General features: G+C 37.9%; 2 protein-coding genes and 1 long non-coding RNA gene across 3 annotated transcripts in view; 2 read left to right on the top strand and 1 right to left on the bottom strand.

The window, feature by feature from the left end:
* Window positions 1-16,162: 16,162 nt before the first annotated feature.
* LOC131193911 (uncharacterized) lies at window positions 16,163-34,860 on the bottom strand. Its single transcript, XR_009154059.1, has 5 exons — window positions 34,766-34,860; window positions 28,177-28,276; window positions 22,919-23,005; window positions 18,258-18,317; window positions 16,163-16,426 (listed from the first exon to the last, which is right to left on the bottom strand). It is a non-coding gene; the product is annotated as an uncharacterized LOC131193911 (long non-coding RNA).
* An 8,285-nt stretch (window positions 34,861-43,145) lies between these two features.
* Window positions 43,146-117,501, top strand: DDAH1 (dimethylarginine dimethylaminohydrolase 1). Its single transcript, XM_058174326.1, has 6 exons — window positions 43,146-44,229; window positions 90,919-91,018; window positions 91,638-91,711; window positions 92,977-93,096; window positions 109,405-109,548; window positions 111,356-117,501. Exons 1-6 carry the CDS (start codon window positions 43,924-43,926, stop codon window positions 111,470-111,472), a joined length of 861 nt encoding a protein of 286 aa, XP_058030309.1. The 5' UTR covers window positions 43,146-43,923; the 3' UTR covers window positions 111,473-117,501.
* Window positions 117,502-138,693: 21,192 nt separating this feature from the next.
* Window positions 138,694-144,179, top strand: part of BCL10 (BCL10 immune signaling adaptor) — an 8,725-nt gene continuing 3,239 nt past the window's right edge. The window contains exons 1-2 of the mRNA XM_058174327.1: window positions 138,694-138,884; window positions 142,080-142,368. Coding sequence (XP_058030310.1) covers window positions 138,813-138,884; window positions 142,080-142,368 — 361 coding nt within the window. The 5' untranslated portion in view covers window positions 138,694-138,812. The remainder of the gene's footprint in view (window positions 138,885-142,079; window positions 142,369-144,179) is intronic.

The raw sequence follows: 144,179 nt of genomic DNA on the forward strand, positions 1-144,179 counted from the left end.
ATGTGGAACTCAAAGATATTATTGTAAATTAAGATTCTCCAGAATGCTAGTATCTTGTTTTAGAATGTTTAATTAAAATATAATTAAAATTATGTAGTGTGTTGGCAGGCTCAGAGAAAGGCCTTGTAATGGGCTGTGAGAATAACCTTGGGACAAAGAATGAAAGGCCATAGCCTAAACAATGGTCTGATAAGAGAAACCCAAATCCGCAGAACGGATAAGGATGCAGAAAGATCTCAGAAAGGACACTTCCTAGTTGTCTGAAAAATAAAAATAAAGGAAGGGGAGCAGTGCTTTCAGATTTGCAAGGTTCTGTTATGTAACTTTACAATAAAGGTAGTGTTACTGCTCATTATATATGAGAGAAGCAACTTAGAACTAAGGAGAAACTTCCTGACAGTTAGAACAATCAATAAGTGGAACAACTTGCCTGCAGAAGTTGTGAATGCTCCAACACTGGAAATTTTTAAGAAAATGTTGGATAGCCATTTGTCTGAAATGGTGTAGTGTTTCCTGCCTGGGCAGGGGGTTGGACTAGAAGACCTCCAAGGTCCCTTCCAACTCTGTTATTATGTTATGTTATGTATATCTACCCTATCTCAAAGGGCTGATAAGCCTCCATTTATTCACAGGTGTCAGATTGCCTATTAGAACAAAAATGTTCAGTAATTGCACACCAAATTATTAGACAATGATAATATTAGGAATACAGATACATTAGTCATGATCCAAAGATATACAGATAAATTTATAAGCAAACATATTTATAATCTCTTAGTTTGGATTAGATTTAGATTCATTGAAGATATTTTTTTTACAGTAAACAGATATAGAGATAGTTTTTCAAGCTATGTTCATTTTTATGTATGTCAAGATTCAATTTTGATTTTTTAGCTGAGCTTTGCAAAGAATTCATTGATGCTACATGCCCGAAAATTGTTTACTTTGCTATAATTTAGTTTATACTATTTCGCAATTTGTCTCCCATTTGTTATTTAAGACAATTTGTTCTTTTATAAAGTACACACAAGTACTTGTACAATTTTTTGCTACTTTTGTACACAGTATGCTTTCCTATGTACATCATTTCAGGACATATTTTTATTGGCTTATTTGTATTTTTATTCTCTAATGCACTTTTAGGTGCTATCTCTGAGGATGGAATAATAATTTTTATCAGTTATTTCCTGTTTGTTACCATTAGCATTAATTATTGACCTTCAGAGAGATGCCATCTTAGCAACTGAAAAATTGCTGAGGAATATACAGACATCCAGAAACTGTAAACATGGTTGGAGAGGTCGGGATCATTCTCATTGGCCCCATTCTTTTGAATATTTATGCAATTGAACCCTAGAAAAGTGGAAAATAAAAAATGTTCAAATAGAATTACAAATTTGTATGCATACAATAGAAAATAGACCTAAAATGCATATGAAACACACACATACACACACACACACATGTATATGCATCTGTATGTGTGTGTATCTTCACAAATCAAATATATGAATAGAGCCTAGAGTAAAAGCTGATCTGTATTTTCAGAAGCAAGGAATGTAGGATGAAATTTCTGAAGAGACTGGATAGATATGGAACAAGCCATAAATGGGTGAGATAAGAGAACCTGGAATCAATAGAGAAAGGATACATGAAACATATGAGGGAACTATGGATAGACAGAAGATCTATGTCTACACTACTGAAAAACAGCTAGTTACCCAATGCTTTAACACCATGAAGAAGCAGCTGCTCCTCAATGCTAGATAGAACAATGATATGCAGCCAACACCTGAAGCTCTCTATTACAGAACACAATTGCTGATATGAGACATAAGATCATAAATTAGCTACATTTAACCCTCAAGTCTGGTTACCAAATTCACTGAAGAATTATCATTAGATAGTATGCTATAAGATGCCAATAGTGCCTTCGTACAATTGCTAAAACCACCATAACTCAAACCAATGAACTAGTATATGCTATAGCTGCTGCAATCCTGGAGATGTTTGACTACACAATCATGAAGAACAGTAATACATAACCCACCTGGAAAATGAGGTTAGAAGCTAAGATCAAGGTCAGAGTCAGGTTTGTCAGCTAGTAGAATTACAGAAGGGTGTGAAGATTAGGGATACAACTCAGCTATTGAGAAAATATACAAGAGCTTGACTCTATCTGAAGACCTGGAGACTGCTAAACAAAGGTTCACAGCACTGGCTACCAGCCTAAGGAGATGTACCAGAGCAGGGCTGTCAAACTGGCGGCCCATGGGCCAGATGTAGGCCACGTGTAGGCCACGCCTACCCCAGCTCCACGAATGGGAAAAATGTTGTGAAACATCACGAAACAGAAACATGATATGGCGAGTTCGACACCCTGTACTAGAGCAGGGGTCTCCAACCTTGGCAACTTTAAGACTTGTGGACTTCAACTCCCAGAGTTCCTCAGCCAGCTAATTCTGGGAGTTGAAGTCCACAAGTCTTAAAGTTGCCAAGGTTGGAGACCCCTGTACTAGAGAGATACAGGCCAAGAAGATAAATGCTCTGTTCTCCAAAGAATCATGCAAGGTATACTCCCAACCCCAGTGCCACAACACAGTAACACACAGCCACCAACAGTTGAAACTGAACAATATTGGGAGAACATACAGGACAAAGAGAAGATACAAAAGATTAGTGCAAGCAAGAGAGGGTGTGGAAAATAAACGCCAAAGTGGTCCCAGTGGTTATAGAAACACTTAGAGCTGTGAAACCTAAGTTGGAAGAGTGGCTCAAACAGATCCCAGAAATAAGATTAGAGCTCTCTGTCCAGAAGAGTGCAGTGCTAGAACAGTTCAGATACTACACAGAACCCTCAAACTCCCAGGCCTCTGAGGAAGACACAAATCATCATAAGAGTGATATGGGATTTACAGATCAAATATCTGATCAGAGCTTAGAGTGGTATCTGATCTGTGGTCTCAGAATCAAGGAAGATGGACTGAAACCTGTTCTTCAGAGGAGGAGTGCCAGCAGTTCTTGGAGACTTATGGCCCTGTTCCTCCTTGTGCTACTATCTGATCACCTGCTTTCTTTAATCAAGAGACCTCTGGGAAAGGAGTGACAGTCTACAGATATCTCCTCTTTCTGTACATTGTGCTCATTGATTTCAGAGAAAGGCAAGCAAACAAGCAATGGAAAAGAGAAGATTTACTCAAGAAGAATAACAGTAACCAGAGTTGGAAGGGACCTTGGAGGTGATCTAGTTCAACCCCCTGCTCATACAGGAGATCTATACTGGGGATTCTAACTGCCAAACTGCCGACCTTTCTGATTGACAAGCTCAGCGTCTTAGCAACTGAGCCACCTGGCCAGGCAATAGTGCCCATTTTGAGCAACTTGACCTACAGTTTCACAGAACACGAAACAAATATTTACGGTCTGATTTTTATGTATTTTGCCACAATCATTTAAAAGTAGCTCTCCAACTCAGTAGCAAATATCTTGGTGTCTCAGGCATATTGTACTGCTTCTGATATTGGTAACATTGACAAAATTAATATTAGAAGAATAAACCTGAAAAGATTTTTTTTTTCATTTGTTTTCTAAGGTTTGTGGTCATCAGCTATATTACTGAGATGGCATACCAATGAAATTCTTATTTACATTTCAGAAACTATTTAATATATTTCATTCATAACCCAGAAGCCACTTCTTGTTTCACTGGGCTTCTCTGGCTCCTTTACTCACAGTACTATTTCAGATTTCTTCAATCTGCTGGTGTCTGTTTAAGGTGAACTATAATTCCCATAATACCTAGGGGAAAATGACTACAGTTAAGCGCGGTAAAATTAAAAAATTTCCCCCATCGGTTCTGTGGCCGTGGCTTGTTAGGAGAGGTCATGTGACTGGGTGGTTGTGGCCAACTCGACATCACTCACATCAAAGGGCTCCTCACCGGCCCCTCCCCTCCCAGCCACTCCTTGTTGCGAATGGCAGGAAAATGGGGAGGGAATATTCCTGCCTACCATCCTTCCCTCAGTCTGTGCTGAGATTGAGGAATGGATGACAGGCAGGAAAATCTCCTTCCCCATTTTTCTGCCTTTCATAAAAACAGCTCCATTCCAGCTGTCCCCCCCCCCATCTCCTTCCCTTCTGGGGACTACCTTAAAAGGGACAGGCTGCAGCAGCTCTGTTCTGAATGGAGGGAGAAAAGTTAGCATTCTCTCTGCTGCATTTAACATTGAATTCTTTTTTTTTTTAATTTGCATTTATATCCCGCCCTTCTCCGAAGACTCAGGGCGGCTTACACCATGTCAAGCAATAGTCTTCATCCATTTGTATATTATATACAAAGTCAACTTATTGCCCCCAACAATCTGGGTCCTCATTTTACTTAGCTTATAAAGGATGGAAGGCTGAGTCAACCTTGGGCCTGGTGGGACTTCAACCTGCAGTAATTGCAAGCAGCTGCTGTTAATAACAGACTGCATTAGTCTGCTGAGCCACCAGAGGCCCTGTGGCAGAGAGAATGCTAACTTTTCTCCCTCCATTCAGAACAGAGCTGCTGCTCCCTTTATGGCCCCTTCCCTCCCAGAGGCTACCTTAAAGGGACAGGCTGCAGAAGCTCTGTTCTGAATGGAGGGAAAAAGTTAGCGTTCTCTCTGCTGCATTTAACATTGAATTCTGTGGAATATCAAGTGGCTAGAAGAGGTGAGCAGTGACTGGCCAGGCGTGGGTGGGGCCAAGGAGGGGTAATTACTACCGGTTCAGCGAACTGAGGCCCGTAATCCCTAGTGGTCCGCCCGAACCAGTCCGAACTGATAGGATTTTACCCCTGCAGTTAAGTAGGGATTATATAAATTGTATTCTAACTAACAGTTTTGCACATATATGGACTCAACATATAGGTGGCCTCGACATATTTCACACTGACTGGTAGTGGTTCTTCAAAGTTGGAAGCAGCCTCATTGTACAGGTGCACATAGTGATAGTGGAAACAACGCATCATCCATACATTAACTTTCTCCTCTATAATTAAGACTGTAGAACTGCAGATGTCCTCTAAATCTCTAGTTAAACAGGATCTCCAGCAATGAGGCTGCTTCCAACTTTGAAGAACCACTACCAGTCAGTGTGAAAACATTGGCTGGACCAATGTTCTGTCTCAATAAAAGGCTGATTCACGCACTGTGTTTATACACACAGTGCTGTGCAATGGAGGAGAAGATGTCAGTCCAAACATTCCAATGGCCTGCCACACACATAACCAAAGTGCTCATACTGTGCCTCTCTACATAAAAATTCCAACAAATTCACTGTAAAGGAACTATACACAGCTTGATTTTGAAAGAAGTACTCCTAGCTCGAATTTGCTCTGTGGTAGAGGGAAATCCCAAGGTTCATATAGAATAAGAATAGGATAGGATAGGATAAGATAGGATAGGATAGGTTAGGATAGAATAGAATAGAATAGAATAGAATAGAATAGAATAGAATAGAATAGAATAGAATTTTTTATTGGCCAAATGTGATTGGATACACAAGGAATTTGCCTTGGTGCATATGCTCTCAGTGTACATAAAATAAAAGATACATTCATCAAGAATCATAAGTTACAACACTTAATGATAGTCACAGGGTACAAATAAGCAATCAGGAAACAATATCCATATAAATCGCAAGGATACAAGCAACAAAGTTATAGTCATAAGTGGAAGGAGATGGGAACAATGAGAAGATTAATAGTAGTGCAGACTTAGTAAATAGTTTGACAGTGTTGAGGGAATTATTTGTTTAGCAGAGTGATGGCGTTTGGGAAAAAACTGTTCCTGTGTCTAGCTGTTCTGGTGTATAGTGCTCTATACCGTCATTTTGAGGGTAGGAGTTGAAACAGTTTATGTCCAGGATGCGAGGGGTCTGTAAATATTTTCACGGCCCTCTTTTTGACTCATGCAGTATACAGGTCCTCAGTAGAAGGCAGGTTGGTAGCCATTGTTTTTTCTGCAGTTCTAATTATCCTCTGAAGTCTGCGTCTGTCTTATTGGATTGCAGAACCAAACCAGGCAGTTATAGAGGTGCAGATGACAGACTGAATAATTCCTCTGTAGAACTGTATTAGCAGCTCCTTGGGCAGTTTGAGCTTTCTGAGTTTGCACAGAAAGAACATTCTTTGTTGTGCTTTTTGGTGACATTTTTGATGTTAGTTGTCCATTTTAGATCTTGCAATATGGTAGAACCAAGAAATTGGAGTTTGTGTAACAGAATTTCATTGGGATAGTTCACACTGATTCTGAATTGGACTTTCTGGGGATACAGAGACATTTGATGTAGTGCTTGTTTATGTATACAGCATAGCATGTGGTGCAGCAGAAACACCTACAGCTTTGTACATATTCGCCTAATTCTTCTGATTGTTTCATGCCTGCACCAAGATACCAAAGGAATTAATCGCAACTACATACAGATGTATTCCTCTGCAGGTGGGAGGGCCATTTGGCCTGGACATCAAAGTCAAAGAGATTTTCAAATTTAGGCAATTGGCTTTTTAACTTTAGAATAATATACAAATTATCGGTCTCCCCAGTCCATTTTCAATGTGTACTTTATTTTCAAGTTTTAATTTTTATTATAGCTAGGAGTCATAACAAAGCAAGCATCTTCGGCTCTCTTAACAGGTTCTTGTCATTGTGTATATGTATTGTGCATCTATAAAATTAATTTCCAAGTATGTGAAAGTCAGAGCTTTGGGAGAACCGGTTGTTAACTGTCTGAACAGTTTGGCAAACTGGTTGTTGGAAGAAATCATAGGGCAGAGAACCGGTTGTTAAATTACTTGAATCCCACCACTGGTACAGACACTATACCACACAGCTGGTCAACCAGAAGTTACTTGCCATTTATGTTGCCAAATTCTAGCACTATAGTCTGTAACTAATTATTGGGTGAGTAATTAGCCAACATTGGGTGCTTCTAGGTGAAACTTTTATTTTGCAGCATCCTCATTCTGGAAAATATAATCTTCTATTTGTCAGTCTTTCGTACTTTGTCATCTTTGCTTTTACTTTTTTAAAAAACATACCTATGATAATTGTCTAAGAAGAGAAAGACAGTATAGTTATGCTTTATATATTTTCTGGGAAAGATAAAAAGAATCCATCTGGAAGCTGCTACCTTTTTTAGTTTGACTCTCCTATCTTGTCCCAAAAGCTGTTTGAAGAACCAGAAAAAATAAACACTGTAAAAAGTAGACTTCAGGATATAACTTTAAATCAGGAAGTAGCAGGCTGAAGGAAATGTCTCATTTGAGAAATGTATTCGGCAGAGGTTGTTAGTCTAAATATACAGATCTTTCCTTACCCATTCTAAATTTCTTTAAGACAAAATTTATTTTTGAGGTGTTGGCCTTGAAGGTAGTTTGTGGAAAAAGAAGTCATGATGATCTGCTGGTTGGAAAAATACATTTCAAACTACTTAAACATCAACATTTCGTCTTATGTGTGGCTTTTGTTGAGTAAGTTGTCTGCATGACAGAGTAAGTGGTGGGATGTTATGGTAATTAGTAATGACCCTTGAATATTTTGGTTTACCACAGTACAGAATACCAAATGCAGGAACTTTTCCAGGAAAATGATACCCATCCTCAGGATTAACTGTAAGTATCTGATTTCAATAACTTTTCTATTATTTCAGTTCCCAGTTTTGGAATTTTCTCCCTGGAAGGGAAAAAAAAGGTTTTTTGACATTTTTTTCCCAAGGGGGAGGGTATTTTGTATGTTACAGTATATTCTTTGTAATACAGGTAGTCCTCAACTTATGACCATAATTGAGCCCAAAATTTATGTTGTTAAGTGAGAAATTTATTAAGTGAGTTTTGCCCCTTTTTTCCACTTTTCTTGCCACGTTTGTTAAGTGAATCATTGCAGTTGTTAAATTGATAACACGGTTGTTAAGTGAACCTGATTTCTCCATTGACTTTGCTTGTCAGAAGGTCACAAAAGGGGATCACATGGCTCCTGAACGGTAATAAATATGAGTCTGTTGTTGAACATCCGAATGTAAATCACGTGACTATAGGGATGCTGCAACAGTCATAAGAGTGAACAATGGTCATAAGTCACTTTGTTCAGTGCTGTTGTAACTTCGAACGGTCACTAAATGAACTGTTGTAAATCGAGGACTCCCTTGAAGTTATACAAGTGAGATAGATTGGAGGGAAAACTTCCACTTGTTCTACTATATATATTTTTTTTTAAATCTAATATCTTTGGGGATTCTTGGAATAGTAAAACAACTCATCTTGTGCTGATTTCTTGCTCCTCCCCCATCCCAGAATCCAGTTTGGGTCCCACTGCTAACATTTGTATTTTTCAGAAAAAGAACACAATTCTGTTTCACTGGTTTTATTCCTTCCATAAGGAAAGGAAAATCTGTGTGTGAAATAACACATGTTGCCATGCTTTTCAGATATAAATAATACGCAGTTTAAGCTACAGCCTTACCTCACCCGTCCATAGTGGGAACTTCAAGAAAATGTCAGTTGTAAATTTAGGTGTTCTGTTCTGGAAAATGGAATATTAGTTTTCTCAAAATGACTCAAATTACAACTGGAATATATAAGTCACTCATGCCATAAACAGAAGTGGTTTCAAGAGCCCATTATAACCAGCCTTGGTGACTTTTGCTCTGTGACTCTCATGAATATAAAACAAAATGATTGAATTAATTCTATTTCCTCCCATCTGGCATAATAAAAAGAAAGCAGTATAAATCTGCAAACACTTAAAAGGTTTATTATCATTTGTTTTCTTTGGAATCCCATAATTATGGTAATGATTCACCTGCAACACATACTCAATAGGGCTTTCGGAGTGGGGATGTGACTCATGAAGTTAAAATGGCATATTATAGAATGTGTACTAGCAACCAATAACATTAAACCTCAGGGAAACTATAATTTCTCCTTCACGTTCATAAACATGTACGGCATTTTGAAAGAAATGTTGCTACTTTTAAGACAAGAAAAGGAGACAAACACAAATAAGAAAGATAAAATTCTGCTCTTTTCCCACTCTCACCTCTGCCAAATATGTATGTCTTGTTGAAGAATTAAAACCTCACACAACTGCACGTCTGTGGGTCAGGAAAGCTATCTGAAAACTGGAATTTTGGAATAATGGCTAAATTAATCTGATGAGCTGAGAAGTAATATAATTTCAGGTCACAGCGGAATTTAGGGCTGGTTATACTGCATAGCTGATATTGTCATGCTGTTGTGATGATCACTCAATACTAACATTTTGTGGCAGTAGCAGAATAAAATGAAGCGATCAACCATAAACAAACTCTCAATGGCCTCACCAAGCAATGCAGATAAGTGACATTACCTCTACACAGGGATGCTATTCAGCAGGTTCTGACAGGTTCTGGAGAACTGGTAGTGGAAATTTTGAGTAGTTTGGAGAACCGGCAAATACCACCTCTGGCTGGCCCCGGAGTAGGGTGGGAATGGGGATTTTGCAATATCCTTCCCCTGGAGTGGGGTGGGAATGGAGATTTTGCAGTATCCTTCCCCTTCCATGCCCACCAAGCCACGCCCACAGAACCGGTAGTAAAAAAAAATTGAATTCCTACACTGCCTCTATAGCTGTATTGGTTGTTAGTAAACAAGCAATCTGCTAGCTCACTTTCCTTTTCTTGCACAGCAACCATGCACCATCTGAGAAAAGGCAACCTTGAGAAAATCCTATCCTTTCTGTGAAAGGGCACAGCAGTTGGCACAACATCTTAAGGATTTAGAAACCAAAGCCTCTTTCTTGCTTTCAGTCCGTTGGCTGGACCAGTGTAGCTTTTGAGTAACTTATAATAGATTTATTGCTGCTTTTTTTGTCTGGTGTCCTAAGTGGAAAATATCCAAGAAGCACAAATCACCATCATAGTGGGCACCAAATTATTTCCTTTTTGGAAAACTGCATTACCAAAACAGAAGCCTAGGGAGCTTGCATGGTTCCCACCACCCCCTTTTACAGACACCCTTTGGTGGAAAGAGGCTATTTCTGTAAAAAGTGTTAAATTGTATCCCACAGGTTTTCTAGAACAAATATGAGAACTGAATCAGGAAAAAGAAATATTCAGGTTCTTTAAAAAATACTTTTTGTAAAGCACTGTAAAATAACCCAATTGATAATGCTAATACAGGAACTCTGTGTGTGAAAAAGCAAAATATTGTATTTTCAAGCAATTACAGTCCAAGGAGGAACAAAATTGGTCCAATATTTTCTTAACCATATGCAGACACTGCCACCAGTTAAGTTCCATTTGTTGCCTTGCTAAGCATATTCAGATAGATAAAACTTTGCAACAAATTAAAATATGAAGAAACAACTGATTGGCGCTCATAATTCACAGTAAAACTGTCATTAAAAGGCCTTGTACATATGAAGTTTTAATATGTGATTATTAATTATGCATAATCTGCAAACAAAACTGCCAGACTGTTAATCTGTACCAGTTTCTGCTTTAATAACATGAAACTGTCATTCTATTTGGGACATCAGATCAACATAGCTGATATGTACCTAGTGAAGAAAATTATTCAATTATTTAAAGCTTAATCTTTCTTAATCTTTTAGAGAACATTAAAAGCTCCACATTATTCTCTATATAAAGAATTAGAGTACAGGTACTACTTAACCATGGTCATCTGATCAAAATTCAGACGCTTGGCAACTGGCATGTATTTGTGATGGTTGCAGTGTCCCAAGGTCATGTGATCACCTTCTGACAAGCAAAGTCAATAGGGAAGCCAGATTCACTTAACAACCGTGTTACTAACTTAACAACTGCAGTGAGTCACTTAACAACTGTGGCAAGAAAGGTTATAAAATGGGACAAAATCCACGTAACAACTGTCTTGCTTAGCAACAGAAACTTTGGGCTCAATTGGGATTATAAATCGATGACTACCTGTGTGTTATGCCTTTTTACCCCTGCCATTAGCTAAGAAAGAGTTATTGTGTCATCAGCATCTAACAGTAGTTGCAAAATTGTGTGCCCAGTGTACAATTTAAGGTGAAGTTTCATTTTTGGTTAAACATTCAACCATCAAGTTAATATAAAATTTATATAGAGGTAGACTAAGGATATATTGTTGTTTAACCCATTTTATGTAAGGCATGTTTAATGACAAATGACTTGTATGTAAACAAGAGTGAATAAGTGGCAATCAATTGTTAGGTTTATTCCACATTTTGTATCTGAGGAAACAAACAAAAACGAACAACCAAACAACCAAACCAGCATATAGATCTGAGTTTAGCTTTTTGAACTATTTCTTCATCATCAGTTAATTATACCGGGAACTGGTTAATTATACTGAAATAGGCTATAAAGTTGACTTGTTCCTCTGCCAGTATATTTACTAAGTCCACCAGTCTCACTGCTTTAAACAGAGATGTCCACTAAAGTTATTATTGATTGTATTTAGTAGCCTAATTGAGTGTACATCATAGGGTGATCTGAGTTACCCTTATTAAAAATAACAATTATTAGTAGTACTCAGGATTTTGAAACTCAGGATAAACTTGTCCACATAAAGCCAGAATTGTAGCCCACCTCACAATATAACTTTTTTTTAACCCACAAGAGGGTCAGTTGCTGTTCTGGATATCTTAATAAATTTCAGCAGGCTGACCAGTTAAACCTCCCCTGAAACCGGTTGGAGCTGCAGACTCTTTATTACGCAAGCAAAGTTTTTCCTATGTACATAAAATTTATATGTACCACTCTCACATTACTGCTGGCACGTGGCTTTCTAGACATTCCTAGACATGGTTTAGTGTCTAAAAGGAAAAGAAGAAGATGGAATCATTTGGCAGCTGAAACTAATTGCTTCCTTGCTTTATTAAAGCAAGGAACTTTAAGAGAGCAACTTGCAGTATACTTATTTAAAGATTTCTTGTCATTACTCAGAGTAACCTAGTCTGGCTTGTTTGCAATAATGGATGTTCTGAAACTGCAAAATACAGCTGGAATTCCCAGTCTCTCCAAGAGAAAATGGATTTTTTTCTCTTGACCACTTTACAGAGGAGGATCAAATATCTGTTCCTAGGGTGAATTGGAATAGATTTTTCACAAAAAGCTCCCAAGACAAAAGAAAGAAAAAGATTTAAAACTACCAGGAGATTAGTATTACTATCAGAACCACAATCAGTCTTAAAGCTGCCAAAGAACTATAGCAAGCTAGAAAGGTTCGCTCAGTGTCAGTGGCACCCAGAGTAGCTTTCAAACAGTTTGTAAATTCTCCAAGACAGCTCTTCCTGATTGCCCTATTTAAAGCATTTAAATTGAAATTTCTCTAAGACTGCTAAAATATTACATACATGCTTAGCTTGGTGTGCAACATTAGAGAGTGGCTCTCTTTTCTCAGATTGCTGTTAGAAACTAAGGGGAAAGAATATATTATTATGTCTTATTAAGGTATTAAATTTTTCTCCTACAATCCTATGGGTTTAAAATATAAACAGTATGTTATTTTTTTCACTGCAATAATAGTTTCTTCTAGGGTGAAACTATATTGGAATCTCTTAATGCTAAATAGAGCAAGCAGGCTGATTTCATTCCATTTTGAAGATCAAACCAGAAGCTGGTCTTAAGAATGATTTTCCTTGTTTTCTAATTTGTTTATCGTGATTTCCAATAATTTAGAACAAGATATAATTGTTGCTATTCTTTGTTAGCTTTCTGCCTTCAAAAGCAAAATCAATCTCTTCTCCTAGACAGGAACAATGTTTGTCTGTTTTTGTTTTGGTGAAGGTTACACAGTGGAAGCTTACAGATACTGTCAAATGTTTATTGAATAGGTCAGTTGTTTATCCTGTTTGTGAGAAACTAATTTGGAAGTAAGGTCTTAGAGAGACAGATTCTGAACTACTTTAGTTTCTTCAGCTTCCCCCACTTTGTACCATGTTCTGGACAAAAAATATCTGAATATGTAGCTTCAATTACTGACAGTGAAGAAGATGAGTAAGGGCCATGCACAAGGGCTGGATAAGGGGCTCTTCAGGTCAGATGGTACTCAATAAAAAATAAAAGGGGTGTGCATAAGAGCACAAGCTCAAGCATGCCTACCGTTCCTGCCCTATTGTTTCCTTTCGTTATATCCAATTAATATTATTATTATTATTATTATTATTAATCACATTTATATACTGCCCTATCTCCCGAGGGACTCAGGGCGGTTCACAGGCAAGTAAAAAACATATAAATACACACTAAAACCACATTTAAAAAACTTATTCTACAAAGCCGAATTAAAAAGCAATATAAATAATAAAAACCCATTTAAAACCAATATAAATTTAAAAACTAATCCAGTCCTGCGCAAATGAATAAGTGTGTTTTAAGCTCGCGACGAAAGGTTCGGAGGTCCGGAAGTTGACGGAGTCCTGGGGGAAGTTCGTTCCAGAGGGTGGGAGCCCCCACAGAGAAGGCCCTTCCCCTGGGTGTCACCAGACGGCACTGCCTAGCTGACGGCACCCTGAGGAGTCCCTCTCTGTGAGAGCGCACGGGTCGGTGAGAGGTATTCGGTATAGTTATTACATACTTATACTTATATATATGCTTATATATTGTATAGTTATTTCATGCTTATGTTATGCTTATATATACTGTGTGACAAAATAAAATAAATAAAATAAATAAAATATACAGTAGTTCTGAGGAACAGCTAAGGATCTTTCAGAGTACTAATAGTGCTTATGACTTAGTTAGATTAAAGCCTTCAGGACATCTAGTGGCTGATTTCGCCACACAGGCAAAGAAAATCTGAAAATGCAAAAGCAGAATTACAATGGGAACATGGAACATAGGAGGCATAAGCATGGGAAAACTCAGCACAGTGAAAAATGAAATGAAACATCTGTAAATTAACATTTTAGGCCTCAGTGAATTGAAACGGACTGATACTAAACAAGTTAAGTCTGAATATACTCTCTTTACTATTCAGAACCTGAAAACAAAAGAAGGAAGGAACAATGTTGCTTTTGTAGTTAGAATGGGTATAGCAAGGACAGTACCTGACTACAATGCAATCAATGACCAAACTACATAATTAGACTTTGTGGACATCCTTTAATATAATGATCATTCAAGTGTATTGTCCAACCATTGATGCAGAGGAAAAGATTAATGAGCTTTATCATCAAGTTCAATTTGAAATTGAGGAAACATGCAAATAATATGTGTTGCTTGTTCTTAGAGGCTGGAATGCCAATATTACAAATATTAAAAAACGGAAAATGTATTATTTATTTATTTATTTTATTTATTTGCATTTATATCCCGCCCTTCTCCGAAGACTCAGGGCGGCTTACACTATGTTAAGCAATAGTCTTCATCCATTTGTATATTATATACAAAGTCAATTTATTGCCCCCAACAATCCTCATTTTACCTACCTTATAAAGGATGGAAGGCTGAGTCAACCTTAGGCCTGGTGGGACTTGAACTTGCAGTAATTGCAAGCAGCTGTGTTAATAACAGACTGTCTTAGTCTGTTGAGCCACCAGAGGCTCAACATGTAGTTGGATTGCATGGCTTAGGACACCAAAATGAAGCAAGAGAATTACTTAACCATTTCTGCATTTAAGCAAGTTCTACATTAAGCTATAGAAGAAGAAAGGCAAACAGTTTCCATGATATAATCTTGAAGATATATTTATTTTCAAAGAGAACGTCAGGAATTGCTTTGAAGCCCTGAGCCTTATTGATAGAGAACCAGAGCAACTGTGTAATGAACTTAAAGAAGTTGTTGAGTATGAAAAGAGAGTACCAAAGATGAAGAAATGGAAGAAAGAAATCGGTTATTGGAGCAAACTGTGGAAATTGCCGGGAAGGGAAACCAAAGACAAAAAAGACAGGAAGGAATTCAATAAGAGTATCAGACAAAAAATAAGAGAGAGATAAAAAGGTCATGCTAATGATATCAGATAGAACAACTAATCTTAAAATTGGCAGTGATGATATGAAAGTGAGGTAAAGCTTCTGCTTTTTAGCAGCAACCATCAACAGTAAATAAGCAGTCAAGAAATATGCCACAGACTAACACCTTGTAGAGCAGCCATGAAGGCCTTGGAAAAGATGTTCAAAAACTGTGATGTGTCGGTATCTACAAAGATCAGAATAGTGCAACCAACAGTACTCTTTGTGGTAATTTATAGAAGCAAAAGTAACTTAGAAGGTGGAAAATAGGAAGTGTATTGAAGCTTTGGAACTTTGATATTGGAGAATGTTCCTGAAAATGTCATGAGCTGCCAAGAAATAAAGAATTATTGAACAAATCAGCTCAGAGTTAACTTTCAAAGAACAAATGACCAGGCTCAAATTATCCTACTTTGGGCACATTATGTGAAAAGCTAGTTTTCTGGAGAAGGCACTAATGCTAGAAAAAGTGGAAGAAATTTTGGAAGACTTGAAGGACCTAGTTAGGGTCAAATTGTCTTCTGTCAATCTATCTATGTAGTCACTAAAGGCTGAGACTGACTTGGTGGCATATAATCAATCAATTGACAGCTCAATCAATGTTTTTACAGAGAACTTCTTAGTTTTAAAGTTCAAAGACAGTCAATAATTAGATTTATGTGTAAAAATGAGTAAAATGAAGTTTTCCAATAATAATTCTTTTGTGCTTCACACCAACTCAATCCAGTCATTTCACATTAGAGAGGCTTTCCTTCTGTTATATTATGCCAAGACTGACCTATATTTTAATATGTGTATATTGACATCTTCTGCACTGATAAATATATGTATAGATTTTTCAATTTAGATTCTATCCGCAAAGACTAAGATGAAGATTGTAACACCTTTGAAATTTTGGGAATTGTAAGAACCTTTTCATACAAAAATTCTAGAAACCTGCTACTTTCTGTGACATAAGGTTTTTTAAACTATATTTTTTCTTTCAATGATATATTTTTAAAATTCTAGAAGTTTCCTCAGTATTATTAAGACTAATGTCTTGGATTTAGATAATTCAATTTATGCTGCTTATTTTCAACAGCTCATTCAGGACAAAGTAAAAAAATTATATTTTTATCTTTATTTTATTTATTATTTATTTTATTTATTTGATTTTTATACCGCCCTTCTCCCGAAGGACTCAGGGCGGTGTACAGGCGAATAAAAAACAAACAAGACACTATATATAAAATGTAAATTAAAAAACTTATTATGATTTGCCTAAAAATTTAAAAATATATAAAAACTAAAATCCCGTTTAAAATTAATAATAACTATAAAATCCATAAAAAATTAACCCAGCCCCGCACGAATAAAAAGATGCGTCTTCAGTTCGCGGCGAAAGGTCCGAAGGTCAGGTATTTGGCGTAGACCCGGGGGAAGTTCGTTCCAGAGTGTGGGAGCCCCCACAGAGAAGGATCTTCATCTACAATACATAAGCAACAAAATTAAGTGATAAGATTTGTAATCCCTAGACACAAAGGAAAATAAATTTTGCCTTAACTTGCTTTTTATGATATTTAGTTTTTTATTTGCAGGACATCCTTTAAACAGTGGGAAAATTCTCTGGTCCTGGGAGATTTATGGGCTGCAAAAGTTTTTTCCCTTCTTAATGTAGCTATAGAATATCCACCAAATGGGTATTTATATACTGATTAAACTAATCTGGACTGCTATCATTATGAGGACGTTGGGTATATGGTAGCAAATCAAGCCAGAAACAAATAGTCAAAAAGGGCTAAATAAATTTAGAGAAAGTTTGTCTTTTAATACAATTGCAAAACAATATTATTTAATTCAATGTTCAGTAATATTTAATTCAGTTATCTAGCAGCTATATTGTGCTACATAATTATATATGTGAGGGATGCGGTAACTCAGTGGCTAAGACACTGAGCACGTTGATCGAAAGGTCGGCAGTTCAGCGGTTCGAATCCCTAGTGCCACATAACAGGCTGAGCTCCCGTTACTTGTCCCAGCGTCTGCCAACCTAGCAGTTCGAAAGCACATTCAATGGGAAGGTAACAGCGTTCCGTGCACCTTTGGTGTTTAGTCATGCTGGTGACATGACCATGGAGACGTCTTTGGACAGTGCTGGCTCTTCAACTTTGAAATGGAGATGAGCACCGCCCCCTAGAGTCGGGAACGATTAGCACACATGTGCGAGGGGACATATTTACCTTTACCTTTAATTATATATGTAGAATCCCAATAATTATAATTGTATAGTATAAGGCCACATTATTTGGATAACCATCTTTCTGCAAGATTACCTGTCCAACCACTAAGTCAGATAAAGTAGACTTACTCCAGGTCTTCTCTACTACTGGTACATATTGTCATTTAGCATTACCTAGGAAGTGAGTCTTTTTCGTAGCTGTGTCTACCCAAGGGAAGAATCTTTACCCTGAGTTATAGATAGACTTTATGTTCCCTGTCTCACAGAAGACTGTTGAGACCGACTCTTTCTTCAAGGGCCAAGATTGGAGGGGGACCAGCATTTTGAGTGTGAAAATATTTTTTTTTGCGAGGATGCTGTTATAACACTGTGCTAGAATGTTTTAATCTTGTGCTTTTATTATTTCTGGGTATGTTAGCTGCCTGGAATTGTTTTGTATAATACAGATAGCCATATACATTTTTCAAATATATAAAACAAACTTCTGTAGTCATAAATGGTAAGAGTTTAAGGAAGCTTTCTATTTATCCCAAATTTACAAAAATATAATGCAGAAGTAAATTTCACTAAAATCAAGGTATTATATAAGCTCTTGAACTAGCAACTATTTGTCAGTACATTGTATATGCCTCTTAGTTGGAGGATGGCAGGCAAAAATGCATCCACTTCCAAGAGAAATTTAAATTTGAATTCAGTCAGAATGGGTTATTTAAGCAGTATGTGAAGTAAAGCAGAAAAGAAGGAATAGTTGATAAATGAATGTAGATGAAAGTCTGAAAGAAGAACCTTGAGATGGCTTGGTCATATAGACAGAAAAATAAATTAAAACTTAATTGCAAAAGGAACATATAAAGTCAGAGAGAATGGCTTGAGAAGAAAGTAAAAAATGAGAATTTTGGGATAGAATTGATTTGGGTAGATTCTGAAAAGGAAACATGTAAGACATTTAAAGAGCAAAAGACAATGTATGAATTAACACAGAGATATGGTAGAATCAAGGGTGTTTATAAGGAGAGAAAGGTACAGAAAGATACAATAAGTTGTTGGAATAAACCAGTTATATTTTCTTTTAACTTACTTCATACTTATTCTTTTGTGTATTACTCTTTTTCCTGCATTTTGCTTGATCCACCTTATCCTGGAACAGAATAGTATGAAAGGCATGTGTTTCCTGCGGTTTTTTATATGAAAAAAGAATATAAAGTATGGTCTCTGACAGTTATTGTTAATCATTTCCATTTACACTATTACAATTATTTTGACCAAACAGGAAATTACATTTTTAATAGCTCTGTGCATTCTGCAAATTAACTTTGGTTAATTTGCCAAACCTCTTTGAAGATGAAGACTACTGAATGATGAAAAACATATTTGTCATGGAGATTAGAATCATTGTAAAAAAAATACTATGTACAAAGAAAAATAAATATTTAGATTTCAGGAAAATCTTCAATTTCTTATATTTAAACTGCTTGCCAGATACATTTTACATGTCTTTAAAAAAAATTCACATACTACTTAGCTGAAAATGTGTGGTATTCTGTTCAAACAAATTCTGATATATATACATTTCTAAAACACAGATTTTAAGAATATTAAAGCAGAATTTGTAGAATTGGGGATTTTAATATTGATTTAGGCCACTTATACTTACAAACTGTACAGAAATTTCATAAACGTATTGCTCCTGTTTACATTTCATGAGCTTTGAATTTCACTGTTTATATTTTTTGTCTACATATGCACAGATATATCCATACAATTAGATATACAGTATACCAATTGAAGATGAAACTTCATTCTATGTTCACGCTGCCAACCCTTCCCTTGTAGCCTGGTTTTTCTTCAAAAGGACACAGAACAATTTTTTTTTTTGTTTACATTTATACCCCGCCCTTCTCCGAAGACTCAGGGCGGCTTACAGTGTATAAGGCAATAGTCTCATTCTATTTGTATATTTTTTTACAAAGTCAACTTATTGCCCCCCCAACAATCTGGGTCCTCATTTTACCTACCTTATAAAGGATGGAAGGCTGAGTCAACCTTGGGCCGGGCTCGAACCTGCACTAATTGCAGGCTTTGTGTTCTTAATAACAGGCTGTTCTTAATAACAGGCCTTACCAGCCTGCGCCATTCACCGGCGCAGCATATGTTTTTTAAGCCAGTTAAATAGCCCATTGCCATGTTAGTAGATGAAGCAGTTCATTTAGCTTCATTTCTATCAGGGAAAATATTTATACGGAAATATATCATGAATAACTTTGTATTTCTGGGATATATCTTAATTTTTCATGTCCCTGAAACAATGTATTTTCTTCTTTGTAAGTTTTGCTAAGATAATATGCTTTTAGCTGCTTCTTAAGTATTGTATTTAAAGGCACAGTACTCAATCTCTTTCAGGGAATATTGCCAAAATGAAAGCTTTGCATAATAGAATAAGTAATAGTTTGTGTACAAGAGGTCCAGATTCAGACTATAAAATAAGTCTGCAAAGCAAAATACAACACATTTACTGATGTTTTGGGAGATCTAAACAAGGCAAACTTAAGGAAAGAACTACCAAAATACTTTCAGCATGTCAATTGTCCCACCAGAGGCAAGAATACTCTAGACCACTGCTACACAACACTAAAAGATGCCTATCGGTCTTTACCACGTGCAGCTGTAGGACACTCTGATCATTGCATGATTCACCTTGTACCTGCTTACAGGCAAAGACTTAAAGCCATAAAACCAATAATTAAATCAGTGAAAACCTGGACGGAGGAATCAGAATTAAAGCTAAAGGCATGTTTTGACTGCACTGATTGGAATATTTTTAAAGATACCTCTGCAGACCTGGATGAACTCACAGATACTGTAACATCATATGTCAGCTTCTGTGAAGACCTATGTGTACCTACAAGGAACTTGCGAATACACAGTAATAACAAACCTTGGTTTACACCTAAACTTAAGCAGCTACGACATTCCAAAGAGGAAGCCTACAGAAAAGGTGATAAAATGCTGTACAATCAGGCCAGAAATGCACTAACAAGGAGATAAGAGCAGCAAAAGAAGCTACTCTGAAAAGCTAAAGAATCAATTTTCAGCAAATGAACCAGCAAACATGTGGAAAACTCTTAAAATATCACCGCTATGGCAAACCTCCTTCCCAGGCTGAAGGTAATCAACAACTGGCAGATGACCTGAATGAGTTTTACTGCAGGTTTGAAAGGAAACTACAGCCACCTATCTCCACAACCCCATCTCAGACACACCAACAACAGCCAAGCCTCCTACAACTGACCCCATTTCATTGGGTTCACAACCCCTAGTGATCACAGAACAGGTAGTGCAGCACCTATTTCACAGACAACAGCCAGGAAAAGCTCCAGGCCCAGACAAGATAACTCCTTCTTGCTTAAAAGTCTGTGCTGACCAATTGGCCCCATCTTCACCCATATTTTCAATAAATCACTAGAGATGTGCTATGTTCCTTCTTGCTTCAAACGCTCTACCATCATCCCAGTGCGAAGAAGCCCACCATCAAGGAACTGAATGACTACAGACCAGTTGCTCTAACATCTGTAGTCATGAAAACCTTTGAAAGGCTAGTGCTTTCCTACCTGAAAACCATCACGGATCCGCTCTTAGACGCCTTCCAATTTGCATACCGAGCAAATAGAACAACAAATGATGCTGTTAATATGGCTCTGCACTACATCCTACAACATCTTGAGTCTCCAAAGACCTATGCAAGGGTCCTTTTGTAGACTTTAGTTCAGCATTCAATACCATCATTCCAGACATTCTTCTAACTAAGCTAAACCAGCTACAGGTACGGAACAGACTTGTAAGTGGATCACAAGCTTCCTAACAAACAGGAAGCAGCAGGTGAAGCTAAGCAAGATCACATCAAATACCTGTACAATTAGCACAGGGGCCCCCAAGGCTGTGTGCTCTCCCCACTTCTCTTCTCTCTGTATACCAATGACTGCATCTCCAATGATCCATTTGTTAAGCTACTGAAGTTCGCAGATGACACAACAGTGATTGGTCTCATTCGAGACAATGACGAATCCGCATATAGACGAGAGGTCGAACGACTAGCCTTGTGGTGCAACCAAAACAATCTGGAACTGAACACACTCAAAACCGTAGAAATGGTGGTAGACTTTAGGAAAAACCCTTCCATACTTCCACCTCTCACAATACTTGACAACACAGTATCAACAGTAGAAACCTTCAAATTTCTGGGTTCTATCATATTGCAAGATCTCAAATGGACAGCTAACATCAAAAACATCGTTAAAAAAGGACAACAAAGAATGTTCTTTCTGCGCCAACTCAGTAAGCTCAAACTGTCCAAGGAGCTGCTGATCCAATTCTACAGAGGAATTATTGAGTCTGTCATTTGCACCTCTATAACTGTCTGGTTCGGTTCTGCAACACAACAAGAAAAACACAGACTTCAGAGGATAATTAGAACTGCAGAAAAAATAATTGCTACCAACTTGCCTTCCATTGAGGACCTGTATACTGCACGAATCAAGAAGAGGGCCGTGAAAATATTTGCAGATCCCTCGCATCCTGGACATAAACTGTTTCAACTCCTACCCTCAAAACGACGCTATAGAGCACTGCACACCAGAACAACTAGACACAAGAACAGTTTTTTCCCGAAGGCCATCACTCTGCTAAACAAATAATTCCCTCAACACTGTCAGACTATTTACTGAATCTGCACTACTATTAATCTTCCCATAGTTCCCATCACCAATCTCTTTCCACTTATGACTGTATGACTATAACTTGTTGCTGGCAATCCTTATGATTTATATTGCTATATTGATCATCAATTGTAAATGTTGTACCTTGATGAACGTATCTTTTCTTTTATGTACACTGAGAGCATATGCACCAAGACAAATTCCTTGTGTGTCCAATCACACTTGGCCAATAAAAAATTCTATTCTATTCTATTCTATGAATAATTTAAACCATACATCCATGCAAATTTGATAGCTTATTACAGTGCCGAATCTCTTTATTTTCTTTTTCGTGAATTGTCTGGTTTTTCAGACAGAAGTTGTGCTATGCATCAGGGAATATGAATATATGTATAGCATGTCTGCCAACCTTGACTTAGTTTTTACTTTATTTGTAAAACTACACAAATTATAAAAAAAACAACAGCAGAAATTATACAGACATGTTAACTTCGTTGATTTCTTATGTTTTCAGCTTAAGATGGATTGCATATGAGAAAGTACAGTAATAACATATAAAATATATTGCTAATATATAAAGTTCATTGATTAACACAAAATCCCCTTGGGGATAATGGGTTTGCTTAATGATCGCTGTATTAGTTTAATGGCTGCTACATTCATGTAATGTCCACTGCCAAAAAGTCGTAAACTTGGGTATGGTCATATGCAGTGGTGGGTTTCAAATTTTTTTACTACCAGTTCAGTGGGTGTGGCTTGGTAGGCGTGGCATGGCTTGATGGGCGTGGCATGGCTTGGTGGGCGTGGCTTGGTGGGCGTAGCAGGGGAAGGATACTGTAAAATCCTCATTTCGTCCCCATTCCAGGAGAAGGTTACTACAAAATCCCCATTTCCTCCCGATCAGCTGGGACTCGGGAGGCAGAGAATGGGGGCAGGTCCAGTCAGAATTTTTACTACCGGTTCTCTGAACTATTCAATATTTCCACTACCGGTTCTCCAGAACTGGTCAGAACCTGCTGAAACCCACCTCTGGTCACATGGTCACTTGCATAATGATTGCCACAACTTTTGATCAGAATTCCAGACTCAATTCTGGTCATAAATCAAGGACTTCCTGTAATTCAAAGAAACAAAATAATCAGTACAACTATAATCAAAATATTAATAGATGCTTTAAAAATGGAAGAAAACAATTATTATGATATGGTGCAGTAAGAAGAAAATGCATGTGGTCATAACAGAGCTTTCTACTCTCCTTAGTTCTTAAGTCTTGAGAGGACCCATTACTTCTACTTAAGCAAGAGAAATTAAGAAACTGTGGAAAAAGGAAGTGAACTCCATAAAATCTTGTGGGGAATTACTGAGTTAAGTGGTTGCTGCTTCCAAATTTGAGTTAAATTATTAGAATGTCAACTATGGCAAAGTCCTGCTTCTTGAAACTAACTAGAGGTTGTATAGAGCTTGTAGATATATTAAAAGTTTCTAGCTTTGGAATAATCTGACATGAAGATAAAATAGAAGAACTAAAAGCCCATAAATACAGAAAGATGGCTCAGATTTATTCATAAGTTGCTATTCAATCCAAAATCTAAAATGACCTCATCTCATATGATGGAAAAATATAAACATTACTAAAGAGGATACAGTATAACAAGGAAAAATCTATCTTTTTTATTCCTATTAAGAACAATTTTATTTTAGTTAAATTTATAATAACTTTGTAGTACTTGAGTACTTGGATCTTGATCGAGTTATCCACCTAGACAAGTTTTGCAAACCTGCAGAAACTGGCATAATTTATTACAAGGATATTCAGAAGTCACTTTTAACATAGGAGCCAAACTTACTTGCTTTAACACAAGAATTCCCCCACTTACTTAAAGGCATTGGATATGATCCAAACTTAATGGGTTATGATTTTCTGCAGCTTTTTAACCTGAATTGTGATTGATTGATTGATTGATTGCATGCTATCAAGTCAGTATCGACTCTTAGCAGTTGCATTTTTCTGCATCAGGGGTCCCCTGGGGTGTGGCCCACTACCAGGCTGTGGCCTATTCAGAACCCAGCTACATGAGAGGTGGGCCGGCACACATGCACATGTGTGCAGCTTAACTCGCACAAGTGGCAGGCCAGTATGCACCCACATGCGCACGCAGCTCAACTTGCATGTGCATGTGCACCAGCCCACCGCTTGTGCGAGTCAAGCTGTGAACTAGCCCACCACCCACACGGTCGGGTTCCCCTCACCCCCCAGCCAGGTGGCCAAGCTGCAAAGGTTGAAGACTGCTGTTCTACATGATGATATGTCTCTAACTTGGTCTTTCAAGTCTTTTAATTGGCATTGTAACTGAATTTGTCCATCTTGCTCCTGGTTATCCTATAGCTGGTAGCATACCAATTTGAAGTTAGATTCTCCTTCTGAGCTGAGAGATGTTTTGAAGACTTTCCTTGTTTTTCCATGTCTGTTCACGTCTCCAGTGTCTTTACAGAGGTCATTATGATACTGCTTTATGTCTCTTCCAAGAGGTCACTAAAAGTTTTTCTTAAGTTCCTGCAATTTTTATCTTTTTGGGGGGGGGGGCTTTGAATTCTATTCTCTCCATGGCAGTTTCCACAATTTGTTCCGATGTCCAATTTGACTTTGCCTGTTTCTTCATCTTTGGGAGTCTCTTTTCACATTGATACTCATATGTATAGATATTTTATACATACAAAATTTTTTGTAAAGATATAAATTTTAACTGCAATATATTGTTACATTTTATTTCTATTTCTAATTGCTCGCTGTATGTACTACTCATATATAATCATTATTCACATACACATAAAAAGTATACATACAGTATATCTATTTACAAAGTATATATGTACATATACATATATATTTGTTTTTGTAAAGATATACATTTTAACTATATTTTAATCTTATTTTTATATGACCTGAATTCCCTATGATGTGTACTTATTTCCCCCATGTTTTATTATCCTTTGTTTTCATATTATAATCTTATATTACTATACTCATTTTATGTTCTATTACTTTATGTTGGTCTTTGGCTGTAATAAAGTTTGTTTACTAAAAGAAAAACATAATGTCATTTTCACAGAAGACGGAATTCAGTTGTAATAGATTAATTGGTCCAATAAATAGAAGCTAGACTTTTTAAAAATTAATTAAAAGCCAGTTTCCTAATAAAGCAGATGTTTTTTATCTTTCAAAAAATGTATCCTGTAGGAATATGGAACCAAACAGAAAAAATTAGCTATGTTTGCTCAAGTGTGTCAGAAATGTGATAGAGTGTAACAGGAACAGAAAAATATGTTAATATGTCAGATGTTTCACAGTGCAATTAAGGAAGAAAGCTACTGGTACTGTTATCTGTAATTATTTCACAAATTATTAATTATATTTAATGAGATAAGACATTTTTCTCCTTTCGTTCCATACAGATAAAGGGGAACAGCAATTTTCACTCCAGAACTTTCAGAATTATCTGTATCCATTCATGTTTAACCACATGATTTATGTAAAATATAATTCAAGGATTTGATTAAAATAAATGCATACTTTTTTTTGATTAAACATTGCTTTTATAGAGGAATATATAGGGCCAATAGAGTCATTTTACAAAATTAGTGAATTGATCTCAAATTTTGTGTTTCACTCTGACTTCTTGTGTGTAGGATAGATTTGAACATTTTGATTTCTGCTTCTAGTTAATAAATGTATTGCCTTCAATGGGTAGGAACATGATTCTTGAAAAAGCTAAGCAATGTCAAACCTGGTTAACACTTGGAAGGGGGAATCACTTGAAAATTCCAGGATTGCTGGCTAGGCTGAAAAGGGGAAAAAAACAACTTAGAAGAAAACAATCACTTCCTTAAGTGATGATTAAGTAGAAGTTGCTAAGATGCCAGCCTAGAAACCAGGAGACTGTGAGTTCTAGTCCCACCTTAGACACGAAAGTTGGCTAGATGACTTATGACCCAATTTTGATGAATCATTCTCTTAGTCCAGTCCATCTCAGAGGGTTGTTGTGGGAAAAATAGAAGGAGGAAGGAGCATTAAGTGTGCTTGCTGTCTTGAGTTACTTATACAGGTAATCCTCGGGTTATGAGCATTCCCTTAGCGAATGTTCGAAGTTACGTGATAAGCGCCCCCTAGTTTTATTCCCAAAACTATGAATCTTGCAGCACCATGGCAGTTTTTCGCCCTTACGAACAACCGCAGACATTTGTTGTGAACATTTGTCGTGAACCTTGCCGGCCAAAATGGAGATTCAGAGGGGCAGATCAGTTCCTGCTATTTCAAATATGCTGTTTCAGTTTGAGTTTTCCTGTTCTGAAAGTCATCATACCCAGTTCACGTTAGCCATGACTTAAAGGGTTTTAAGGGGCGTGCATAAGCGCACAAACGTGCCTACCATTCCTGTCCTATTGTTTTCTTTTCATTTTTTTTCTTTTCTTCTTCCTATATATATATATATTGATGCTTATACCTCCTAATATTTACTCATATATATGTTTATATACTATATAATCCTTTTTATATGATGTTGTGACAAAAAAAAAAAAAAATAAGATGCAAGAACACAGGGTCTCTTGGGTAATGCTCACCTGTTTGGGATTATTGGAATTCCTCTATGCAGTTTTGTTGGCAACATTATTAAGCATTAGATTTTTAAAAATCCTTCCTTTATTACATTACAGGTAGTCTTTGAGTTACAAAAGAAATGGAGCCTGCCCATTCCATTCGTAACCCATGGATTCATGGGGGTGAATCTCGTACTTTGAATGGGATCACTCCCTCCTTTCACCCACACATTCGCTAATCGAATGCAAGGCTCATTAAGTGCACCTGAGGTATTTCAGGGTGGGGAAGGCCATGAGGGACCTAGTGATGGAACAGGCCATCTTCCTAAGACCACCCAAGGCCTCCCCAACCCACTGAAATACCTCATGCTCCCCACAATTGCTTTCCCCCACACCCAACCTGCTACGCTGGGTCATTTCCCTTGTGAAGATCTAGCAAGCAGTTTCCTCTCCAGCCTCTCAACTCTGTGCACAACATGCCAGGTGAGGCCTGCACAGGCCAAAATTGAGCACCCAAAATGGATTCACCCCTCTGATGCTCTGTTCAGCATGTTGCAGACCAAAATGGAGTTTCAGAGGGGCGGCTTGCAACTTACCAGGCGAGGCTTCCAGAGGCCCTAACAGAGCATTGGAGGGGTGGTCCACCCCTCAGGAGCTTCATTTCAGCCTGCAATGTGCCAAGGATGCCTTTGGAGGCCCAAACAGAGCGGTGGAGGGGCAGATCAGCCCCTCAGGAGCTCCATTTTGGCCTGCAACGTGCCAGGAGAGGCCTCCGCAGGCCCAAATGGAACATCAGAGGGAGGGGTGGATCCATGTCTCTGAACCTCCATTTTGGCCTGCAATGTGCAGGACACTGAGGTTGTTCATAAGCCGCTGAGGTTGTTCATAAGGACGAACAACTGCTGTGGTAGTATAAGATTCGTAGTTTCGGAACTTGTTTGTAAATACCGGAGGGCACTTATCGCATAACTTTGAACATTTGCTAAGGGAATGCTCATTACCCGGGGATTACCTATAGTAGAATTCTAGTCATTCAATGACTGTTTTGGTAACTATTAATATTAATAACAATAATAACAAAAAGCGGTTTTTGCAATGTTTTCGCTATTTATAAATGATAGTTTTAGATTATATAAAAGAAACTGCAGCTTGACTAGAACTTTGTGGTAATCAGCCTTTCACATGTAATCCCACTGTGCTGTGACCCTACCTGTATGCTGCTTTAAAATTCTTGAATTACTTGGCTGAATTTTGGACAAAAATCTGATTACCCTTGGATTACTTCTGGAGCTGTGTTTTGTCACTCTAGCCCATAGGTGGGTTTCTGACCAATTCTGGAGAACCAGTAGTGGAAATTTTGAGTATTTGGAGAACTGGTAGTAAAAATTCTGACTGGCCCTGCCCCCATCTATTCTCTGCCTCCCAAGTCCCAGCTGATTGGGAGGAATGGGTATTTTGCAGTATCCTTCCCCTGGAGTGGGGTGGGAATGGAGTTTTTATAGTATCCTTCCCCTGTCATGCCCACCAAACCATGCCACGCCCACCAAGCCACACCCACAGAACCAGTAGTAAAAAATTTTGAAACCCACCACTACTCTGGCCTATATGTTTTCATGTTTACATTTCCTAAGCAGAAATTTTGCACTTTGCAATGTCTTAGTTTTAAGGATTTATGACTGCAATAAATACCTTGTGTGAGTAATTGGCAAGCACAAAACATGTAGATGCCTCCAAGTCTCAAGTAGTTCAGCTTTCAGGGAAATCAGCAACTTAAAATGAAAACCTGTACCTTCATAAGAAAGAATTATGGCACAGGTTATGCTGACATTAAAAAAAAGAAACTGACATCTGATTGCTTCAATTAAAAACTTCTCATGCTTTTATCCTTCAAAGAAAAAGAATAGGTGTATTGTAAAATATGTTAGGTGAACATTAATATTTGATCCGGTTTCTGATTAATTTCATGATGATTTTCAGGCAGTTGCCTCTCTTTGTCCAACTCTAACACCGTAGATGTAATTACTTATATAGTTAATTGAATGGTGAGAGATTTATGCGCAGACTTTTTCAGTTTGTCTTAAATAACTTGGATATAATGCTACTTTTACAATATGCCTCATAGAATGAAGAAGATGGTTCCTCTTTGCACATCTTGAGCCAAGAAAAAAGGCTGGATGAATTTACTCTTTCGAAATTCTGCATAAAGAGTAGGAAGCAATGGATTAAAGAGAACTCTATTAACCTCTGAGGTATTGCTGTCTCAGCAAGACCAAATAACTAGTGTTGAGTTAATGGTCAAACTTCAGTCCATTAGTCTAGTTCTAAGCGGATGGATAATAAATTACAAGTATGAAAACTGGTGTATTTGGGCTCCAGGGACGTCTTTTAAAAAGCATGGGAGTTCAGTCTTGACATTTTTTTTTTTTTGTTTACATTTATACCCCGCCCTTCTCCGAAGACTCAGGGCGGCTTACAGTGTATAAGGCAATAGTCTCATTCTATTTGTATAATTTTACAAAGTCAACTTATTGCCCCCCCCAACAATCTGGGTCCTCATTTTACCTACCTTATTTGAGAAAGATTTCAAAGTGTGTGTGTGTGTGTGTGTATGTATGCACACACACACACACACACACACACACACATAAATATACATAAAACTAATACTAATACACACACCCTGTTTCCCTGAAAATAAGACCTCCCCAAATAATAAGCCCAATTGGGCTTTTGAGCGCATGCACTAAAATAAGCCACCCCCGAAAGTAAGCCCTCCCTGAAAATATTTAACCCCATGCGCAGTCGGTCCCCACCATTTCCTCTGGTTAGGGTTAGGAAGATGCTGGAAATCAGGTAAGATGGCAAGAGGAGCCCCGTCTTGCTCCACACACCCCAAAATTATAAGACCTCCTCGAAAATAAGGCCAAGCGCTTATTTCGGGGTTCAAAAAATATAAGACAGGGTCTTATTTTCGGGAAAACATGGGGTGTGTGTGTATCACATTTATAAACTTAATTACTTATAGTATAGGGGGCTCAGAAATAATTAAAAAATAATTAATATACATGGTCTGCTGAACAGTACATGAAAGAAATCTCATTACCAGCTGATTTTAAACAAGAAAAATTGATACTTACAGATTAAAAACAAGAGGCAATCTCCCACAGATATTTGTACCTGTAATTGTTAAATTATTAATTGGTGGAAGAGGAGGGGGAGAGGGGGAGGGGGACGCAACCTAGATCCCTTGCATGCACAGTTTACAAAAGGGTTTATGCTCCTATGACAATCTTATGCCTAATAATTTAAGGTAGAGCTGAGGAAGTGATTCTAGCCCTGGGGAGTGGCTGAAAATACAGATGAAGTTTTGCTTGCTTGCCTGCCACTCACCTCCAGCTCTGCGTTCTGGTTCCTAATAGGCCATGGACCTGTATTGGTCCGTGGCCCAGGGTTTGGAGACTTCTGATTGAAAGACAAAAAATGCCTATTCAAGAGAGTGGATTTAGACTTACGAGATTTATTGCCGCCATAAAAATGGTTGAAAAATCAGGTCCAGTTCATGTGGTGCCTCGACTTAGGACCACAATGACTTACAACTGGAATTCTGACCCCAATTGTGGTTGTAAGTTGAGGACAATCTGTACTAATACTACTTTTATTATAGTTACTGTAATGTATCTTTAAAAGTTTTGGCGGGAAAATAGCACGTTGCTGATTGGTTGAAGCCCCCGGTTAAACTGTATATAAAGAGAGGTTTTTCCCAGCACTGGCTGCTGGGTTCACCATATAGTAAAGAGCTGTTGTCACTATCCTGGTCTCCTGCCTCGTTATTGCCCGAATCTAACACTGGCGACGAAGGTGGGATCTCGAGGCTAAGAGCGCCAGGAAAAGAGCTGAACTCACCAGGAAGACGCGAACCCAGCAAACAAGGGGCGGAAAGCAGCGATGTCCGGCTACACACCGCCAGCGCCATTCGACCCAGCTAAGGAAAAATGGGGGTCATACATGGCTCGTTTCGAGTGTTTCCTCGAGGCGAACGAACTTCAAGGAGTTTCAGACAACAGGAAACGAGCGTATTTCCTGAGCCACTGCGGTCCAGAAGTTTTCGACACCGCAGAATCCCTGGCTGAGCCAACGCCGGTACAGTCGGTACCGTGGCAAACTCTGCAGACTTTATTGAAAGCCCATTTTGCACCAATGCCATCCAAGTATGTGCAACGGTTCGAATTCGGGGAGCGCAGACAGCAAGAGGGCGAGTCCATCAGCGCATACATGGCCGCCCTGAGGAAAGCCTCAAAACATTGCGAGTACCGAGACTTGGATGAGGCATTGCTGGAGCAACTCATCCGCGGGGTCAGGGACATCCGTTTGCGGAGGCGGCTGCTGTCTAAAAGCAACCTAACGCTGGCAAACGCCTTGGATGAAGCCAGGGCTCACGAGATGTCTACCCAAGCGGCGGAAACCCTACAAAAGCAGGTCGCACCAACGGCTGGTGCGAAATCAACCCCGGTCCACAATGAAGAGGTCCAGGCCGAATCGGACGGTGAGGAAGAGGAAGGAGTCTTCCACACCGGGAGGCCGGAGAAAGACGACCGGGTGACTGCGCGAGTTGCGGAGGGCAACACCAACGACAACAATGCAGATTTAAGGATGCAACTTGTCGGCGATGCGAAAGGAAGGGGCACCTAGCACAGGTCTGTCGAGCTCCCCAACCTTCCCGCCAAAAATTCAAACCGACCAACCAGAGCGCGGGAACGGCGAAGCGGCCCGTGATTGGTCAATTCAAAAAAGGCGCGAAGTTGAATCAGACTGTCGTGAGAGTGGGTCACGCATCAACACGCCTAGAAAAAAAATCTTTACAAAGGCAAAGATTGAGGGGGTGCCGTGCCGATTGGAGGTGGACACCGGCTCATCGATCACGATCATGTCCTGGGACAATCTCGTGAGAGCCTTACCCGCCATCGCAAAGCGCAAGCTGCAACCACAGAAATTAAAGGTACAAGACTACCAGGGGAATCGCATCCCCATCCGAGGGGTAACGTCCGTCCACGTCGAGTATGGACAATACAAGAAAACTCTGCCCATCACCATCGTCGATGGGACCCTGCCAAGCTTGTTGGGACTGGACTGGTTCCGAGCATTGGGCATGGGAGTGACTGGAATCTTCAGAAACGAAGTCGACCTCAAAGACGCACTCGTGAAAGAATTTGGGGACGCCAGAGACTGCCTGGGCAAGTACACGGGACCCCTATCTCTTTAACTTAGACCCCAAGTTGCCCCTATCCGTCTAAAGGCTAGGAGGGTCCCGTTCGCCCTAAAGCCCAGGATTGACCGAACTGGACAAGCTAGTAAACCAGGGAATTCTAGTGCCAGTTGACCATGCTATGGGAGACCCTATAGTCACCCCAGTCAAACCGGACGGATCGGTCCGTATTTGCGCTGACTACAAGGCAACGCTTAACAAAGCGTTGCAAAAGAGTGCTTACCCCGTTCCGGTGGTACAGCACTTACTGCACTCAATGGGGCAAGGGCAAGTTTTTGCCAAGCTAGACTTGGCCCAAGCCTATCAACAGCTGCCCGTAGATAGCAGCACAGCCGAAGCGCAGACAATTGTGACTCACAGAGGGGCTTTTAAGTGTACCCGATTACAGTTTGGGGTTAGTGTGGCTCCAGGGTTATTTCAGAACCTAATGGAGCGGCTATTGCAGGGCCTACCAGGGGTGGTACCATACTTTGACGATGTACTGGTATCCGCTGAGAATCTAGAGGAATTAGGGGTAAGGCTGCGAAAAGTTTTGGGCATTTTCCGGTCTGCCGGTCTCACAGTTAAACTGAACAAATGCCAGATCGGGGTTGAGTCTGTGGAATTCCTGGGCTACCGGATAGACAGGGAAGGGATTCACCCCACTGAGAGCAAGGTACGGGCCATCAGGAAGGCCCCGGTTCCAAAGAACAAAACGGAGTTACAGGCATTCTTAGGTCTGGTCAACTTCTACGCAGTATTCTTAAGGAATAAGGCAACAGTAGCCGAGCCGCTGCATAAATTACTAGCAAAGACGGCTGCATGGTCTTGGGGAAAGGCGGAAGCTAGGGCATTCGAAAGGGTAAAGAAGCTCCTAACGAGTGATAGCCTCCTTATTCAATACAATGGCACGCTGCCATTAGTGTTAAGCTGCGATGCATCTCCCTATGGGGTGGGGCTGTGCTCAGCCACAGGTTACCAAATGGCACAGAAGCCCCTATTGCATACTACTCCCGAACCATGTCATCAACTGAAAGGAATTATAGCCAGCTTGATAAGGAAGCCTTGGCTATAGTTTCAGGAGTAAAGAAATTCCATGAATATGTATTTGGTCGTGATTTTGAAATAATCACGGACCATAGACCTTGCTAGGTCTGCTGGCAGGCGATCGCCCAACGCCCGTGGCACTTTCGCCAGACTGACCCGATGGACTATCTTCCTGGCAGCGTATTCTTACAAATTACTACACCGCCAGGAAAGGAATTAGGGCATGCAGACGCCTGAGCAGATGCCCGTTACCAGAGACTATCGAAGACCCCACTCCGGGATACCAGTTCTGCTAATTGACTCTTTGGACTCTGGCCCAGTCACATCCAAAGAGGTGGCTCGGGCTTCGATACAAGGACATTACAATAAGAACTGTAATTGGTTGGGTACAAAGAGGTTGGCCCGCTGCGGGCGGCGTTTTAAAGAGTTTGTAAAAACGTGGGGAACTCTCGGCTCAAGGGGTGCCTGCTATGGGGGATCGAGTGGTGATCCCGGAGAAATTGAGGAAAAGGTATTGGATCTCCTTCACGAAGGTCACCCAGGGATCGTGAGGATGAAGGGTCTAGCGAGAAGCTATGTGTGGTGGCCCTTAATGGACTCGGAAATTGCTGAAAGGGTAGGGAAATGCCAGGCCTGCCAGGAGTCCAGACCGCTACCCCAACGGCCCCGATTCGGGAATGGGAGAGACCCCAGGGCCCTGGTCTAGGATCCATATCGATTTTGCCGCCCCTTCCACGGCCAAACCTTTCTGGTAGTAGTCGATGCCTACTCCAAATGGCTGGAAATCATTCTCATGAGATCCATGACAGCCGAGGCCGTGATTTCAGTCCCACGGCACCTATTTGTAACCCACGGGTTGCCCGACACTTTAGTCTCCGATAACGCCCGCAATTCCACGGCAACCCAGTTTGAGGGGTACTTGGCAGAGGAGGGCATCCGACATGTCCTCTCGGCGCCTTTCCACCCTGCGACGAACGGCCTTGCAGAACGCTTCTTCGAGCGCAAAGAAGCATTGTCCAGAATCAGGCCAGGCGATTGGCAAACAAAATTGATACATATCTAGCAGTCCAACACAGAACCCCCTGTGTAACAACTGGCCGCAGCCCGGCCGAGCTATTAATGGGTCGGAAGCTTAGGTGCCCACTAGACCGTTTAAACCCAAACTACACACCAGACGGTTACAAAGGGGCACGGTAAAACAAGAGAGATGGCAATAGGCGACCTAGTGTGGGCACACAACTACAGCGAGGCCCGACCTGGTTAGCAGGAAAATCCTAGAAATAACAGGACCAAAATCATATCTAGTAGAGATAGAGGATGGCCGGGTATGGAAGCCACATAGACCAAATAAGGAAACGCATAACTGATAAAACAGACCCTGACTATTCAATGTTTGAATCCACAGCTGACTCAAACCCGGGCAAACGCAGGACTTATCTGAGTTCCAGGAGGTCCAGCGACGCCAACCGGTTCCTCCTGAAAACAGCAGGGACGACTCTGCAAATAATCCAGGGCCGGATGGCCTAGAGGAGGAGCTGAGAGGAACGAACAGTCCCTCCGGTCAGCTCGACTCACTCCCAGAAAATGCATTGCGCAGGTCCGAAAGAGTCAGGAGACGCCCAGTCTACTTGCGTGACTACGTTGACAAATAAGATGTTAATTTCATGTAAATAGTGGTAAAGTGTTTTCTGGGAGGGAAGGAGTGTAATGTATCTTTAAAAGTTTTGGCGGGAAAATAGCACGTTGCTGATTGGTTGAAGCCCCCGGTTAAACTGTATATAAAGAGAGGTTTTTCCCAGCACTGGCTGCTGGGTTCACCATATAGTAAAGAGCTGTTGTCACTATCCTGGTCTCCTGCCTCGTTATTGCCCGAATCTAACAGTTACAGAAACAAAATCTGGCAAGTTTGGATGTACCTCTCCTCTCCTTTCCTTTAGAATTAACTTGGGATGGTTGGATCTGAGGCATTTTTTCAAATTACATTATTACCTCAGACTCAAATTTCTTTTATCTGATTGTTGTTTTGGTTGCTCTTCTTTCTTCTCATCAAAAGTATTCCTACAGTCCTATTATAGTCTGTATCTCAGAGTGATATGAATACTGCAATGGAAAATAATAATAATTTTTTTTTTGATAAATATCTCTAATTATAGTGCTAATTAACTTTTATTGCCCCATGAAGAACTTTCCTGAAACATATCATAGCTGTTTCTCTAAACTGTATTCTGCAAACTATCAACAATCTGGGGTATTTTAACTTAATTCAAAACTGTTCAATTAGACAGGGGTGTTTCAAAAACTTGCTTTTCTAAAAAATGGAGAGCAGTAGAATTGTGTGTACTGAAAAGCCACAATTAAATGCTATAAGGAATTAAAAGGAAAAAGGAAATCTACTATAAACTTTATATTTCAATTCTGGAGTAAAGAATTAGAACATCTAGTTTTAGAGACTCAATAAGTACAAATTTTAACAAATGTGAAATATACTTCTGATTTCAAAATAAATTTCATTTGTCAGAATGACTTGTTAATTGGATCCTCCAGGAATGTTTTAAAAAGGATGGATATTACATTTTAATGGCATAAAATTAAACAGCTTACTTAATTCATACAGTATAATCTCACCTTGCCAACTACAGTATAGTGACTTTTGGTTTCAAATCACTAATCTATCAATACAATTTTTGAAGAAACATTATGGAGGAGGTAGATGAGGGGAAGGATTTACAGTATTCATGTTAAGGTCATAGGCCCTAATTACAGATAAAAATACATTTTAATTACATTAAAATAAAAATAAAAGCAGGATAGAAATATATTACAATTTGGGGTGGGTTCATCAATGGGCAAAAGCAGCCCAACAAAATTTCTCTATGTTCAAGAAGACTGAATCATACTGATCTGATAATGAAAACTGTACATAAAAAAGATTAGAATTTCCAAGGTATTTTACCAAGTAAGGAGATAGAGGGTTCTATGATCCTTATGGAAATAAAGTGCAACAGAATATGAGATGTAGTTTCAATACCCCTTGTCTACAGTAGCATGCTTTTAGCTGATAAGGCACTTTTTTGTATGGGCTGTTCAAAACTACTCTGGGGAGAGCATTGAAGTATATTAAAGTTAATACTCTTTGGAATTTGGCAATGGTTATATGACATAAGTATCTTGCTGGTTTTTACAAGAAAATTTTTTGACTGCTGAGGAAATTTTCTTAACTATAGCAGATTGGTCCTCTTGAGCTAATACAATACTGAGGTATTTTTCTGAAATGTGCAGTTTGTCATTACATGAAAAGGTTTGTTTTTAATTAAGCTTGGGACACAGCAAAGATGATAATTTTATGTAATTGAAAGAAACTTAATCTTCTGTTTTTAAGGAATAGATGCAGAAACTGAGCTTGTGATCTATTTTTGAAATGTCTTTGTGTTCTAAAAATAAAATAATACAATATGCTTCTATATGGTCCAGATAAGCTTAAGAATTCAATTAATTTTTATTGTTAGCTGTACTTTTTATGTGGAGTTTTTTTCTTGTTAATTCAGGGTGTTGTTGTTTTTTTGTCATGGTCAAGTTATCTTAATCACTGTCATATATTTAGGTTTTCATTCTTCATAAGCACTGTACTTTTTAGATATTATTGTTTTTTGTATTTTACTATTTTAATTTTAAAAGCTTAGTTTTTGTAGCAATATAAAATTGCAAACTGACTTGGTGGGCGTTGCTTGGTTGGCATGGCAGGGGAAGGATACTGTAAAAACTCCATTCCCACCCCACTCCAGAGGAAGGTTACTACAAAATCCCCATTTCCTCCCGATCAGCTGGGACTCGGGAGGCAGAAATAGATAGGGGTGGGGCCAGTCAGAGGTGGTATTTACTAGTTCTCTGAACTACTCAAAATTTCTGCTACCGGTTCTCTAGAATTGGTCAGAACCTGCTGAAACCTACCTCTGGTATAGAGTCTCTGTAGTTAAAGTAGCTATTAAGGCCAGGCAGATGAGGGTGGAAGGGTGGTGGGAAGGTCAGGCAGAATCCAGCAAGCCCATATAATTTTTATTATTCAGGTTTTAGATACATGTTTTGGCAAAATGGTTTCTTTTAAAACTTACTACATTTAAAAGGAAAGCCAATAATGACGCTATTTCAGAAACAAGAACGCACAAGATATGTATTGCTTAAAATATATTTAATATGTTCCTTTATAGACTCTTGCCTCTGTTTCTCACCATAACACAAAACCTTCTCAATTTCTGTTTGTTGAGCCAAAATAAATTTAGCAGCCATGCATTTTTGCAGTCAATGAAGCTGAGCATTATTGACCCGGCTTTTGTACTCATCCACAAAGAAAGAAATGAACATTTCTTTTTCGTTCTGCTTTTGCCTTAGGTCAGATGACAATTCCAGTTCTGGAACTTGGTCCAAGTATATATAACATGTATAAAACTCTTGTTATCGTGACCTTTAACTGGGTGAAACAGTGCATTATAGGGCAGCAGTTTTTGAACCAATGTAACTCAGATGTGCTAATGTACAGAATGTGTCTAAAATCCAGGACCAATTATTCTCGAGGAACGTTCACATTATTTGGGAAAGTTGTGGCTGTTTTAGTGCTATTGGATACTGCTGCAGTCACATGATCTTTCATTTTCAATGTTCAATGTGAAGTTTTCCAGCCAGTCTTGCCATCCCTCCCTCTTTCCTTCCCTCACACCAACTGGAAAGAATGAACTCATCATGTGGCTCTTAAAGAAGCAACAATTTTAAGGTGCATGAAGAAAGGCCTGAATATCCCTATCTATTGGACCAGATGGACTATGTGCATACTTCTTAAAAAAGATTTCCACTAATATAGCAGAACCCCTAAGCATAATTTTTGAAAAAGCTTTCACGACCAGTTCCCTTCCCAAACTTTGGTCACTGGCCACAGTCATCCCTATCTTCAAAAAAGGAGACCCCAGCCTAGTTGAAAATTACAGACTCCTTGTTGTGTCACCTGTAAAGTAATGGAATCTATCATCAACCAATCCATTACCCTCCATCTAGAAACAACCAACCTACTCTCTGATAAACAATTTGGTTTCAGAAAAAATTTATCATGTAATTTACAACTTCTTCACTGCAAAAACATATGGACTACAAATCTTGAACAGGGCAAAGCAATAGATGCAATTTACATAGACGTCTGTAAAGCCTTCGACTCAGTAGTACATGATAAACTTCTCCTAAAACTAAAATCAAACGGCATCTCAGGACCGCTCCACAATTGGATAACAGCTTTTCTATCAAACAGACAACAAGTGGTCAAAATTGGCAATGCTCTATCAAACCCTGTTCCTGTTAAAAGTGGCATTCCCCAAGGCAGCGTTCTGGGACCAACATTCTTCATATTATACATTAATGATCTCTGTGACCATATTACAAGTAATTGTGTTCTCTTTGCTGATGATGTTAAACTATTTAACACCACCAACAATACAGCTATCCTCCAAAAAGACCTGGACTTCTTATCTGAATGGTCTAAAACTTGGCAACTCCAAATCTCAATCAGCAAATGCTCAGTCTTACATATTGGAAAAAAGAACCTAAACACTAAGTACAAGCTTGATGGACATTACCTTACTGATGACCCCCACCCTGTTAAAGATCTTGGAGTTTTCATATCAAATGATCTAAGTGCCAAAGCCCACTGTAACTACATCGCAAAAAAGGCTTTAAAAGTTGTAAACCTAATCTTGCATAGCTTCTAACCAGAGCATATAAAATATTTGCTAGACCAATTCTTGAGTACAGCTCGACTGTTTGAAACCCATACCACATTTCTGATATCAATACAATTGAACATGTCCAGAAATATTTTACAAGAAGAGTTCTCCACTCCTCCGAATACAACAAAATACCTTATGCCACCAGACTTGAAATCCTGGATTTAGAAAATTTAGAACTACGCCGCCTTCGACATGACCTGAGTTTAACTCATAGAATCATCTATTACAATGTCCTTCCTGTCAGACTACTTCAGCTTCAATTGCAACAATATACGAACACACAATAGATTTAAGCTTAATGTTAATCACTCCAATTTTGATTGCAGAAAATATGATTTCAATAACAGAGTTGTTAATGCTTGGAATACACTATCTGACTCTGTGGTCTCTTCCCAAAATCCCCAAAGCTTTAACCAAAAACTTTCTACCATTGACCCCTTATTCCTAAGAGGTCTGTAAGGGGCGTGCATAAGACCACAAACATGCCTACCGTTCCTGTCCTATTGTTTTCCTTCATTATATTGAATTAATATAGTTATTACATACTCATACTCATATATATGCTTATGTGTTGTATAGTTGTTTCATGCTTATGCTTATATATACTGTGTGACAAAAATAAATAAATAAAAATAAAATAAAATATTTTTTATTGCTTTATGTGCCCGTTCTCTGGCACTTATACATGTATTTATATCCCATCTTTGTTCAGGGACTCAAGGCACATACGTAGAGCTGCATCCTCCTATATTTATTCACAACAACCCTGTGAAGTAGGTTGGGCTGAATGTCACCAAGTTAACAGCTGTGGTTGCAGATGGAGTAGAAACTGGACTTCTCTAATGTCAATCGAGTATATCAGCCAGTATACTTTAGTTTTTGCCCATCCTGCTTCAGTTATCAGCTGCTTCCTATTCCGAAATTGAGTGTAGCCCGCCCCTTCCTTTGGCCATCAGAGATCAGATAGATTGGACCTGCCCTAGCCCTCAGAAAGTTACATAATTCTATTTTTAAACTTTCTCTGACAATTTCCTATAATTCAGTGGAGAAGTTGGCAAGGATTCTAAACTATTCTGAGTTGAGAATGGCAATGTGCATCACTGTGTTTAAAATAAATAAATATTGTCAGCAAAATTACACCATGTGGAAAGAGAGGGGGAAGTCATGGTCAAGAGATAACATCAAATGTCAGGATGTGTGAGAGAGAATTCGTAAACAAAGGGGTAAATAGATCTAACAAGACAACCAGTGATCCACTAGGTCATACTTTCAAAGCCATTTCCTTAGCTAAATAAACAGAATGACCACAGGCAGATTGCTATTGCTTTGGTTTTAAACCAAAAACAATAGCATTCTGCCTGTGGACTTTCAGTTTCTGTTTATGTAAGGAAATGCCTCTGAAAGGGTGACTCAATGGGTCACAGGTTCTCTAATTAAATCTCATCTTACAACGCATGGTCCTCTTTAGTCTTTTCTTGTGAAGATCAGAATCCTGGCTTTTCATGCATTATACATTTCTTATAAACAAGGAACAGGCAACCTTTTGATGGGAGAATTAACACTGGGAGGAGGGAGGGTGAAGTCCATGATGATTTATTTTATTTTTATTTATTTATTTTATTTATTTATTTTTGTCACAACAATATATGTAAGTATCATACAGAAAGGTTATATAGTATATAAAGGTATAAGCATATATATATATATATATATATATATATATATATATATATATATATATATATATATATATATATATATATATATATATATAGGTCTCTGATTATTCGGGTTTTCTCCCTCGTAAAATTGGAAGTGTCTTGGCGACGTTTCGTGAAGTCTCATTAAGTCACCTTCAGGCTTCAGCTCCGTGCTTCTGGGAGCAATGTGTGATTGCAGCTGTTTCTTCCTTTTTAACTGCTAGTGGGGGTTTGAACTGATTGGGTGGGAGCTTGGCTGTGCTCTGATTGGATGTGGGTTTTTTTGTGCTCTGATTGGCTGGGGGTGTGTCCTGTTTGGGTGGGGGCTTGGTTGTGCTCAAATTAGTCTGAGTTGCAGGGGGATCTGAGCTGGTGAGCTGCACTGCTGCTGTTTGGCTTCGTGTTCGTGGTCGTGCTACATCTTCGTAGTGGGTGTCAGTCTGCTGCATGTATGGATTGGAGGGGTTTGAAATGGCTAATGTTGCAGCTGCGGTCTGGCTTCTGGTCCTTGGTCGTGCTTCCTGATCAGTGTGGGTTTGGGTGTGCTTTCTGGGTGGATGTGTGGTGGTGACATCCTGTGTGGACCTCGTGAGTGTGGGTCTGGTGTCATTCCTCGTGTTAGGGACACGTTTGTCAATAAGGGCAGGTTTCCAAATGGCTGGTAGGCGGGAGGTATCATCTCGTTTGTTCATGCTGTGTGGGCGTTTTTCTATCTCGATGGCTTCTCTGATTATTCTGTTGTTAAAGTGTTCAGTTTTGGCGATAGTTCTGGTCTTTTTAAAGTCAATATCGTGTCCTGTGACTTTAAAGTGTTGGACCAGGGAAGAAGTTGGTTCCTCTTTTTTGAATGAGTTCTTGTGTTCTTCAATGCGTGCACTTATTCTTCTTAACCACGATGCGTGCACTTATTCTTCTTAACCACGAACACGAAGCCAAACAGCAGCAGTGCAGCTCACCAGCTCAGATCCCCCTGCAACTCAGACTAATTTGAGCACAACCAAGCCCCCACCCAAACAGGACACACCCCCAGCCAATCAGAGCACAAAAAAAACCCACATCCAATCAGAGCACAGCCAAGCTCCCACCCAATCAGTTCAAACCCCCACTAGCAGTTAAAAAGGAAGAAACAGCTGCAGTCACACATTGCTCCCAGAAGCAAGCTGAAGCCTGAAGATGACGAATGAGACTTTCAAGCGTCGCCAAGACACTTCCAATTTACGCGGAGAAAACCCGAATAACCAAAGACCTACATACAAACACCCGCGAAAACCTCAGAAAACATATATATATATATATATATATATATATATATATATATATATATATATATGAAGAAGAAAAGAAAAACAATAGGACAGGAATGGTAGGCACATTTGTGCGCTTATGCACGCCCTTTATGGTCCTCTTAGGAATGGGGTGAGGTCAATAGTAGAAAGTTTTTGGTTAAAGCTTTTAGGATTATGAGAAGAGACCACAGAGTCAGGTAAAGTATTCCAAGCACTGATGATTCTGTTACAGAAGTCATATTTTCTGCAATCTAGATTAAAGCGGTTGACATTAAGTTTAAATCTATTGGTTGCTCTTGTATTATTGCAATTAAAGCTGAAGTAGTCTTTGACAGGAAGGACATTACAATAGATGATTCTATGAGTTAAACTTAGGTCTTGTCGAAGGCGACGGAGTTCCAAGTTTTCCAAGCCCAGGATTTCAAGTCTAGTGGGATAAGGTATTTTGTTGTTTACAGAGGAATGGAGAACTCTTCTTGTAAAATATTTCTGGACACGTTCAATTGTATTTAAGTGGTAGCACAAAATCTGCAGAGCTGCATCTTAAGGGGTGAGACCTGAATTTACTCCCCTTCTTTCTTGGGAATAGGGATGTTTAAACCATTTTTTAAAAATTATTTTAGGGTTACACATCACTTTTTTTATGTGTCCTGTCACTGATGAGGAATGAACTATATGAAAATATCCTTAAAAGTTAAAAGAGTTGAAGAGTATTGTGCCAGAACGGACAATAAAAAAAAATATCCTAACGATTTTGTTTTCCAGGAAATGAAAGCAAAATTCTTTAGTCTAGTTTTCTCTGGTACATATTGATCTACAAGAGAACATGTTCTATATTCATTTACAGAAAACTATAGAATAAAAAGCCCTTTCTGGAATGGCAATTTTCAACTTTCAAAATTTAAATAAAAAGTACAGAATTTCCAAACACAGATTAAGGCTGAAATTTACATGTAGTTATTTGGAAATTAAGCTACGGAACTTAATGGAATGTACATGTGAATATATGTCCATAATGCTGAATTGCAAGGAAAGGAAAGGAAATCTTTAAACAACAAAGACAATTTAATTAAAACATAAAATGATTTATGAGTGTTTTCATAGTCAAACAGAGTATGAAAATATATTAATAGAAGTCAACAGGTTTAAATATTGGCAACATTAAGTTGATTAAAAGCCTGGTTTTCATCCATTCTATACCCAAATGTAGCAGATGTTAAATTATTTTTATTCTTCACAAGTTATTAAGACAATCTGGACACATTCCGGTTCACTTTTAGCAGGGTTCTCCCCCGCTTTCCAATTAAAAAAAACATAAAGCAGAAATCTGTAAAGTGTGATATTACCAGAAGGAACAAGTGTGATATTTGTACACAGGTTCTCCTTCAAACTATCTTCAGTACCAGGCAGGGAGGAGAGTACACAATCTCTTTTTAGCTTGGCTAATTTAACATGCCATTTGAAAGTCCAAAAGGTGCTTTTTCAGGAGGCAACTGGTCTTTCTTGTTTTTTCTTTGAAGATATTTTGCTTCTCATCCAAGTAGCTTTTTCAGCTCTGACAGGATAGTGGGGAATGGAAGGATTTATATTCCTTGCAGACAGCTGGTGATTTGCATCCTTTTGTTGAAGCACTTGGAAGTTTATTTGTATCTTGGAGGTATCTTGTTTATCTTGGATCTTGGATAAACCTCCAAGTGCTTCAAGGACCCTCTAAAAGGATGCAAATGACCAGCTGTCTGCAAGGAATATAAATCCTTCCATTCCCCACCATCCAGGCAGGGCTGAAAAGGCTTCTTGGATGAGAAGCAAAACGTCTTCAAAGAAAAAAACAACAAGAAAGTCCAGTTGCCTCCTGAAAAAGCACCTTTGGCACAACCATGACCTGGATCTCTACAGACTTTTACGCATTTGAAAGCTATACTTCTTTGTACGTCCATCAGGGCGAGCCCAGGCATCGCATCTGCCACCGATGGGCCACCGAACGGGGGATGCAATTAAACAATCAGCATGTTTCCCCAAGGTTCCTCCAAAGGCTATAAAATCGGTGCGAGGTAATTTCGACCAGTTTGAACCAACCAGGTGTCTCAACCCAAATACCCGGCCAATGGACGCTTCTTTGAACACGGAGCATGATGTAGGTACTATATAGCAAGGCGTGGCCAATCCACGGCCGCTCCGGCTTCTAAGCGCGCTCGCGACCACCTCCTCCTGTTGGGAGGGAAGGGAGGCCATTTCAGCTGGCTCCGGGAAGAGAGGGGGACGCTTGGCAGCAAGCTGCGCTTCCTTACGGCGGTGCCGGGCAGCGCGCAGGAGCCAGACGCTTGCAAGGGCAGGGGTTGCGGTGTTTCTCCCGCTCGGCTTTGAGTTTCCCGGCTCAGATCCCCCGTTTGGTGAACATGGCAGGGCTGAGCGGCGGCCCCTTCAGCTTCGGGCGGTGCAGCCACGCCGTGGTGCGGGCGCTGCCGGAGTCGCTGTGCCAGCAGGCGCTGAGGCGGGAGAAGGCGAAAGAGGTGGACTTCGCGCGCGCCGAGCGGGAGCATCAGCTCTACGTGGGGGTGCTGAAGAACAAGCTGGGGCTGCAGGTGTTGGAGCTGCCCGGCGACGAGAGCTTGCCCGACTGTGTCTTTGTGGAAGATGTGGTCGTGGTGTGCGAAGAGACCGCTCTCCTCACGCGACCGGGGGCGCCTAGCAGGAGGAAAGAGGTAGAGCTGGGCAGGCGGGGTAGGGTGGGGTGGGGGCAGAAGGAGCGGGTGGGCGCCTCCGAGGTTGGTTGGCGCCAGGGGGGGGGGGGGGGGTGTTTCTCCTTTCTGCCTCTCCCTCCCTCACGCAGTTGGGAAGAAGGTGTTCCGAGCAACTTCCCGCCGTAGAGACGGGAATGCGGGGCGGCGCGCGCACGCGCGCAGGGGGGGGGTGCAGGTTGGATGTGGGGATGCGGCGCGGTTAGCAGGCGCCGCCGGCCCGCGTCTCCCCTGTTCCACTGACAGGGACGTTTTGCCTGCAAGGGCTGGAACCCGGGAAAACAGGCGAAGGTAGGGGACTTGAAAGGACGGCTCGCCCCAATGTATACCGGGAGGGGCAGTCCCGGAGGCCTCTGTCTGTGGAAAGCCCGAGTTTCCCTCCCCACCCCACCCCGCCGTTGGCTGTGGAGTGCGGTATTATTGTAAGGCGTGGCAGCTGTGCTAGAAGGCGGTGGAAGGATGCGCGAGAAGCGAGAGGGCGGAAGAGGTGATGGGAAAGCGAAGATGCTTAGAGAAAATGCCATCTCCCCGCCTTGAGCAGTTAACCAGCCTTCTTCAAGTTAGCGCGCTCTGGGCGAACGGGGATGCCGAGACAAAGTCTGTCTGCGTTAGCCTTTTCCTTACCTGAACCAGATTTCAACCCCTGAACCGAATGCTGAGCCTAGATGAATGGTGTCCTGTTTTTGAAATGTTTTGTCTAGTCAGTCTGACTCCTCTCTTGTGTTGCATCCTTCTCCTTCCCTCCCGCCATCCTTATTATCTTATATAATTTTCAGGGTCAGTTATGCTTTTGGGAGAAACTGGATTCAAATTAAAGTCCAGTAAAATTGTTTTCTTTTTCTTTTTTTAAAGAAGCGGGATCAGACATTATTACAAACACTAGGAATCTTTGGTAGTAAGTAAATCTGCCTAACAAACACAATGAGAAAACTAGGCATGGGTGTTACTGGGATCGTGTTTCAAATTCTGGGTATGTCCTTTGAAATACAAGAATAATAATGGATACTACACAGGTATAGCTTCAATGAAGAAACAAATTAGGATTTTGTTAAACAGTTTGTAGCGTATTAAGCTGCTTTAACATTACTATAAATAAAGAGACTTAGGTCAAATTAACGTACAAAGCTCATAAGCTATGCTCAAAGGGTTATTCTAAGGTAAGTATTTGTAAAATTGCGAACTTAACATATAAGTTTTGCACAGTTTTGAAAACTTTTGTATACCTTTTTATTATAACAGAAGTAGGTTTTACCCATTATGGTCAAGTATATATGCCAAATGTGAATAGTAATAATGGTTGGGTTACTTAAGTTGAATTATAATTAGCTATGCATTATCTTACATAAATTGTCTTCTATTTATTTTTGTAAGCAAAAAGACAACATGGTGAGAATTCTCCAGTATTTTTGTAGAAATCATTTGTATTTTCCTTTATTCTGTTTGTGATGCAATGAAGTGGGCAATAATCTGAATACTTCAGTCCTTATGTGTGGTACAATACATGTTTCAAAGTTTGCTTTTGCAATCAATTTTGTTGACATTAAATCATTTTATATTTATATTCATGTCTCATTTTGTTTCACCTTTTTCAGCTTGTTGATATATTGAATGGTCTACGCTTTTAAGACAGAAATGGACATGTCAGAACCCACTCTGTAATTGGTTCAGGCATACAGAGATAAGCTCAGTGAACTGGAAAATGAAATAAAAGCAGTCAGCACTTTTGGTCATAGCCAAAATAGAATAATGGCTAACTAAGAATAAGCTGCCTAATAATTCAACAGCAAAATAAATGAAATACATAGAACAAGAGAGCATAGAACAAGACATAGAACAAGAAAAACAAGTGTATAAATACAACCTAGAAAAGTTAAATGGACTTAAGACTCACTGAATTATCATGATTTCAAATATTAACGAAATTACTTTGAGTTATTTATGGTATGTTGCTTCTACTGGTTGCATATTTCTATGCTTTGGATGTGATAGTATGTTACAAGAAGCTTAGATGCTAAAAAACATATTAAAGACTTTTGAGTCCAAAGTATATTCATATGTACACACGTACACACTCATTTATTTTATTCACTTTCACATACAATGTAAATTCAATTAGCTTCAAGATCTGTAATCAATATCTATAATGCTGTCATATATTTTTATTTAAAAATGGGATAATTTTTGGTCATAATTTTGGCAACTATAGAAACACCTGTAATGTATTGATTTTGGCACTTTAGATATCATTTATAAAACACAACAGTTTGGGGTAAATACTTGTCATACCTCTAGAATCTAGATCATATCTAATTTTTAAAAACAGAAGAGCCCAACCCGAGATCACAGGCAACATGTAGTAGAGATTTTCCAAAGTTAGCACTGAATTGCATTTTATTGAAATAAAAAGTGGAAAGGCTTATTTTTGAATTTTAAATCATATTACTTGTAATTAAGAAAAAATAGTAGCAATCTAATTTTGAAGTTTAAATGTGATTTACAGTTTTCTGGGTAGCACATAAAGTACGATACCTATTGGAATCACTGAAACCAGCTGCATCTTTTTCTGAGTTTGTTGAATAATTCTGCAAAAAAAGCTGTATTTCTTTTCAGCAAGTGCTACATTTATGCCTATGCAAATTCTAAGTCATATTTTCAAAGCCAAATCAATGTTACATAACATAAATGTAAATGTGGCTTATTTGCTCACGGATTAATGATTTTGTTTTCTCAGTTAATATTGCCTTAAGCAAAGGAGAAGAAAAAATGAAAACCAAAGTAAAATGGAAGAAGTTAAATGAATGATATAGTAATCTGCCTTTTGTATATGTTGCAGAATGTAGTTTATGAATTAGATAATCCTTTGGTTTCTATTTGTGTTCAGTATGTATTGAAATAACATAATTATACTAATCAGAACATATACAAATGTCATTCTATAAATTTCAAGCATTAACCTAACATCTAGTGAACACACTGTGCTTGTTGCGCAATGGAATATATCAAGATTTTTTTCAAAGAATATAGATAAACATTTAATAAACAGGTATAAGTGACTACGGTAATTTATTTCTAGTAATCTACATGTTCAGGTCATGCTGGGTTTTGCTGAAACTCTAAAGATCTTTCACTAAATCTGCTGGGAACTGTCCCTGATTTTTCATATGTCACTTGAATTTTTCTGGATGCCGGAGGTGAGGCAAAGAAAAAGATGGTCAGTAATTAGCATACATTACATACCGTAGTTAAAGTGTACAAGACAGCTTTCTTCAAAGTGTGTTTTTTAAAGACTAACTTTGGGTAAAGCATTAATGCAATGGCCCTGTGGACCAAGCGTTCATTGGAAAAAGAGATGGACTTGGACCTAGAAGGCCTTTATCCCGATTCCTGTTAAGATTTATTTTAAACGAAGAAAACTTGGCAAAAACGTGTCCGTTTTGCTTTCTCGTCTATAGAATGTGGTAATAACAATTTGATATTAAGAGTGAAAACTTTTTAAGAGGAGGAATGGAATATAAACATTATAAGTAAAATACTTGAATATCATGCATTCAGGGATTCAGGAGCAAAGTACTAAGAAGAGTTCATCTCATCTACAGTATATGTATATTTTCATTGATTTTCATGGTTTAAAGATAAATAAACAGGATTTTTTTTAAATGTTCAAGAAAAAGAAAAAAGTAGAAGTGCAGAAAAGAAACAAGAAAACAAATAAAGATAGAAAAAGAATGACTTCAGACTTTTTTTGGGTACAGATATGAATAAAGTAAATACGTCTGAGGTTTACAATTATCTACATTATTTCCATACAATCAACTTTTCATTTCTTTCAGTTTCTTACAAAAAATCCGAAAGTGGTTTCCAAATAGAAATAAAATTAGACATTTTTTTTTCATCAAGGATATCAATTTTGCCACCTCCACCAATTCCATCACCTTCACTTTCCGTTCTTCCATAGAAAAAAAAGGTAAAAGGTAAAGGCCTCCCCTGTCCAATCGTGTCCAACTCTAGAAGTCAGTGCTCATTTCCATTTGTTAGCAGAGAGAACCAGTATTGTCCAAAGATACTTCCATGGTCATTTGGCAAACATGAGTATACGCTGAGATGCACAGAACTCTGTTACTTTCCCACCAAAGTGGTACCTTGCTGCTGTTGACATGTATGAAAACAAAGTTCCATAAGATGTTGCCATTTGTTAATCCATTAGACCTGAAATGAAAATCTCTAGTTTCAATTGTAAATTCATTGCACATACTTGGTCTAAATATTTTTGACTTTGCAAGTCCACTAAAAATGAAAAAAAAAAGGACTCTAGGGTTTGATTCCATTTCTAATACTTATTTGAAATGGCTTTATAGATTTTTGACCATTTGTCATGTATCAGCAGTACATTATTTTATAAAAGGTATCTTTAAGATTATAATTCAGTGTACATTTCAACCGTTTTCCCCACACATTCTCTCTGATTGGTCTAAGTCTACAGTGTATCCAAAAATTATTTGCCCATTTTATCATACAATCTGTAATTTTTTCATTTTCCATTTCCATTTTCAATAAAAATTTATACATCTTAGAAATAATACGATTATCATTTGTACAGAGTTTCACATGAAATTCAGTCTTAGCAAACGTTCAGTCTTTTCAAATTCATAATTATTTTTTTCCCAATTTAAATCTTTCCATTAGCTGAACATTAGGAAATGAGTAGCATGTAAAATTTTCCAAGTCCAAGTTTTCTCATGTTTATAACTTAATTTCTAAATTTGGGGAAAATTCAGCATAGGTTAACCATTTTTGTTTCACTTATCATTTCCCTTCTAAAAAAGACTTCTTTGGGTGCCAAACATAAAAGGACTTTTTGCCCTGTATCTTTTCCAGATTCTCAGTATGCATGTCTAATAAAAATCTCCATGAACTTTAACTTTACCATACCATAAATAACTCTGCCAATCAAATTTTGAATCATGTCCTTCTAATTCCAATAATCATATTGTTTTTTATCTCATTTTTTTATTTTATTCAAAACATTAAAATACAAACTCCCCCCAAAAGATAAAAAAAAATACAAAAACAAAACAAAGCTAAACAAAACTACATCAAAAAAGTACATAGATAAAACAAAGCAGGCATATACATAAATTGTCCCCCGCTTGCAAAGCAGGCACACAATTTCTTAACTTTTACAACACTATATTATCCAAATCACTTAGCCTGACATCTATGGTAATATATGAAAACTTAGTTAAGGTAAAATCAAGAGCGGAATTAAACTTCTGTTAACAATCTGTTTATTGTATTTCACTCACAGAAAGTCTGTAACGGCTTCTGATCTACAATAAGTCATAGGAATCATCGTCTCTGGTCTGTCCATGATCAAATATCCTCAGTTGATTCTTAACAATAAGGCTTTTCCTTAAAATATTAATGGGGAGCTTTTCTAACAATTGGATTTTATTCCTCAAAGTCATAAGTCTCTCATGTGTATATCTCCACAGCATTTGTTGCACAAAGAAATCTCCTATAATCTATAAGATAACATCTCTTAATGTTTGTTTTCCGATTGTGTTCTGTCCCCCCAACCACAATCAATTAGAAACGCAAACTGACTAGATGTGCCAGCAATTTATTCTTGCCAAGTTCTCTTATCTATTGAGCGATTGCAGTCCGAGCTGGAACAATCCCAAAGTTCAGAAGGAAACGAAACAGAGTCTTGGAGCCAAAGTACAGCCAATGTTTTCAACAGTCAATTGTTTGTTTGTCACAAGAACTATAGGGCAGCCCCTCCTGCTTTTATATCCTGTGGGGTGTGGCTCCGTGACTCAGCATTCTCTAGGCCTGCCCTACCCTTTCTTCTGATGTTGCCGTCTCCTGTCTGCGATACCGGGGGTCCAGCCATGACTGATTGTCAGCAGCTGGGTCTTGAGGCATGGCCTGAGAGGGAGGAGATGCAGGAGACAGAGGCCTCGTCATCTCCTCTACCTGGCCTGCCTCTGGGACTTGGAGCGGAGCCAGAGAAGGAGGCTCCGCAGAGGGAAGCCCTGTCGGCTCTCCCCCTCGCTCTCTGAGTCACTTTCTGCCAGAAGGCCAGGTTTGGGGGGGGGGCCAAGACACAACAGATTGGGTATAAGACAGGGAGCCCTGGGCTGCAGTCCATTACCAAGCCATCGCCTATTTGGAATTGGACCATGTGAGCAACAGGCTGGTGGGAACTTGCACATGTGCACATCGGCTCACCACTCATGTAGATTGAGCTGTGCACATGTGCACCAGCCCACCACTTGCATAAGGGTTGTGTGCATGTGCTCGCATGCTGACCTGCCACTCGTGTGGCCCAGTACTTCAGCTTCAACCACAACAATACATGAGCACACAATAGATACAAACTTAAAGTGAACCACTCCAAACTCGATTGCAGAAAATATGACTTCAGCAACAGAGTAGTCAATACCTGGAATACGCTACCTGACTCTGTGGTTGCATCCCAAAACCCCCAAAACTTTAACCTAAGATTGTCTACTGTTGACCTCACCCCATTCCTAAGAGGGCTGTAAGGTGCGTGCATAAGAGCGCCAGCATGCCTACCGTCCCTGTCCTAATGTTTCCTCTACTTTTATCTATTTTATGTATTCAGTTCATGCTTATAATTATATAAATTATTTAATACGTTCTTGACAAATAAACATATAAAAACAGATCTCCTACACTACGCAGAGTTACCATGGTTTCGACAGGGAAAAGACAAAAATGGTTTACGGCATCTAACAAAACAATAAAAAACATAAAAAGAGACACTTTAAGATCCAGAAGGAGGTTAAATTAAGTCAGCATTCAACCAGTGGATTAATGTTTGAAAGTAAAAACCAAAAGAAAAAAAATCAAAAAGCATAGTTTATACCAGGAGTTCTTAAAAAGCAGACAGTGGGAAGGAAAAGATGAAGACTCATTTCCCCGACCTAGAATTGTTATCTTTTAGGTCCTTTTCTTGGGTACCTCAATAATCATATATTTCTTAATGTCACTAATTTTCATCCAAATTAAAGAAGATGCAAATTTTAAATCTAGTAATCATAACCTCCGTGTTTCTTTAGCATCCTACAGCGGTTTGTGTTTAATTATTGTTTCTTGCTTTGCCAAACAAATTTAGAAATATCTTCTTGCCACTACTTAAATAATACACCAGTCATCAATATAAGTATTTCTGAAATAGAAATAATATTCATTTTAATCACAGAAATTCTTCCCAATGAAGACAATTGCCATTTTCCCCATCTTAGCACATCTTTTTATATTTCATTGCATACATTAGCGTTATTTTGAAACAACATGCAGTTCATATTAGTGTAACACCCAAATATCTAATCTTTTCTTAGGTTTAAAGCCGTATTTCTTCATCATGCCTTGATCTTGTATAATCCTATTGTTAACCAACATCTTTGTTTACTGTTTATTAATCTTAAAACCATTTAACACACCAAAATCTTTTAATTTTTTTCATGAAAAATTCAATACCTTTCAAAGGATCCTATAAGATCGCCAGCAAAAGCTCTCCACCTAAAGGTCTCGTTTTTAATTTTTAGGTCTGTTATCTTCTCAGAGAAAATTTAACCTCTCTAGAAGTTCTAGGAAAGTTAGATTTAGAATGAGTCAGACCATTTATCTATTAAACCTTTTGAATGCCAGGATGTGTAAGCATGCATGAAATTGTATGATAAATATCTATTTTTCTGAAGCTGAAATAAACTAGTTTTTCAGTTTAATATTAGCATAACAATGACAGTAATTAATCACCCAGCTGTAAAAATAAAGTCTCCATCTATGCTTATATTCCCTAATTATATGTATATTTGAAGAAACTAGGGATATAATTCACTTGAACAGTAGAAATGAAAATTAAAGTAACCTTAGAAAAAAATGTTATATCAGGTAATAGAAGTAAAAAGAGTACACTATTTAGACTTTACATGTGATAATCTGCTTTTGGACAATGTAAATTAAAGGATTGAATCATATGTTTAAAATACTTTTTTCTATTAAACTTGTTCGTTTGCATTTGTTGACATTTAATTGATCAAAAGGCTGTATGTAAGTAGTTAAAATGAATCAGTAATTAGAAATAATTCTTGAGTTACAGCAGATAATTATTTTATTAGATTTATAGCAATGAACACAAATTCAGACTAATTGTATGTATCTCTGATGATCATATCATCAGATTCAGTAAATGATCTATTAATTTTAAATATATTTCAATCTTTAAGAAATTGGTGACCTCAGGGAACTGAATTATCAGTCTTAGGGTATGTATAAGGGCACTGTCAATTCAATATCACACAATCCCAATAATTACAAGGAATAAATTATTGGCAATATGAATATGTATGTCAGGATTACCAGGTAGACAGGAAACATGACCAGATTAGCTAATTCTACATTATTGTAGAGTTATATTAAGTGAACCTTGCAAAGTCTGAAAGTAATCGTCTCTCACTCCCCACATCCTTAACAGGGAAGACTGCTACAATAGCAATAGCTCTTGGACATATATAGTATTTCATAGTGCTTTACAGCCATCTCTAAGTGGTTTACAGAGTCAGTATATTGCCCCAACAATCTGGGTCCTCATTTTACTGACTTCGGAAGAATGGAAGGCTTAGTCAACCTTGAGCTGGTCAAGACTGAATTACTAAAAGTCAGCAGAGTTAATCTGCAATACTGCCTTCTAACCACTGTGCCACCACAGGTCTTGCCCCATCCACATCCTTGTTACAGGCTAAACTGCATTTTATCTGATGATTCCTTTGGCTCTGTCTTGTTGTCCCTTCTCCCCAGGTCATTCCCACATGCTATTACAAAGTACCACCAAAAAAATACTAGATTTCCCTTCCATAGATAAAGGTTTCTCCTGTCCAGGCAACTCTAGTGGGCACTGCTTATCTGCCTTTACTAACTGAGGAAGCCAGCATTATCCAAAGACTCTTCCATGGTCGTGTGGCTGGCGTGACTGTACACTGAGGCACACAGAACATTGTTACCTTCTCATCAAACTGGTAACTATTTATCTACTTGCGTTTGTATACTTTCGAGCTCCTAGGTTGGCAGAAGCTGGGGCAAGAATGGGAGCTCATCTTATCATATGGTACTTGCGTCCACAACTGCCAGTCTTAACTGCTAGGCTACTATCCCATAATTAGTTGTATGTCAGGGGAAAGAGGAGTCATCCTTCATTCCCTGTGAAAAATAGAAGATAAATAGTTGGGTGGTATAATGGTGGTAATGGAAATAGGCATACTTATCACTGGTGTTAGAACTGAGAAGCTTTTTGGATAAGAAACAAAAGGGTTTCAAAGAAAAAAAACCCCAAGAAAGTCCAGTTGCCGTTTGGAAAAGCGCCTTTGAGACACTGGTGATACCTCTGAAGATTAGTCTTTTAATGTATATCTTTATAGAACATTAAAGGTGTACTTCTACACCTTTAGGATTTTTACTTTTTGTCCCTCTAGTTATTTATTTAAACAATATATTTGTCTACCCAGTTCAAAGCAAAGATTCCGGATAGTCTACAAGAATTAAACAATAACAATGAAATCAATCTTCCATATAACATATACACATGGCTTTCTCTCTCCAACTTAATAACAGAAAAAGAATAACAATAAAGCCAGTGAACCAGCAAAGCTTGTTTAACCACCTCGCTCAAATATTTAAGGGAACAGCCAGATCTTTATTGCCTTGCAAAAGACAAGCAGGGTTATGCTGGCCTGGAATATATGAAATGCCAGTGGAATGACTTCATTATATGCCCTGAAAGCTCCATGTTAATTAACAATAAAAGTTGTTAATAAGAAAAACAATGAAAGTGTTGACCATATGCTATTTCATTATGGTATTAATGAAAATAAGGGACTTTTAAAGTATTATGTTAGTACTAGAATATATCTCATTATATTGCTGATTTAAAATAGATTTTCTGCATTCTGTGCATTTCGATGTAGAGTTAGCAATTAGATTGGAAGGAACAGATGAAAAATAAGGTTGGGGATTGTTGCTTTACTGTTGAATAGTTTTCTTTTTTATATATATATCTGAAATAAAGTTGTGTTTTCTCTTTCTCTCTCACTTCCCCACTCTTTCCTTTTGGTGGTCAAATAAAAATTACTTTCACAAAAATTGTGCGCATGTCCCACATCAATAGGTCTTCTTAAATTCCTTTTTTCTGTGTATGAAATAATCTCACCTTTAAAGAGTGTGATAAGCTTCCAAAGGTGAGGGGACCAATCAACAAACTATATTCAGTTCCCCTGAATTTTTACTATCAGGCTGTATTGTGGTCTATTAGTTTATCTTTATTGCTGATAGATTAATTGTTCCTGTGAACTTGTATTGTTACTCTGTTATTCAGCAGGCCAGTATACATTGTGATTCATGAAGATTTAGTGGTGTCCTTTCAAAAATTTATGTCTATATTAATATAATTTAGGGAAGAAGAAAAAAATCAATCTGGTGTAATTAATTACACTGTTAGACTAGAAACTAGGAGACCATGAGTCTAGTTCTTCCTTAGGCAAAAACATTGGCAAGAAAATTGGTTGACTTGGTATCAGTCTGTCTCTTAGCCCAACCCAACATTTGGGGTTATTCTGCAAAATAGTAGAAGAAAAATTATGTATACCATCTTGGATTGTACAACATAAAGCTGAGACAGAAATCAAATATATTATTGAAAGATCTAAATGTGATGTTGAATTCTATTCCTAAAATAAGGAATTTATTGAGCTTGAAGTATAGAAAAGAAGATTATTTTATGAGGTATAGCAAAGAAGATAATTTTATATAACTGGAGTCATTGTTCTGATTTTAAGTAATGGGTCCAGGATATTAATTCATTATTTATTTTTGAAAAGGGCCTCTGTGGCTCAGACTGGTAAGACAGTCTGTTATTAACAGCAGCTGCCTGCAATTACTGCAGGTTCAAGCCCCACCAGGCCCAAGGTTGACTCAGCCTTCCATCCTTTATAAGGTAGGTAAAATGAGGACCCAGATTGTTGGGGGCAATAAGTTGACTTTGTATATAATATACAAATGGATGAAGACTATTGCTTGACATAGTGTAAGCCGCCCTGAGTCTTCGGAGAAGGGCGGGATATAAATGCAAATAAAAAAAAAAGTTTCTGTACTCTATAAATGAGAAGATGACTCATTAGATTGTTATATGATACATATTTAATATGTTTTAACAATTAAATTAATTTCATTATAGATATTTATACTTAGTTATGGATTTTTATTCTATTTTTTGTTATATTTAATTTTTTCAATGTAACAATATATTTAAGTTTTTTTGGTTTTAAGTTATCACAGTTCCATGTATATTTTTATTTTGTATTTCATATTTTTAACAAGAAAAGGAGTTTTTAAAATCCTCTAAGTTAAATAAAGTTTTTGCTTCAAATTTCTATTCTAACTCTTATCAACACTTGCTGTGTTAAAGTTTCACTCTTTTAAACCAAAAGACACTAAAACATTGCTAAATAGAAGGGGTTTAGTGTTTGTGGTGCAAGAACTATATTTAGTGTTTGGAATCTGAAGTGTGATTTTCTATGGAGAGAAAGGGGTGGATGGATGAATGGATGGATGGATTAGATAGACAGGACAGGATCGGACCAGACCGGACCGACAATAGATATTTTCAGGAATGGAGTGTCAGGGATTTTTGTTTCTTAAAACTGTTGAGTCTATTAAACATAAGATCTCAAGCACCACTTTTTGTAATAACATAATCAAAAATCAACATAATAGCAAGGAGAATAAAAAGAAAAGGATTTGGAGGTTGTACATGGTACTGTCATTGTAGTTCCAATCTCTGTTCTATAAACTATTGTAGTAGCCATATTCAGGAAGACTTAATCATTTAGTGACAGACTGATTACATGATACCAAGTAATATTAATATTATTATTAATTTGGGTAACTTCTTAAATAATAGAACAATTCTCTTCCTGAAATGGTAAAACAACTTACAGAGAACATATATGGAACTGCCTTCTTATTTGGAATAAAAAAGATGAAGCGTCTGATTATATTGAATCCAAAATTATGGGCATTTCAAACTACCTACATCTGCAGGCTCTGCTTTTGTTTCATCCTAATGATTAATAGATATGTACGGATTTCTCTATGAATAAATCCTTGATTGTGAGATTTCAAACTATAATGCCTCATCTGGCTTTGTAGCAATATTTTAAGCAAGAGAGGTTGAATTAAGTAGCACATAGTTATCTACAGAATTTGTTATAATAGAAACTGCTACATAAATGGCCCAGAGAAAAAACTGATTACAGGTAGTCCTTGACTTTACCACTGTTTGTGGTAAGTTATAACGGCACTGAAAAAGTGACTTATGACCATTTTTCACACTTATGACCATTGCCGCATCCCCATGGCCATGTGTTCAAAATTCAGACGCCTTGGGCAACTGACTCATATTTATGATGGTTGCAGGATCCCAGGATCACGTGTTCCCCCTTCTGACAAGCAGTCAATGGAGGACCCAGATTGTTGGGGGCAATAAGTTGACTTTGTATATAATATACAAATGGATGAAGACTATTGCTTGACATAGTGTAAGCCGCCCCGAGTCTTCGGAGAAGGGCGGGATATAAATGCAAATAAAAAAAAAGTTTCTGTACTCTATAAATGAGAAGATGACTCATTAGATTGTTATATGATACATATTTAATATGTTTTAACAATTAAATTAATTTCATTATAGATATTTATACTTACCGTATATACTCGAGTATAAGCCGACCCGAATATAAGCCGAGGTACCTAATTTTACCACAAAAAACTGGGAAAAACTATTGACTCGAGTATAAGCCTAGGGTGGGAAATGAGGCAGCTACTGGTCAATGTAAAAAATAAAGATAGAGCCAAGTAAAATAACATGAATATTTATTTGAACGAAAAACAATAAAAGTGCAAAAGGGGGAAGGAGGATTCCCAGCTCTAAACAAAGGGAAATCCCGGAATGCCAGCGCGAAAGGCGGTGCTCACGTTCCTCCTCCCTTGCTCAAAAGCCCCAACATGATATTGGAATTGGATGCCATTATATACCTGCTGAGGGGATAATTTGAATAACTTGAAAGATATAAAAGCTCTAAACATATTTGTTTAAAAATCTAAAATCTATACTTAAAATAAGGAATTTATTGAGCTTGAAGTATAGAAAGAAGATTATTTTATGAGGTATAGCAAAGAAGATAATTTTATATAACTGGAGTCATTGTTCTGATTTTAAGTAATGGGTCCAGGATATTAATTCATTATTTATTTTTGAAAAGGGCCTCTGTGGCTCAGACTGGTAAGACAGTCTGTTATTAACAGCAGCTGCCTGCAATTACTGCAGGTTCAAGCCCCACCAGGCCCAAGGTTGACTCAGCCTTCCATCCTTCCTTCCATCCATCCATCCATCCATCCATCCATCCTTTTTTTTTTTATATCTGAAATAAAGTTGTGTTTTCTCTTTCTCTCACTTCCCCACTCTTTCCTTTTGGTGGTCAAATAAAATTACTTTCACAAAATTGCGCATGTCCCACATCAATAGGTCTTCTTAAATTCCTTTTTCTGTGTATGAAATAATCTCACCTTTAAAGAGTGTGATAAGCTTCCAAAGGTGAGGGGACCAATCAACAAACTATATTCAGTTCCCTGAATTTTTACTATCAGGCTGTATTGTGGTCTATTAGTTTATCTTTATTGCCTTGCAAAAGACAAGCAGGGTTATGCTGGCCTGGAATATATGAAATGCCAGTGGAATGACTTCATTATATGCCCTGAAAGCTCCATGTTAATTAACAATAAAAGTTGTTAATAAGAAAAACAATGAAAGTGTTGACCATATGCTATTTCATTATGGTATTAATGAAAATAAGGGACTTTTAAAGTATTATGTTAGTACTAGAATATATCTCATTATATTGCTGATTTAAAATAGATTTTCTGCATTCTGTGCATTTCGATGTAGAGTTAGCAATTAGATTGGAAGGAACAGATGAAAAATAAGGTTGGGGATTGTTGCTTTACTGTTGAATAGTTTTCTTTTTTTTTTATATCTGAAATAAAGTTGTGTTTTCTCTTTCTCTCTCACTTCCCCACTCTTTCCTTTTGGTGGTCAAATAAAAATTACTTTCACAAAAATTGTGCGCATGTCCCACATCAATAGGTCTTCTTAAATTCCTTTTTTCTGTGTATGAAATAATCTCACCTTTAAAGAGTGTGATAAGCTTCCAAAGGTGAGGGGACCAATCAACAAACTATATTCAGTTCCCCTGAATTTTTACTATCAGGCTGTATTGTGGTCTATTAGTTTATCTTTATTGCTGATAGATTAATTGTTCCTGTGAACTTGTATTGTTACTCTGTTATTCAGCAGGCCAGTATACGTTGTGATTCATGAAGATTTAGTAGTGTCCTTTCAAAAATTTATGTCTATGTTAATATAATTTAGGGAAGAAGAAAAAAATCAATCTGGTGTAATTAATTACACTGTTAGACTAGAAACTAGGAGACCATGAGTCTAGTTCTTCCTTAGGCAAAAACATCGGCAAGAAAATTGGTTGACTTGGTATCAGTCTGTCTCTTAGCCCAACCCAACATTTGGGGTTATTCTGCAAAATAGTAGAAGAAAAATTATGTATACCATCTTGGATTGTACAACATAAAGCTGAGACAGAAATCAAATATATTATGAGGTATATTATAATGACCTTTGTTTTCAGAAAGAAGCATGATGGAAGTTTTTCAATAAAGGGGGAAATATAGAAAAAACTTAGTGTCATGCTCATATATCATCTTTACAGATGTTGTTAACACTATACTATGGCAGCATATGATGGTACAATGTTTCAATCAATTTCAGGATGAAAAACTCATCAATGAGGAGGAGGAGTATAATTTATTAACCTTGTATGATATCAGTTTCTCAAGGACTCTAGAAGGACCCGAGGAAGAAATCTCTGCCCCCTCCCCACTTTCCCTTTCCAACCCAGCCTTCCAAGAGGACCTCTCGAAAAGAGCGAAAGCTTTCTCCTGGCCGTTTTACCACCACCACACCCTCCACGCCGGCCATCCTAGGCTGGGTTAGAAACAAGGAGGGGGAAGTTCAAGGACCACATCGATGGCACGAGCTCAGATTGCCGGCTGGGGATGATGGGCGCTGCAGTGCGATCTCGGGAGAGACTAGGGGGGAAGAAAGAATGACTGTTTCCCCACACCCTAGGATTGGGGAAAACATTGACCCCCCCCCTTAGTTGCGGGAGAAGGGTTGCGCTTCAAAGCGGTCGCCTCCATCCATCAATCCATCCTTCCTTCCTTCCTTCCATCCATCCATCCATCCTTTTTTTTTTTCCCAGCGAGCGGTGCGTGTGTGTGACATGCAAGCAAGACGTCTCACGGGGCGTGTGTGTGTGTGTTTGTGGTGGGGGTCTCGTCCCAGCCACCCACCCACTCGCTCCCTTTCCCTCTTCGGAGCGTGGGCTGGTCTTAGAAGCCGCGCTGTCCCGGCGGGGCCGTCGCCTCCTCCTCTTCCTCCACGCTCGCTCCTCTTGCACGCTGTATTTCATATTTGTAACAAGAAAAGGAGTTTTTAAAATCCTCTAAGTTAAATAAAGTTTTTGCTTCAAATTTCTATTCTAACTCTTATCAACACTTGCTGTGTTAAAGTTTCACTCTTTTAAACCAAAAGACACTAAAACATTGCTAAATAGAAGGGGTTTAGTGTTTGGAATCTGAAGTGTGATTTTCTATGGAGAGAAAGGGGTGGATGGATGGATGGATGGATGGATGGATGGATGGATTAGATAGACAGGACAGGACCGGACCAGACCGGACCGACAATAGATATTTTCAGGAATGGAGTGTCAGGGATTTTTGTTTCTTAAAACTGTTGAGTCTATTAAACATAAGATCTCAAGCACCACTTTTTGTAATAACATAATCAAAAATCAACATAATAGCAAGGAGAATAAAAAGAAAAGGATTTGGAGGTTGTACATGGTACTGTCATTGTAGTTCCAATCTCTGTTCTATAAACTATTGTAGTAGCCATATTCAGGAAGACTTAATCATTTAGTGACAGACTGATTACATGATACCAAGTAATATTAATATTATTATTAATTTGGGTAACTTCTTAAATAATAGAACAATTCTCTTCCTGAAATGGTAAAACAACTTACAGAGAACATATATGGAACTGCCTTCTTATTTGGAATAAAAAAGATGAAGCGTCTGATTATATTGAATCCAAAATTATGGGCATTTCAAACTACCTACATCTGCAGGCTCTGCTTTTGTTTCATCCTAATGATTAATAGATATGTACGGATTTCTCTATGTAAAAATCCTTGATTTTGAGATTTCAAACTACCTACATCTGCAGGCTCTGCTTTTGTTTCATCCTAATGATTAATAGATATGTACGGATTTCTCTATGAATAAATCCTTGATTATGAGATTTCAAACTATAATGCCTCATCTGGCTTTGTAGCAATATTTTAAGCAAGAGAGGTTGAATTAAGTAGCACATAGTTATCTACAGAATTTGTTATAATAGAAACTGCTACATAAATGGCCCAGAGAAAAAACTGATTACAGGTAGTCCTTGACTTTACCACTGTTTGTGGTGCAAGAACTATATTTAGTGTTTGTGGTGCAAGAACTATATTTAGTGTTTGTGGTGCAAGAACTATATTTAGTGTTTGTGGTGGGGTCTCGTCCCAGCCACCCACCCACTCGCTCCCTTCCCTCTTCGGGCGTGGGCTGGTCTTAGAAGCCGCGCTGTCCCGGCGGGGCGTCGCCTCCTCCTCTTCCTCCACGCTCGCTCCTCTTGCACGCCCCTCAACCCCCATCCCCACCCTCTCCAGCGTGAAGGTCACCTCCTCCCTCTTCCAGGCGGCGTGGCGGCGGCTCAGCAGGCGCCACAGCCGGCAGCTCCGCTTCCTCCCACCTTCCTCCTTGCTAAAGGGCCAAAGTCGGCGGTGCCCGAGCCGTTCGCTCGCTCGCTCCCAGCGCAGGAGATCGGAGGACGGAGGCCAGGCGAGCAGGAACCATCCCGCTTTCCGGGACCGGCTTGTAGCCGCCCCTCACCCGGCTTTCTCTCTCTCTCTCCAAAGACGGCCAAGCGCCTCCGCGCAGCGCCGTCAAAAGCAGTTCGGCCAGGCGAAAGAAAGAAAGAAAGAAAGAGAGAGAGAGAGAGAATGAAAGAATGAAAGAAGGGGAGGAACGGCCCCTCCTTTCTCTCTCTCTCTCTCTTCCAGCGCCGCCGAAGAGAAGGAAGGGGACTAGGGCACACAGGCGCGCACACACACGCACACACACAAAAAGGCCTTTCCTGCCCGCTCGCAAGATGCTCTTGGCAGGCTCGGAAGAGAAAGAGAATGGAGTAGGGAGTGGGTGGCTGGGGGCGCAATAAGCACGCGAGGCTATTTTTGGTTCTGCGAAAAGGAGGCGTGGGTAATTGTGCGTGAGGGGGTGTGCGCGTGTGTGTGTCCACATAGGAATAAGTACGCATGCGCGCGCACTAACGAGAGCTAGCTGCCTGCGGTAGAAAGGACTCGCTGCAAGAGGAAGGGGCTGGACTGGGACCGGCTTGGCTCGGGTCCGCGCGGCGAACTGCTCAGCCTTGGGCAAATCCCGCCGGACGATCTCGCCGCCTCTTTGGCGTCTCCTGTGCGGGGTTCCCGAAGTACATCGAGACGTAGACTCGAGTATAAGCCGAGGGGGCGCTTTTCAGCACAAAAAACGTGCTGAAAAACTCGGCTTATACTCGAGTATATACGGTAGTTATGGATTTTTATTCTATTTTTTGTTATATTTAATTTTTTCAATGTAACAATATATTTAAGTTTTTGTTTCTTAAAACTGTTGAGTCTATTAAACATAAGATCTCAAGCACCACTTTTTGTAATAACATAATCAAAAATCAACATAATAGCAAGGAGAATAAAAAGAAAAGGATTTGGAGGTTGTACATGGTACTGTCATTGTAGTTCCAATCTCTGTTCTATAAACTATTGTAGTAGCCATATTCAGGAAGACTTAATCATTTAGTGACAGACTGATTACATGATACCAAGTAATATTAATATTATTATTAATTTGGGTAACTTCTTAAATAATAGAACAATTCTCTTCCTGAAATGGTAAAACAACTTACAGAGAACATATATGGAACTGCCTTCTTATTTGGAATAAAAAAGATGAAGCGTCTGATTATATTGAATCCAAAATTATGGGCATTTCAAACTACCTACATCTGCAGGCTCTGCTTTTGTTTCATCCTAATGATTAATAGATATGTACGGATTTCTCTATGAATAAATCCTTGATTATGAGATTTCAAACTATAATGCCTCATCTGGCTTTGTAGCAATATTTTAAGCAAGAGAGGTTGAATTAAGTAGCACATAGTTATCTACAGAATTTGTTATAATAGAAACTGCTACATAAATGGCCCAGAGAAAAAACTGATTACAGGTAGTCCTTGACTTTACCACTGTTTGTGGTAAGTTATATGACACTGAAAAGTGACTTATGACCATTACCGCATCCCCATGGCCATGTGTTCAAAATTCAGACGCCTTGGGCAACTGACTCATATTTATGATGGTTGCAGGATCCCAGGATCATGTGATCCCCCTTCTGACAAGCAGTCAATGGAGAAGCCAGATTCACTTAACAACCTTGTTACTAACTTAACAACTGCAGTGATTCACTTAACAACTGTGGTAAAAAAGGTCATAAAATGAGGCAAAACTCACTTAACAAATGTCTCATTTAACAACAGTGATTTTGGGCTCCATTGTGGTAAATCAAGGATTATCTACTATATTAAAATGTATTTTGAATATAATAGTAATTGTTGGGGGAAAATTGTGCTAATTGTTAGCACACTGCTCAAATTGAATAGAAGGTGAAATATAAATTAAATAACAGAAAGAACTGAAAAAGAAATGATGGCCTTATGAACTGGATAAAAATTAATATTGTTTAAATTACTGCTTATGTTCATAAGCAGTATGTTCACAAGCAGTAATTTAAACAATGTTAATTTTTATCCAGTTTATCCATATTATTTCCTGCTAGTGTTAGGTTCAAATATAGTAATGCAAGTGACAATAACTTCACTATTACATTTCAAACAGGCAACAGTTTTTATGGCTTGATGCTGGCAGTGTGTTTTCAAATATTACAGACCATAAAATATCATATTGCTGAGTCTGTGGCTTGAGCAGAAGCCCAGCCTGTGGAAGGAATGGAACATAATGTTGCTTTTCTGTTGACAAGTCTCCCTTCCCCTAAGTTGCTTCAGTGCCTGCAAATGAAAACATAAATAAATGTTCTCTGGCATTGTATAAAGACAAAAATGAAAAGAAAGGTCTGAGAAGCTACATTTTTGTTGAATTCTACCCCTGCCTAAAAACCTGTAATTGTACAAGTTCTATTATCAAGCATAATCAGGATGTTAACTTCAAAATCTCTGGAGCCATGTGATCGTGTTTCTTGGTCAATGGAGAAGCCAGATCAATTCCAGTCCTTAAACAAAGGGAATCCCGAAGCCAGGTTGTCAGAATTACCTGAGCCAGTTGATATGAATTTAAAAATGGGGTTGGAGGGAGACATGAGTAAAAGGTTTCTGATCCCCTCCCATCATTTTTATCCAACTGATTCTAGAATTAGAAGCTTCCCTGGCAATACTTCAAAGACACAACTAAGTATATTTCAAGCAATACTTCAAGGACACAAATAAGTATGCTTATTGCAAGAACTATATTTAGTGTTTGGAATCTGAAGTGTGATTTTCTATGGAGAGAAAGGGATGGATGGATGGATGGATGGATGGATGGATGGATTAGATAGACAGGACAGGACCGGACCAGACCGGACCGACAATAGATATTTTCAGGAATGGAGTGTCAGGGATTTTTGTTTCTTAAAACTGTTGAGTCTATTAAACATAAGATCTCAAGCACCACTTTTGTAATAACATAATCAAAACTAAAGAGTTGGATTAAGGAGAAAAGCTAAAAAGTAAAAATTAATATTGTTTAAATTACTGCTTATGTTCATAAGCAGTATGTTCATAAGCAGTATGTTCATAAGCAGTATGTTCATAAGCAGTATGTTCATAAGCAGTATGTTCATAAGCAGTATGTTCATAAGCAGTATGTTCATAAGCAGTATGTTCACAAGCAGTAATTTAAACAATGTTAATTTTTATCCAGTTTATCCATATTATTTCCTGCTAGTGTTAGGTTCAAATATAGTAATGCAAGTGACAATAACTTCACTATTACATTTCAAACAGGCAACAGTTTTTATGGCTTGATGCTGGCAGTGTGTTTTCAAATATTACAGACCATAAAATATCATATTGCTGAGTCTGTGGCTTGAGCAGAAGCCCAGCCTGTGGAAGGAATGGAACATAATGTTGCTTTTCTGTTGACAAGTCTCCCTTCCCCTAAGTTGCTTCAGTGCCTGCAAATGAAAACATAAATAAATGTTCTCTGGCATTGTATAAAGACAAAAATGAAAAGAAAGGACTGAGAAGCTACATTTTTGTTGAATTCTACCCCTGCCTAAAAACCTGTAATTGTACAAGTTCTATTATCAAGCATAATCAGGATGTTAACTTCAAAATCTCTGGAGCCATGTGATCGTGTTTCTTGGTCAATGGAGAAGCCAGATTCACTTAACAAATGTCTCATTTAACAACAGTGATTTTGGGCTCCATTGTGGTAAATCAAGCATTATCTACTATATTAAAATGTATTTTGAATATAATAGTAATTGTTGGGGAAATTGTGCTAATTGTTAGCACACTGCTCAAATTGAATAGAAGGTGAAATATAAATTAAATAACAGAAAGAACTGAAAAAGAAATGATGGCCTTATGAACTGGATAAAATTAATATTGTTTAAATTACTGCTTATGTTCATAAGCAGTATGTTCATAAGCAGTATGTTCATAAGCAGTATGTTCATAAGCAGTATGTTCATAAGCAGTATGTTCATAAGCAGTATGTTCATAAGCAGTATGTTCATAAGCAGTATGTTCATAAGCAGTATGTTCACAAGCAGTAATTTAAACAATGTTAATTTTTATCCAGTTTATCCATATTATTTCCTGCTAGTGTTAGGTTCAAATATAGTAATGCAAGTGACAATAACTTCACTATTACATTTCAAACAGGCAACAGTTTTTATGGCTTGATGCTGGCAGTGTGTTTTCAAATATTACAGACCATAAAATATCATATTGCTGAGTCTGTGGCTTGAGCAGAAGCCCAGCCTGTGGAAGGAATGGAACATAATGTTGCTTTTCTGTTGACAAGTCTCCCTTCCCCTAAGTTGCTTCAGTGCCTGCAAATGAAAACATAAATAAATGTTCTCTGGCATTGTATAAAGACAAAAATGAAAAGAAAGGTCTGAGAAGCTACATTTTTGTTGAATTCTACCCCTGCCTAAAAACCTGTAATTGTACAAGTTCTATTATCAAGCATAATCAGGATGTTAACTTCAAAATCTCTGGAGCCATGTGATCGTGTTTCTTGGTCAATGGTAAGCCAGGTTCACTTAACAACCTTGTTACTAACTTAACAACTGCAGTGATTCCCTTAACAACTGTGGTGAGAAAGGTTATAAAATGGGGCAAAACTCACTTAACAAATGTCTCACTTAAAAACAGAAATTTTGGGCTCCATTGTGGTAAATCAAGCATTATCTACTATATTAAAATGTATTTTGAATATAATAGTAATTGTTGGGGGGAAATTGTGCTAATTGTTAGCACACTGCTCAAATTGAATAGAAGGTGAAATATAAATTAAATAACAGAAAGAACTGAAAAAGAAATGATGGCCTTATGAACTGGATAAAAATTAATATTGTTTAAATTACTGCTTATGTTCATAAGCAGTATGTTCATAAGCAGTAATTTAAACAATGTTAATTTTTATCCAGTTTATCCATATTATTTCCTGCTAGTGTTAGGTTCAAATATAGTAATGCAAGTGACAATAACTTCACTATTACATTTCAAACAGGCAACAGTTTTTATGGCTTGATGCTGGCAGTGTGTTTTCAAATATTACAGACCATAAAATATCATATTGCTGAGTCTGTGGCTTGAGCAGAAGCCCAGCCTGTGGAAGGAATGGAACATAATGTTGCTTTTCTGTTGACAAGTCTCCCTTCCCCTAAGTTGCTTCAGTGCCTGCAAATGAAAACATAAATAAATGTTCTCTGGCATTGTATAAAGACAAAAATGAAAAGAAAGGACTGAGAAGCTACATTTTTGTTGAATTCTACCCCTGCCTAAAAACCTGTAATTGTACAAGTTCTATTATCAAGCATAATCAGGATGTTAACTTCAAAATCTCTGGAGCCATGTGATCGTGTTTCTTGGTCAATGGAGAAGCCAGATCAATTCCAGTCCTTAAACAAAGGGAATCCCGAAGCCAGGTTGTCAGAATTACCTGAGCCAGTTGATATGAATTTAAAAATGGGGTTGGAGGGAGACATGAGTAAAAGGTTTCTGATCCCCTCCCATCATTTTTATCCAACTGATTCTAGAATTAGAAGCTTCCCTGGCAATACTTCAAAGACACAACTAAGTATATTTCAAGCAATACTTCAAGGACACAAATAAGTATGCTTATTGCAAGAACTAGAAAAGCCATTAAAGAAGAAACCCAGCAGTAAATAAATCCTATTTAACAGAGACAAAGTTCAATTTTTGTGTCTCTTTTTCCAAACAAGATGGCTCATGCTTTTGGGTACGGTGAGCTGTGAAGATCTGCATTGATACTACCACAAAATAGTTTGATTTCAAGGTGCTTGTTTGCCAAATCTCACAGTTAAATTGGTGGGTCAGATCCTCAGGATTATTTGGCAGGAGTGGCTACAGCAGCATTACCAGATAGGCTTGGAGTTGCCATGATTAATTAGGTAGAGGCCATCAAGTATGGCTTGACACTTGACAATTGCCCATCTATACCAATCTCTTCAATCACAGCCATCTGCCACTGTGATTTTCCATAGTTCCCTGCAATATCTAATTCAGAGACATGAGAAAAATTAAAATGGACTATAGTAGAGTTTCTACCCTTCGTAGCCAGAAGAGATTTTCAGAGCTATCCAACCAGTCTGGAGGAATTATGATGTCTTTATTTATTGCATTTATGTCATATATTTTTTTTTCTCTTTTTGAACCAAGCAGTTACATGGGGGTGGGAGGCTCCCTTAATTTTATTCCTAAAAACTTTCAAGCAAAGGCCATTTCTGAAACCTATGAAAACACAATGGAAAAATACTTGATTGATGTCTGTTTACTTTTAACTTTTTTCCTTTTCTTAGGGATGTACTGATTCCTGTATTGGAAGTTCTTGGATGTAGCTTTTGTAAAGACTGATTATGAGTGGGTAGCACAGGGCCAAAAAAAACTCTTTAGCATTTTTGCTTCCAGAAAGGAGAGAAGTCATTACCAATAATCCTAGACAGTCTCTTTCTCCCCTTCTTTTTCACATTTAACACTAATTATTAAACTAAAGAGTTGGATTAAGGGAGAAAAGCTAAAAAGTAAAAAAATTATCAATATTGGACAAATTGAAAACATATATGTTAAACTTTAGAAACACTTTTAAGTTAAGTCGCTTATGTCTTATGTTGCAACTTTACAAATCTTTACAAATGCCTGACTTATTTACAAAATGGATTGTGTGCTTCTCATGCCTTTAATATCTTTTCTTTGCTAATTCTTACAGGGTATTTTGCAGTTTGCACAGTGTGCTTACCTGTAAGGGGATGGATTTGTATAAATGATGGAACTATTAGTTGGTGGCTGGAAGTAGGGTGTGTTATGATGATGGGCAGAAAGGTGCTTTGGACTATGAGGGAGAGCATGAATTTATCACCTCTGCGACTACATAAATCACATACATACAGGTTTGTGCTGCAGCTTTGAAGAGCAGATTTTTGATCCTAGGAAAATATCCATTTGCTTTAAGAAGACACAGACAGATGTCAAATGGGTATCCTATGATCTTTTTGCCTTCCAAAGCCCAGGACAGCCTTAATATATGTATAATATACACAATATTTAGATATGCTAAACTTTATTGGTTTGCTGGAGAGGTAGATAACTCAAAGGTTAAGACTAGTCTCCAAGGATAATTGGTGAATGCTTGGCACAGAACTCCAATGTATAACAGATTACATATTAAGTCGGAATATGCAGGACATAATTAAGGAACCAAATGCTTGAAGGAAAAGAATAGCATATACATTTTCCTGTTCATCCAAATGTGAATGGAAATGCTCTTTTTTAACCTTTCACGCACACATATGTTCTCATTCATGTCTGAGGCTCTAAAAGGATCCAATATGTGATATGCTGCATCATGTTTCTTTTGGAGGAAGATAGTTATGGCATTGTCTTCGCACATCCCTAAGTATGAAAGGTTATGAACTTCTGCTATTCCTTGTCCAAGAAGAGTTGTAGGCACTGTAAATAAATGTGTTAGTAACTTTGGTTTTGGATGTTAACTAATGTTCTGTTGGACTCCAAAAATATAAATATACATAGAGCTTCTTTCTTGCTTGTTAAGAGTACACTGCACATCTTTGAAGCAGTTTCACTATTCATTCTTTGTATTATACTAATATATTAACTCTAATTAAAAATTGTTTCTTTGAAGACAATGGGAGTTAGTTCTGTAATGGCTCAATAATTGGATATAAATAAATAAATGGGATATACGTTTAACCTAAACTGCATGCTAAGGAATCCAACATTTAAATATCATAGTGTTAGAATAGTTTTATTGTGAATGTGGTTATGAAACACACTGTTGAACTGCTTTTTGGATGACACGCCTCCCCTTAGTCTTTAATAATAAACAGAAACCACAAATTTCACAACACAGTAGCTTTTAATAAAATTATAAATAGGGCAAAAAGGAAATTCTAATATCATAAATTAACTTATTAAATTTTCCATTGAAACTGAGCTTTGGCCTGAACAAATAAGGGCAGAAGAAAGTGCCAGAATACCACAAAAGTGTCTGTTGTATTCTGGCCCAACCAGAAGCAGGAAATTCTTGTGAGATCCTGTGTTTCTGAGATTGCCAGCTAGCTTTGAGGCTTGCCTGTTATTGGTTATTAGAGAGCAAAGAATGTAACTGGATGCAGTATTTCTGGAAATGTAAAAAGCAGCGGGTAAAAATTGTGCTATTTTTGCATTTTTAAAGAAATGGCTCCTGTGCTTTTGCTTTTCCGTATAACATGTGGCACAGCTTGCTCATGTTGAATTATCTACTTTGCTTTGCTACATTTACCCCTGCTTAAGTAGTTTATTCCTCTTGTATTATAATTCTTCCTGCTCTGCACTGTTTTAGCACACTCTAATCTGGGTGGGCTGGGTGATAAAAGTTCCACCAGAAAGTAATGGTGATTAAAATCTTATTTTTTATTTCAAAAACATTAAATTATTTAAGTTATTGTTATCAACAATTATATAGAGATATATAACATTGTGATAGTACTGTTCAAGAAGAGAACATATGGTATCACTGTATCACTGGTACAAGGAAAGGGAAAACTTCCTTGGCGTTCCATCGAAGAAGAGGGAGAATATGATTAGTAACACACCTCCCCCTTCAATAATTTTGAAAATCGTAGCGGAACTCAGGCAGTGCCAGAATTTTTTCAGGAATATATGGGAGTTAGACTACTATGGATCAGTATTTGTTGATAGACACCTACTATGGCATCAAAAAAAATAATAATACTTAATGCCTTGCAGCTGGGCTATATGAAAGAGTGAGATTATGTAGGTATGTAACTTCTTCTCTATCTCTTCTATAGAGATAGAGAATTCTGAGATTTTTAACATTTGCATCCTGTTATGCAAACCATACATTGTTATTGTGTCCACACTGCTGATTAATTCACACTCTTCACATCTCTCTTCATTAAATCAATAACATGTGAACAGGGATTTATATATATCCTATATGAGGGGTGAAATCCAGCAGGTTCTGACAGGTTCTTGAGAACTGGTAGTGGAAATTTTGAATAGTTCAGAGAACTGGCAAATACCACCTCTGGCTGGCCCCAGCGTGGGTGGGAATGGAGATTTTGCAATATCTTTCCCCCAGGAATGGGGAGGGAATGGGGATTTTGCAATATCCTTCCCCTGGAGTGGGATGGGAATGGAGATCTGCCACGCTCACCAAGCCACGCCCTTGCCCACCAAGCCACGCCCACAGAACCGATAGTAAAAAAATGGATTTCACCAATGTCCTATATATTTGCACTTTCAATTATCAAGTGGAAGTTTTGTACAAATAAGACACTATATAAATTAAACATTTATCCAGGTCTTAACTTTCAAAACTTATCTTGTATTTCTCTATATTTCTTCAGTCTACATGTTAACTTGGTGTATTGGATTCGGATGAATAGCAGATTGAATTGATCTGATTCAATTTTATCAAAAGCAGGAGCAGTATATAAATACCTTTGAAATTAATGAGACTCATTAATCACAATTAACTGTATTGATCCAAGAGAATGTGTCTACTGTTTGTTTCTTCAAATCACTTCATATTCAACCCCTATTTGTTGGGGCAACATAGACAGCTACCCAGGTAATATTCAGTAATTAAATCATCTATCTTATACTGTGCTTGAAGCAATGAATTCTAGCTGATGCTAGTTTTACTGGCCTAAAAGGCTCATCAAAAAGGCTCCATAACTAGCCAATCATTTTAATGCCAACTTCTAGTATAAAAGAACTGTCTGAAGAAATGAGATTGAACTAAGTATGCAGAAAATAGGCTTCCATTGGTGACCATGATTCAGATTATTAAACAGGACTTAAATTCCCATGTTGCATAATTTATTTTAATTGAAACATTTCAACATCTGTATATCTACAGTCCTGGTTTTATCCTTTAAGATTAATTATATTAATTCGACTAGAAGTTACTGCAGGAGAAAATGTTCTGTGCTTTTCAAGCCTCAGCTTCCATGGAATATGTTAATTCCAGATGTTAAACTTGAGGTTTTTTTCAGCAGCTTTGTTACAAATGCCAGACTATTTTGAATTTCTTGAAGGATTTTCCAAACCCCAGCTGATCATCACAATATGTTGCAATTCATATTCAGAGTTTAGTTATGAAGTAATCTCTATAGTTGCAAAAAAAAATAGATAGGAAGAGACTGGTTTATAAAATTATCTTCCAGGGAAGGAAGGAAGAAAGGAAGGAAGGAAGGAAGGAAGGAAGGAAGGAAGGAAGGAAGGAAGGGCTGCTTTTTTTAGCCTCCTTTCTGCTTTTCCTTCAGCTTTTATGTGATCCATTTTGATAGCATAGATGAAAAGATCAGTGTATCAGCAGAACATTGTAATTATTAATAATGTTTAAACTTCTTTCTTTTTCTTCTAAGTATGTTAATTGTTCATATTGTAGATGACCTGTGAAAGTTGAGTTTGAGTCAAAGTGCAGTTTAGATGTATTATTTAACCATGATTTATGAAGTCAGAAACAAATAATGTATACAGTTTTTCTCTTCTGTCACTGTCTTATACGTTCTTTTTAAACCTGATTTTTTTTAAAAAAAAAATACTTTTGGTTGTAGCCAAGCTGTAGCACTGAGTTTTAGATTCCTTGTTACCAGGCCACTCTGTCAAATTCTGATTTAGTCATTTGAGTAATCCCAGCTAATTAGTAAATTGTTCAATAAAATATAGTTCAAAAAAACCTAGTTTACCACAATGTATGAACTACATTACATATAAATATGCAGACTTCTGTAGATTTTCTTATTTTCTTTCTCTTCTCTTGTTCTTTTTTCTTTTCTTTTTCTACCTTTCTGCTATGCTTAAGAAGGATGATCCCCTTTAGAAGTAAAAATGGAAGTCTAGTAGTATTTGTTGCCTTTCATACCTACTAGCTGTTGGATCTTGCAGAAATTATTGTAGTCTGTTTTTCTCTATCTAGATTCTGTTGGCCTATATGGTCACTGGGAAAGAGCCTTAGTTACTTTTCGTGTTTCTCCTGCGGGGCAGGTGGTTTTTTCTTTGCAAGAACTTCTGCTTCGTTTTGTCTTTCATGTCCTGGAATCCTCTCTCTACCAGAAGTGTCATGATTATTTATCACCATAGATGCTATCTACCTGAATAATATCAGGGCCACTTCATTTATATAGCACTCAAATGGGATCTCCCCTCCAGCTCTCCATAATGAAAAACAATGAAGAAAGCATGAAGGAAGTGCATTGACTGACTTTTCACCCCTCTATTGGCCAGCTGGAGGAACCATTGAGTTCCATGGGGAAATGAAGTACAGGAGCATAGACAGTGATATAGCAAGTGAAAATACTGCAAAGAGTATTTTCCTTGAGGGCAAGGCTCATGGCTATTTGGAGACATCCATAGAAAGGAAAGTCTACCCCAAGGAGACTTGGGTAAAGAAGGAAAGGAAATAGTTAACCAGTGGAATGGTTTGCCTCCGTTAGTTATGGGTGTTCCATCACTGGAGGTTTTCAAAAAAAGATTGGACAACCACTAGTCTGAAGTGGTATAGGATCGCCTGCTGGAGCAGGGGGTTGAACTAAAAAATCTCAAAGGTCTCTTCCAGCTCTGTTATTCTGTTAATGTTGCCCCCAATTAAAACAGGTGGTCAAATAGTTCAGCTGATTTTAAGTCTTTTATGATGTTGTTACAAGATGCTTTAGTTTCCTGTTTGACTGCTAAATATGGAAAACACAAATCTATAAAGTACCACAAGATTTAATTCCCCTGCTTACATTTCCTCTATTAATATTTAGAAAAGATCAACTGCATGTTGCATAAATGGATATGAAGTGCAGTCTGTCTTAGAGTTCAACAATATCTAGTAGACCATAAATTCCCTGTCTCTGTTTTGTTATACATGAACAATAATGATTTGTTGTTGATTTGAAAATATGCATCTCTATGAATTCCAATAAGATCATACGTATTTAGGGAGGATACATCTTGAGATCTGATGTGATAGCCTATTTGTGACATTCGTTTGGGATTTACAGCCCTCTTAAAGTGTACCAACCCATTTTATGTCCCTATAGATTCAGATCCCAAACACAGAGGGTTTTTTTAGGAAGGCAAGATTCTGCTTTCTCAATGTTGCTTGGAGATCTACTTTTACAGCTGCTTACAATGGCTTGCAAAAGAGAAAAGAAAGAAATTGTTGAATTTACATTTGGTCTCAGCATTAACTTGGCAATCTCATTTTATGTTTACTGTGGCTTTGTCTTCCTCATGATTCAGAGTTATTTAAGAAGGGCCATAAAACTGCCTCTATTGAATCAATTTACTTGTAATCTATTTTCAAAATTTCTCCTTTCGTCTGAGTTTGCAAAAGATCAGAGATATTCTGAGACAGAGATGCAGTTATTCAAAATAATAGAAATGTACTATCATCAAGTAAACTGCTTTTCATAAAATCAGAATTTTCATGATGAATTGTACTTTCTGGCATTGACTGAATTGTTAAAGTATGTATAGTTAACTTTTCTGTTACATAAGGGTTTAAAGGAATTAAGGGTACATAATTACCATAATGTGTAGCAATATGAGTTCATCAAGATCATTTGGCAGAGGCTTCTGTGCATTTTAAGTGAAAGTATAAATCATGCATTTGGCTCCATTCTAATTGCTAAGACATTATAAAATATTCAAAGAAGTTTTAATTCTGGCCTGCTTTGAGACGGAAAAAAAATTAATTTGAAACAACATGTTATGTGTTTTTTATGCAAAGAATGACATTTTGGTTGTGACATAAACTGTCACTAAGTGAGGCAGTCATTCAGTGAATTGAACTTGATTTTATGACCTTTTTTGCCACATGTGTTAACTGAATGATAGCAGTTGTGAAGTAAATCATGTGGTCATTAAGCAAATCCATCTCCACTGAGTTTTTTCAAAGCTTCCTGGGAAGGTCATAAATGTCAATCATGTGACACCCTTCCAGGACACTGCTGGTATCACCATTGCAAATGATACCAGTTACCAAACACTCAAATTTTGATGTAACTGGGGAGATGCTGCAACACTTGTAAGTGTAAAGACCAGTGGTAAATAATTTTTTTCAGCACTGTCATAACTTTGAACATTCACTAAACAAACGATTATAAGTTAAGAACAAGGGAGATTCTACATTACAACCATTGTTCTAATACTTGGGGAAAGCAATGGGCTGTGAAACTCTAGCATTCTTCCATTTGCATGGTGTTCAGTGGAAAGTTAAATATTGAAGTAGGTCCAGGTAGTTTCTAGCATTTGTTTTTTAGAAAAAAGGCAAAATTATATGCCAGAGATGGGGGGGAGGGAAAGTATGCAGTGAGGTAAGGAATGATTGTTATTTCAAGTGGTAGTGTACTGACTGTCTGAATGTTCATTTCTTTATTCTTAGTTGGTTGGTTGGTTGTGCAGAGTTTACAGTGCAGGGGAAACCACAATGACAACCATATGTATTATTGATTCCATGGTTTGAGCAATTGTAACATAAAAAAGCTGTGAAAAATAGCCCTTCAAAAAGTCTGAATGAAGACAAACGGATCTCTTTATATTGTATTGGTGAAAACTGTTGAGAATATCTTGGATTGCAAAAAAAATAATAATTGAACAGTAGATAAAGAAGAATTACTGGTGGTGCTTGACTTATGATCAGTCGCTTAGCGAAAAAAGATGCCCTGAAAAGGAGAACTTACAACCCAGATTCAAAGTTCCAAAGGTCAGCCCAACCTCCATGATCACGTGACCAAAGTTCATGGATTTGTCAACACAGTTGCATTTATAGCTGTTTGCAGCTTTCCATGTCACATGATGACATTTTACAATAGTTTTGCCAAAAACCAGAACTTACTTCCAGTTTTTCACAAAACTGCACTGATAGAGAACATTGGTTCACTTAATGACTGTGCTGTTTGCTTTACAACAGCCACCACAAAAAACATTGTAAAATTGGATTGGTCATGTTTGGCTTATTTTCTATCATCACAACATATGCCTGTAATAAGCAGGTTCCATTATGGTCATATGTTGAGGATCACCTATAGATAGCTCCTCCCCCAAATGCTAACAATGAAACTAGAGCTTTAATATTTTGAATAAATAATATGAAGATAATGTAGAAAAGATTCTGATGATTGAAAAAAATAATTGGATATAGCTGAAAACCAGTCAAACAAGACATTTTGGCTAAAGAAGAAATTAAGGCTGTTTGGGAACAATATACCCAGAAATTACTTACAAGATTGTTTGGTACTATAGTCGACTATTTACAGTAGAAGAACAAAGATTTTATTTTATTGGATAAAAGAGAGACTAAGACTGATTTGGATGCAGATTAAGAGTTTTAAAAATGAATAATACAAAAGTGATATGAAAAAAGATACTGTGTGGATCTGAAAATCAATTTAAAACCTCCAGAGTGTAATATGAAAAAGAATGCCAAAATGAATTTACAAATGAAACCCGTTGATGTCTTCATAATTAAACGGGACATACAAATAATAAATCAAGAAGAGTGACTTGGAAAGCCTTTTTATCTTGGATTTATAAAAGGAATGTGTGACACCAAGGAAACTCTTTGTGGGAAGAGATAAAGAGGAATTATTCAAGATGTTCCTGAAAAGAGACAAAGAGTAAATGATAAGAAATCAACATGTGGAACACTACTTGATGAGACTAAAGATCAAGCTTTTTAAAAATAAAACTAAAGTTTTGTAAAGTGAATCTGATTGGGATTAAAATGTTGTGGTTTACGGCAGTTATTAATGGGATTTCCTTTGTCCAGGACTGAATGACCAGACTTTAAAGCTCTGTTTATGAGATGTGTCTTTGCATTATTTTTTTAGAGAAGTTGATACATTTGGATTAGAAAATTGATTTTTTTGATTAAGATTAAAATATGTATGCTAATAATTCTAGTTGTTCTTAATAGACTTTTACTGACAAGGACTGGATGATGTGTTTATGCAATTTGCTTATTGATAAGGGATGAGATAGGGAATGAAGAGGGTTTTAATTCCAACTGTGGTCATAAATTGAGGATTATCTGTTGTGAGAATCATGACAATATTTATTCTAACCCGTTCCAAATATATATATATATTCCACCCAGTGGTGGGGTTCAAATAATTTAACAACCGGTTCTCTGCCCTAATGATTTCTTCCAATAACCATTGGAAGTTAACAACCAAACTGCTCAGAAAGTTAACAACCGGTTCTCCCGAAGTGGTGCGAACTGGCTGAATCCCACCACTGATTCCACCCAGTTATTTAAAAAAGAAAAATATTTTCTGAGAAGAATAAATAAAACAAAAGAATGTTTAATTCAGAGTGGGTATTCAGTAAGTTCTGACCGGTTCTGGAGAACCGGTAGTGGAAATTTTGAATAGTTCAGAAAACTGGTAAATACCACCTCTGACCAGCCCCGCCCCCATCTATTCTCTGCCTCCCGAGTCCCAGCTGATCAGGAGGAAATGGGGATTTTGCAGTAACCTTCCCCTGGAGTGGGGTGGGAATGGAGATTTTACATGCCCTGCCCTGCACATCAAGCCACGCCCATCAAGCCATGGCATGCCTGCCAAGCCACGCCCACCAATCTAGTAGAAAAAATTTTTTGAATCCCATCACTGGTTTAATTGTATTAATTAAATAATTTTATATTTAGGAAAATCCTTTGTGGTAACACATACACATAGAAAAATCATTTATAATCCTAATCACACTACTAGACAAGTTTCATTTAATTTAGTAAGATTTACTATTGAATAAACATGTAGAATTCCACTATTTAAACTCCCATCTGCTAACAGAAACAAATTCTATCTATCGATCTTTATTTATTTATTTGATTTATTTAGGTGGCAAGTAGATTTATTTGCCTCAAGGTGACTCTAGCTGGCTTACAACATTAAAAGCTGTAAAACATTAAAACATTAATATTTCTAAAAACAATAAAAAGAATTGCAATCAACAGTAAAATTCTATAGTCTACTTTAATCAAGGTTGAAAGAAATATATTGCTTTGCCCTTATGCCAGGACTGCTTGAAAGAAAAAAATGCTTGACTTTGTGTTGTTTCTCCTTCCTTCCTATTTTGAGCTTCATTTTAGCAGTCTCACTGCTTTTTCATGTTTAAACTAGCAAGAAGCTGTTTGAGTCTGAACGTGGCTTTCATTAATTAAAATCAAGACGGTCACCACAATCCTAGAGAAAAATTCCCCAAGGTTCTATGAGGTTAGGAAGATCTACTTTCTAATGTGTTTAGTTTTGGTAGGATCAAATTTTGCTCCTAAGCAAGTTGTTGAAATATATTACTAGGAAATGTATCCATCACCCTAATAGTTTGTTACACTTAATGCTTCCTGACTCTCTGTCTCTTTCTATATACATACAGTATGTTGCACTTTGCATTGGCTTTGATCTGTGCTGAACTAAGGATGTTCTTCATTCAGCATTCCAAGTAAGCTTCAGAATATTTTGTTCCACTAATATGTATGATTCAGTGAACTTGAAAGATTCTGTGGAAATACTGTCCTTATAAATATTAAATAATATTAATCATAAGCACTGTACTTAAGAGGGAAAAAGAAATAAATCCACCACAGCATCTTAATTAGCTCTAATATTCCATTGCCATCTCCTTCCCCAAATCTGCAACTGTTCCATTGGGTAAGGGAGTTATACAATAAAGTGGAAAGGGTTTCCTGTTTTCTTGGCAGCTCAAAACCCATCCAATGGCTCAAATACTGGGCAGACAAGGAGAAGCAAGTTCAGATGACTCAACTTGCGTTGCTCTGTGCAAACAAAGGGAAGAGAAGATACGACAGAAGTGTCCATCCTAAGGATGAAACACCCAAACACAAACTGAGCAATGTGGTATATGCAGTACAACGCAGTGAGCCATATGCAGACCTGTACATTGGGGAAACAAAACAGTCACTTCATAAACACAGGGCACAACATAGGAGAACTAGCCCATCAGGACTAGATTCAATAGTCCATCTGCATTTAAAAGACAAAGGCCTCTGTTTTGAAGATAGTAAAGTCCATGTTTTGGACAGAGAGGACCACTCGTTTGAAAGACGGGTCAAAGAGGCCATCTATGTCAAAACTGAACAGCCCTCTCTCAACAGAGGGGGAGGGTTACAACATCATCTATCTCCAGTCTACAAACAGGCCTTTCAACAGTTCCAAGAAGGCTCCAGACCCATTTGCACTACTCTGGTGACTCTGATGACATAGATAAAAAGTGGCCTTAACACTAAAAGAATGCAAATGACCAGCTGTCTTCAAGGAGTATAAATCCTTCCATTCCCCACCATCTAGTCAGAGCTGAAGAAGCTTCTTGGATGAGAAGCCAAACATCTTCAAACAAAAAAACAGAAAGTCCAGTTGCCTCTTGAAAAAGCACCTTTGGGACAACCAAGACCTATAATAATAACAACAGAGTTGGAAGGGACCTTGGAGACCAGGATGATTGAGAATCTCCATAGACACTCCTTCATTTGGTGACAAGCCAGAACAGAGGCTATAGAGGCAGGATAAAAATTGTCAGTGGGAACCCAAAATGTTGTACCAATATAGTTTTCTTCTGGCTTAAGAATGAATGGATAATACTTTAACCAAGCCATAGGAAAAACTCTCAAATAAGGTGTTTCATACCGTAATTGTTCCTCATTTGTCTAGATTCTTGTTAAATTCCTTTCTATTATTTTCATCTATTTCTCCTGCTAAAAACCCATTGGATTCATTATATGCTCTTTCTATTTTTTTTAAAAAAACTAATCCAGTTAGAACACCTCATTTAATTGGTCTTATGCATGTTTGAGATTCTCAGCTAGCTGATTTTTAAATTGGAATGTAAGGCAAATGTGGATAAGATCAGAAGCATATTTCTTTTAATCAGACCAGTATCATTTGTCACAATGCTACAGAAATGTTTTAGTAGATTTGGTACTTCAGTCCCATTTAGAGAATCAACCAAATTATACTATAATTACCATATGTTTATACTGTAAATGTATGCTGATTCTGGAAAAGCAGGCCTAACACATAACCGCATCTTCCATTTATGTGTTCTGAAGTCATCGGAAACTATAGTCCAGTATGTGCATCTGAAGGATAACTTACTAAGGAAGGCTGTCTTAGTATATTTCCCATAGTGTGTTCCTACATCCATTTCAAATATATGTAGCTGCCAACTTGGTAATTTTTGTTACCAAAAATTATGTTCAATTGTCATTAAAGTAGAAGATTTATTTAATATTATGAGATTTTCCTTTTAGGTCTTTGACAACTATTAATTATCACTTGGTCAGTTGACATGACTCATTTTCATGATTCAGGCAGTACTCCAATGGTAAAAGTAAATTACTGTTTAATCTACACAGGGAACACATTCAATATTGGATAGTGTTATGCATTCCTATGAATCATAACTTGGATATGAAATACAGATTAGAGAAAGAGTCCTTTTAAATCTTTAAGATGTGAAGAATATTTTTGGATCATATTCTTCATTCTATTGTTTTAATCCCAAATTCAGGCAATACATTGATTTTTTTGTTGCTGCTAATCTTAGAAAATATTTTTCTTTTGATAAATGGCCATGCTACATGCTTACTGTTTGGCTTTACACATAAGAATTATTTTTTTATTGCATTTTTTCTCTTTACATATCTCTATTACATATTTAACAGATCTATGATATTATTCATACAATTTAGAACCAATATTCAGTACATTATATATATTCTATTTCTAAACATTTTATATATTTATGTACATTTCCACTCCTTATTTCTATTATCTATCCATTCATACCATTTCTCCCATACACATAATATTCTGAGTCATCTTTTTCTGTTAACTCTAATGTTAGTTTATCCATTTCCGTGCAATCAAATATTTTTTGAATAACTAATCCATCTGGCGGTATACTATCTTTCTTCCAATACTGTGCAAAAGCAATCCTTGCTGCCATTAATATATGTAACATCAAATATTTTATCTTTTTATTATATTTCACCCTAAATATCCCCAGAAGAAACAATTCTGGTTTAAGTTCTATTTGACACTTAGTTAGATCCTGCAGCCATTTTTATATTTTTGTCCAATATCTTTTCGCTTCGGGGCATGACCACCATGAGTGAAAGAAAGTGCCTTGTCCCTGTTTACATTTCCAACATTTTGGATTTAAGTTTGGATACATCTTGGCCAGCGTTGCTGGCGCTAAATGCCAACAATAAAAAAATCTTATACTGGTTTTCCTTATAGGCCACAGATTTAGTTATTGTATAATTTTTATTCCAGATTTTTTCCCAGTCTTGTAATTCTATATTGTATCCTACGTTTTTAGCCCAGGCGATCATAGGTTCTTTCACCAGTTTCTCCACCCTATCAAAATTTAGTAAATAATTATATATTTTGGTTATTAGTTTTCCCTCTGGATCTACAAACAGTTTTATCTAACAGTTTATCGCATAAGAATTCTTATTTATTATTTATTTTATAAAGTTTCCTTTCTAAATAAGAATGATAACTAAAAGGGAGGACTTAATATGAAGGGTTTCTAGGAGCAGGAAGAGCAGGCAGTTAAAATAGAGTCGCTAGTGTTCTCTGAAAAGGAATTAGTGTTAAGAATATTTTGTGTCAAACTCTGAACAAACAACCCAGAAACAACAGAACTGTAGAACATCTCATTGTTAGGAAGAAGGAATGTTCTTACATGGCTTGATTGTTATCAACATTTTCAAGCAGGTCTATTAGCAATTTAATGGAATATTGGTTATTCATGGGCAATAATAGCTCTAGTTGAAATGTCCATTATGTTCTCTCTTTCCCATGCACTTTGGAATGAGTAGAATGTGATAGCTGAGCTTTCAGCAAGCTTCATGAATTTTAAATACTTTTCATTGCCTCCAAAAGGGGGAGGCACATGGCATGTGGTCAATGGTGCACTTGGAATTAGCAGTCACTCTAGTATTAGGTGTCTCAAAAGATAATGAATGCTTGGCTTATGCAGGTGCATTCTTGGCCTGCCGTGCATGTCCAGGCAGAATAGATTATGCCTCTTTAGTTCGACATCTTGCAAAATAGCCAATTGTTACTTTGTGCAGAGAAAGGTATTCAAAATATTGCTTTGTCAGCATACATGACTCTGGCTTAATTTTTTTGTTTTTGTTATTTCCATCATCTTTATTCAATCAATTTTTAACCAATGTTTTTGCAGTATGACAATGAACCCTCACGAAGTGTTTCTATACTTTCATAATGTATCTCCATAACTTACCTTGATACTCTTTAGAGTTCTATCTTTCTTGTTATTCTGCATCATTGCAGTTTTGAATGGGAATTTTCTCTCTTACTGTTTGCACAAATATATAACTTCAGACTGAGGCACATCACACAAAAGCGGAAGAAAATATGCATAAAATATAAAGTAAACACTAAATAAAAATGGAGTATAATTCACCATAAGGTAGCCAGTATGGCGTGTGGTTAATACGCTGGCCTACAAACCAGGAGCTTAATAAGCTTAAATGGACTCCAGAGGATGGTAGAGGATAGGAAGGCCTGGAGGAACGTTGTCCATGGGGTCGCGATGGGTTGGACACAACTTTGGAACTAACAACAACAACAACAACAAACCAGGAAACGGTGAGTTCCAGATCTTACTTAGGCATGAAAGCCTCCTGGAGGCCAGTTACTCTTTTAGAGCCTAACCCACCTTACAGGGTCGTTGTTTGAACAGATCAATCCTTCAGACAGAGCGATGCCTTCTGACTATCATTCAAATACAGGCCAGGGCTCTACATGATTACATCTGGAGTCCATCACTGTAATACAGATTGAAAACTAACGACAGCATGTAATGCAACTAGGTGCTATTTTTTTTTTTTAAAGATCAGATCACTGTTTATGGCTCTTGTAACAATCATTTGTTGTTTGGAAGATATTTAAAAATGACTAAAGAAGAAGAAAATAAAACTGACATTACTGGTTTGGCTAAGTGGAGACTGTGCCTTCATTATTGATACTTGGATGATATATTTTTTTATGTATGCTAAGACTATGGTATTATTTGTTCCAATTTAATTGTTGCTCATGGACATATGACAAGAAACACAATGCAATATCACGCATTAGTGTGTTATGTATATATTAAAATTGCATTCATAGTATTGCAGGTCACTATTGCTACTATTTTCTATGGGTTAAAAAGAAAAAAATTGTTAATTATACCTGTATCTCTCTCTCTCTGTAGTCCATAATGTTGACAAGCATGCTTTTTTTTTTCTTTTTAGAAAAAGGTACTAATTTATTGTATCCTGGACCCTTCAGAAAAGTCTTTTGGCAATATTTATGTTACATACTAACTTGTTATTAGTACCATTGCTGAATGAAAAAAAAATCATTTTCCGTTTATTGTTAATTTTCCCCTTCTTAATAATTATGCTTTCCTCTGTGATGCTGCTTCATTCCTTCAAATAGAAGGCAGACTTTCCTTTTTCATTTTTTCCTATTGCTGGACCTTGACCCATCGGTAAAAATTTAAGTAGTCCTTGCATAACAACCATTTTTTTAATGACTGTTCCGAGTTGCAATGGTGCTGAAAAAAGTGACTTATGATTAGTTCTCGCATTTACAACAGTCATAGCTTCCCTGGGGTCATGTGATCATGGTTTGGGCTATTGGCAACTGTCATACAGTTACGACAGTCACAACATCATGCAGTCGTGTGATTTTGTCACTTGTGACCTTCCCGGCTGGTTTATGACTATGAATGATTCACTTAATGACTGCAACCAGGACTGCTGGAATAACGCTAAAGCAGGATGGTCATGTATTGTTTTGGTTAACAGCCATTTCACTTAATGATAGAGTTGCTTGTCCCAATTAATCCTTAAACAAGGATTAATTGTTCTACAAGACTGAAGCCTTTTAGGACATGCCTAAAAGCAGTGTGTAAAAAAAATGTATCGGTATGCAGAAATGTAGCTCCAGAACGATTGATTGGGCATGTATGATATGCCTTCTGAATGAGCCAGGTGGCACAGTTCCATTTGTACATATTGACTTCTTGGGAAATGCAGAGTCTGTAGTAGGCTCATGCAGCACTTTAGATTTGATTCCAGAAAGGGCACACTCTGAAACAATTTTTTGTAACTGAGTCTAGAGTGCTGCATGGTGATGGTTTAAACTAGACAACATATCTGGGTAATATTCAGATTGATGTTTGTATGCTAATACATGTGTATATGATTTTTAATTATAAATGAGAAGATTCAAAGCACCAAAAAAGCTTAAATGCATAACCTGCAGATCTGTTGTGATATCTGTTTGAATTAGAGGAAGGAGCATATTTGGGGATAGTGATAAAAGCTTACATATCTTTTTGTTTTACCAGTTTTCTATTACTGTCATGGTTTGGGGGTTGAGAATGATACTCACATACTTTTCCCAATTCTGCAGTGCATCATTAAGTATCAGACAAAGCAATTATGTGCTGGAAAATTTATTCCCCATTAAATGGCATTTCAGATTTCTTTTAGGAGTTGAGGTTACAATAGAGTTGTTGTACTAACCATTTCAAAAAATACACACAAAGGAAAGTAGAGCATCTTGATTGTAGATCCACATTTTCATAAGCGTATTTATAATCATTACAATTACAAACCTGTTTTGTAAATTGTTCTATGCTATTTGCAGTGAAGTATTAATTTTCCTCTCCTCCTCCTGCTTATCAACCTGTGATATTTCCTTTCAGTTGAAAAACATTTGTTTAGTTGCCAGAACTGTGATAACTGAACCACCGGGAAATAATTTCTAAGAAATGTCTTGCATTTAAAGTATGCTGGCACAAATGTAGAAGAGACAGGTATTTTACATGCAGCAGTTGAAAAAAAAATGATGAACTGCATCTGTGCAGTGACTAATGAGCTCCATTTTTAAGGTCCAAAGATTGAGGAAACCAGATTCTTATAAATACCATCAAATACATTTAGTATTCTTTCCCTTCAAACAAAGTTCAGCTGGCTTAAACCCAGAGTCTCTCAACCAGACTTATTATGGATTAGATACATTCCATCTCACAACAGGAATGTGCTTATTAGGAAGGAGGGGAAATGGTGAACAAAGCAATAATGGCTTAACCATTCAAGCGCTTGGTATATCAGTGGGACATGCTTATTAGAAAATATTTGTATTTTATCCTAAGCTGAAACTATATGCAGCTTTCATGTAAAGGATATGTACAGATGTACCATTTAGAGAATGGTAGACCACAGTTTCTCTGCTGTTATAAATGTGCATTTTCATTTCCAATGGAGGACTTTAAAAAGATGTGGGGGTCAGCATGATGATATTTTAGTGGGAAAAATCCACAAAGTGAAATCATCTGGTTTTTTTTTAAAGCTGCAATGTTATAGATCCATCCATATTTAATGAAACATAGAGTCAAGCTATTGGTATCAATGGAACAAGCTATTCACAATTGCAGTTTCATTGATGTCATTTAATCAATGACAACAGTTTACATCCAAACTGTAGTTTATCTTCAGTCAAATATAGACATAGGTACCTTATATTTTGCAAGTCAAAAGCCAAGTTGTATTCTACCAAAGGCTGGTTTTTAAACACAAGAAACTGAGAAACAGTAAAGAATGTATTTCATCTAAGATACCTACACTGTATAAACAGATTATCCTATGAAAGTAGCCATACTTTCTGTTTGCTTTGGCTACCGGAGCATTCATTCCATTGTCATGCATATGTAAAGCTTTAATTGTGAAAATCAGAAAAGGAATTTGTTTACATTGTTCAGCATTTCCTGACGTGTAAAAAAGTATGGATAAAAATTAATCAAAAATGTCAACTACACTTCTTATAATATTGTTTAAAAGACTAAACAATGAATAGCAAATTCACTTTTGTGCAAGGACATCTGAGAAGGAATAGTTTCAAAATTAGATCTGGAGATAAATAATCAGGTTTCCTTAAAAATACCAGAATTTGAAGCAGAACTGGATTGAAGATGTGATGAGCCAACCTATCCTACCATTCCTTTTTCAACATAGTTCTGCCAAAGTATACTTTTATCAGTAGATGACAGCATTACAAAGTAGAGGTAATTCAATTACTTGTTGAGTTTCCAATAAATAAACACATGCCCCAACTATAGCATACCTAAACTTTAACTTCTCCAACTTCCACAGAAGTTTATTATTTATTTATTTATTTAATTAATTAATTAATTAATTAAACCATTTTATATTTTCTGAGCCTGATTTCAGGCTTTACTGCAGTAAAAGGGCAGTTCTGTGTTTTAAAACCTGGCATAGTATCGTTTGTGATTTCTTAATAGATACAGTACATTGATTGTGTTGGTGATGGATGGGTGCACTTAGGCTTGAGGATTTCGGTCTTGAAGGAACTGGGCTTAGATATATCATGGACTTAGATTCTGTATTAGGATGTTGGCTCAGTACTCAGTGTAAGCCTTCCTCACTTATTCCAGATATTCTTATCCTCCTGGATGGAACAATATGTGTTTATATGGTCTACATTTTAATGGAAAAAAATAAGGCTTGAATTAATCCCGTAGTAATGCCCCTTCCTGGGTTGGGAGGCTCTTCATACAGTACTCATGCCCTATTCCAGTGATGGCTAACCTTTTCCGGACTGAGTGCCCAAAGCGTGCCCGAACCCCCAAAATGCAATGCGTGCATGGCCTCATGCATGCCCCTGCCCCCCACATGCATGTGGGCTCCCCGCATGTGCCCCGTTCCATGCATGCACGCACAGCCCCCCATATCTGCCCTGCCCCCATGCATGTGTGCATGCCCCCCACATGTGCCCCCACCCATCCCCACACATGAGCAGCAGAAACCCAAAGGCCAGCTGGCCAGTGGGAGGTGCGTGCGCATATGTGACGGAGTTAAACTGGGAGGATGGCTTGTGTACACACAGAGAGAGCACTGTGTGCCACCTCTGACACGTGTGCCATAGGTTCGCCATCACGGCCCTGGTTACTGATGACTCAACTATTGCAAAGCACTTTATATTGGGTTGCCCATGAAAACCACTTAAAAATTTCAACTGGCCCAGAATGCATTGGTGCAGGCAGTGATAGGCATGCCTCAGTATGCCCATGTGACACCACTGTTTACAAGCTACACCAGCTGCCTGCATTTTTCTTGAGAAATTCAAGGCAATGGTCATCACCTATAAAGCCCTACATGACATGGGGCCAGATTATTTGAGGGACCACCTATCTTCCATGTTTTCAACCCATCTAATAGTAGCTGCCAGATTTGGCAAGTTCCAGAGCAGTGGTGAAATGCTACTGGTTCGGACCAGTTCGGGTGAACTGGTAGCAGAGATTGGGGTTGGTTCACTGAACTGGTAGCAACCGCTGGCTGGCCATGCCCCCGAACCGATCCACGGCCCACAGTCCTACCATGCTTCCCTGCCTTCCATGCAGCTTTCCTGGCATCCCCATAGCCAGTTTGCGAAGGCAGGCAAGCGGAAGGCCACTTTTGTGGTCTGCCAGCATTCTGCGGAGCTGGCAGCAGAGTTGGACAGTGAGGAAGCTGGAGAGGAACATGGGCCAGTCCTGGGGTCTGGGGAAGGCTCGGACGAGGGCTCTGTGTCAGAGGCAGAGAAAGGACCATCTAGGAGGTACACACTGACTCCAGAGCCTCCAGAGTTGGACCTCAGCGAGGCAGAGGAACAGGAGGAGCCTGTTCCCAGTGCACGCATGCGCAGAGCTGCCAGAAGGCAAGGACAGCTAAAACAAAAGGGACAACTTGGGAGTGGGCTGGGAGATGATTGGCTCCTCCCATAAGACTTAAAAGAGGAGCAAAGGCATGTGGGCCTTTGCAGGAAGCAAGGTTTGTTCATTTGGTTCAGCTTAAAGCCTGAAGTTCTGTTTGATTCTGGACTCCGTGTGGCTTTGCCAATTAGGTCTTTGGCAGAGTGTCAAAGGAGATATAGGTGATTATCCCGAAGGACTTCGCCCAAAGGACTCTTTATATCTAATTGGGACTCATCTGTGAAGGAACAGAATTCATAGCTGTTACAATAAAAGAGGTTTTTGGGACTACTCGTGTGTTTAAATGACTGAGGAAGCCTAGATCAGAACAGCCACGTGGAATGCAGGCAAGCATGGCAGGGCTGTGGGGAACAGAGCTAGCTGCCTACTCCCTTCCCCACAGCCCTGCCATATTTGCCTGCCTTCCATACTGACTTCCCGGTGGCCCCCCACATCTGCTTGACTTCTGAGGTCGGCGTCCAGCCTGGCCAGTGGGTGGCAGGTGGTCCTTGGTGGAAATACAGACACTGAGCTGGGGCTGAGAGGGGCGGCAGTGGTGCTCCAGGAGGGCAAGTGGACATCCCTGGGCTGCTGCACATGTGCCCACCCCATTTTTGCCAAGGCAGAGCCCCCCTCCCGCAGGGTGATCCAAAGAGGGGAGGGGGATGCTGCAGAAAAGGCCGCCTTCCACCCGGGCTCGCATGCCTCTGTGCCAGCTCCACGGGCTTGGGGCTCCAAAGCAGCCCACTGACTTTCCACCTGGCCAGCTGCCTGCCCTGCTCTCTTTGACCCTGGTGCCACTCCAGGAACTCAGCCCACAGAGTCTGGTGCTCTGGGGGAAGAAGGATCACTCACGGTTCCTGCCAGCAAAGAACCAGAGCAAGAGGCACGGAAGCCTCCAGCAGGGTGGCAGCCCCCCACATGAGGAGAGGGCCAGGCCCGGCTGCGCCACCACAGAGCCCATGGTGCTTTCCCTTTGGCCTGGGTGGCAGCACTTACCCAGCCAGGCCAGGTAGTCCATCTTGCCAAAGACTAGGTGACTGCACTTATAGTTGCATGGCTGGCCAGAGCGGGACATGGCACAGGCAGAGGGGCCAATGTAGCCCCTACTGAGCCCTGGCTGAGTGATCTCAGTGCCTCCACAGCAACAAGCGTGCCGCGGCCACCTTGCCCGCCTTTGCCTCCGTGCGCTGCACTTGGAAGGGGCCACCAGCTGCACAGTGTGCACATGTCCACCTGCCCTCCCGAAGCAACCCCGCCACCATTCGCTTTTATTTTGCAGCCGGAGAAGGAAGAAAGCAAATGCCAGCGCTGCAGCACATGCAAGACATTCTCCTTCTTAAACGCACACCGTTGCCTGTTGTGGCTGATGAAAGCGAATGGCGGCACTGCAGTGGTACTCCAGGAGGGCAGGCTGGCCGTGGACATCCCAAGGCTGCTGCACATGCACACGTACATGTGCCGCCGCTGCGCCGTTCACTTTCTTCCTTTTTCCTTCAGCTGAAGAGGAGCAAAACCATGAGGTTTTGCGCCAGGTGGCTGGCCCTGCAGTGACGGCTTGAATGGCCCAAATAAAGTTGTGCTTGCCGGTGAATGTCATCGCCAGCGCTGCTCCAGCCAGCCAGCCCAAGCCCAAGCTGGGCTGGCTGCTCCATCCCCACCGGCAGCTGGGTCATGCTCCACGCAGGACATTGAGCAGCTGTCGGCTGTGTGGCTCTTTGTTGGTGGCCAGCCCAGAGAGGAAGCGCATGGCCTCAGCTCTCAGATTTCACCACTGCTCCAGAGCCTCTTAATTAAATAATGGGAAGTGTGCTTTATTTGTTGCAATATCTGCCTTCTGGAATGAGACCCCATCTGAATTCTGTGATTGTCACAGAATTGATTGATGTTCTGTAGAAGGCCTGGTTGTATCCCAGATGTTAAGATGAATGGAGCTCCTTGCTAGAAATCTTTGGTCTATGTTTTTGTATAGAGTGACCAAATCCCATCTTGTTTTGCTTTGTATGTTTTATGGTTTATTATATTGCAAACGCAAACAAGCAAATAAACAAACAATCCTTACTGGAACTGATTATTTTGATCAGTAAACAGTGTTGATGGGAAAAAGTTTAATCCTTTTTATCAATGTTGCATTCATGGCCTCCCGCTATTGTTGCCTAGTTTTAGGAAAAAAGTGATTAGATCTGATCATGTCAAATCAAACCAAAGTCTTTATTAAAGCCTTTACATCAAAGAAAAGTACAAGAAAAATACATATATGTATAATTAATAAAATTAAGAGAAGACAAAAAGTACACAATATAAATTAAAAAAGTAAGATATCTGTTTCTTAATGCATCTAGTTTAGCCCAATAGAAAATAAAGCCTTATCCTTAGATATAGTGCATCTAAGATACTGTTGATAGACCTCAAGCTGGTAATTTGATCATTTTTAATATAAATTTAATGCTTTTTACCCTGTGTACTTGGTTAATATAGGAACATACTTAACATATAGCATTAATTTATAATATTAAAATGGCTCCATATTTGAATTTTGCTAGCATTAGAAAATTTCTTTTTTTTTAAAAAAAAGCCATTTATCTTCTTATTTCTTGTCTCCCCTTTTTTCAGTATTAACAGACTAAACTAGCATGCTCTCAGCCTTGGAGAGTTCTCTTGGTATAGCTTTCCCTTAGAAGACATTGCAGTCTATGTACCAGCACAATATTGATATTTCCAAAAAATTTTCTCTAATTTTGTTTTATCCATCTTATTTTAGTCTGATAACTATTTCATAAGCCTGTGAGTTTAGTATGCTGAATGTAATCCAGTGTGGATGCAATCCAATGAAAGAGACAAAATTTGGATACCACTTATCATGTTACCTTTCAGTTTATATAAACTGTGAGCGTAGTAGAAATCTATACTGTGTAATATAGCTGCAGTTAACATCCATGATCACTGAAGAATATTGCACAGTTGAAAATCATTTATTCTTTGTGAAGTGGCAAATATTGTTTTACTATCATAACAGTCACACCAAAGCATCTAAGATTGACCGTATTGAATATCTAATTGTAGTTCAAGAAATAATTTGCTAGACTTGATACAAAAATTATAGCAAAGCAGTTCTATATTTATTGATGAGTGGGCAGCTTGGACTACTTAGTTACTTATTGTATGTACTGCTCTTTTTTATATCTCCATACATTAACATAACTGACATTTTTTAACAAATAGTTCAAAGATGACTTGGCATAGAAATATTCTAGTTCAAAACTGGGGTAAATATATAACTGAGTCAGAATACCTGCAGTACTTTAATGTGGATATCAAAGAAATTATATATTTCTTTGATATCCACATTACATTTGATATCCACATTACATTTTCTCTAGAGATTTAAATTGTCAAGCAATATATAACAGAAACACAGGGACATTATTATCATCAAAATATGACAAAAATATGTGATGATCATTATTCTTCAAGATAGCATTCTAATTCAGACAGTCATTGTAAATTTTACAGTGAACCATTTTAAAAAAATGTTTCCCTAAATAGTTTATTGAATTTTTCTTGAATCTATTGTAACCAGAGTACATGAAGTAGAATTTTGGATCGGTAACAGTGCTGACTTTTTAAAAGAATGTGATTCAGTTAGAGTAGATCTGAAGTTCAGAAGTGTGCAGATATTTTAAGTTGGCATCACTAAATCAAAGTTTTGTTTCATTTTTTTCAAACAGGTTGAAGCAATGAAAACAGCACTTAACAGTCTTAGCCTGAATATTGTAGAGATGACAGATGACCAGGCAACCTTAGATGGAGGAGATGTTTTATTTACAGGTATAGTAAGGTTAAAAATCTTTTAATATTTGAATTCTGCAGACAGACTGATTATAGCATATTCACTTACTATATAATATGTCCAAATTCTCCTAACACAATATTAAATTAGTAAATTTGCTTTCCTATCATTGACATTAGACTTTCAATACAGTAAATCTTTTTCTAAGGTAAAATTTGGTCTTGTTATAACAAGTGAAGGAGAAAAAAAATATAATCTATTACTGATATTATGTCATGTATTACATGTTATGTATTACGATAGATATAAAAAAGATTTCCTCTTGACCTTCTTAGTTGTAATATACATTGTAAATTACAGATAGTTTTATTTGTACAATATTGGTAACATTTAGGTATTAATGGTCTTATATAGTTCATTGAAAGCAGAGAAAAGACAAAGACAATTTCATTTTAGATAAAATGTAATTTTTTAAAAAGTTCATAGCCTGAGCAGGAAAGTGGAAATAAAATCATAGCCTGATTAGGAAAGTGGAAATGATAAAGAATAATGAAAGAATGTTTGCAGCAGCCCCATTATAATAGACTATAATAGATAATTTTTGGTTCTTCTAGTTCATGCTGCTTTTAAGCTAAATGTATCTTTTCTGCTTTTAAGGTCGGGAATTTTTCGTGGGTCTTTCAAAACGGACCAACCATCGTGGTGCAGAAATTCTGGCAGACACCTTTAAGGTTAGCAGATTTACAACTCCACTTGAGCCTGCCTCCTGACTGGGATGGTTGCTCTCCAGCATCACACTATCATATGATTTATTTTAATCAACTGGGATTTATTAAATATATTCACACACATCATCATCATAAGCTATATCCAATGGTAACAAAAATTATCATTGGGTTCACATTAAACTAAAGCCAAACAATAATTAGGAATTACCGTGGAACCAAGCCAGTATTCTATTTTAAATTTTATCAGCAGAATAAAAAATGAGCAATGTGTATATGATCCTATAAGCTAGTATGGTTTTTGCATAAGATTCCATTACAGATTTAAAGTAAAAGTACTCAGGAGTTATATGCTTACTTTAAAAAAAAAATGTAATAAATTATCATCCAAAATTACCAAAGGCTTTTAGGATATTATCATACTAAACTTATTCTAACAATATAACTTATTGAATTTAGTTTATTTTCGCTGGAAGTTTTTAGGATGAACAGTATCCAAAAAGTGTTTTAACTTACAGAAAGTCATTAAGTTTGTTTTACAAATCATGCTGATTTCTATTTTTCCAGTTCCTGTTCATAAGAATAGGTGCTTTTAATGCTTTCCAATATTGTGATATAGTTATTTTAGCTGATGTTAGTAAAATTCATATAAATTGTAAATGTACAGGAGTTTTTTTTAGAATAATTGTTCATTTTTTATTTGTTTTCTGAAATAATAATGACATATGAAAGAAAATTGTCCAGTGAAATGTGCTGTGTTTCTAGAACTGAGTTTATTTAGCTCCAAAATATGTGAAGATATTCAGACACTGAAAAGTACAATTTAGAGGTAGTCCTCATCTTACAACCATAATTGGGACCAAAATTTTAATTGTCAAGTTGTTAAGTGAGCCTCGCCTGGTTTTACAACCTTTTTTCCACAGTTGTTAAGTGAATCACACAGTTCCTAAGCAAATCCAGGTTTCCCCATTGATTTTGCTTGTCAGAAGATAGCTGGGAAGTTCACCAATTGTGATCATGTGACCCTAGGATGCTGCAACCATTATAAATACATGCCAGTTACCAAGCACCCTCATTTTGATCATGTGATCACGTGGCTGCTATGATTTGTCATGCAAGGACTAGTCTTAGGTCACTTTTTTCAGTGCTGCTGTAACTTCGCATGGTCCCCAAACGAATGGTTGTAAATCAAGGACTCCCTATCTAATTGGCTTAATTTATGAAACGATTAATCTAAACAATTCTTTTGCAAACACCTCATTTATATGCAGGATTACGCTGTTTCTACAGTCCCTGTTGCTGACTCCTTGCACCTGAAAAGTTTTTGCAGCATGGCTGGACCAAACCTCATTGCTATTGGTTCAAGTGAAGTTGCGCAGAAAGCCCTCAAGGTAAACAAGGATGAACATTGCCCTGTGTATTGTTTATATACAGTAGCAGCATTTTCTGTAAAAAAAAAAAAAAATAACAACAGTCTTTATAGGCTGCAAATATAAAAAATCTGGTCTCCACAAACTTGAAATATCAAGCCAAATTCAACCTGATATGGTTCAATGCACGTTTCTATGAATAAGCAGATTTCTAAAGTTATAAATAAAATCACAAAATGTGTGTGTGGGGGGGAGAGTTGTTCATTATTAGAATAGCAGCAAGCATGGAGAATAGATCTAATCTCCTTGGTTGCAGTCATGAGGGGAAAAAAAATCTGACATTACAGTTCTGCTTTGGGAGTGAAATGGAATGCTGATATACTTATTTACTTATAAAATGTATTAACTTGAATATTGCAAATTGGGTGAAGTACAATAAAAAAAATAAAAATAAACAAAATATACAAGCTCAGTCTAATCCAAAACATCAATAGGTGAACCAGAAAAGTGCTTTCATATCACTCCATTCATGTCTTTCCATTCATCCCAAGCCCCAAAGTCTAAGAAAAAAAGTCAGATTTTTACGCGTTTCTGAAGGCTCCACAATAGAAAAGGCATATCTAATAAGTCTCATCAGAGGGCATTGTTTCAGAGCTTCACCCACCCTATTATGCTGGGTAATGCAACAGAAAACGCAGAAGAAGAGAATAACATGATTGGCTTCTCATTGCAATAAAATATTGTATATCCTATGTATGGTCGCACTGGAGCAGAAATTATCGGAAGTGATAACTGAAATATTACATTTTGTACTAGAGATAGTTTTGTTTGACATTATACTTGTATTGTAGAATCTGTGTTCACCTGTGCCCTCATTCTGATGCTGTTAGAGATTAATGGAGATATATTCAGAACTCAGATGAACTATAAAATGCATCTATCAGAGTGCAGAAAAAAGCAATAAGATGGAAAAGGGCTTGAAGGCTAAATTTTATGAAGAGCAGCGAAAGGAACTTGGTATGTTTAGCTCAGAGAAAAGCAGGCTAAGGGGAGACAACATAACAGTCTCTTGGCACATGTTACAGGGAGAATATTTATTCTTGCTAAAATTAAGGGTAAGACAAAAATCAGCAAGTGGAATCTTTATAGTGAGAGATCCAAACCTGAACTAAGGAGGAATTTCCTGAATGTGAGAGCTATTAAGCAAGCAAGTAAACAAAAACAAAAAACGCAGCCTGCCGCCTGAAATTGTGGATGCTCCATCAGTGAAGATATTTGAGAAAAGAATGGATAGTCATTGGTCCAGAATTGTATGAGGATTCCATACTTGGCAAGGGATGGACTGGAAGACCTCCAAGGTCCCTTCCATCCCTATTATTTTGTAACAATGAAAGCATTGTGTATTGGTAATAGGTGTTTTCAAGAAGTTAGTCTACTATCTGTTCTGGGTGGCATTGGACTCTGAAGAAACAGTTGTACAGGTTGATTCTGCATTGTGACTAGAATTTCAAATGATCTGTGTCATTAGGTTGTCAGCCTCAGTATTTCCTGGAAAAGTCTCTAAATTAGATTACCGTAATGCGTTTTTTTGCAAGACGTCTTTAAAATGGCTTTAAAAGTGTATCAAATATAGGAAATTAGCTAGCCAAATCTAATTTGCAGTCATGTTTTATCAGTTCTGAAAGATTTCATTAGCTGACAGTTCAGCTTAAAAGCCATTTCAAAGTATGATACTTATTTCTAGAGCTCTAAATGGCTTGGAATTGAAATATTTGAAATAACATACCCTCTAACACCAGCCTGGATTTATCTGTAGGCAAGATGAAAGTCTTCTCCATATAACAGATAGAACAGAAGTAACATTTTCATTCACAAAAATGTAGAGGACTGTTCTCTGAAACGACGTCCCAACTTAAAACACTTTTCTAACGAAAGCATACTTGGCATCAGCATTCTATTGTTTCTTAAGAGTATATAAATAAATATACAGCCCTATGCTGGTGGTGATAATGATGATTTTTGGATGAAAGTGCCATCCACAAAATGTGGAAACAAATTGTGTGGCAAGGAATAGTGCCTGAAGGTCTGAATAATGCTTCCTTTGACTGAAAAGAATTTAGACCCAAGAATGCAAAGATTGCGTTCAGATTTCACATGAATAAGAACTAGTATAGATGGCTCCATCTAGTGACTGACTAGTGTAGAGTATCCCATAGCTGTTTTTGAAAGGGTTTTTCAGCTAAGTTGAACAAATGCTCCTAAACAGAAAGGGGCTGAATAAAGTTCTTATGAATATTGTATTTTTCACAGATGCACACAAGCATTTATTTTGCCTTTTCCTTCTGCTTATAGCCAGTGAAATATTCCATAATGCGTGTGTTTGTTCCTTGATGTGGTACATGTAGTCCTCGACTTACGATCACAATCAAGACCAAAATTTATTTATAGGTCATAAATATGTTGCCAAGCATCTGAATTTTGATCAGGTGACCATGGAAATACTGCAATGGTTGTGTGAAAAAACATCATAAGTCACTTTTTTCAGTAATTTTGAATGGTCACAAAAAAAAACCTGTTCCAAGCCGAGAACTACTTGTATTCCTGAACAGTTTTACTGTATAGCAAGGCAGAGCTTTAAAATATGACTTATACCTGCAGTCTAAACTTGAAATGTTCAGAATTTAACTTGGACTTGCACACAGGTTGGCTCTTATTTGGCAGTTTTGGAAGCTGTGGCTCCACCTACAGACAGAGAGTGCTCGGTTGAAGAAACATGTAGAAGAATTCTTAAAATTCTTAGCTTCATTTAATATTCAGCTTTCATGGTGCTTTTTTTGCCCAGTTGTGAACTGAGACAATTGCACATACTGTTTTTAGTTAAGGAAGAAAGATAGAATGGAGAGAAAAAGAATAAACATTTAGTCAATGTCAATATACAGAGAGCATATAAGGAGATATTTTAATCCCAGATCAATGATTGTGCCGTGATTGCAGTGGTGGGATTCAAATAATTTAACAACCGGTTCTCTGTCCTAATGATTTCTTCCAACAACCAGTTCACCAAACTGCTCAGAAAGTTAGCAACCGGTTCTCCCAAAGTGGTGCGAACTGGCTGAATCCCACCACTGCCTGATTGCATGTTTATGAAGTAACTTGCATTCTTTTATCTGAATAGATCAGGAGTAAAAATCCCATTTTTTTAACTTCAGAAAAGCCTGCATTATAGTGGGACTAATTCTGTTCACACTGCTCTTTTTTGCATACAAACCATCTTCGTGGTCTCTAAAGTATCTAAACAGAAATGTCATGCTAGTTAGTAGATTTCTTCACCAGGCTAATGCTTTACCTAACATGGTCACACTATCCTGTGTTTTGCTCCTAGTCATTTTTAGCCATTTGTAGACCCCTGCTGAAGCAATAGTTGAAATGATGCTAATGAACAAATCCCTTTTGCTGCAAGCTACCTGTCATTTCAAACACTTAGGGTTTTGTGTATTGCAATCTACATTTCCAATATGACTTAAGAACCACTATATATTCATATGCCAGCAAATAAAGTTAATATTTTCATGCCTCTTTGCTAGAATACTTTCTACTTCACATTTTCTAGTTCATCAGCTGCTATTATGAGAACTGAAAAGCGATACATTTTACACCTGAAATGCTTGGCTGGTGCAGATCATTAGGTTTTCCGCTACTGAATTGTTCTTCTATATTATTTTACTTACTCTCCATATTTTTGCCACCTCATCAAACATCTCTAGGCACCATCGAACAAAATAAATACATAGAAAAATAGAAAAACTATTATAACAGAGAATATATTACACAGGGCGTATTATTCCACAGTTTTTCTTACCTCCTTTATAGACCTTTATTGTTGTGGCTCCAGCCCCCGAACCTGGCCCCATGCCCAAAAGTGACTCTGAGAGTGAGGGGGAAGGGCCGATAAGGCCTACCTCAGAAGCATTGATTCCTTTGGCCCGGCTCTAGGAGCCAGAACCAGGCCAGTCGGAGGACGTAATGAGGCCGACATCCCGATTCTTCCCTTCCTCAGGCTACGCCTTCAGACGCAGCTGATAAGCATACTAATCAAGCCTGGATCAACTCGCGCTTCAGAAGATTAGAGAGGCGGCGTCATCAAAGGGAAGGGTAGGGCAGGAGCCCCACCCCACAGGATATATAAGGAGCTTTGGGACTGCTCTCAGTTCCACGGGAAGCAAATTAGCTGAACCGTGTCGAAGTGAGCTGAAGTCTTAATCTGCTTGAACTTTTTGGCAGGCAGCTGCGTTTTCTCGGCCAGGACTGATAGGAGCCATGAACCCGCTGGCTGTAGGCCAGCTCGTTACTCCAAAGTGAGGACGGAGACAGAACATTTATGCAGGATTCAACTAACATTGTCTTCCATTTATCATCAGTCCTGTGTCTAGGTATTTGGCACAAGAGATGAAGAAATAGAGACTTGTTAATGACCAGAAACTGAACCAGTATAAGAACTGTCTTGAACAGTACTGAATACTGAGTAGATTGTATAATAGATCTCCTTGAAGCAGCTTAAACCAGCTGATGGCCCAGTGGTTAGAATGCAATATTGTAGGCTAACTTTACCCACACCCAGGAGTTTGATCCTGACTAACTCAAGGTTGATTCAGCCTTCCATCCTTCCAAGGTTGGTAAAATAAGATCCCACATTGTTGCCGGCAATATGCCGATATTTTTAAACTGCTCAGAGAGTACTGTAAAGCATTATGGATCTATGTATAATTCTAAGTGCTATTGCTATTGCTAGTACAAGTATGATTGAATAAAGATGGATAATGTGATTTGGAAACATCTGAGTAGATTGTATAATAGCTCTCCTTGAAGCAGCTTAAACCTGGTTAAGGTTAAGGTGTTGGCCTGGCAAAATGGAGTTCAGGTTCAAGTCCTCCTTAGCACATGGACAAATCTGCCTGATAGATTTGTTATTGGAATAAAGATGAGACTCACCTTATAAGGTGGGATATTATAGTAATATAATACAAAAATAATAAATGGCATCAGTTAACAGGGCTTGACAAGATTTTTATTAGGGTAGTATGTAAGATATTTATAGATAAATATGTAAGATATTTATCCATAATGTATAAATTTTGTAGATTTGGTTGATTACTGCTATTTTGGTATGTCCTAAACAGACTGTTGCCAAAGATGCTAATTTTAATAATACCATTTCTAAATATGTAAGAACCACAATTTTTCACAGGCCACAATTTTTCACAGTTTTATTTTACAGTAGGATAATAAGATGGCCATGAAGTATAGAACATAAATAAGAGATGCAAGAACCAAATAAACAAAAAATCCTTCCATGACTATGAAATTGCTAATGAGGCAGAGTATTTAGCATAATTTTAAGTTACAAATCTTAACTATAGTTATGTCTCCAGCCAGAGCTGAACCATTCCTGTCATGATTTATTCTTATACAAACACAATATAAGCAAATTACTGTTTAAAAAATGTATACAGTGATGTTCGGTGCTACCATGGAGATATCCATAACATAATGTACTTCAAGAGTGAGAATTATCTATTGGATTTTTTTATATACATTTATAGTGTTGGCATTCATAATCCTTAATAAATTATTGAGATTCTTCCCACATCTTACCAAAAGATGTAACTTTCAGTTTAAAATGCCATGGTAGCGTGTGGTGTACATAGCTGCTATATTATCAAGGTAAAAGGAACAATAAACAGGAAATAAACAGAAAGTGCAGGAAATTACTACTTTCTCCTAACATGTAATTATGAAGAATGAGGTAAAAGTGTAAAGGACTTGACTAATTGCTTTTGAATAGGACTTTTCCATGCAGCTGCTGTTTCTTTTTCCTCTTCCTGAACTCTTTCTCAGAAGAATTGTTTTCAAATTGTTAATGGCTTTGTACATAAGCCATTGTTATTTAACTGGACTCAGTATTGTTTGCAAATGACCTTATAGAATAAAGCTTGATAAAAGTAAATAATGCATGGAGAACAAGGGACATGGGTCTTGATGTCTCAGGGTTACCTCTGAGTTGAGGACAGCACACACCCAGTTGTGCAGAGACAATAGTGGGAGAAGTTTAAGTCTACATTTGCCTAAGTGAAACCTGATCCAACAATGCTACTCTTACTATTTTGATGCAAGGCTGTTAAGTTCTGGGAATATGTACATGGTTTATGTTTCAGAGAAACATTTGGCCACCTATATACACAAATTATCTTAATTGAAAATTGCGCTTATATCTGATTTTGTTAAAGTTGTGGAAGGGTAGACACTTCATTTATAATTTACGAAAGCTAAATATACTATGCGGCATAATCAAAGTGTCTGTATTCTTGGACATATCTTTATAGGTATTGGGACTGTGGTTCTCCTTCTTAAGGAGCCATCTAGAATTCTAATAAATTTTAGGCTCAAGTAATGAGTAAGATAAATAATAGCTGTGTTAGCATAACATCTTTAATTCAATCATTGGGTTAAAAATATTTTCTTTGCCTTATAATATATAGAATTGTAAACCAACACTCCAAATGTGGTAATTAATATAGGCATCCCATTCATTGGATGATGATCTGTGCTTGGGGCTCAACTTTATATACTAGATATAATGAGCACCTAGGATGCTACAGAATATTAGAGTGTTTCATAATATGATACAGTCTTCTACATTCTAATCTTTTATAATTCCCTATGCATGTCTAATATTCTACCCCTTCTTTTAGATCAGGGGTAGTCAACCTTTTTATACTTACTGCCCACTTTTGTATCTCTGTTAGTAGTAAAATTTTCTAACCGCCCACCAGTTCCACAGTAATGCGCCATGTATCGTCATCTGCACATGCCTCTCGCACATCGTGGATTGGGTTTGGGGGGGGCACTAGCTACCAGCTCTGCTTGTCTGTTACAGTTGGATGGTGTGCGCGAGCTATTCTGGGACGAGGCTCTTTTGTTTGCGGTCGATACAAATAGTATATTTTCAGAAATTTAAATTGTCACAGGGAATTTTATGAAAACCTAATGAAAATGTTTTTAAATAATGCTATGAATTTTTTTAAAAAAGCCAATTAAATTTTAAAAAAAGTGCTTCAATATAGGAGAAAACCCCTACCACCCACCATGAAAGCTGGAACGCCCACTAGTGGGTGATAGGGACCAGGTTTTAGATTCTCACTTTGTATACATACTTGTAATTTTTCATTTATGTTTTATATCTTCTAGCTTATTTTTTTTTAATTCTTGATGTATCCTTTATGTTTTTAATGAATATACCCCACCTTCCCAATGCTGATCTATGACCGTAATATAGATTTAGTTTGATATAGGCATTCCTCTGCTCCAAAGTACAACTATTGTGAGAATGTAAAGAATTCAGGAACTCTCTTAGTTACGCATCTTTAAACATCTAAAGCGGAGGTAGCTGTCAGTTTGACTTACGTAAATAGGAACTTTGTTCTCTTGTTCATTTTCCTTTGCTTTTCTGAGGATCGGTTTCCTATTTCTTCCCTTGTGCATATTCCAAGAAACAGGATGTTCATTCTTAAAAATTTTGTCAGCACAACAACAATTTTAGCCATTTCCTTGAGCCTTTTCCTGGATAGGCTTTTTCTTTTTGGAGAACTTCTTATGAAGCAGTTAATGCTGAGCAATTACTATGACCTTGGCTCAAGGTTATTTGAATGAGGTAAAACAGTTCAGGGCATATTAGGAGTACTGCAGAACTAGTGTGTCACCACAAAAATGCCTATTTCTGCAAATCTAAGGAGACGAGATGAGATATAGTAGACTTTTTAATACTCTGTCTAAAGAGATGACCTAGGCAAAAAGCACAAAAGTGTTTTCTGGAGAAGTCCTCAATTTGGAAATATATACTTGCAGCTTCATATCATAAAAACAAGCAGCAATATCTATTATTCTGGTGGAAGTCAAAGCCAGACAGATTGATGTCTATTTTGAGAATTTTTCCCCCCTATATTCAGGACCTAATAAAAAATATTTAATTATTCAGAAGTGTCTAATATAAAGAAGGAAATATGAGCTAAGGCATCACCAGCTGGCTTTGGGTGTGGGACAGGATGCCAATCCTCATGTGAATTTGCCTTTGTTCTGCCCTGTCTCCTACTATTCAAATAAATCTCAGAAAATGAAGGTGCAGATCCCAAATTTAAGATACCCGGGACTGAATAGTAATCTCCCTGCTTCACATTCTGGAATTGGCTATTCTAGGAAAAGCAAATTAATCAGTATGGTAGTCTTGCCTACAGATGAGAAAATAAAGTACAGCTTTATTTTCGACTTACAACAGTTTGTTTAGTGACAGTTCAAAGTTATAATGGCACTAAAAAAAGTGACTTATGACCATTTTTTATACTTACAACCACTGTAGCATCCCCATAATCAGATAAACAAAATTCAGACAATTGGCAACTGATTCATATTTATGACAGTTGTAGTATCCTGGGGTCATGTGATCACCCTTTGTGACCCTCTTATGAGTAAAATCAATGGGGAAGCCAGATTTACTTAACAACTGTGTTACTAATTTAACAACTTCAGTGATTTACTTAGGTTTCTGACGGAGCTTGGGCCATTTCCCGAGGATCTAGCTCACGGCTCGCCTGAAGAACTAGTGGCCGCCTGGGAAAGGGTGGTGGCTGGGGCTTTGGACCACGTCGTGCCTTTGCAGCCTCTGACCCGGTGTCGGTCTCGACCGGCTCCTTGGTATTCCGAGGAGCTGAGAGAGATGAAGCGCCGGAAAAGATGCCTAGAGAGCGGTTGGAGATCCAGTCGTTCCGAATCTGATCGGACACTAGCAAGGTCTTATATTCAGACCTACCTAGTGGCGATAAGAACGGCAAAATGGGAGTATTTTTCCATCATTGCATCGGCAGATAATCGCCCAGCCATCCTGTTTAGGGTGACCCGCTCCCTCCTTCTACAGGGAGCACGGGAGGACCCCTTGCAGGGGTGGACTGAGGACTTTGGACAATATCTGCATGATAAAATCGCTCAGATCCGGGATGGTCTGGACGCAGATTGGGCAGATGCGGGTGGGATGGCGGAGGTAGATCTTGGTGACGTTATTTGGGATGAGTTTGACCCTGTGATTCTCGAGGACATGGACAGGATACTGGGGAGGCTGAAAGCGACCACATGTTTACTGGACCCGTGTCCCTCCTGGCTGATGCTGGCCACCCAGGAGGTTACGCGAGGCTGGCTCCAGGGAATTGTCAACGCTTCTTTGAGGGAGGGTGTCTTCCCCACTGCCTTGAAAGAGGTGGTGGTGAGGCCCCTCCTCAAGAAGCCCTCCCTGGACCCAGCTGCTTTAGAGAATTATCATCCTGTCTCCAACCTTCGTTTTGTGGCAAAGGTTGTTGAGAGTGGTGGCTCAACAGTTCCCCAGTACCTGGATGAAATTGTCTATCTGGACCCGTTCCAGTCCGGCTTCCGGTCCGGGTACAGCACAGAGATAGCTTTAGTCGCACTGGTTGATGATCTCTGGAGGGCTCAGGACAGGGGTTGTTCCTCTGTCCTGGTCCTATTAGATCTTTCAGCGGCTTTTGATACCATCGACCATGGTATCTTGCTGCGACGGCTGGAGGGGTTGGGAGTGGGGGGCACTGTTTTTCGGTGGTTCTCCTCCTACCTCTCTGGCCGGTCACAGACGGTGTTGATGGGGGGGGGCAGAGTTCGACCACGAGCTGCCTCGTGTGGGGTGCCGCAGGGGTCGGTTCTCTTGCCCCTCCTGTTCAACATCTACATGAAGCCGCTAGCGGAGATCATCCGTGGTTTTGGGGTGCGATGTCATCTGTACGCTGATGACACACAGCTGTACATTTCCACCCCTAACCACCCCAACGAAGCCATTGAAGTGATGTCTCGGTGTCTGGAGGCCGTACGGGTCTGGATGGGGAAAAACAGGCTTCGACTCAACCCCTCCAAGACCGAGTGGCTGTGGATGCCGGTTTCCCGTTACAGTCAGCTGACTGTGGGGGGCGAGGCATTGGCCCCCGTGGGAAGGGTTTGCAATCTGGGCGTTCTCCTGGATGTACAGCTGTCTCTTGAAGATCATATGACGGCCGTCGCCAGTGGAGCTTTTTATCAGGTTCGCCTGATTCACCAGTTGCGTCCTTTCCTAGATCGGGATTCCTTATGCACGGTCACTCATGCCCTCGTCACATCTCGCCTAGACTACTGCAACACTCTCTACATGGGGCTCCCCTTAAAGAGCACTTGGAGGCTCCAACTGGTCCAGAATGTGGCTGCGCGGGTAGTAGAGGGTGCAACTTGAGGCTCCCACTTAACACCTCTCCTGCGCAGGCTGCACTGGTTACCGGTGGTCTTCTGGGTGCAATTCAAGGTGTTGGTTACCATCTTTAAAATGCTCCATGGCTTAGGACCGGATTACTTACGAGACCGCCTGCTGCTTCCAAATGCCTTCCAGTGACCTGTGCGCTCCCATAGGGAGGGCCTCCTTGGAGTGCCGTTGGTCAGGCAATGTCGACTGGTGACTCCCAGGGGGAGGGCCTTCTCTGTGGGGGCTCCTGCCCTCTGGAACGAGCTACCCACAGGGTTACATCTGCTCCCTGACCTCCAGACCTTTAGATGCGAGCTAAAAACATTCTTGTTTCGTCATGCAGGGCTGGCCTGATAGTTTTTAATGGGGTTTTTAAAATGGCTTTTAAATGGAGTTTTTAACTGAATTTTTTAGTTCGATTTGAGTCTAGTGTTAGCCAATTTGAATAAGTTTTTTAATAATGCTCTTAACTTTTATATGTTTATATGTTTGTTTTATTTGGCTGTAAATTGCCCTGAGTCCTTCGGGAAAAGGGCGGTATATAAATTCAAACAATCAATCAATCAATCAATCAATAAATAAATAAATAAATAAATAAATAAATAAATAAATGTGGCAAGAAAGGTTGCAAAAAGGGGCAAAATTCACTTAACAAATGTGTCACTTAGGAACAGGAATTTTGGGCTGAATTGTGGTCATACATTGTATTTGGTGCTTAGTGCCTGAGTCTGAATAGAGGAAACAAATAAAGCTTTTTGAGCATCAGATCAAATGTTTTGGTTGTTCATGATTGAATAAGATTTACATTTTAATGCAACTAGTTTGTTATGTCAGCTTTTCATGGTTTTGAATTTGGTGATGTGATTTGTTTTACTCTGATATCTGCCAGATTTTAAATTCAATAATGTTTCTTTTTTGGTGCAGGTAGGTCAGTCCAATTTGACATTTAGTGGCTGATTTAAAAGTCAATTTTATTTTTTTATACTACAGATATGTCCAAAGCAATACAGGTTGGATTTTAATATTTCATATTAGTGAAAAGATTATTTAATTTGTCTGTTCAACCTTGGAGCCAAATCAAGTTGTAAAATTTCCCTATATTTTTCACATAGCAAATTGTTCATGTGTTCCTCCTTTTCTTGGAAAAAAAAATAGCTTAAATAAGATCTTTTGTGGTTGTATTTCATTTCTCAATTAAAATATTGTTCAGTAATCTTACTGAAATGGGTCTCAAATCACAATGAAAGCCAGGATGACAAACTGATAGAGGAATATGATGCTTATTTTAGGAACTTTCCTAATCACATTTTACTGCATTTACTTGTTACTCAAGACATTTCATGGCAAAATATACTTTGCAAAACACAATAGGAAAAATTAGATTGGGGAATTTGCAGATTAATTTGCTAGACATCAGAAAAGCATGAGTCGGCTTTAGTGAATATGCAACAAAATGATTCTTTATAGAGAGAGAAAATTCCCAGAAATAATCAATAAGCAGGAAATGCTAGTGTAACTCGTCATGCAAAGATCTTTCTGGGCAGGAAATCAGACTCACATAAAATGAATTTGTGATTCTTATAATCTTTACAAACAAGGAAATTTTCCTCAAAGTACTGCTTACAAATAGCATTATCTGGCAAAATGAATGTTCATTGTTTTTGTTCTGTTGGCATTTGCATTGAATTAATCACTTTTGATCAAACTTTTCTATCCCAATGTATTTCTATAACATTATTCCAGTCTGTTATAACTATTCTTTACTTGATTGATAGAAAGATTTGGGGAGAGATGGATTACATTTCCTGTTGGGTTTTTTGGGGGGCATTATAAGGAAAATTAGTTTGTGCCCACCATGGTAAAAAACCTATGTACCAAATAGCTCTAGAAAGAAGTCTTACTTTTTTGCAGAACTATATTTTCACCCAACTATTAACATAATTACTTGCATAAGTGTTCGTAAATGCAATTGCACTTTTGATAATATAAACTTTATATGCCAAGTTTGTACATCAGATTTATGCATTTAAGTATGCCAGGTACGACCTGCAGCATTGTACATACCTGAAATTTATCTAGTCTTATAGAGTCATACTTTGATGCCTCCCTCCCTCCCTCCGTCTGCATCTGCAGTTAAAATGACCAACAGATGAAGGAAAAGAGCTCTTCCTTAAATTTTGTAAAACAGGTTTATCTGCCTTGGGCCCATATAATAGTTTATGTCCCTTTTAATGTTTTTAAAAATGGAAATAATTAAAGATAAGCCTTATCTCTTGATTTTAAAAAAATTATAAGATAACCCATTGGCTATTCCATTGTCCAATTTTGATTTAATTTGCTGCCGTCTTTTAAGAAAGCTTATATATAAGCTGAATTTATTTATTATTATTTTCATTTATAGTAAAGACAGCATATTGGTTCAGACCAAATTCACTCTTATTTTTTCTGAATTGATATATTATTATGCTACCTATAAATTATAAGCAGAGCCTAGATGGATGGAGTTATAGACAGAGCTAATATAGTCCTTTATGAATTCATAAGCAAGCCAATTCAGATTTTGCTCCAAGAATCAATATTTGGAATATTTATATACATTATGTAAGCATTCCAGTAGAGAGAAGTTCCCCGAAGAAAGCTCAGAAGACTAAACCTCTGGTCCAGTGAATGATCCAGATTGGATCCTGTATTATGTGAAGAAATTACATTTCCATATATCTGCAAACTTTGCATGATTTATCCTCCTAGTTGCATGATTCTTGGATTTATTTACTTCACTGTTGAAAATGTAAGCATATATAAGAGTATGAAACTTGAAGGGAATATATTTTCAGAACTTGCATTTTATCTTACATAAATATATTCTGAAGCAAACCCCAGTGAGTTCAGTTGAATTTATTCCAAAGTCATTAGGCCGGTTTAGCTCACGCTGGTAAAAGCCTGTTATTAAGGCTTATTAAGAACACAGTAGCCTGCAATTACTGCAGGTTCGAGCCCGGCCCAAGGTTGACTCAGCCTTCCATCCTTTATAAGGTAGGTAAAATGAGGACCCAGATTGTTGGGGGGGCAATAAGTTGACTTTGTAAAAATATACAAATAGAATGAGACTATTGCCTTATACACTGTAAGCCGCCCTGAGTCTTCCGAGAAGGGCGGGGTATAAATGTAAACAAAAAAAAAATTATACATAGTATCATACACTGATCATTTTTATTTCAATTATCTCTTCATTTCTAAGAAAACAAAGGACAAAGACTGCAATATATAATGTCTTTGGTGTGCCTTTTTTTCTCCTTTAGTACTGAACACCAGCTTTGCCACCAACCTCAAGACTGGGAAACTTAACTACTGCTTTTCTAATGCAGAGAATTAAAGGCAATATTTAAGTGACAAATGCTTGCATGCAATTTATTTTTTTGCTTATATAGTCTTCTTCCTCTGTTGCTCATCTGAAAGATCAAATATGTTTAAAGCATTAGCTGAAGAGTAGAATTGGAAGAAGAAAATATGAAAAAAGGTGATGTTGGTTTGTTTTATCTAAATTTGAAACTGAAAGCCTGCTATGTTTTAATGATGGCATTGTACCATCAATTACTTATCTTCAGAATTGGTACACTGTAAAGAAATGTGTGCATATTATACTGCAAAAATTATCTCCTCTTTTAAGATTTTTCTGCCTGGGAATAAAATAAGTTTATATGCACATATTTTATTAATTTTAATACATATGGACAATCTGAGGTTTCCAGGATATGCGATTTTGGGAAACTATTTTAAAAGAGAGGATTATATTTTTTATGTTTACATTATATGAGATAGATATTACCAAAATTCAATGGTAGGAAAACTACACAAACATTTAATTAGTAAGAAAACGTGAAATTCTATTACAATGATGACATTTCCTCAGAAATTGCTTAAGAGTCATCACGGGATACTTATGATTCAATCTCCAGTGTGACTAATGAGACTCTTGATGAACGTATCTTTTCTTTTATGTACACTGAGAGCATATGCACCAAGACAAATTCCTTGTGTGTCCAATCACACTTGGCCAATAAAATTCTATTCTATTCTTCTATTCTTGTGCTTAGAAATTCCATGGTATTATTAAACGATTACGTGCCATTTTTCATTCAGGTACAGATTACCAAAGGCCTATTGTGCAATGTACACATTTACACCCATAAGACATGTACACACAAATATACACCCAATATACAAAAGGCATAAAAGTTAAACACTGTCAACCAGTGAATTAAGCTGCAAATCATTATATTTGTTAATAAATGTGTATATTATCTTTATGCAAGAAATACAAGGAAATTAACCTTACCATTTGGAAGAGCGAGGCACCTACCTCAAACATCAAACGCTGATTGTGATTAAAGACAGCAATTTATTAGTTGTGATAATCATCTTTGAAAATATCTCCTGCACTTACACATCCCTTCTCTATAAATGGAATATGAAATTTGGGTGGGAGGGGTTTGACACTGTTTTAGTTGCACCAAATCTCTTGCACCTAAGGATCTGTCCATGGTACTGCAAGTCTTCTTTCTGGTATTTTTTTGTTTTGCCTGAATTCTTGACATGCATTGTTTGCCTTTCCCTTTAAATAATCCACTGGAGTTTTAGAAGTTTGCTTTTCTTTTATGTATGGTTAAAATTAAAGTATAAACAAAAAACAAACAAACATACATTTATCCAAAACATTGTACACTAAGAGAATGCACTAAAAATAGAAAACTTTTTGTACAATTAATATAATTACCACATTATTACATTTTGATTACTAATGGAAATTGGGATGGGGATATCTACGATAACCTGCCAGCTGAGAGAAGAAAGCATTCTCCCCTTCATCAAAATGGTAGTGGGCAAGAATGCAGGAAGCTGATTTTATTTCTTGCAATGGGCAGTGTAAATTTACTGTTGCATGAGAATGTTGTTAAATCTTCTAACAGCAAGGATAGAAAAAAATATTAAGTTGTGTGTAAGGGCTCTCCTGTGCATAGGGCAAAGAATATCAGTGAAATATTAGTTGTGCGAAATGTGTCTTCCAAATAGGCCTGACCTATTCAAGATAGAGAATTGTTCTTGTCATACTGAACATCATTGTCAAGCACCTGTTTGCTTTAGCTTTATCCAAGCTGCTCAAGATCAAGTGAAATCTAGTGCTGACACAACATTTGAAATCTAGATTGTCTATGCCTGTCTTTTGTGAGAACATAACATTTTTCTCTAAGATCAAGGTGGCTAAGTAGTTTTGGTATTTTAAAGAAATAGTTTTAGAAGTAGTTTTAAATTTTAAAGAAAACTAACTTAAGTCAAAATTTCAGCCTGATATTTTTTTCAGTAGCACTGTTTATTCTTTAAAACTTCAATTAGGAAATTAAACTAGAATAAATGTTATCAATTCCTTTATTCCATGTCCAACTGTTTCCTTAGGGGATATATTCCTGAAATCTCAAATATGACAAAATGTAGGATATTTTGAAATGTTCCTCCCCTAAGAACAAAATAGGACAAAACAAAATTGTTTATTAGGAACAAATATGATGCCTTTCACAAATGAAAATTTGAGTTTGTTAGTAGGACTATTTAATTCTATTAGCAATTCTTGCTAAATAAAGCAGAATAGTATGAATTACTCACAGTGGCTGATGTACCTTAATTTTATAGGTAAATATTTCAAAGACGCACAAATTTATATTAGTTGTGACAACTCCGAGTCTGAATACATGATTAATATATTCCAAATAGTAACATGCTTGCTTTTAGAAACATTGAGCATCTTGGAATTTGTGTTAAGAAACCCTTTTGTATATATCCCTTTTATTTCCTGTAACCCGTATAAGGTGAATTTCTTATTGGGAACTGTCATGTTACACTACAACAGTTTTTGATACAATTTAAAAACAAACCAACAAACCATTTTTGTCCCTATTTTCCGAAGAGTAATGAAGCCCTGCTTTATATAATCCCGACTTGTCTTTTTGTAACAGACAATGCAGCAGATGAGTGACCACCGTTATGACAAACTTACAGTTCCTGATGATGCAGCAGCAAACTGTGTGTATTTAAACATTCCTGGCAAAGGTCATGTTTTGTTGCATCGAGCCCCTGAGGAGTATCCAGAAAGTGCAAAGGTAACAGCAAAAAGGCTAGACCTGTTCTTATAAAATGCTGATCAGCTGTAAGTTAAGATTGCTTGGGAGAGAAGCATTGAATCTGTAATCTTTTTTTTTCCAAACACTGCTTCTACTGAAAGTAACAAAAAAAAAAAATACTGGTGACTTTGAGGATGCATGGTATTAAACAAATTGATAAATAGAAACCAGCACTGTCAGGTGGCGGCAGTGATGAAAAAAAGGTCAGGTGGTAGAAGTGTTGTTAAAATGCACTTAAAAATGGGTCAAGCTTGCAACATCTTGCTTTTTTTGCCCTCTCACTCTTTGTTCCCCATGAACTACTGTTTGGAAAGAATGCTGCAAATCCAGACTTTTATATAATCTGGATAAAGATAAAAACAGCTATTCTCAAAAACATGTCATGGTGCAAAATATATTTATGTATTTTATTTTACCATTCTCAAGAGTGCAGGAGATCAGATCAAGTCCTTGCTCCTTGATAGACCATTTACAATTATTATGTCACCCATCACTTTAAACTTTTACTTGGGATAAGGGATTCAAATTGTAAATTGCAACTGTCCATTGCTTGTGTGAGTCAAGCTGTGCACACATTACATGCCGGCCCGGGGACCCCTGCCTTACTGACACTCCCCAACAAATATGATAAATGTAAATCTTTGACATTTCTCCTGAACTTTGGCTTTATAATTTGGGCTGACTCGAAGCTTACTCTAAGCTCTTTATTGCTTATTTAATCTTGATATTACTGAATATGCAACATTATGCTTGACCATTTTTATTGCCCAACATGCTGGGTCTGAAGCAAAAGTAAAGAATTTGGTGTGACCACATAAAACACTCTGTTCCCCAATTCCACTAATAATATCTTAAGTAAGTAAGCATGGGATAAACATTATTCAGGCTGTTATTAAACATTAAATCATGAGACTGGTTTGTCACATATTCCCCATCACTTGAGGCATAATTTTATTAGAAATCAAAGTCAGCATTACTCAGTCCATATGACATATGAGTGATCTATGAACTAAAATATGACACAATGGCATATTTATCAGTCTTTTGCTCCCCACATCTCCTAATGTGTATTAACATGCTAACTTGAATGCACAGTGTTCCAGTTTTGATCCAGAGAATCCAATTTGAGGCTGAACTGTTTTACTAAGGTTTAAAAAAAAAAGAGATTCCTTTCAAGTTGATTTTGACCCCTATTGATTGCATGGCTATGTTAATAGAGTCGACTTAGCAACAGAATAGAAGTGATTTCCCACGGCCTTTTTCCAGGATATTTTTCTGGTTTCTTAATCTAGCTGACAGCCTTGGGTTCCCTGGTGCCATAACATTCAAAGACTGTTCAGACCAGTGGTGGGATTCAAATTTTTTAACTACCGGTTCTGTGGCTGTGGCTGTGGCTTGATGGGCGTGGCAGGCGAAAGATACTGTAAAATCTCCATTCCCTCCCCACTCCAGGGGAAGGTTATTACAAAATCTCCATTTACTCCCAATCAGCTAGGACTTATGAGGCAGAGAATAGATGGGGGCAGGGCCAGTCAGAATTTTTACTACCGGTTCTCGAAACTACTCAAAATTTCCTCTACCGGTTCTCCAGAACTGGTCAGAACCTGCTGAATACCATCTCTGGTTCAGACCTAGTCTTGCTAGTTTCCAAGCACGGAGGTCAGTCAGATGCCACTATTTGCTAAGAGTTTTCTACTAAGATATACAAAATTCTGACTGAAAATTTTTAAACCAATGATAAAGATTCAGTAAAAATGTAACAATTTTTCATTTTCTTTCCTAATAGGTATTTGAAAAACTGAAGGACCACATGTTGATCCCTATAGCGAACACTGAGCTAGAAAAAGTAGATGGAGCACTCACTTGCTGTTCGGTCCTTATTAATAAATCTTCACAATTATGAGTTTACAGATTACCTTCCTTGTATATGGCAATAATGTACATGCAAGGCAAATGAATCTGTATTTCACTTGTATTGGTTTTCTTGACAATCTACTGTACCACTGTGCTACTGACCTTTGTTTACAATGGTGCCCCTTCACTTGTAATTAAGGTGCGTGTATATGCTTTTTCCTGACATATAAAGATTTGAAGCATGTTTGTCTGGATTTCCCCCCAAAAAATGTTATGAAAATTAATGGTTTATGTAGTAGATGTAAAATGATCTCAGAAGCAGAAGAAGGAGCCATCACATTTGACTGGGGCACAACAACTACATGCATATCTACTATGCTGAACATTCCTATAACTTACTTTGAGATCCTAGGACTTGAGTTTAAAATCAAGTCATTGAATGTCATTGAGTTCAAAATCACGTCATTTTGTATGGCCACATGCCATACAAAATGTAATACTGGACTTCCTCATAATCCATTTTATGACTTTGTCATCAACAAATTCTTTCCACCCCGATGTAAAGAGTAAAACACTTGTTTTTATATTGCTAGTGATTTTGGCACAGGAACTTTATAATGCTCCCTGGAGAGTTTATCCACTCCTTTTCCACTGCTCTGTGTAAGTTCCAGGATTGACATTGATAAGTCATCAAAAATTTACCAGCTGCAAAAGGCATAAAAGTGGAAAATTACAAGTGCTTACAATACCACAGTAGTTAGTCTTCAAATATGGGCTATTAGGAAGATAAGGGCTCAGAGACATATACCAGTATCTTTATGCATTTATTCTTATGTCATCTCAAATAATTTATTTTCTTTGCTTTGGGGATGTTAATTGTAATTAGATTAGAACATGAGAGGGAAATCTGCACTGGACAGGATAATGCCCATATTATATATGTGTTTCTTTAACAAAAATAAGGCATCTGTTTAAACAGAACAGCTTCCTATATGAAAATGTTGTTGAAAGTAGCTTGAGTAGTTAACATTGGTCCAAAAATGTCTTAGAAAATACTGAAGGATTTTAGAAGTAATACTGGAATTGGCCCAGTTTTAATCTAGTCTGACTTTTTGTTGCCCTTCTTTAGTTATGCATTTTACTTTTTGGAGGAGGGGACAGAGAGCTCTCTCCTAGAGTTCTGAGTTATAGAAAACCAAAAGGAAATTCAGTAACTCTTCCTTTAGTAACAACCGTAGTGTAAAACAAATTATAATTATCGTAGAAAAGTATTTTCCTTTTAGTGCCTTGGAAGAAAACTGTGAATGAAATTACAAAGTGTAGGTGGATTACTGTGAGGGTTTGAGGCAGTTGTGTGTCCAAAATGCTGGTTTGTTTATTTGCACTTTTTAATTTCAGTAGATATTCAGGTTGTCCACAAGTTAAAACTTCTACATGTTTTAAAGTTTTGATTCAAAAAGTTTTAACAAATTAATAAAACACTTTATTTTACTGCCACCTCTCATATTGTACTTTCATGCAAGTACCTGTTGTTATGGTTTTAAATATTCATTTGATCAGCAGAGTTCTTTTCTATTCAAACTCAAATGCTAAACTTTCTGAAAAATATAAATAGTAAACAAGACATGGCAGGGGATCTTAGATTCTTCCAGATATACTACTGTGCAATGTTCTGTCTCATTTATAACATTCCACGTGGGGCACAAGGACCCTGATGATTTTGCCTTTTACTTGTAAATCTCCTATGTATTCCTGCTGCTAATTTCATTTATATTGTTTCTGAGGGAAAAAAACTAAGAAAAGATAGAACTACAAAATGTACTTCGGTAGCATTCTTGGGTCCTGTTGTTTCCCTGTTCTATATATCCATGTCTTCCAAGAGACTCCCATTACTATTATGTCTAAGTATTCAAGTTGTGCCTGGAAATGAATATCTTTATTTAAACTGTAATTCGGTTGAAAGAAAAGTTTATTTTGGCAAATTCTGCAACATTTTTTTTTTGTTTACATTTATACCCCGCCCTTCTCCGAAGACTCAGGGCGGCTTACAATGTATAAGGCAATACGTACATACGTAAGCAATCAGCTCTATTCGCTAGAAACCTATTCAATCATTTTAACAATGATGGGATTAAACAAAGTAAATTTTCTTCAAAATTTGCCATTGCCTTTATCAGTTTCCCATTAATGCTCCATTTTGGGCAGTACTTCTGGTAACTGGCTAATGTAGAGTATCACAAACTTCAAGTAATTACATTAAAACTGTAGTTGAAATTATTTTTATGTAAGAAACACAGGAAAGCATATGTAGAATCCAGGAAATGCAACATGGGGAATGTCATATGTAAATTTTCATTATCTTTTAGCTGGATTAATTATACTTAAAAGCTCTAATTATTTTTGTGACTCTTCCTTTTTTAATAATATTTTCTCCTAAAATGAAAAATTATTTATTTTCTTGGCATGTTCTTATTTTATTTCACAAAAACGGTCACATTCTTATTTTATTCCATTGAAAACTGCACAATGAATTTATACATAATTTGCTTAATGAATAATAGAAGAAACAATTCGTATTCTTAATCGGTAGTTTGGAAATATTTAAAAATGTAGTTGGAAAATGAGGGTTTTGTTTTACCATATGGATTTCAATTCATATCAGAAAAATAGAAATATTTTAGAGGTATCGTGAAAAGCCTTGCAAAATAACAATAATGGTTGTGTGAATTCACTTCTTAAGTCTTCAGTAGTTGCTCATTTTTATTAGCTAAGTTCACAGCCCAAAGAATACATGTTCTGCTTTGTTTTTACATCATTAATATATTAATCAGGAATGTTAAACAAATTTCAGTTGGCCACCATTCAATAAAATAAAGCTAGAAAATACTTGGTAAAAGTGATTTTACATTTTGCCTGCTGTGACAACTGCATTGTCAGTAGAGTTACACCAAGCATATTTTTTCTACCTGAAATATTGTAAATTTTTGTTAGTGCATAGACCAGGGGTGAAATCCAGCAGGTTCTAACAGATTCTGGAGAACCGGTAGCGGAAATTTTGAATAGTTCGGAGAACCGGCAAATACCACCTCTGGCTGGTCCCAGAGTGGGGTGGGAGTGGAGATTTTGCAATATCCTTCCCCTGGTGTGGGGTGGGAATGGAGATTTTGCAGTATCCTTCCCCCAAGAGTGGGGTGGGAATGGGGATTTTCCAGTATCCTTCTCCTGCCACACCCACCAAGCCACACCCACAGAACCGGTAGTAAAAAAAATTGGATTTCACCACTGGCATAGACTACTTGCTGTGTCAGACAATTTTTTGATTAATTTTATGTGCTAATGGATTCTACACTATTCTAAATATCCAAGATAGCTTATAGTTTATATTTATGCATAAAGTATCTGCAGTGCCTATTATGTTTCTACCCTGTTTCCCCCAAAGTCATCCCTTGATAATAAGCCCAATCGGGCTTTTGAGCGCATGGCAATAAGGCCAAGTGTTTATTTCAGGGTTCAAAAAAAAAATAAGATAGGGTCTTATTTTCGTGGAAACACGGTAGTTTTCCTGATGTTTGTCACAGTGATCTGTAAGAATCACTGTTATTGTACTGACGTACATAATACAGCTGGTGAATCTTTTATTAAGTTTGAATTTTGTGCCTGTTTCTGTTCTATTCTCATGCAGTCTGTACTTCTGAATTAATATTTACAATTTGAATTCACCATAGCAAAATGCTGCATTGGGTTGGAACTATGCAATTGAAAATGCAGACTTATTTTAAAGTAGCCCTGTTCTTGTCTAGAGGACCATAAAATTAAGAAGAAATTTCATCAAATTAAGTATCCTTGGGTTTTTTAGGCATGTAAAAAAGATAAGAATAATGTCCCAAATTTAATCATATTTCAGCCTTAGATACTGAGCCTCTGCCTAAATAATGCTATCTAAATTTTGTTAGCATGGATACAAAAGGCAAGTTATATGAACAGTTCAATGAAGTTGTAAAGCCTTTTCTAATACTACCTCAGTAGTGCAGTGACTCTGTATTTAAAAATAGCATATCATCAGATAGGATAAACTTGTCCTTCTTGCAAAATATAGTATGTCCTTTAATGTGCAGAGAATGGGAATCAAGATATTAATTCACAACAGCACTTCTGTGATGGCATAGACAATCTTGAAATTACTGATATCTTAAAATGGTTTCCTTCATGTTCTCCAGTTCCATACTTAAAATATCTAACTAAAGAGAAAGCTCACTAGGCAAAACTCTCACAAAACTCTCACTGAGACTTTTGGTCTCAAAGCTTAAAAGTTGGAAGCCAGAGGTAGAGACCCCTATTTGATCCCTAGCTGTTTAGATTGTTTTGATTTTTTTATGGGTGTGTGTGTGTGTATGTGAACAGTGACGCAATATGTGGGTTTCCTTGTTGGACAAAATGTAATCAGTGTCAGCTAAGGTTCCTTTCCATGTGCCAATGAGAAGTGTTTATACATGCTGTACCTTATATTGCTATACTTGGCATCCTTCCACTCCCTCCCACACAGCAAAGTATATACTCAGTTCAATCTTTCACAGATGCCGTGTTTTAGAAGTATAGTGTGGATTTTAAGGACATATGGAACATAGTCTCCGTGAGATTTGATCACAACTCCTGTAGAACACCATGTTCAGCTAGGTACAGAACTGTCCAAAATGCCTCTCTCTTCTCCCTTAACAACAACAACAACAACAAAACCTGTTAACTCTTGTTTATTGAAACATAAGAGCAGAATTAATCTGAATCAAATGTTTCTAAGGAGCTGGTACATATCCATTAAACAGCATTTTTAATCTGTAAGGTGGCTGGGAACAAAATATGAGGCACCTCGCTTGAACTCCCAGAAAGGCTTCTTGTAAATGTGTGATGTAGGATGTAGTTTCAAGTCACATATGAAATGTATTTAGCCTTGTTTTCAAACATGCAGCTACTAACCACAAATTCAAATGTGTTATCTTTAATATATCCAACTACTTTTTTGTGTGTCAAAATTTTTGCCAAATTCCATAACCTGTTAACACTGGGAAAAGAGCTGTTTATTTTACTTAATTTTGTCTTGTGCATTTCTAACATTATGTACACCCATCACTATCGAATAAAGTGTCAGCTGAAGCTAAACTGTAATGAATGTTATTTAGAATAAGACTTGAAGCAACTTATTCCTTTTTTTCATACATTTTGCTTCATTGATCCAAATTCATTTTTCTCCACTGTACCATATTTTTAGAAATGAAGCGTGATTGCTACTGCTGCTACTTTTAAAAGAAGTGAATTTAGACAAAGAGATTTTATGCATGGCAACCTTAAGTTACTAGTTTCACATGGTGAATTTGTCTAGAAATTAAGCTGGCTTAGGATACTGCTGTCTAGCTTTTCTCAACTGTAATTTTAAGATATCTCCACAGATGTTCAATGGGATTTAGATCTGGACTCATTGCTGGCCACTTCAGAACTCTCCAGCGCTTTGTTGCCATCCATTTCTGGGTGCTTTTTGACGTATGTTTGGGGTCATTGTCCTGCTGAAAGACCCAAGATCTCAGTCACAAACCCAGCTTTCTGACATTGGGCTCTACAGTGCAACCCAAAATCCTTTGGTAATCCTCAGATTTCATGATGCCTTGCACACAGTCAAGGCACCCAGTGCCAGAGGCAGCAAAACAACCCCAAAACATCGTTGAACTGCCACCATATTTCACTATAGGTACTGTGTTCTTTTCTTTGTAGGCCTCATTCCATTTTCGGTAAACAGTAGAATGATGTGCTTTACCAAAAAGCTCTATCGTGGTCTCATCTGTCCACAAGACATTTTCCCAGAAGGATTTTGGCTTACTCAAGTACATTTTTGCAAACTGTAGTCTTGCTTTTTTATGTCCCTGTGTCAGCAGTGGGGTCCTCCTGGGTCTCCTGCCATAGTGTTTCATTTCATTTGAATGTCGACGGATAGTTCGTGCTGACACTGATGCTCCCTGAGCCTGCAGGACAGCTTGAATTTCTTTGGAACTTGTTTGGGGCTGCTTATCCACCATCCGGACCACCATCCAGACTATCCTGCGTTGCAACTTTTCATCAATTTTTCTCTTCTGTCCATGACCAGGGAGATTAGCTACAGTGCCATGGGTTGCAAACTTCTTGATAATGTTGCGCACTGTGGACAAAGGCAAATCTAGATCTCTGAAGATGGATTTGTAACCTTGAGATTGTTGATATTTTTCCACAATTTTGGTTCTCAAGTCCTCAGACAGTTCTCTTCTTCTCACAAATATTTAGATCAAATTGAAGCACAGCAGAGAAACCCATACATGTCAGAAAATGCCACTTTGAAACAGGAAAGCACGCAGGCCAGGATAGGGTGAACTGATGGTTTTGTCCATTCAAGCCTTCTCATTGTGACTGCTGAAGGATTGCCTGCCCACAGTTACCTGACTGGTAAGGTGTACTTAGATCCTCCCCAAAAATCAATTATGTAATGGGAAGTAGAATCTGCTAATTTACTGAACCACTCTAAAAGGCCATTACTACTAATTAGCATTAGTTTTCTCAGGTATTTTTAATGGTTTTCTTAGTACTGAATCTACTTATCAGCTTTAGATCCTCTTAGACTAGAGATCCACTCTCCTATCTCCTCCCTGGGATAGTGATTCTTCAGTGCCCCTGAAGATTTTCCATAAATTTACTGGGGGCATTCTGCTCACATGTAAGGAGGATTCCTGTCTGCTGGTCTAGGGACACTTTCATTCTAATTTTACTTCCATCTAATAACTGTTCAGGAAGGATAAGCCCTGCTCTGCCCAACTGGACTCATTCCATGATTAAAAGAATCAATGTAGCTTAATAGTTCCAACTCCCAAACTATTTTAAATAATGCAAGTTAATATCAATAGCATATTAAGTATGTAACTTGTGGAAATTTCATAGTGGTTTATATTTATTATCTCAGGGCATTCCTTATAAACTTCTTATCCAAATAGGAAATAGGAATTCCAATAAGAAATCAATATTCCTACAACAAACATATTTTATTACAGCCATTGACCAATCTGCAAAAACAATAAAGTTCATTATTTTTTCCACAATGTCTGAGATAAAGGTGGTGATGGATTTCTCAGAGGTCATTTTTTTATAAATGCTGAAAATGAATTTCCAATCAGAAATTTACTGATGGGCCACTGGTAAGTGACAAAAGTGAGAATGCACTTCATATACATGCAGGTGGAAAAGAAGCTGGGCTGGAATCAAAATAACAGGATATTTTTTTTCACAGCCAACAAAAGTTGGAACTCCATCTCAGCCAGTCCCCCGGCCAAACATATGAAACTCTCCAGGTGGAAACCTTCTATTGGAACTAAGAACAAAACTACCACTGCATGTAGAGCAAAGATTTAAACTCTCCTTATAGAATATGTAGCTTTAAATCTAATCAGGCTCCATGGCTAATGTTTCAAAGACTTATGAAATGCCTTCAATCATATTTATTGCAGTTTACGCTTTATTATACAGGTAATCCTTAACTTATAACCACAACTGAGCAGAACGTTTCTGTTGTTAAGCAAGACAGTTGTTAAATGAGTTTTGCCCCATTATATGATCTTTCCTGCCACAACAGTTACATGAATCACTGCAGTTGTTAAATTAGTAACACAGTTGTTAATTGAATCTGGCTTCCCCATTGACTTTGCTTGTCAGAGGGTCCCAAAAGCTGGTCACATGACTCTGGGACACTGCAACCATCATAAATATGAGTCAGTTACCAAGCATCTAATTTTTGATCACATGACAGTGGAGATGCTACAACAATCATAAGTGTGAAAAATGGTCATAAGTCATTTTTTTCAGTGCTATTGTAACTTCGAACAGTCACTAAATAAACTGTTGTAATTGAGGACTACCTGTATATAGGAACTAGGTCATTATGAATTGTTTCATCAAACTCAAGATTAAAACCAATACTGTGATGTAATGTGTGAAGCAGGCATTGGTTCACTTGTCCTCCTTCTCTAAATGATCAACTCTAAACTATCATCTAGGAACATACAGATGTTTACTTATAATTTATTGTCATTGATAACACAGAGACTTACTGCCTGCAACCTATATCACTGCTTTGCAGACTTCTTATTTCAGTAGGAAAAACTGAATGGACTTTATCAAAGATGCACAACATTTGAAGAACTTCACTATAGTTTCGTTATGGATCTTCTATGTAATGCAATTTAGTTGCTAATATTTTGTGATCCAAAAAAAGTTTAGAAAACAACAAATTATAATCAATTAAAGTCAATTGTAAGAGTATGATAAGCTGCTATTACAAGCTGCCTTGCTAGGGAAGCTTTCTTGCAAAGGGATGTATGTATCCCTTTGTATAATGTATAATGTATTTATTTACATAAGAATCTTTATTGCTACCTTTTTAAAAATATGCTTTTGCAAGATAGTTTCTGGCCATATTCATAAAATATACAGGTAGTCCTCAACTCACAGCCCTTATGGTCATAAATTGTGATGGTTATATAGAGAGTCACCCAAATGACTAATACCATTTTACGACTTGTTTTTCAGGATAGATAAATCACTGCAGTTATTAATTGACTCCATCATTGTTAAACAAACCCCTTGTTCACTACAGGGTTTGCTAGGGTGCTACTGCCAAAAACCAGAAGAAAATCATGGTTTTTGGCAAAAACATCATAAATTGTGGTCATGTGACTGCAACCCGCTACAAATAACCGTAAATGCAGGCTGCTTGCCAAGTGCCCAAAATATGGCCACGTGACCACAAAGGAGATCCAGCTGTCAGAACTTCAGAACCCAGTCTTAAGTATCTTTCAAGCAATCCATCATTATTTCGAATGGTTGCTAATTGACCAGTTGTAAGTTGAAGACTACTTGTATTTAAATGAAAACATGAGATAAATCAGAAAATAAAACTATCACATTTTATGAGCATTTGTTTTTGCATATGCAACTCTACAATATGCTTGGAAGAGAGAATTTGCATTTACTTAAGTATACATGCCTTAGCAGCTTTTCAGTCAAGTCTAGTAATATGTAGTATTTGGAGTGAAATCTAACAAAGTCCAGTGAAATTTACTCAACTTTGTGGTAGGAGCACAAAAAGAGCAATACAGTATAAGTGCTGCTAAAATATGAAAAATAACAGTGTGTTTGAAAGAGATATTTGTGGTAACAATCTGTTGCCATCTAGTGATCACTGATGTAAATATTATCAAAAGCTATGCGAGTATAAAATATGGCTGGCATTTTTGCTGTGTTTTCTTGTGCCATATGCACTATTCCATACGTAAGGACAATACCAGTTTTGGGCACATTTTGGCTAGTAATCCACTAGAAATAGAAGTGGAAGGTAGAAGTGGAATACAGTAGGTCTAGCTTTAATCCCGCATACTCACACATTTGTGGCAACCTAGATTCTCTAATCCAAGTACTACAAGCTGTACTATTGTCTGAAATTCACCAAATTCCCTATTTTTCTATTCGCATTTTTACATGCTTTTGAACTGCTAGGTGGGCAGAAGCTGGGACAAGTAACCGGAGCTCATTCTGTTACATGGCGCTAGGGATTCAAACTGCTGAACTGCTGACCTTTCTGATCAACAAGCTCAGTCTTAGTCACTGAGCCACTACATCCCCTGGATTTATACTGTCACCTATAAAAGACAGCAAAGGCATGTAATCTAAGTAAGACATGCAAGTATGATTAATCCATCAAGCAGTTACCGTATATACTCGAGTATAAGCCGAGTTTTTCAGCACGTTTTTTGTGCTGAAAAACGTCCCCTCGGCTTATACTCGAGTATATACGGCTTATACTCGAGTTTTTTTTTCTTCTTCTTTTTTTCACATTATACCGGATGGTGCAAACTTGGCGGGCTTTTGCATTAGCGGGAAGCCCTGCGGTGCAGTGAGAGGGCGGGGCCGGGGGGCCGCCAGCCTTCTCGGCTGAGGGAGGGAGGCTTTCCCTGACCGGTAGCTGCCTCATTTCCCTCCCTCGGCTTATACTCGAGTCCCCAGTTTACCCCAGTTTTTTGGGGTAAAATTGGGGACCTCGGCTTATACTCGGATCGGCTTATATTCGAGTATATACGGTATGTTTTTTCTACATCGTTGAGGTTGGTAACTTACTACATACTTTATATTAATAAAAAATGTTATATAAAATCTCAGTTGACCAAAGTCATAGGCAGAAGTCAATAACCATGGTCACCATCACATATGTTGATGAAAATGGTTTCTGAAAGACTGTGACTTTTAATGTTGGAGGAATAATTAAAAACATGAAGGAAAAAGGAAGAAGAAATAGATATGTTTTGTGTCTATAAAATTAAGAGAAAAAAAGTTAAATGTGATCTGAATGAAAATGGTCTAATCCAGTGGTGTAAAACAGATAAGTTCAAGGAACTTTAATTAGGTTTAATTATGAATGAAAGGGCTTAAAGATATGTCAGAAAATATGACCTGGTGTTTAGGTGGATTGTAAGAACCTATAAATTAGTGGTAGTTGCATGTTACTGCTAGAGAAGTGGTTAAAGCCCCAGGCTAGAAAGAGGGAGATCATGAGTTCATGCCCTACCTTAACCATGAAATCCAGATGGGTGGCTTTGAGCCAGTCACTGTCCCTCAGCCCACCCCACCACATAGGGTTGTTGTGGGGAAAATAGGAGGATCTTGACTATGCATCAGAATGGTCAAACAACTGGCAACTTCAAGTATCAACCAACAAATGCTCTGTCTTACACATTGGCAAAAAAAAAAGAACATCAAATACAAGCTGGGCGGATACGACCTCATAGCCGACCCTCATTCTGTCAAGGATCTTGGAGTACTCATCTGAAATGATCTAAGTGCCAGAGCTCACTGCAACAACATTGCCAAAAAGGTATTAAGAGTTGTTAACCTAATCTTGCGAAGCTTCTTCTCCGATAATATTGTACTGCAAACTAGGGCATACAAAACCTTTGCTAGACCAATTCTCAAATACAGCTCATCTGCCTGGAACCTGCACTGTATAACAGACATTAATACAATTGAGCGAGTCCAGAGATATTTCACGAGAAGAGTACTCCACTCCTCTGCTCACAGTAGAATACCTTATGCCACCAGACTCAAAATCTTGGGATTAGATAATTTAGAACTACGCTGCCTTTCGTCTGACCTAAGCGTAGTACACAAAATTATCTGCCACAACGTCCTACCTGTCAATGACTACTTCAGCTTCAACCGCAATAATACACAAGCACACAATAGACACAAACTTATGGTAAACTTGATTGCAGAAAATACGACTTCAGCAATAGAGTTGCCAATGCCTGGAATGTACTACCTGACTCTGGTTACTTCCTCAAACCCCCATATCTTTAACCTTAGACTGTCTACTGTTGACCTCACCCCATTCCTATGTAAGGGGTGTCCATAAGTGCACAAACGTGCCTACCGTCCCTGTCCTAATGTCCCCATTTATTTATATCCTTATCCCGTATTCATAATCACGTTTATACTTAGATATCTTATCTTATATGTATTTGACAAATAAAATAGGAAGATATGCTGAATATGTTTGTTGCCTTGAGTTATTTGTAAAAATAATAAAGACAATAAAAACAAACTCTCGCCGAATATGTTGAATATGCTGAATATGTTCGTTACCTTCAGTTATTTGTAAAAATAATAAAGGCAATAAAAACAAGCAAACTCTCCACTGAATGATGAGAATATGACCAGTACAGTATAATAAATACTGGTCTAATCTAATCTAAATATTAATTTTGAAGCTTAATCTTACTGCATTTTCTCTATATGACTAAACTAATTCAACAGAAATTAGTTTAGTCATATAGAGAAAATGTACTAAGATTAAGTTTCAAAAGTAATATTTGAAGGAAAAGCGAATCTGTTGATATGAAGGGAAAGGCGGATAAAACTATGGTAGAAGTAAGTTTTTTAAAAGACAAAAGATTATTAACGACATGGTGAAAGCAAGGATGGTTTACAAGGAAATCACAGCAAATACTACTGGTATAAATTTGTTTCATATCTTTCTTTTTCTTCTTAATTATTGGCATACTATTAATCTATTAATTTATTTGGCATACTAATTCTTATTCCCAATCTCAATTTTGCTTATTCCGGAAAGAAAGCATGATTAATATGTATGTACTCCCTTTCTCAGCATTAGCAGATACACATCTTTTGCAAAGCTGTACTCTCTTTGGCTCTTTTATTAGCAAAACATGGGTAGCCAACCTAAACATGCATTTTTAGAAGGCCTAGAATGAGGAAATTAAAACCAGTTACATAATGGTGAAAAATATAAAGGGAGGATTCTTGTAAGAATACCAAATTAAGATTGCACAATAAATTATAATTGGATATGGCTGCTAAAAATAATTGGCTTCCAACAAATATACCAATAAAAATGCAACTGGCTACAAAAATTTAAATAATAGAAAAATATGCTGGGAAAGTATTTTAGTAAGTTTTTCTGAAAATTACAAAATTTGCAGTATTGGACTATGAGAAGTGTACTGTGTTCCCGGACTTGCATCGTAAGGAAAGAACCCGCCAATGGTACAGAAAGAATGTACCTACCTAAGCCAAGTATTTATTATCTTTTGTCGTAAATGCATAAAAAGCATTTTTGTTTGGGAAGAAATTCTGGGTGGCTTTTCTGACTGAATTATTTGCTTTGTACAGAAAGTGACAAGTACTGGATTGACTCTTGTGAAGAGTGCCAGTGACATCCAGATCTATATTCAGTTTTACTCTCTGCACTTGAAGTTCTGAATATGATTCTGGATAAAGAGGACTGGGTGGCAGCATATACACCGAAGGGAAAACTGAAGATACTAATGATTGCCCTTTGCATAGTACTTATTTGGGGGTGGGAGGACAAGGAGAGATCATGCAAACGGTACTCACTTTGAAGGGCTGTTTGTAGGGGGAAAGTCTTATAAACTTCAGCCCAAGTTCTCCACATCCTGTAATGGACATCTGGATGACAAGTTAAAGAGAACTTCTTTAACTGACCCAGAATGTGTCTTTCTTGTGATTAATATTTATGACTAGGAATTGTATTGTGTTTAGTCCCTTTACTTTGGCCTCCAATGTATTCTTGCAACTGTATTAAGGTACTGTTTCTTACTTTAGTCTCTGTAACCAGTCACCATCTTTGCTGGTAAAAGTACACTCCCAAGGAAGTGTTTGACTAAAGTCTATGCAGGAACCCCTGCTAAGAATGATCTGTATTATAAATGCTTATTTGCCACCCGTTCACCATTACAGCAATTGCATTTAAGGAGATATTCATAAGGCTAGCTCTGTTTTAGACCTGTGTGTGTGGTAATGTTTTCCCAAACATATTAAATGTGCTTCTTTCACTACCAAGAAAGTATAGTTGTTCTTAGCTGTTCTTTTGCTAGCATTCCACATACTGATGTGTCAATTTGGTTAACTGCTATGTTGAGCTTAATAGGTTGCATGTGTTCTATTTTACTGATCTCTGTGGTCACATTTCTGTTTTATACTTTTCATGTTTTTATTATTTCGTGCTATTATTTGGCAAAAAATGGAATATATATTAAAAATAATGTTATTTGTTTTAGAATGTAAGTTTTAAATAGTTTGGATTCAGGAGTTTCTAAGAAAATAATATGGTCACTGTAGCAAATATGGTCTTGGATCCTTCCTGTTCTGCGTCATCTATTCTGCCACACACTAAATGTAATACCCCAAACTTCATTCCTCTGAACTACACTTATACTGGGTTTAATACAATGGTTAAGACTCTAGTTAGTTTGTAATTTACGGAAGATCTCCACTAAATATTCAGTATCACCTCAAAAGAAAAACGGGATGCCAAGAAGCTCTAGATTTGGTGAGCTAGCTTGAGTCTGATGGAAGTAGTAAATCAAGAGTTGGGGAAAACTGTGCTTATGAGTCCACTTTCTGCATTTCCATTATGGATATATGGCTGTAAAAGGGTATGTTATTGAGTTGTACAAATATGAGTTTTGCATCAGAGAGGAAATAAAAAACAGATGGTTCATTTATGATGCAGAATCAAATTTAATGCGGCAGAAATGACATTCGCAGAGATGAAAGCTGTTACCACATTTCCAAGAAAATATCTTTGGCAGAACAGACAAAGGTCAAAAATGTGACATGTATTTAGACAGACATTTGCATCCACAATGTAATTTTCCTTAAGACTCTTTCCTATATTCCTAAGTGACAAGATGAATTGAAAGTATGGCTTTTTCCAGAAGCAATCAAGTTACTTTAATGCCAGGGAAAATGTGAAGAAAGGTATAGTGAAGAGTGGTTCATGGATCTCTCTCTCTCTCTCTCTCTCTCTCTCTCTCTCTCACACACACACACACACACACACAGCACATGATGAACAATTCAGTTTAAGAATTACTCTCAACATTAATATTAGTGGAAAATACAAATCATTCTTTGAAAATAAAAACTGACATGCAATGGCCTGTAGAAGAAATGTAACATGGACTTAAGTTTAGACAAAGGGTAGGGGAAAATCGGGACTCATTCAACCACTCTGAGGGGTAAACAGTTGTGAATGATATATCTGACACTGAAGTGCTACATGGTCTTGCATGTAGCCATTTGCCTGCCTATCTATCTATCTATCTATCTATCTATCTATCTATCTATCTATCTATCTATCTATCTATCTATCTTAGCCACCCATCTCACTGAGGCAACTGTAGTAATGTGTAAAAAGTAAACCAGAAAAATTGCTATAATACCCGTGGATAAGAATAAGTGACTCAGATTTTGTACCCCTAAATAAAATTTGGTTCAACATCCTTGTAAATGATTTGCACAGAAGCATAGCTATAGCTATAGTTACAGCCAGGAACAATATTAGGGCATCTTGCATGCTTCAAGTCCAACCAGTAGTGGGTTGCTACTGGTTCTCCCCGGTTCGGGAGACCTGACCGTCGAAATCTTGATATGGGAGCAAACCGGTTCGCTCCTAATGTCAGCTGGGCCCTCCCGCTTACCCCCACACTATAGCTACCTTTATTCCTTTGTTTTTAGCAAAGCGCATGCGCAATGCAAACCGGTGGTAAAACTGGTTAGAACCTACCACTGAGTCCAACGTATTTTCTTTCTTCAGTGCAAAATAATTTGGCTCCTTATTATGAAATATATTAACAATTTTTGTTGAAAAGCATCATGCCTGAGAGTGCACAGATGAAGCTTTGGGAAAGATACAAATGTAGAATATCTCATAGGTAGTGAGGAATGAATTGTCTTATTATTAAAACAATTGTACCCTATAGGAACCAATACACAATGAGGATTATGTATTGCTTTATTTATAAAATCCTTCCAGCTCCATTTGACTTTCTTTAAAAACTGACTCTTTAAATTTTAAAAACAGAAACCCAACATGTTGGAAAATAATGCATCACCTCCGAGCCTCATTTTTACCCTCTAAGTATGCCTTTGGGTCCCACCCCATAAGTTTTCTTAGAAAACAAAATTGGCATAGGATCTGTTTTCCAATGTATACAAATTGTTGCCGCATAACAAATTGATTTGGTCCTTGTTGTTAGTTGCTCATACAAAATACTGAAAAATCAAATTATAAGAGGCATTGATCAATAGCATCTATAAGCACCAAAAATTGCTTTGGCTGTAAACTTAGAAGAAAGCTGTTAAAGGGGTGTAGATTTCATCAGATTTGATCTCAACCTATTAGCTATTTTAACAATATTTTTTCTAATGGATTGCTCATGTATACAACTCTATTTTTCACAGAAATATTGAATATAGATGTTTTAAAAATTTATATATCTCATAAGCATTTTCTGTTTTGGGATTATTTTTCCAACTCTACCTCCTCATTTTCTTCTTACTACTATACTGCTGTTGTGGCTGTTTAAGAATTAAATTTAATACGCTGATTTAAATTATTAATTTTTTATTATTATTTAGAATTGGGTATGTTTGCAAAAATGATAAAAGAGAAAAATGGCCAATGTTCCCCTCTCCCATTCGTGCCTCACTAGATTAAAAAAAAAAATCTGGTTGGCTTCAAAAAGCACCAGAATTTGTGCCTTTAAATTAAAAAGCAGAAGCATGAAAAATGACCCAGTCAGGCTCAGTTGCCCAAGAACAGAACATTAAGTAAATGCTTCAGAGTGTTATCTGGAAGTGCCAATTTCTATATCGAGTGGCCAAAGTCTAATAATTTAAAAACCCAGGCAGCTTAAATAAACAGAACATATTGTTGCAAGTAATAATGGGAGTTTTATGCATATGCAATCTTCCTACCATTTATCTCTCCCCCCATCCCCCACCTCCACCCCTCTCTCTCTCTCTCCCTCTCTCTCTCTCTCTCTCACACACACACACACACACACACAGAGTGGTGGGATTCAAATAATTTAACTACCGGTTCTCTGCCCTAATGATTTTTTCCAACAACCAGTTCACCAAACTGCTCAGAAAGTTAACAACCGGTTCTTCCGAAGTGGTGCGAACTGGCTGAATCACACCACTGTATATAGAATAGAATAGAATAGAATTTTATTGGCCAAGTGTGATTGGACACACAAGGAATTTGTCTTGGTGCATATGCTCTCAGTGTACATAAAAGAAAAGATACGTTCATCAAGGTACAACATTTACAACACAATTGATGATAATATATCAATATAAATCATAAGGATTGCCAGCAACAAGTTATAGTCATACAGTCATAAGTGGAAAGAGATTGGTGATGGGAACTATGAAACGATTAATTAAATTAATTAAATTAAATTAATTACTGCAGATTCAGTAAATAGTCTGACAGTGTTGAGGGAATTATTTGTTTAGCAGAGTGATGGCCTTCGGGAAAAAACTGTTCTTGTGTCTAGTTGTTCTGGTGTGCAGTGCTCTATAGCGTCGTTTTGAGGGTAGGAGTTGAAACAGTTTATGTCCAGGATGCGAGGGATCTGCAAATATTTTCACGGCCCTCTTCTTGATTCGTGCAGTATACAGGTCCTCAATGGAAGGCAAGTTGGTAGCAATTATTTTTTCTGCAGTTCTAATTATCCTCTGAAGTCTGTGTTTTTCTTGTTGGGTTGCAGAACCGAACCAGACAGTTATAGAGGTGCAAATGACAGACTCAATAATTCCTCTGTAGAATTGGATCAGCAGCTCCTTGGGCAGTTTGAGCTTACTGAGTTGGCGCAGAAAGAACATTCTTTGTTGTCCTTTTTTAATGATGTTTTTGATGTTAGCTGTCCATTTGAGATCTTGCGATATGATAGAACCCAGAAATTTGAAGGTTTCTACTGTTGATACTGTGTTGTCAAGTATTGTGAGAGGTGGAAGTATGGAAGGGTTTTTCCTAAAATCTACCACCATTTCTACGGTTTTGAGTGTGTTCAGTTCCAGATTGTTTTGGTTGCACCACAAGGCTAGTATATATGTATATATTGATATATATATATTGATATATATTGATATATATTGATATATATATATTGATATATTTGGATATATCAATTTTATATATCTTATGTATTACTTTTATCCAAAAATAAAACACCATTACATATCTCCAACCTACCCTGCTGTTTCAAGCATTACATAACTGGTATAAGTTATACCTGGTATCACATGCGTAAGAAAATTATGAGCTAGTTAGGTGGTCAATAATCCTCCCAGAAGGTGATAATAGGAAATGATTTCCGTCTTGCTGCCAAGAAAAATATAAGGCTGCACCAGGAGACAAAGGAGACGAGATGAATACACCTTTTAAGTTATAAAAAGCACCCTAAGTGATGCATTTTTCTTTCTCCCTATGTTTCCCTTATTTGTATAGCAAAAATTCTTTAACCTTACGTTAAAAATTCCGTAACTTAAAGTAGTAAACTATGGTATAGCAATACCAATAGCACTACACTACAATTAGTATAGTACAGGAAGAAGAACCCATTGCTACACAAATTAAATCTGCAAATAGCACCTGTTGGCAACCATTTCATGAAAATGTGCTTTCCTAGGGAAAAAACCCAACTTTTAAAAAAGTGCTGCTAATAGCTGCCACTTGTGTGCCCATGCTCATTATTTTAATCTGGATCACAGTTCTGCTACTGTAGAAATGACTTGAAAAAGGGACAGGAGGGGAAAGAAATCTTTACACACAACTGTAGAGACCTCTAGTGGCAAGCCAACATTTAGCAGTGCTTTAAAGAGAAAGATATCTTAGCATAACTTCTCTAGACTTTATGCCCCAATGCAAGGGTTAGCCTTTTTTAAGGCAAGGAACTTGTATTAATTTTTCTTAGGAGAAAACAGCACTTGAGCTTTGAATGACGTATATGGGATCACCATTCCAAAAGTAAATGAAGTCAAGACAAAAACTAAATTTGGTTTCATTAAAATTCAAGGCAGAGGATACAAATTAGAAGCATATAACATCACAATGATACAAAATGACATTTTAAAGAAGGACTAAGGCAAGCCAACATCAGCCTTCTCTACAACAGACCAATTCTCTCGTTCCATTAAGAATTCTTGGAACATCTGTGGGTTAAAATTGAAATCCTAGCTTCATTGGACCCATTTTGAAGTGGGTGTTATGCTGTCAAAAGGAGAACAGCAACAAGAACTCTGCCTACATTATTAGGCCCAATAGGCTCAAACTCCTTCCAGATTACCTGACACCTTTCCCCAGAATCCCCAATTGTGCTTCACCAAGCACCACTCTCACCTGATTCCACTTGGTCCCTCACTCTAGGAACTATGTTCAGATGAGCCATCTTTTTATATGGAGAAGACCCATATAAAGAAGACAATCTGAGGACCCAGATTGTTGGGGGCAATAAGTTGACTTTGTATATAATATACAAATGGATGAAGACTATTGCTTGACATAGTGTAAGCCGCCCTGAGTCTTCGGAGAAGAGCGGGATATAAATGCAAATAAGAAAGAAAGAAGAAGAAGAAGAAGGATGTTACTCTTTCTCCTTATCGTTACCAAATACATTCTTCTCAAAACGCCATTTCAACTCTTCTGTTTCCTCAGAAAAGCACAACTTTTCTTCATTGTCTTTGGGCAGTTCGGAACCCACCAAGAGTCCTTGGAGCACTCTCCACCATGCTTCCAATATCACTCCTTCATTGGATGGAGTTCTTTTCCCCAGAACAGATCTCAGGCCGTCTTCTTGCTCTCCCTTTTCCCTGGAAAGTCATAAGCAATCAGATGACAGCTATATCAGCAGTGAGACTCACTCAAGGGGCAAAACTAAACATAATGTGTGACCCCCAGTCCCACTGTCTACACCGACCTACTGTGGCACGTTGCTCAAAGCATCTAATGCTCTCTTAACTTTTTCAGCTCACTCGTTCTCTCATAGTCAATGTTCTTTAATTATCCCAGCAAATCTGCTGATCCAGCGAAAAATACTGGCAATCCCTTACATTTTTCCTCTACTTCACAACTTCTGTTCTTCCCCTGTCTTTTTCCAATTTCCTTCCCAACAACTCATCCACTCTTCACTAAAAGAGCATACAGTATTAAATTTAATATTTAATATGCCCAAATATGTGACAAAACTCCTTCATTATTCCTTCCCAAACAACTACCATTTCCCAGTACCAGCTTACCAAAATACAATGTATTTAAAGAAATATTCTGCCACATTAACAATTACAAGGTGCTGCACTAGCATAGAGGCTCAAGTCTAGTCTATCGTCTGCCAAAACTGTTAATTAGATGGCTGACTTTGAGCCAGTCATTCTTTTTTTAACATACCTCAAAGATTTTTTGTGAGATAAAATTGGGAGGATAGAGCACTGGGTATTCTGTTTTGAGCTCCTGAACAAAAAAAAAAGGATGTAACAATAACAAATTAATTAAATGGCAACTTTTGGAATCCTTGGAGACAAATGTAATCCAAAAACAGCTATCTGTTCATCCCTTTTTAATATGTTAAAAACTTAATTATTTTAAACATGTTGGAGCAGTACTTAACAGGATTATTCTACTTAATGTTAAGCAAGATTTATATATAAACCATAATCATTTTTAGGCTGTTCTTATTTCCCATATGTGTAAGGTTTGTAACTAAAACACATATTTCATTTAAAAACATTTACATTGGAAACAGGAGCCTATGACACAAGACAAGTTGGCTGCCAATATTCACAACCAGCATGGCCCCAAGGAGTTCAGTTTTCCTATGGTTGCTTTAAATTATTTTTCGGAATTAATCTTATCATCCACTGAGATTGCAAAAGTCACTCCTAAAAAACAGTTGTAGACTTGCAAAACAAGCTTTAACAGCTGGCAGCAACTAACCCTGATCTTAGTGTGGAAGTTAAGCAGAATTGGGATGTTAAAACAGCAACTGAGAAGACACTTTCATCTTGTGAAAGTAGCAGTATAATAAATAAATCCTTACAAGCTGCTCCAGAATGTGGTCAGGGAAACAATTAAGGATGTACATTAGTACTTCCTTGCAATATCTCTGCTCAGAGTCCACTAGTTACAAGTAATAATCCAGGTATAATTCTAATTGGTAGCTGTGATTCAGAAAGTTCAACTTAATTATCTACAATACAGTCTTTCTCCATATGTCTCTGCTCGCCCTATAAGATCTGACAGAGTCCCTTCAACCATGGGTGTTAAACTGATGGCCCGCGGGCTGGATGCATCATGTGCAGGCCACGTCCCCCCACCTCAGCTCCATGAAGAGAGAAAATGTCACAAAACGTCACGTGATGACAACATGATACGGCGAGTTTGACACCCATGATTTAAACAATGCTACCTTTTGAGGTCCTAGAGATGTGCCTTCTCTGTTGCCATTCTTAGAATGTTATTTTCCCAGAATTCCATTTGGATTCATCCCTCTCAGCAGTAGAAAGGCCAAAGTAGAAAATGTTTACTCATATTGATGAGTGAGCAAGGATGACTGAAATTTTTCTTTATGCACTTCCTCATAGCATTATTTACTTTTTAATACTGTTTGCACTGATTAGTTTTAGTAGTGTTTCAAGGCAAACACTCCCTTGAGTTTCTGATTGGCAGCTATATAAATCTAAAAAATGAATAAATAAATCATATTGCAAAAAAAAAATATTAAGAATATCACATCCACCAAGTTCAGGGTTTCCCAATCTTGGCAATTTTAAGTCCTGTGGATTTCAACTCTCAGAATTCTCCAGCCAAGAATGCATGGATGCTGAAGCAAACTGCACAGCAGTTTTAAAAAGAAAAAAAAACCCAGAAAAGATTTCTTAAGTTATAGTTACTGTAGATTCCTTACGTGTGTGTGTGTGTGTGTGTGTGTGTATATGTATGTATGAATGTATGTATGTATATATATATATATATGTATATATGTATATATATATATCAGAAAACAAATATATATCTGCACACCCGAACAACCAAAGACCTATATACAAACACCCGTGAAAACCTCAGAAAACAAATATATATATATATATATATATATATAGATATATATAGATCTTTGGTTGTTCGGGTTTTCTCCCGTGTAAAATTGGAAGTGTCTTGGCGACGTTTCGACGAAGTCTCATTCGTCATCTTCAGGCTTCAGCTTCGTGCTTCTGGGAGCAATGTGTGATCGCAGCTGTTTCTTCCTTTTAACTGCTAGTGGGGGTTTGAACTGATTGGGTGGGAGCTTGGCTGTGCTCTGATTGGATGGGGGTTTTTCTGTGCTCTGATTGGCTGGGGGTGTGTCCTGTGTTGGTGGGGGCTTGGTTGTGCTCAGTCTAGTCTGTGCTGCAGGGGGATTTGAGCTGGTGAGCTGCATAGCTGTTGTTTGGCTTTGTGGTCGTGCTACATCTTCATAGTGGGTGTCAGTCTGCTGCATGTATGGATTGGAGGGGTTTGAAATGGCTAATGTTGCAGCTGCGGTCTGGCTTCTGGTCCTTGGTCGTGCTTCATGATCAGTGTGGGTTTGGGTCTGCTTTCTGGGTGGATGTGCGGTGGTGACATCCTGTGTGGACCTTGTGAGTGTGGGTCTGGTGTCATTCCTCGTGTTAGGGACTCGTTTGTCAATAAGGGCGGGTTTCCAAATGGCTGGTAGGTGTCATCTCATTTGTTCATGCTGTGTGGGCGTTTTTCTATCTCAATGGCTTCTCTGATTATTCTGTTGTTAAAGTGTTCAGTTTTGGCGATAGTTCTGGTCTTTTTAAAGTCAATATCATGTCCTGTGACTTTAAAGTGTTGGACCAGGGAAGAAGTTGGTTCCTCTTTTTTGAATGAGTTCTTGTGTTCTTCAATGCGTGCACTTATTCTTCTGTTGGTTTGTCCAATGTATGTGGTGGGGCAGGCGGTGCATGGGATTTCATATACTCCTTGATTTTCTAACTCAATTTTGTCTTTGGGGTTTCTTAGGATGGTGGATATTTTTCTGTTTGTGCAGAATGCTGTCTTGATGTTGTGTTTGTGGAGGATCTTGCTGATTCTGTCTGTGGTGCCTTTTATATATGGGAGGAGGGCTGTGCCGTTTTCTTGTTCTCTGTCTTGGATTTTAGTGGGGGGTTCTTTTTGGATTAGCTTGGTAATCTTATTTCTTTGGAATCCATTGGATGTTAGTACGTTAGTGAGAGTGTCTAGTTCGGGTTTTAGGTATTGTTCATCAGCTAAGCATTTTGTTCTGGAGATGAGTGTCTTGGCTACGGAGTTGATCTGTGCTGGGTGGTGGTGTGAGAGTGTGTGCAGATAGCGGTTTGTGTGTGTTTTCTTCTGGTAGATGGTGTGTCCTAGAGAGCCATTGGGTTTTCTGTAGACTAAGACATCCAGGAAGGGAAGTTGGTTATTAACTTCTGTTTCCATGGTGAACTGTATTTTGGGGTGTAGGCTATTGAGGTGTGTGAGGAAGTTTTCAAGTTTTTCTTTCCCGTGTGGCCAGATTATGAAGGTGTCGTCTACATATCTGAGCCAGAGTTTGGGTTTGTGATCAGATTTTTCTAGAGCTTGGGTTTCAAAGTGTTCCATGTAGAGATTGGCAATGACAGGTGAGAGGGGTGATCCCATGGGTGCTCCTTCTATTTGTTTGTATTTTTGTCCATTATAGATGAAGTATGTGTTGGATAGGCAGTGGTTGGTCAGATCTAGGATGTGCTTGGGGGGGTTATATTTGTTTTGGATAGCTGTCAAGGCTTCTTTGATTGGCACTTGGGTGAAGAGGGATATGACATCAAAGCTAATGGCTTTAAATGGCTTTAATGGCTTTAAACATTAAATGGCTAATGTTCTGCACATATCCTGTGTGGACACTCACGAGGTCCACACAGGATGTGTGACTTTATTGTCACACAGGATGTATTGACTTTAAAAAGACCAGAACTATCGCCAAAACTGAACACTTTAACAACAGAATAATCAGAGAAGCCATCGAGATAGAAAAACGCCCACACAGCATGAACAAACAAGATGATACCTCCCGCCTACCAGCCATTTGGAAACCTGTCCTTATTGACAAACGAGTCCCTAACACGAGGAATGACACCAGACCCACACACAAGGTCCACACAGGATGTCACCACCACACATCCACCCAGAAAGCAGACCCAAATCCACACTAATCATGAAGCACGACCAAGGACTGCAGCTGCAACATTAGCCATTTCAAACCCCTCCAATCCATACATGCAGCAGACAGACACCCACTATGAAGATGTAGCGCGACCACAAACACGAAGCCAAACAACAGCAATGCAGCTCACCAGCTCAAATCCCCCTGCAACTCAGACTAATCTGAGCACAACCAAGCCCCCACCCAAACAGGACACACCCCCATCCAATCAGAGCACAACAAACCCCCCATCCAATCAGAGCACAGCCAAGCTCCACCCAATCAGTTCAAACCCCCACTAGCAGTTAAAAAGGAAGAAACAGCTGCAATCACACATTGCTCCCAGAAGCAGGAAGCTGAAGCCTGAAGATGACGAATGAGACTTCGTCGAAACGTCCCCAAAACACTTCCAATTTTACGCGGGAGAAAACTCGAATAACCAAAGACCTACACACACACACACACACACACACACACACACACACACATATATATATATACACACACACACACACACACACACATATATATACGTGTGTGTGAGTGTATATATATATATATATATATATATATTTGTTTTCTGAGGTTTTCACGGGTGTTTGTATGTAGGTCTTTGGTTGTTCGGGTTTTCTCCCGTGTAAAATTGGAAGTGTCTTGGCGATGTTTCGACGAAGTCTCATTCGTCATCTTCAGGCTTCAGCAATGTGTGATCGCAGCTGTTTCCTCCTTTTAACTGCTAGTGGGGGTTTGAACTGATTGGGTGGGAGCTTGGCTGTGCTCTGATTGGATGGGGGTTTTTTTGTGCTCTGATTGGCTGGGGGTGTGTCCTGTTTGGGTTTGCTCCCAGAAGCACAAAGCTGAAGCCTGAAGATGACGAATGAGACTTCGTCGAAACGAATATATATATGTGTGTGTGTGTATATATATTATATGTGTGTGTGTGTGTGTATATGTGTGTGTATACGTTTGTATATATACACACACTGTATATGTATATATGAGAATTTCATCAAATTCATTTTTTAACGTGTGCCAGTGTGTTCACAGAAAAAAAGTGACAATAAAGTTCTTATCTTATCTCATCTCATCTTACTACTTTATGAATAATTTACAGTAAAGTAAAACCAATTCAGCCACGCTATTCAAATAATTATTATAAAGCAATCTAAAGGGCTAGCTCCAAAGTTATCAACGGGGATAATCATCTCCCGTGTCCTCGGCCTCCGAGATCCGCCAGAGACAAAGAGACCCACTTTGACACTAAGCACTGAGATACTACTAATCTAATCTATTCTGATTTTCGCAATTCAGCAGTCCTATGCTTCTCTGAAACCTGGTTAAATGAATCCATTGAAAATAGCAGCCTGAACATTCCAGGATTTCAAATTGAACGATCAGACAGGGTTCCAGAAACATCTGGTAAAAAGAAAGGAGGAGGCTTATGCCTATATATTAATTCAACCTGGTGTCAAGATTTTAACATAATTTACAAATTCTGTGACAACAATTTAGAGACTCTAATTATCAATTGCAAACCTTACTATTCGCCTCGTGAATTTTCCTCATTTCTTCTAATTGCTGTTTATGTCCCACCACAAGCCTGTGTAAACGAGGCATTACGAACTCTAGCTGACCAAATCATGGAGGCTGAAGCCAAACACCCTGATTCACTGGCCATTGTTTTGGGAGATCTAAACAAGGCAAACTTAAGGAAAGAACTACCAAAATACTTTCAGCATGTCAATTGTCCCACCAGAGGCAAGAATACTCTAGACCACTGCTACACAACACTAAAAGATGCCTATCGGTCTTTACCACGTGCAGCTGTAGGACACTCTGATCATTGCATGATTCACCTTGTACCTGCTTACAGGCAAAGACTTAAAGCCATAAAACCAATAATTAAATCAGTGAAAACCTGGACGGAGGAATCAGAATTAAAGCTACAGGCATGTTTTGACTGCACTGATTGGAATATTTTAAAGATACCTCTGCAGACCTGGATGAACTCACAGATACTGTAACATCATATGTCAGCTTCTGTGAAGACCTATGTGTACCTACAAGGAACTTGCGAATACACAGTAATAACAAACCTTGGTTTACACCTAAACTTAAGCAGCTACGACATTCCAAAGAGGAAGCCTACAGAAAAGGTGATAAAATGCTGTACAATCAGGCCAGAAATGCACTAACAAGGGAGATAAGAGCAGCAAAAGAAGCTACTCTGAAAAGCTAAAGAATCAATTTTCAGCAAATGAACCAGCAAACATGTGGAAAACTCTTAAAAATATCACCGCTATGGCAAACCTCCTTCCCAGGCTGAAGGTAATCAACAACTGGCAGATGACCTGAATGAGTTTTACTGCAGGTTTGAAAGGAAACTACAGCCACCTATCTCCACAACCCCATCTCAGACACACCAACAACAGCCAAGCCTCCTACAACTGACCCCATTTCATTGGGTTCACAACCCTAGTGATCACAGAAAAGGAAGTGCAGGACCTATTTCACAGACAAAAGCCAGGAAAAGCTCCAGGCCCAGACAAGATAACTCCTTCTTGCTTAAAAGTCTGTGCTGACCAATTGGCCCCATCTTCACCCATATTTTCAATAAATCACTAGAGATGTGCTATGTTCCTTCTTGCTTCAAACGCCTACCATCATCCCAGTGCCAAGAAGCCCACCATCAAGGAACTGAATGACTACAGACCAGTTGCTCTAACATCTGTAGTCATGAAAACCTTTGAAAGGCTAGTGCTTTCCTACCTGAAAACCATCACGAATCCGCTTTTAGACCCCTTGCAATTTGCATACCGAGCAAATAGATCAACAGATGATGCTGTTAATATGGCTCTGCACTACATCCTACAACATCTTGAGTCTCCAAAGACCTATGCAAGGGTCCTTTTGTAGACTTTAGTTCAGCATCCAATACCATCATTCCAGACATTCTTCTAACTAAGCTAAACCAGCTACAGGTACCGGAACAGACTTGTAAGTGGATCACAAGCTTCCTAACAAACAGGAAGCAGCAGGTGAAGCTAAGCAAGATCACGTCAAATACCTGTACAATTAGCACAGGGGCCCCCAAGGCTGTGTGCTCTCCCACTTCTCTTCTCTCTGTATACCAATGACTGCATCTCCAATGATCCATTTGTTAAGCTACTGAAGTTCGCAGATGACACAACAGTGATTGGTCTCATTCGAGACAATGACGAATCCGATATAGACGAGAGGTCGAACGACTAGCCTTGTGGTGCAACCAAAACAATCTGGAACTGAACACACTCAAAACCGTAGAAATGGTGGTAGACTTTAGGAAAACCCTTCCATACTTCCACCTCTCACAATAATTATTATAAAGCAATCTAAAGGGCTAGCTCCAAAGTTATCAACGGGGATAATCATCTCCCGTGTCCTCAGCCTCCGAGATCCGCCAGAGACAGAGAGACCCACTTTGACACTAAGCACTGAGATACTACTAATCTAACTCTAAACTTAGCACTGAGTGACAAACCGGGACGGAAATCCAGACCCACGGCCAAATAAGGGAGCCTTCTCCTGTGGAAAGCGCATGCGCGATACTAGGTGCTCCTCCTCCGCGTGGGCCTGCCAGTAGGGGCGTGGCGTCGCTCACCTCAAGACACGGGAAGTGGAGTTCTTCCCGAGGGAGTCCACCTCTAGCCAAGCCTTTCTCGCTTCGCGGAAGGGTCGCTTCTCCCTCGTGGCCTTTTCCTGCGCTCTGCTGTTTCCGCCATGGCGGACGCTGAGCCGACGGCGGCCGGGCGGTCGCTCACCGAAGACGAAATGGCGGAGGTGAAAAAGGAAGTAAGAGAGGCGAAGCGGCAAGGGGGTGGGGAGTTGCTCTGACGGCGGAGAGCTCGCGACTAAGGCTGGCGGGCGCGCGCTTGGCGTAAAGGGGCCTGGAGTTCCTTGTTTGGGAGAAAGGGGGCGCCCCCTCCGTGATGATAGGGGGTCCTTGAAACATCGGAGGGGAGGGGGGCTGGAAGCGCAGTGGTTGCCATGGCGTTGGCGCGTCAAGTTTCCGCGTGGCGGCGGATTGGCGGTTGGTCTGGCGAGTGTCGCAGGCGCGGGGAATTCCGCCAGGTGTGGCCTTTCCTGCCGCTGTGACGTCATTCCTGCCTTGCGTGGGGCTCCCTTCTGCTGACTGGAAAACTTCAAGCATCGCTTGGTGGGATGCTGCTTTGTCTCCATCTGCTGGCAGTGGAAGGACGAAATCTGTTACAATTTGGGAAGGGAGCCTTATTATTATTTTTTGACATTCATACAGGTGGTCCTCGCTTAGTGACTGTCGCTTGAACTTACAACAGCACTGAAAAAAGTGACTTACAACCGTTTTTCACACTTCTGAACCATCACAGCATTCCCCATGGTCATGTGATTTACATTCGGATGCTTGGCAAGTGGTTCGTATTTATGACAGTCACAGCATCCCAGGGTCAAGTGATTCCCTTTTGTGACTTTCTGACATGCAAAGTCAATGGGGAAACCAGATTCATTTAACAATTAGTGTTACTAATTTAACAACTGCAGTGATTCACTTCACAAATGTGGCAAGAAAAGTCAGAAAACGGGACAAAACTCACTGAACAAGTTTCTGATTTAGCAACATAAATTCCAGGCACAATTGTGATAAGTTCAGGACTACCTGTATGCATTATTTAGTAAAGCATGTTTCCCAGTCAGAATTTTAAAACGGACAAATGAGAATTAAAAATTAGCAATTGAAAAAAGTATCTTTGTAGCAAATGTCAATAGGTTTTAAGAGAAGGAGGCAAATCTAAATCTATTCAGACCTCTCTTGACTTTTTATTTTATTTATTTACTAGATTTGTTTGCTGCCTATCTCATCTTGAGTGATTTATAGCATTTATAGAAGACTACCTAACATAATAGCAAGAAAACAAATTATTTCGTAAATTTCTCCCCTTCCTCCTCAAGGGACAAAGAATAGATGCCCAAAGCCCCCAGTTTGAATTCCCAGAAACTTTAATTAAATTCATCAATTAACAACCAAGAGATCATTCAAAAGTTACTGGAGGGACTTTGTTTCCATCTCGCTGTACTCTTAGAACTCTCCTAAATCTTTTGCCATCACAGTTCCTTTTAGTGTAATTTTAATGTACGTGCCTCTCATAAAAATCCAAATCCACCAAAAAGAAAAACAATGCAGTGGAACTTTATTTTTAATTACAAAATTTAAAACAAAACATTTTGCCTCCTCTGTCACCATGTTACTCACTTGAAGCTAGTATTTTTTGGAAAGGGGGATTTATGGTAACAATGTAGAACGAAGAGGTTCTTCACATCTCTTCTGAATTCTCTCTCACCTCCTTAAGGTAGGTACACCTTACAGTTTGGGTAAGCCTGCCCTAGAAGTTCCAAGTGGTGTTTATAGTACTTCCTCCTCAGATTTTCATATAACAATTGAGTCCTCCTCAGATAGTACATAAAAGATAACAACTGGCTCAAACTCATCCAGGGAACTTTAGTGGCAAAGGATGTATTTGATTCTTGGGCTCTACAGTCTTTATTTCACATCTTAACTGCTACACCATACATGATTTCCTTTCAATGTTTCATTCATTCTCCAGTTTCTTCCAGGTTCCTTTGTTTTACTTAATGGATAAAAGTTGTCTCCAAATTCTACTTTTCTGTTACAGCAGGTTTTCCTGGAGTGTTTATAGGAATTCCCCTTCCTAATCTCTGACTGTTGCACATGAATGAGTCAGTGAAAGTTGGTTTTGCCTTTGTCCTATTTTTCTAGCAAAAAGTATAGATCTACAATATATAGAATATTCACTTTTTGTTCAAGATCATAAGTCAATTTCTCTTGTGATCATTTAGATTGTATTTACTGTTTCATATTGGAACTGTATTCAGAGAATAAAATTTTACATTTTAAATAAACAGATAAGTACATTAAATAATACATTGAACTCCAATTTATTTGATTAATAAAAAAGAATCGGTAAAGGTTCTAAGCAAGCTACACCAGCAAATTTTGAGAATGAAGGCGATTTAATTGAATAAAACAAGTTTTGACTGAGTGTGCAACCTATCACACAATATGCTTAATTTCACATGCTAGCAAAATAATGCTTAGGCCCATCCAATGCAGAGTTCTATGTGGGAAAGAGATGCCAGAAGTTCAAGTGGGCTTTTAAAAAGGCCAAGAAACATGAGACATTGTCACTGATGCACACTGGAAAACTTAGAAAGCCAATAAACACAAGTCGGTATGTACTTCATTGATGCAATTGATATGATAAAGGCCTTTGAATAAACAATCTGTGGAATGTGCCTATAAAAAAATAGGAATCCCAGTACATCTCATGTAAAACCTATATACGGGTCAGAAAGTCTATGTATGGACACAACATAGTGAAACAGACTGGCTTTAGTTTGGCAAAGGAGCTGGAGAAGTTGGAATACATTCAGTAATGCATCATGTTGAACTATATAGCAAATGTTTGTATCATAAATTGTTTAATTTTTTATGTCATAAATGTTATATGTCATATATGCTTTGTAAAATTTGCCAAATTTCAGTTCCATGGCAGTTTTCCCATGTTTTGGATGCATTCTGTAAGTCCATTTGAGTTCAAAAATTGTTGCCTTAGGATGCACCATTTCACCCAGTTAAACGTTACTGAAATGAGAGTATAGCTAGGATAGTATAATACAAAGTATATTAGTAATCTTTACCAAAGATTGTGAACTTCCATTTCTTTTTAGTGTTAGTACTTTGTGATATTTGATTGTTAGTTCAGGAATCCTTATATTAGTACCAGGAAAAAAAATTATCTCATGAACAGAATTGAAATTTGAATCTAAGACATGAATGACTTGTTCTTGATAAGATACAATACTGCAAATTCTAAGTAAAACTTATTTGTCAGGGATTATTTATGATTCATTGCTCCTTCATAACAATACAAAGAATAAGTTATGCATTGATAAAGTTAATCTTTTGTTAACATGCTCTTATTTTTATTCTAGGTTTTAGAACGATTACGCCGCTATCTGTGTGACAAAATAATTGCAGAAAGACACTTTGACTACCTACGTTCAAAGAAAATACTAAGTAGAGAGGATACTGAAGAAATCTCTTGTCGAACCTCAAGTAGGAAAAAGGCTGGGAAACTGCTGGATTATTTAGCAGAACATCCAAAAGGACTAGACACATTGATAGAATCTATCAAATGTGAAAAAACACAAAACTTCCTATTAGAAAAAATAACTGATGCCGTCTTGAAAGCAAAAAATGAAAAACTTGAAAGTCTTAAAGGTATTGTTTAATAACTGAATATTGTATATTTTAAAAGGGCTTGTAAAATATGTAGCTACATAGCCTATTCCTATGCATATTTACTTTTAAGTACATTGCTATGAATTTGGTAAGTCACAAACAAGGTAAGTCAAAATAATTTGCCTTTGAATCACTGAAGGAACAGAAATTTAGGAATAATGATATTATTCAAATATAAGAGCTACATAATGATTTTAAAATCGTGCTTTGATTGACAACCTAGCTTCATTCCCTTGAGGTCTTTATTGTGTACTGAAATGGTGTGATGTATTATTATCATGTCCTTATAGAATATTTCTGATTCTCAAGCATGGCTAAGAGGACAGTTTTCGGAAATAAGGTTTTAGGTCCTTGCAGTTGTAAAATTAAGCTTCTGACATTTTAGTCCCTCTCCTTAATGGCTAATTGTAATTAGATGGGAATTATAGATTGCATAGGTCTAGATTTTGATAAGTGCGTCACTGATCAATGAATTTAGAAAATTCAGTAAAAATTTCTCAGTTATTCATATCTCTTTTGGACACAATATTAAAATAGTGATAGCAGTTGAGCTTCTGTTACTCTTAGAGGAAACTAGTTATCTACATCTATTTCAATGTGAGTTCTGGTCTGATTTTTTTACTTTGGTTTCCCAAATAGACAACATAGCATTAAGAGAGTGCAATCCTATTTGGTTAGATCAGGGGTTGAAGGCTGCATCAGGGTTGTGTTTGACCTTGGGGGGCTGGGGTGGGTGTGGCCAGCTCGACGTCACTCGTGTTGGGTGCGCCTGTGGTAGCTGGAACTCTCTGCCAGCAAAAATAAATGGGCTCCTAAGCTCTGTTTCGGCTGCGACGGCCTCCCACAACCCTTTGCCAGCAAAAACGGAGCTTGGGAGTGCCACCCACATCCATTGCAAACTCCATTTTCAGCTGTGATGTCCTCCTACAACTCTGCCAGCACACAGCCTTCCCAAGTTCTGTTTTCACTGGCAGAAGCACTGCAGGCCGGTCCTTCGCTGTTTCCAGGGCGGCCCCATGGGCCAGATCTACACCCCACAGGCTGGATCTGGCCCTCGGGCCTTGAGTTTCACACCTCCAGCTTAGTTGGTGTTTTGGAATTTTCTGGTAGTTTTGCCCAGAAATATCACAAGATATTTTAACACATTTTCTCTCCAGTGTTAAGTCAGCTGGGGCAGTCCCCAGAACATGTGGAGCACAATGTGTCCACTTTGTTGATGGCATGAATACGGTTTTTTTCTTTCAAAAGAAGCTGTAGAGACATTGAGATGTCTGTAACTGGATGGCAGTGATAGATCTAAATTTTATTAAAATGGAAATTTTATAGATGCTTAGTTCCAAGTTCCTGAAAATATAGTGGTAGTTTTCCTGACATAGGCGGGATTGGTCTCTGTTCAGCACAGGAAAAATTTATAAATTAATTGTTTCTAAGATGCCAGGGATATAAAACTCATTACTACATAATCTGTAGTATGGCAGCTACCGCTGTTCTTGGACATAAACAGCTTGGTTTCTTGTACCCCATCCACTGGTAAATTCCTATATTAATTACTGCAGTGTACTATATATGGTGCTCCTTTTAAGCATCATCCAAAATTGTTGCTATATATAACCCTATAGTTAAAAGATCTGGATTGGTCGCCAGTTTTCCACATGGACAAGATTTCATATTAATAACTTTGAGGTGGCAAAGTTATGTTTTTTATGAATATTTAGCGACCTGATCCACAGTTTGGATAATAACTGGGGTTTCCAGACATTTTCTTTCCAAATATCTCATTTTTTCAAGAA

The sequence above is a fragment of the Ahaetulla prasina genome, chromosome 3 (genome assembly GCF_028640845.1).
Source record: "Ahaetulla prasina isolate Xishuangbanna chromosome 3, ASM2864084v1, whole genome shotgun sequence".
Classification (NCBI taxonomy): Eukaryota; Metazoa; Chordata; class Lepidosauria; order Squamata; family Colubridae; genus Ahaetulla; species Ahaetulla prasina.

Bases quoted from the DNA above. Each gene is read 5' to 3' on its own strand.
- DDAH1 (XM_058174326.1), top strand. From the start codon at position 43,924: ATGGCAGGGCTGAGCGGCGGCCCCTTCAGCTTCGGGCGGTGCAGCCAC. The intron at 44,230-90,918 runs GTAGAGCTGGGC...TTTTTCAAACAG, and splicing joins CGCCTAGCAGGAGGAAAGAG to GTTGAAGCAATGAAAACAGC. The intron at 91,019-91,637 runs GTATAGTAAGGT...TCTGCTTTTAAG, and splicing joins AGGAGATGTTTTATTTACAG to GTCGGGAATTTTTCGTGGGT.